This window comes from Mytilus edulis, chromosome 2, assembly GCF_963676685.1.
Source record: "Mytilus edulis chromosome 2, xbMytEdul2.2, whole genome shotgun sequence".
NCBI lineage: Eukaryota > Metazoa > Mollusca > Bivalvia > Mytilida > Mytilidae > Mytilus > Mytilus edulis.
Genome location: NC_092345.1, coordinates 89,964,404 through 90,090,351, shown reverse-complemented (window position 1 = coordinate 90,090,351; position 125,948 = coordinate 89,964,404). Strand labels below are relative to the sequence as shown.

At 32.3% G+C, this 125,948-nt stretch overlaps 7 protein-coding genes and 1 long non-coding RNA gene across 14 annotated transcripts; 4 read left to right on the top strand and 4 right to left on the bottom strand.

Annotated features, from left to right (window-relative positions):
* Nucleotides 1-5,182: 5,182 nt before the first annotated feature.
* Nucleotides 5,183-6,691, top strand: LOC139513368 (uncharacterized). Its single transcript, XR_011662436.1, has 2 exons — nt 5,183-5,753; nt 6,355-6,691. It is a non-coding gene; the product is annotated as an uncharacterized lncRNA (long non-coding RNA).
* Nucleotides 6,692-7,278: 587 nt separating this feature from the next.
* On the bottom strand, nt 7,279-15,703 carry LOC139513367 (endoribonuclease YbeY-like). The gene is made up of 3 exons (XM_071301778.1): nt 15,226-15,703; nt 9,628-9,756; nt 7,279-8,014 (listed from the first exon to the last, which is right to left on the bottom strand). The coding sequence occupies exons 1-3, from the start codon at nt 15,433-15,435 to the stop codon at nt 7,850-7,852; spliced, it is 504 nt and encodes a 167-aa protein (XP_071157879.1). The 5' UTR covers nt 15,436-15,703; the 3' UTR covers nt 7,279-7,849.
* Nucleotides 15,704-18,389: 2,686 nt separating this feature from the next.
* LOC139513366 (uncharacterized) lies at nt 18,390-19,188 on the top strand. Its single transcript, XM_071301777.1, has one exon. It carries the CDS (start codon nt 18,472-18,474, stop codon nt 19,156-19,158), a length of 687 nt encoding a protein of 228 aa, XP_071157878.1. The 5' UTR covers nt 18,390-18,471; the 3' UTR covers nt 19,159-19,188.
* An 11,523-nt stretch (nt 19,189-30,711) lies between these two features.
* LOC139513365 (dnaJ homolog subfamily C member 1-like) lies at nt 30,712-51,825 on the bottom strand. The gene is made up of 10 exons (XM_071301776.1): nt 51,651-51,825; nt 45,297-45,398; nt 43,082-43,128; nt 42,159-42,330; nt 39,836-40,115; nt 39,416-39,552; nt 38,617-38,733; nt 35,858-35,921; nt 33,937-34,373; nt 30,712-31,009 (listed from the first exon to the last, which is right to left on the bottom strand). The coding sequence occupies exons 1-10, from the start codon at nt 51,798-51,800 to the stop codon at nt 30,932-30,934; spliced, it is 1,584 nt and encodes a 527-aa protein (XP_071157877.1). The 5' UTR covers nt 51,801-51,825; the 3' UTR covers nt 30,712-30,931.
* Nucleotides 51,826-52,967: 1,142 nt separating this feature from the next.
* LOC139513370 (calpain-7-like) lies at nt 52,968-71,206 on the top strand. Of its 4 annotated transcripts, none has more exons than XM_071301780.1 (20): nt 52,968-53,035; nt 54,950-55,115; nt 55,723-55,831; nt 56,677-56,723; nt 57,406-57,522; nt 58,144-58,211; nt 58,620-58,919; nt 59,953-60,079; nt 60,961-61,046; nt 62,454-62,547; nt 62,760-62,906; nt 63,619-63,846; nt 64,617-64,761; nt 65,224-65,323; nt 65,646-65,778; nt 66,755-66,830; nt 67,395-67,606; nt 68,818-68,957; nt 69,291-69,383; nt 69,827-71,206. In XM_071301780.1, the coding sequence occupies exons 2-20, from the start codon at nt 54,987-54,989 to the stop codon at nt 69,969-69,971; spliced, it is 2,496 nt and encodes an 831-aa protein (XP_071157881.1). In that variant the 5' UTR covers nt 52,968-53,035; nt 54,950-54,986; the 3' UTR covers nt 69,972-71,206. The 4 variants fall into 4 exon arrangements, with proteins under 4 accessions (XP_071157881.1, XP_071157880.1, XP_071157884.1 ...); XM_071301779.1 differs by having other exon boundaries at nt 52,968-53,043; XM_071301783.1 differs by having other exon boundaries at nt 53,006-53,028.
* A 14,365-nt stretch (nt 71,207-85,571) lies between these two features.
* On the bottom strand, nt 85,572-92,177 carry LOC139513364 (transformer-2 protein homolog alpha-like). Of its 3 annotated transcripts, XR_011662435.1 has the most exons (8): nt 92,042-92,177; nt 91,379-91,507; nt 90,931-90,990; nt 90,025-90,140; nt 89,152-89,166; nt 88,476-88,600; nt 86,373-86,709; nt 85,572-86,021 (listed from the first exon to the last, which is right to left on the bottom strand). XR_011662435.1 is itself a non-coding variant. In XM_071301773.1 (7 exons), the coding sequence occupies exons 1-7, from the start codon at nt 92,072-92,074 to the stop codon at nt 87,462-87,464; spliced, it is 492 nt and encodes a 163-aa protein (XP_071157874.1). In that variant the 5' UTR covers nt 92,075-92,177; the 3' UTR covers nt 85,572-87,461. The 3 variants fall into 3 exon arrangements, 2 of the variants coding, with proteins under 2 accessions (XP_071157874.1, XP_071157875.1); XM_071301773.1 differs by having other exon boundaries at nt 85,572-87,475; XM_071301774.1 differs by lacking the exons at nt 85,572-86,021; nt 86,373-86,709 and having other exon boundaries at nt 88,468-88,600.
* A 3,878-nt stretch (nt 92,178-96,055) lies between these two features.
* Nucleotides 96,056-103,856, bottom strand: LOC139513363 (arginine/serine-rich coiled-coil protein 2-like). The gene is made up of 5 exons (XM_071301772.1): nt 103,724-103,856; nt 99,258-99,463; nt 97,458-97,532; nt 96,802-96,816; nt 96,056-96,203 (listed from the first exon to the last, which is right to left on the bottom strand). Exons 1-5 carry the CDS (start codon nt 103,739-103,741, stop codon nt 96,071-96,073), a joined length of 447 nt encoding a protein of 148 aa, XP_071157873.1. The 5' UTR covers nt 103,742-103,856; the 3' UTR covers nt 96,056-96,070.
* A 3,498-nt stretch (nt 103,857-107,354) lies between these two features.
* LOC139513362 (uncharacterized) lies at nt 107,355-114,844 on the top strand. 2 transcript variants are annotated; one of them, XM_071301771.1, is made up of 4 exons: nt 107,355-107,468; nt 107,900-107,962; nt 111,899-112,532; nt 114,506-114,844. In XM_071301771.1, exons 3-4 carry the CDS (start codon nt 111,902-111,904, stop codon nt 114,769-114,771), a joined length of 897 nt encoding a protein of 298 aa, XP_071157872.1. In that variant the 5' UTR covers nt 107,355-107,468; nt 107,900-107,962; nt 111,899-111,901; the 3' UTR covers nt 114,772-114,844. The 2 variants fall into 2 exon arrangements, with proteins under 2 accessions (XP_071157872.1, XP_071157871.1); XM_071301770.1 differs by lacking the exon at nt 107,355-107,468 and having other exon boundaries at nt 107,893-107,962.
* Nucleotides 114,845-125,948: the final 11,104 nt, after the last annotated feature.

Genomic DNA, 125,948 nt, shown 5'->3' with positions numbered 1-125,948 from the left:
AACTCACTTTGGGCAAAATGGGTAGGACTAAAACAAATCGTCTATCTATACGAGTTAGATATAAAAGCTTCAATGTTCTTTTTCATTTATCATCATCATTACTATTATCATTAGTTGTGTCTTTTAAAGTTTTTATCTGGACTTAGAAATTAATTAAAAACACAATGACCAAACTATCTCTTTCGCTGTAAAATTCCCTTAAATCAATTGGATTGCATGCACATAGGGCTAACATACCCCAAAAGATCAAAGAATGTTTTCAACTGTTAAAGAAGTGATAAAACATAATACATCTAAGAGAATAGACATAAATAACCGACCTTAAATGATTAGTTGTCATGTACAGTTAGTAATATATTAATAAGTACATCGAGGAAGTCCCGAGGCTGTGCACGCTGTCTGGAACGACGGTCACCAAGGATGCAATATGTTTTGTTTTACATCTACGATTTTAACCCATATTATTTCGGATTACTGGTAAATAGTATATTCCCGGGTGTATTGTTATATCAACAAACACACACACATGCACAAAAAGAAGGGAAAAACACAATAAAATTTAACAAACATACAATTAACAAAAAAACAAGAAAAAACAAAAAACTCACAACAAATGTAACACTTTATTAGACGTGAACTATGTGAAATTGATTTTTTTATTATTGTGATTATAATAGAAGTCTTCGATTCTATTTGTAAAATAAGAATAAATTTTTTTGGTAAATTTTTAATCAAGGACCCATAAATACCAAAATAAATAAATGACAGATGAATCATTTAACAAAACAATATGATACTGTAGCGATTTTAGCTTGACAGTATAATTTATTAATATGTAAGATGTCTTTCTTTTTAATACAAATTAGGGTTAAATTATATTTCTTTAGGGCAACGCCCGGTATTTTTATTTATTTGAACGATATCTATATTATTTAAATACACCGCCCGGTACCCCATCTTTGGAACCGTCGGAGTACCGTCCAGTACCCCATCTTTGAAACTGCCAGGGTACCGCCCGGTAGCCCATCTTTAGAACCGTTGAGGTACCGCCCGGTACCCTGTCTTTGGAACCGTCGAGGTCGAAGTACCGCCTGTAATTATGTATATAAGGGGACGCGATTTAACAGATTACATTGTGTTTTAAATTGAGACTTTGTGTTGTGGTTTGTTTTCTTTTGAACTTGAAAAAAACATATCTATATAAATATATATATATAGTGATTCAATAGATGGATTTGTCGTAGATTTGTCACTTGGTTAGACGTACAAAATAATTATATCTGTGGCTGTATCTTCCGATACCGTTTACGATATATATATATTTATTTTAGCTAATGTGCTATCAATTCCATCTCCATGCCTAATATATCATGTACTGTGTTACAACTCTAGATCGTACTGACGAGGAAAGTTAACACTAGGCCACTGCAAGCTGAATTATTATAAAAAAAGAGATGTGGCACTAATTGTCAATGAGACAATTCTCCACAAGAGACCAGACGACATAGAAATCAGCTATAGGTCCTTCAACAATGAACAAAGCCCATGATACCGCATTGTTTAGTCCACGTGGTCAAGTGGTCTAGAGCACTAGACACAGCGCAGGCGGTGTTGTCTCGAAATCCCAATATAGCACGAGTTTGAATCCCGGCGAGAATAGAACAAAAAATTGCTCCCGCAAATTAGCAAATTTTTACATTGCTGTGCTGGTATAGAGTAATTATGCATGTGTTTTCAATCGTGTATCACCTTCATTGGTGATTCAAGTTAACGCATATATCTGTTGTAGACTTGTCACTTGTCAAGTAAGTTGTTTGGACAAACATAACTAAGGGATTTAACACGACGGGTGGAACAGGATATGCTAACCATTCCCGAGTACCTGCTGCTCAGTCTTTATTTTCTTTGTTATGTTTTGTGTATTCTATTTTGTTTGTTTGTCTTTATGACATTGTCAAGTTTATTGTTGACTTATGACTTTAAATGTCTTTTTTGTATCGTTTGCCTCTCTTTGACTAAAAAGGAAAGATAGGCGAGAATTCAATGAACTCAAGTCAATTCTTAAGCTAGTTTAACGAAATTGTCCAAGACGATAACCTTATCAGTAGTTCATATGAACATTTAAGGACTACTTTAAGTGCGAATTTGTTTTTGAATAATGGTTGGGATTCCCATTTTTTTATGTTTATTCAAGTATGTTCCATAGTTTTGTTGTTTTAGGGAACCCTATTCAAAATATAAACGTCTCTTTAAATACTCTGCAGTTTTGTTATTCAAAAGTTAATGAAAGAACTCATATATGGTTGCATCCTCATGCATGTAAATGTACCGAGGAAACTAAAATTAACACTTTTACAAAAAGCTTATTTATAAGGTTCCTCGTGCATGTAAATGTACCGAGAAAACTGAAATTTACACTTTCCCAAAATGGCCTATAAAATATCTATGTCACTTTAGGAGACCATGTACTTTGGGAATATGGATTCAAAGTTTTGGATGGAGATGTTTTGAATTTTGAATATGAATCTAATAAACAATATAGAAAAAAATACATCTTGAAGCTGTAAGGATAATAACAGGGCATACACAATTATCGAATTTAGAATCCTTATATTTTGAAATGGGCTGGGAAACTTTAGCAGAAATATCCTTGCCAATTTCTATCACAGTGGCGGATCCAGATGTGTGTGTGTGTGGGGGGGGGGGGGGGGGGGGGGGTCCGCCTATGTAATCTTTCCCCAAATATTTTATCGACTGTCTACCCCCAGGTACAACCTAAAAAGTGAAATTCCGAGTTACTGCTCACTGATGATACCCCCGGGGGACCAAATATTTCGGTAAAGAGGAAGTTGTTGAGTAATGAATCAGAAAACGCATCACATGGTATAGCTGACTGTTATGTTCACCCTGAAACCAAATTTCGGAAATCCTTGTATTGTAGTTCATGAGAATGATTTTCAACTCCAGAACAAGGCCATCATGTGTATAATGATAAAAAAAATATTAGTAAACAGAAAGTTGTTAAGTGATGAATCTAAAAATGTTTCACACGGTATAGCTGACTTATACAAACATTGAAACCAAATTTCTGAAATCTTGAGGATGTAATTCCTGAGAAATAGTTATCAAAAGTACCAGGATTATAATTTTATACGCCAGACGCGCGTTTCGTCTACATAAGACTCATCAGTGACGCTCAGATCAAAATAGTTAAAAAGCCAAACAAATACAAAGTTGAAGAGGATGCGACGAAAAATATTCATGGGAATTATTGACGGACTGACAGATGGACTGGCGTATGGACGGATGAACAAAAGAGGCAATAGAGTATACCCCTACTTTTTTTTTTTAAAGCGGGGGTATAATTATATTTCCCGCCCCGATATTTAGACTACCAATAACTGAAGCCATTCGCGAACCGTCTTTATATAATATTAGAATATGGAATAATTTAAATCGCAGGATTGTCTTTTTTTTGTGTTCTCGGGCCATACCTGTGTCCACTCATGTTGCTTCATTATTGCAATAAAATATTTTTTAAACTAAACATACATCGTCTATAAGAATGTTTGTTCCAGTTGATTTTTAACATATGATTAAATAATACGAGTAAGTTTAGTATTGCCGTGACAATACGCACAGAATCAAGCTGGATGTTCTCAAGTAAATAGATGAAATTCGGATTTTGGGAGTCTCATACGGGTCTGTATATTCAAGGAATAGGCTGAACAAATGATATGTTAAATTTTGAAGACTAAACAGACACCTATCTAAATGAGTGTATTTACTTTCTATAGTTGTAGCTCTTGATTAATAGTTTTTAGTGTAGGGTTTTTTTGTGTTTTGTTGTTACTCCACTTATCCCAGGTAAGGAGGAGATTTGAGCGTTTATATGCCACATTATTTATGTGCTTTTCCCAAAGTCAAGTTCCTGTAAAATCCAGTGGTTATCGTTTGTTGCTTTGTGACATAAGTTGATGTTTTAGCATACATTAGATTATCATTGATTTTCTCTTTTGACATAATTTAACATTTTGTTATGTGACGGTCTCTTATGTTGAACCACATACTGTAGGTTTTTCTCATGGTTGAACCACATACTGTAGGTTTTTTTCTTATGTTGAACCACATACTGTAGGTTTTTCTCATGGTTGAACCACATACTGTAGGTTTTTTCTTATGTTGAACCACATACTGTAGGTTTTTCTTATGGTTGAATGTGGTATGATTACCCATTGATCTGCAGACATTCGTGTAGTCTTCTTTTTCTCTTTTTAACAGAGTTATTCCAAACCAAAATAAAATTTGTTTCGTAAAACGCTGACTGAAACGCAAGAAAAAAATGGATAAATACGAGTTAACAATGGACAACCCTGGGAAACTCCATGGTATATTCCCAATTATTATCATTAAAATCCTCTTTGCATAATAATTAATACACAACGGAAATCAAATGATTTCTCATTATAGAACTTATTTCACGAATTTCTATATTTGATAGACCTCTAAACTGCGTTGTACACAGAAAGCAATAAATATATAATTATCCTGTCCACCAACACCTAGTTATGTACATGTGACTTGTCGGACAAGGGTAATTATTAAACGATTATTATAAGGCAATAAAACTCGGTTTGACAAAATCATGACCTTAGTCATCGACATAAATAAATGCAAATATTGAAAACCCAACAGTTTGGGTGATTCTTTTTTTCCTCCCGTATACGTTTTGTTCATACGTATTCTTTCAAATACATTTTGTTTATGAAAAACAAAAACATTAATTAATATCATTCCTTTATAGGTTTTGAAATTAACTACTTGAACAGGACCAAAATTTCTGTTAGAATGAGACTCTTATATTTTGCACTTATGTACTTCAAAATGAATTAAAGATATACGGTATATAATCAATATTATCAGAGACATACAATACATTAGTCAAATCAGAATATAGGCATATATTTCACAGCATTCCGCCGAACAACAAAGAATACAAGTGTATTTTTTTTTAATAAAACGGAAATAAAACAATTGAACACCAAGATCTCATAACTGTCAAGCTGATTATAATAAAGATCAGTAATAATAATAAAATACACGCCTTCGTTGTAAAGCGCAACTCGAGCGTTTTGATTGGTTGTTGACAGTTATCGCAGTGAATGACGTTAAGTTTTTATTGGTTAATAATTATATGTAAACTATTAGTATTATCGTTTCGACTGTATAAATAGAATTCATGCTATACAATCGAATCATTACACTTCAGACAGGCAGTCCTGACGAAAAGGTTGTTTTTACAATGATGTTCCGGGAAATTATAGTTTGTGTACTTTTTGGAAGTATTTGTGCACAGTTCTGGGACAGAGATTCAGACAATTACGGTGATTCATTTGTCGGAAATTACAGAAATTACAGAGACTCAGATTCAAACAGCTTGTATGACGATAACAGCAATTATAACGACGACGATTCAGGCGAATCATACAGAAACAGATTCTTTGGAGGAGGCTTAAGAAGACGCCAACGTTGGGGACAAAGAGGGTTTGGTCTCCAACAACGCAGACAACAAACTTTTTCACGATCCAATACTGGCAGAAGAAGATCTCAAAATCGAAATTCTAGAAACTCACGGAGATCTTCTCGAAACCAACCCCAACGTGTTCAAAACCGTCCCAGATCCAACAGTCAACGACGAACATCAAGAAATTCTGCTAGCAACCGTTTTCAAACAAACAGAAACTTTTTCGGAGGTAAGAAAATTTGATTATACATAAAACACATATTATTGCACGTACCGATACACGGACAGATCTAGTTAGGAAGGCGGTAAAGAAATATAGATTTAAATTGTCCCCTATTAATTATTCTACCCACATGAAGTGATATGAACAAGAATTGGCTAGTGGCACACGATGTCCTGAACCGAATTAATCTGTGTAGGTAAGCTTAAATCGCAGGTTATTTTCAAAGTGCAAACCATCTGGTCGCAGTCATGGGGGATTTAGTATACTAAAAAGTATATTCTATTCTATGTTCCTGTCAAATTGAAAGAACGACAAATACTGATGTAGCAAGAAATTTTGCCCTTATCCAATTGACATAATTTACAGAAGATATAATTAATTTATAATTTATGAATGTCCTCTTTCTGGATATGCATGGCATATTTGCCATTGAATATTTGAGTTGTCCGAAATTGAAACATAGCTAAACTGAAATCTATACATATTGAATACTACTCAAAACTATTATATACAATTTAAAATATTCATTGGTCACGAAATCAACTGCATTTATCGGTTTTATTTTAAAGAAACTTTTATATTGATATTACATCCATTTATTTTTAAGGTAACAGTCTTGCCCGGGCAGCAATGATGTTTAACGCATTCGACATGGACTTCTTTTAACAGAAGTTGAAAACAGGCTGACGGTAAATCATCACAACAAGACCTGATTGAAAGATGAAACAAGATGACATATATGAACTGACACAGCTATACATATATATAGTTTCTGTTTGAAACAAAAACTAAAAGATTGTGAACAGTGTGAATTTATAACTTACAGTGGACACTGTTTAGTCCCATAGCAAAGATATGAACCATTGTTGTTATTTAGTTGCATATAATGTAACATTTGTTATACTGTGATATTAAATGAATGATTAAAATGCTGTGATATTTGATTAACGAATAGTCTTTGAAACAAGTTTTGGTAAGGGAAACGGGATGAGCATGTGAGTTCTTTACAGCAATTCTGTTTTCATGGAATATAAAGATAGAGCATGGTCTAACCATCTGATACATAATGTTGGTGCACCACGAAAGACACACATACAAAATGATTAAAGTCCATATATAACTTCATTTGCTTGATAATGTTCCGTTTTGGATAGAAAATATAGGTGTATCCGATGGGGATAAACTGTGCTCCATTCGCTGAGTAATACCGAACTGTATAAAAATTTGTCAATGCTTGTCTGGCGTAAAAGATATGTTGCTTGTTTGTCAAGTTTAAAGTAACTTAAACAAGATAGTTTTTTTTTTGTATATTATAAAAGGTATACCCGACTTATAAACTCGTGTCGTCATGGCCATGCATGAAATATTTGCCACTGGATGTTTAAAAATAAGCAACCAACAATCCGTTAACTTAAAACAAAGGGACGATCATTTGATAGTTATATTTTTTTTGGGGGGGGGTTGGGGTTGGAGGTGGTACGGGTGGATATTTTGAGCCTGGTAAATGCTGAAGAAAAATAAGCATGCACAGTAACATATTAAAACAAACTATAATAGGCGACACAATCAAACATAAACTGGCATTATAACGCTTTCTATTGTTATTGAGGTTGTAGAATTTCATCTTATTCACATGTACATCTTTCAGATCATTCTTACCGCATACTAAAAATTAACACACGCATTTATAACATGAGGTTTACGCGACATTCTTAACATTCAAATGTCGGATACATTGTTGGTCAGTAATTATGCATACCAAATATAACTTGTGACCACGACAATAAAATCAATGTATGGTGACAAATTGGCCGATAAGATCATGTTATAAAAATAACATAAAAAAATGTTGTAGCAAAATAGTTGTAAAATGTTCGTCGACTGGCCTTGTTGAGAGAGGAATTATCACAAAATATTACTGTTAGCAGTAAGAAAATGACTCTCCTTCAATGGCGTTCAATAAAGTACAGGACGAAATGACGAACGAATAATTCTAAGTTTTGGTAAATACCAAAATAATTCCGACAACCAGTTATTACAAATAGTTTGATCTATAACCAAACAGATCCCTTGTGTTCTGTAAGAAAATCTCAGTTCCATAGTCATTGAATAAAGTGTCCCACGCCTAATAATGGTTTGCAGTTATAACCGGTCTGATCGTTAAATTTCTGAAGTATGTTAAGTTCTTTTTGGTACATTTGTTGCCACTGAACCTCATCTTCGTGGTCGTATCCAATCAGATGACAGATTCCGTGAGTAACCATAACCTGTCAGAAAAGAACAAATAATTTTACATCATTAATTACGTATCTTGTTATTAGCAGTGGATGATCCAAGATTTTCAAAAGAGGGAACCAGGGTCCAAAGATTTTCAAAATGGGGGACTGTGTGTGACCGGAGTACAAAGAAAACTTGAAACGGACAGTTGCATGCATCAAAAAATTGAGATAAAATGTTTTAAAACAAAACCATTCGAGGGACCCTCACTAGGCACGATTGGTAAAAAAAATGGAAAATGTTGCATTAATTCACACCAAAACGGGCTTTCCATTCAGACTTAAAAGTACAGCAATATATATATATATATAAACGTTCAAACCTATATATATGATTGAGTTGGATAAAAACCGCAATTTTTATACGTGTGCATGTCAAGCTAATTCCTCATGATTTCAGCAGGGGATCAAGAATGAATATAAAATATGTTAGAAATTAATATCCAATGGTAAAATAAATTAGAATTTTAAACTAAACAGAAAACAATAAACTTGCGGCAAAGATGTTATACCACAAACATGAGGTGCAACAATTTGTACACCAGATCCGGTTTCGACAATAAATGTCTCTTCAGTGATGCTAGGGATCGAAACGGTATTTGGAAGGCCATATAATTTACCTCAATTTAGGATAGACTCTTGAATTTTAAAGAGTCAAAATAGGATAACGGATCATATAAACCGGAGGGAAAACATGATACATGCCCAAACAGGAAAATGTAAACAAGTATAAATTGAAAACTACGTTCAAACCTATGATTGCGTTGGATAAAAAACGCAATTTTTATACGTGTGCATGTAAAACAAATTTCGTTGTAGAAGGGTCTAAATACAGCACAAACAACATTTACCAAAAGACCAAAAAAGTGAAAAAGTATATTTTCACAAAACGCATTTGACTAACAGAACGACTGGCAACTGATGTTCTTAAACCCTGCTGACTGCCATTGGCGATTGTCAAATAAATTGATCACAAGATGTGTATAAAATATAAATGTGGACCAGTTTCATCCCATGGTCATCCTTATGGGACAGACGAAACCGTTTTTATATATCCGACACGTTTGTTAACATTGCTCTATTCCTTTGAATGGGACATTCTGTATACTACATACATATACTATGAATAAATTGTATTTGCTATAATTTACTATAAATAAATTCCAATGGTTTACTGGGGGCGGGGGGGGGGGGGGGGGAGGCTCTTTACTTTTCAGCACGGTCACTGATATATATATATAATATATCATTGTTGGTTTACAGTAATCATAGTTTATATGTCTGTTCATTATACACAGAAAACATAAGGAATAAAAATTGGTATTTGGAAAAAGGGGGAGGGCAAAAAAATGTGCCCAGTTCCCAAGTACCTTCGACTATTTATACCTCTCCTGAAATTCTCCAGTTTTTTTTTACAGTTTACATACGCTCTCTTTCCCTGCGATTTCTCGGGTGTGTTCTAGTAAATCTATGTCACACCCAGTACCATTTCACATAATTATGCAAAATGGCCTACATCTGACTTTGTTGCAAAGATCGGTATCTTCTAATTCTATTTTTATGTGGTGATCTTAATTTCATATACTATAGTTTAATGATCTAACCGGTAAAACCTCTTCTAGTTTCTCGTTCTCTTCTAGATTTTCCACAATATACGGTATGCCTAGTGCAATATCCCCGAGAATCCTTTCTTCGGGATCTTTTATAAATGGAAGAATACCTGGGTCGATTACCTGAAAGAATACACATAAAATCTACTAAGACACAGGCCTTCGATCAAAACAGGTATTCCCACTATCATTGATTTGATCTTCGGTAGTAACAAACATATTTCAGAATATCAAAATGAAGAGTAAATCTCCTAAGCCAAAGCTATATCTCGCTACTATTGCTTCTTCTTGTATATTTCATTTTTCAAAATTTTTGAGTACTAATCATATTATAATAACATTAAATATTTCGTTTCTAACCTGAGAAACAATAGCCATATTAGCTGACTGTTTGGGAGGGGTTAATTACCATTCATGATTAGACTTTTATTCTGAAATTAGATGGGCATATACATGGTAAGTTAACTAAAGAAAGAAACTAACTAGAGGCTCTAAAGAGCCTGTGTCGCTCACCTTGGTCTATGTGCATATTAAACAAAGGACACAAATGGATTCATGACAAAATTGTATTTTGGTGATGGTGATGTGTTTGAAGTTCTTACTTTACTGAACGATTTTGCTTCTTACAATTATATCTATAATGAACTTTGCCCATTAGTAACAGAGAACTATATTTGGTAAAAATTTACATAAATTTACCAAATTAATGAAAATTGTTAAAAATTGACTATAAAGGGCAATAACTCCTTAAAGGGTCAATTGACCATTTGGGTCATGTTATTTGTAGATCTTACTTTGCTGAACATTATTGCTGTTTACAGTTTATCGCTATCTATAATAGTATTCAAGATAACCAAAAAACGGCAAATTTTCTTTAAAAATTACCAATTGGAGGGCAGCAACCCAACAACCAGTTGTCCAATTCATCTAAAAAATTCAGGGCAGATAGATCTTGACCTGATAAAATTTTTTATCCTGTCAGATTTCCTCAAAATGCTTTGGTTTTTGAGTTATAATCCAAAAACTGCATTTTACCCCTATGTTCTATTTCTAGCCGTGGCGGCCATCTTGGTTGGTTGACCAGGTCACGCCACACATTTTTAAAACTAGATACCCCAAAGATGATTGTGGCCAAGTTTGGTTTAATTTGGCCCAGTAGTTTCAGAGGAGAAGATTTTTGTAAAAGATTACTTTAATTTACGAAAAATGGTTAAAAATTGACTATAAAGGGCAATAACTCCTAAACGGTCATGTTGACTTATTTGTAGATCTTACTTTGCTGAACATTATTGCTGTTTACAGTTATCTCTATCTATAATAATATTCAAGATAATAACCAAAAACAGCAAAATTTCCTCAAAATTACGAATTCAGGGGCAGCAATCCAACAACCGATTGACTGATTCATCTGAAAATTTCAGGGCAGATAGATGTATATATAATCTATGTCACACCCAGTACCATTTCACGTTGGAAAACATAATTATGCAAAATGGCCTACATCTGACTTTGTTGCAAAGATCGGTATCTTCTAATTCTATTTTTATGTGGTGATCTTAATTTCATATACTATAGTTTAATGATCTAACCGGTGAAACCTCTTCTAGTTTCTTGTTCTCTTCTAGATTTTCCACAATAAACGGTATGCCTATAAAGGTATATCAAAGTGAAGAGTAAATCTCCTAAGCCAAAGCTAGATCTCGCTACTATTGCTTCTTCTTGTATATTTCATTTAATGATCTAACCGGTAAAACATTAGCTAGATCTTGCTACTATTGCTTCTTCTTGAAGAAATATACAGACCTGATAAACATTTTTACCCCATATCAGATTTGCTCTAAATGCTTTGGTTTTTGAGTTATAAGCCAAAAACTGCATTTCACCCCTATGTTCTATTTTTAGCCGTGGCAGCCATCTTGGTTGGTTGACCGGGTCACGCCACACATTTTTGAAACTAGATACCCCAAAGATGATTGTGGCCAAGTTTGGATTAATTTGGCCCAGTAGTTTCAGAGGAGAAGATTTTTGTAAAAGATTACTTTAATTTACGAAAAATGGTTAAAAATTGACTATAAAGGGCAATAACTCCTAAACGGGTCAACTGACCATTTTGGTCATGTTGACTTATTTGTAGATCTTATTTTGCTGAACATTATTGCTGTTTACAGTTTATCTCTATCTATAATAATATTCAAGATAATAACCAAAAACTGCAAAATTTCCTCAAAATTACCAATTCAGGGGCAGCAACCCACCAACCAATTGACTGATTCATCTGAAAATTTCAGGGCAGATAGATCCCAAGTCAGATTTGCTCTAAATGCTTTGGTTTTTGAGTTATAAGCCAAAAACTGCATTTTACCCCTATGTTCTATTTTTAGCCGTGGCGGCCATCTTGGTCGGTTGACCGGGTCACGCCACATATTTTTTAAACTAGATACCCCAATGATGATTGTGGTCAAGTTTGGTTCAATTTGGCCCAGTAGTTTCAGAGAAGAAGATTTTTGTAAAAGTTAACGACGACGACGACGACGGACGACGACGGACGCCAAGTGATGAGAAAAGCTCACTTGGCCCTTTGGGCCAGGTGAGCTAAAAATATTTCAAAAGCAAGTTCAGTTTGAAAATGGACTGAACAAACCATAGACAACCATAACTATCATAATAAGCCAAACAGAATCATTTTTTGAATGTATCTGCTTATACCCTTCAGGAGCATCTAATAACACCCGTTTTTTAGTTTTGTCCGTGTTGCTCAGTCTTAATTTTTCATTATTTTTTCTAGGCTGTTGTTTTTCTTTTCGTTGTTTTTCAGCGTTTTTTTCGTTGGTCTTAATCTATAAAGCCACTGATAAGTAAAATGAATGTCAATGTATACTTTTGGTATTAGCTGCTACTGCTACTGGACCATGCTTTCTGATATAAAAATTCTCTGAGCCAGTGGCGGATCCAGAACTTTTCATAAGGGGGGCCCGCTGACTGACCTAAGGGGGGCCCGCTCCAGTCATGCTTCAATGATTTCCTATATAATCGACCAAATTTTTCCCACAAAAGGGGGGGGGGGGGCGGGCCCCCAGCCCCCCCCCCCCCCCCCCCTGGATCCGCCTATGTCCTCTTATAAACATAATGCATCCAATGCGAAATTTAACAAAATATCATTCCTTTTTTAGCTCACCTGGCCCAAAGGGCCAAGTGAGCTTTTCTCATCACTTAGCGTCCGTCGTCCGTCGTCGTCGTCGTCGTCCGTCGTTAGCTTTTACAAAAATCTTCTCCACTGAAACTACTGGGCCAAATTAAACCAAACTTGGCCACAATCATCATTGGGGTATCTTGTTTCAAAAATGTGTCCGGTGACCCGGCCAACCAACCAAGATGGCCGCCATGGCTAAAAATAGAACATAGGGGTAAAATGCAGTTTTTGGCTTATAACTCAAAAACCAAAGCATTTAGAGAAAATCTGACATGGGGGGTAAAATTGTTTATCAGGTCAAGATCTATCTGCCCTGAAATTTTCAGATGAATCAGACAACCTGTTGTTGGGTTGCTGTCCCTAAGCTGGTAATTTTAAGGAAATTTTACTGTTTTTGGTTGTTATCTTGAATGATAAACTGTAAACAGCAATAATGTTCAGCAAAGTATGATTTACAAATAAGTCAACATGACCGAAATGGTCAGTTGACCCCTTTAGGAGTTATTGCCCTTTATAGTCCATTTTTAACCATTTTACGTAAATCTTAGTAATCTTTTACAAAAATCTTCTCCTCTGAAACTACTGGGTTTAATTAATCCACACTTGGCCAGAATCATCTTTAGGGTATCTAGTTTATAAAATGTGTCCGGTGACCCCGCCATCCAACCAAGATGGCCACTACGGCTAAAAATAGAACATAGGGGTAAAATGCAGTTTATGGCTTATAACTCAAAAACCAAAGCATTTAGAGCAATCCTGACATGGGGGTAAAATTGTTTATCAGGTCAAGATCTATCTGCCCTGAAATTTTCAGATGAATCGGACAACCCGTTGTTGGGTTGCTGTCCCTACATTGGTAATTTTAAGGAAATTTTACTGTTTTTGGTTGTTATCTTGAATATTATTATAGATAGAGATAAACTGTAAACAGCAATAATGTTCAGCTAAGTAAGATTTACAAATAAGTCAACATGACTGAAATGGTCAGTTGACCCCTTTAGGTGTTATTGCCCTTTATAGTCCATTTTTAACCATTTTACGTAAATCTTAGTAATCTTTTACAAAAATCTTCTCCTCTGAAACTACTGGGCTTAATTAATCCACACTTGGCCACAATCATCTTTAGGGTATCTAGTTTATAAAATGTGTCCGGTGACCCCGCCATCCAACCAAGATGGCCACTACGGCTAAAAATAGAACATAGGGGTAAAATGCAGTTTATGGCTTATAACTCAAAAACCAAAGCATTTAGCGCAATCCTGACATGAGGTAAAATTGTTTATCAGGTCAAGATCTATCTTCCATGTAATTTTCAGAGAAATCGGACAACCCCTTGTTGGGTTGCTGCCCCTGAATTAGTCATTTTAAGGAAATTTTGATGTTTTTGGTTATTATCTTGAATATTATTATAGATAGAGATAAACTGTAAACAGCAATAATGTTCAGCAAAGTAAGATTTACAAATAAGTCAACATGACCGAAATGGTCAATTGACCCCCTAAGGAGTTATTGTCTTTTATAGTCAATTTTTAACAATTTTCATAAAATTTGTAAATTTTTACTAACATTTTCCACTGAAACTACTGGGCCAAGTTCATTATGAATAGAGAAAATTGTAAATTGCAAGAATCTTCAGTAAAGTAAGATGTAAAAACACATCACCATCACCAAAACACAATTTTGTCATGAATCCATCTGCTTCATTTCTTAAATACTCACATATACTTAGGTGAGCGACACAGGCTCTTTAGAGCCTCTAGTTATCATTTAAACTGAGTTGTGTATATTTATGAAACATTATGACAGGCTTAAATAATTGAAAAGAAGATGAATTAACCCTTATTTTAATGGAGACCTTGGTCATCAAACATGACGAATGAAACTGAGTCAGTCATATGTGCATTCCTATATGAATTTGATTTAAATTAATGTGGACCTTCGTCATTATAAAACATGATGCATCAATATTTTTTAGTGTTTTTGTATTTGGACCTTCACATTGAACTCCACAATTAATAAGCTATAGCAAACCCTGTAAGGCCAAATAAAAAAGTATGTGTGGTTGAAGTTACATCCATTGAACTGAAAAGTTAGGGTCGGTAGGTAGGGATTAATTTTTTTATTTAATGTTATTTTTCTATTGAGTTTATGGGAGCAACATACACGTGGCAACATAACTGACTTTAACAGTGCTTGATGAAAAATGGCATTAAAAAGTTTAGGGTATGCTATTGTTAAGACTAAAAAGTAGGGTAGGTAGGGTAACTGGAACCACACATATATTTTTATTTGACATTAGGCTAAAGGCACAGTTTTCACTTTACCCCAGACTATCAGTAAAACAAAGCTGCTGAGAACTTTCGTTACTGAAAAGGAACAATTCAACAAATTCCAACTCTTACCTCTATAAAAGGAAAAGCTAAAACATCTGTTGATTCATCCACATCTCTGTATGTCTTATTCAGTTTACGAATTGATTTATTGTCATAGCAAACAACACCTAAATCGAATGAAGTTATGTCCACCAGCCTTCTCAATAACATCACATGGTTTTCCAGTAAACCAATATTAAAATTAACAACCTTTTGCAAGTTTTTCACAACGAGAGTCATCGCACATGATCAAAACGAAAGTGAAAGTTGGACGCTTATCTCATTGAAAAAATATTAAACTTACTATCATAAATTACTTTGAAGAATAAAGTTTTATGAGTTAAAATTTAAATCTCGATAACTAACGTTAGAATATTATCACTAAGGTTAACGAAAAACAAATCACTTATATTATAATAATTCCGATTAACAATCGATCGCATTCAGAACATCCAGAACAGGGAGCAATCTAACTCCAAACCAAAAATCTATTTTTACGTAGAACGAACTATTGACCGAAACGAACATGTGTTTTTTTCCCATATATACTATAACTATATATACGTGTTTATCTGACCTCAGTGATTATATCTGATCCTAATGAAGTGTCATTGACATCATTTTCATGGTTCAGTGACCATTTAAAAAAAAGGTAAGATTTTTTTTATGCAAATTTCTTTCTAATATATATATAAAAAAATAAAGCATCCAGGTCTTACACTCTCTAAAATATAAAGCTTTTACGAAGTCAGCTAACGCCGCCGCTTGATCACTATCCTTATGTCGAGCGTTCTTTGACAGAAGTCGCAGGCTCGCCAAAAAATCACATAACACCCCCCCCCCCCTTTTTTTAAAAGTTAAATGGTTGCTCCCTTACCTTTATCATATAAACAATAATAATCTGGTTTTAGTTATGTCTGAGACTGCTTTGTTGTAGAAGTTTCAGTTTATGTATGTTACAAGTGCTGTATTTTAAATCTGTCATTTCGGGGCTTTTTATAAGATAAGATAAGATAAGATAAGATAAGATAAGATAAATTTTATTTTCCAAATTAGGTCCCCAGGGGGGCATATACACATAACATATATGATTGATACAACATACAGTATTTTACATAACATTGTAAAATAAACTATTGAAATAGTCATACAGGTATTATTTGTTAAATAAAAAAGTATTTGAGAGTTGCTACTCCAGAGATGTGGCAAACCCCATTTATTTATTTACTTTTTTTTCTCACTTGATTTTATAATATTTTGCTGAAAATGTATAAATATAAAATATAAAATATAAAATAAATGATTGTTTAGCTGCAACAGACACCAAGGGACGATGCTCTAGGATTGTGATCTTAAAAGCTCTAACAATCCTCCTCGTATCTGATGCAGAAAAACAAACACAAATGAAAAAAGTTTATGTATATTCACAGCAAATAACATATACTGCAGTAAACAGGTATTGAGAATAGTGTAGGTTTCCCTACTGCAACATACACCAAGGGGCGGTACTCAAGGAGCTGTGGTATTTACACAGTCCTCCTCGTGTCTGAAGCAGACAAGAAAGTCACATAATTAACAATTTTTCGAAATAAATTTACATGCAGCTGTGAGAATAGACTTATCTTCTGTGTTCATAAGCCATATCAGTTTATCTCTTGCGTTAAGAGTTTAAAAGTTGGGGCAACTTTTAGTTATCTCTTGAAATAGATGATTGCGGTCATCATTAAATTTAACACATTGGAATAAAAAAATGATATTCATCCTCCACATCTCCGGAGTTACAATGAGTACAAGTTCTGTCATTTAGGAGAGTACCCTGATACCTTCCGGACTCAATTCGTAAGTGGTGTGATGAAATTCTGAGCTTTGTTAAGCTTCGTCTCTGTTCAAAATTCCCAATAATGGAAAGATATTTTCTCTTCCAAAAACTGATTTAAATGTTACATTCTAAGTTCTAAGTTTACCATCTGAATGCTTTACCAATTCAGTGTTCCACAAGTCTATAAAATATGATTTTTATATTTTTTTCATATTAGCTTTGAAGCTATTATTTTTTGGTAATGGTGAAGATAGATGATTGATGTCTGGGATCATTTCAAGAATTGACTTCATAGAGCCATACCAAGATGGTTTTTTTGAGTGAGAAAGATTCTGTGATGTTACATAAGCATCTTTAAGAAGAGAAAATTGGGAATCAAGATTTTCCAAGCGATACCAGTAATTTAACATGGATTTGATCACATCATAATATAGTGGGAATCGTCCTAGCTCGGATAAAATTCCAAAATTCATGGATTTTTTATGAACACCTAAAACCAGTTTACAAAATTTTATATGTAGTCGCTCACATTTTAAACTGGAATAGATTTTTTCAAATGGTAAAGTTCCATTTCTGAATCTTGCTGAGAATGGATTAAAAGTTCCCCATATTTCAGACCCATATAGGAGTATTGGTTTTATGGTATGATCAAATACATGTAAGCTGGTACTTATGCTTGGATTAAGTGATAATAAATTCTTGTACAATTTATAATAAGCCTTCAAGGACTTTTTATGCAGTTCATTCTGAGCATATGAAAATGACCCTGATGCACTAAAGTGCAAACCAAGATATTTATAATTATTAACACTCTCAATCAACATATTTTCCTTAGTAAATTTTTCACAAATGTGTCTGCCTGCTTTGTTGAATATCAGAACCTTTGTTTTGGTGTGATTAACACTTAAACACCAATCTTTACAATATTTTTCTAGGATGTTTAGTCTTGTTTGCAATCCTTTAGCAGATGTTGATAAAAGGACCAAATCATCTGCATATAATAAGCAATTAACTGGTTTCTCATTAAGTATAACAGGGTCTTCACTTTCTTTTAAATACTCTGGCAAGTCATTTATAAATAACTTAAATAGATTGGGCTGACTATGCGTTTGAACTCATTGTTTATTTAATATTCATGGATTAATTATTATTCGTTGGATACCAATTTTCGTAGTTTTCGTGGGGACAGGTGAACCACGAATTTTAATGTTTAAGTACAAATTTAAATTAAGGTTATAAGCAGGCTTTTGCAAAACAACGAAATCATATATAAAGCAGCATGATTTCTGCAATCCACGAAAATTGGTACCCACGAAAAACATCGATCCACAGTATAAGACGTTAAAGTTAATTTAATGCGAGTTATCTTTAGTTTCACAGTGACGTTACATCCGTAGCAACGACGCATAGTCGAATGCATGGAGACCTCTGTTGGTTATTGGATCAAGTAATCTGGTATGACGGCATGTGTACAGACTTTGCCGTCTCTGGTTATACCGTCATCCCCACGTATACCAAAATTTTATCTTAAAAAGCCGACATCAAATATACAAGAAACTAAAGAAGATTTCCGAGTAACTGTTAAACATTTCCAGAAGAAATTCCCGACATTGTCGTCGTTGTATTCCTCCAATAATAGCAATGCTCGTCAGATGACAGATAGTTCGAATCTGTGGTCGTATGGAACACCGTATCTGGTTAAACTATTATTTTCTGGAAACTTGTCAAAAGCATTCTTTGATGAAATTTGTAAAGCATGTGAAACAACCGAAAGAAAACGGCAAAAGAAACAACCAACAGAAGATGGCGAAGAGCCAAAACAAATCTGGTTACCAAAGAATAAGGTTAAACTCCGAGAATCTGGAAGACGAACAGAGCAGCGCATTCTTGAAGCTAGGCTTCGACATAAAGACTATTTAGAAAATGTGTCAATCAGGGCTGAGAAGCTTAGGAACAAAACGGAAGTTATAAGACTAAAAAAGGCGGGTGAAATGGGACGAGGAAAGACGATAGCTCTTGAAAGAATGCAAAAAGAGCAGATACGTCCTAGTCGCTTAATACAACGACAGGTCAGAAGTCCACTAATTATACAAAGTATCAAACATAAAGTTTTTGAATTAACTGAACCTTTACCAACCTGCTAGAATTGGATATTGATTAAAAGTTTAATTATACCTATTTTTTTTATTGATCAGAAATGTTTCAGTGAAACAATGTAGGTACGCGCAATGGCTTTCACGTAAGCTTGGCTGCCTCTATCTCCGAATGCTACCGTATATAATTTGGTTAATTCTTAACTAAATATATTCTTGGGCGAATAGATTTAGTCAAATGTATATACACGGCATACATGATTCATTTGATCGAGGCAAATGAATTGATGGCAATAGTAGTAATGTCTTGCGATCGCATACAGATCTGGTTCTCGGATCGTGGATTGTTCTTCTAAAGAGAAGACAAATTTCAAGGTCAGTATTTTAAATCCATTAATGAATTAAAGGAACAAAAACAAAAAATAGGTGTCAAAATGATTAAACATTGGAAAGAAAAACAAAACACATTTACCGTTTTAACATACGACAGATTGTTCAATCATTTCCATGACAGATATAAAAGTGTAAACACACAGATATTATTTTCCTATTGCAAAAAAAGGCGTTTTGCTTTACTATTCGCAATTGCTCCTAAAATGTTTGGTAGTAGATTATTTTCAATGTTTGCAAAAATAAATATATAGAGACATAAGTGCTAATTTAATGATTGGGTGTTAGTGATATTTTTTTGCCTTAAATTACTGGGGAATAAAGGCTTTTTCCCCTGGAGAAGAATCCCAATTTGAAAAAAAATGGCTTAAAATTATTCCCAAATAGACAACTTTTTTCCAAAACCGTGCAGTCTCAGTAGTATTAAGTAATTGTGCATGAATCGAGCTGAAAAACACTCATTTAAACATTTTCCATGCATAGAATGGCTATATGTTTAGATTTGAGGGTCTATTTATTTATCATCACTGATAATAAGAGGTCTTGTTTCCAATGAAGGTTTACCTCTTAAAAGGGGGTCTGCAAATTGAAGTTCCAGTTAAACTCATAGTTTATTATAAATTTACCAATTTGATAAAAATGACGCATATTTTCCCAATAAAAAAGGGTGGAGGTAGTTTTGAAAAAAGCCAACAATATCACTGGGGTTTTTATCTTTGTACTCTAACCCGGCAATAGTTGCAAAAAGCATGTTCATATCGATTCTTCTAAAATTCTCATTTTTTATTTATAACATTCTAAAACGCCTATCCAAATTATAAAAAGTTAAAAAAAAAAAAAATACAATGCATATTGTTATAAACAAACTGGTTTTTTTTCTTCAAAATACTAAGGAATTTCCTAAACGGCCATGAATAGATTCATTTAACTGTATTTGACAAAACCTTCCGTAATTTTGTAGTTTATTTTAGGCCAACTTTTTGATTCAAGCGTCAATGATGAGTCTTTTCCTAGACGAAACGCGCGTCTGGGACCCAGAAATTAAATCTGGTATGTGCGAGTTTATTTTTGAATGGTCTTTTTGTGGGCAGAATCGGTTCTTCCCGGTAGATGCCTTGTTTCACTTTTCAAAGTTGACATGCTTTCCTTTTTAATAACAAAACACATTTGAAACCCATCCCCAGGTAAGGGTAAAATTGAAGTTTACATGAATGATGAAATAGATACCACTTCTGTCATTAAAAATTCTTCAATAGCAACATAATTGGTCGGTTGAGAACAAAACTCTACTACACAAGAGTGCACACGCTGAAATATCTCGCCTTCATTAACCATTGATATTATGTTGACAGTCCTAAATATAAAGCTTTACTACAAATATCACAAAAACTTAACATGATCCAAAAAAATGAGATCAAAGTCATATAAACCAAACAAGAAATACATGTACACCTCACAATCATTCAATACACACAATAAAGTTGACCTATTGCTTATAGACTTGACCAAGAAACCAGGGTTCACTCAGATGACACCTGCCAGTTGGACATGTACACCTTACAATCCTTCCATACACCAAATATACAAGAGTTATTACTTATTGCTTACAGTATCTGAGATATGGAAATCATTTGATTTTGATTTTTGGTGTTTTAACGCCACTTTAAAGCACCATCATAATAAGAGAGAAATTAACATTACGCAAAATTTTATCTTTTTTTCAAGTAGTCACTGAACCATGAAAATGAGGTCGAGGACAATGGACATATGACAGACAGAAACTTCGTAATATAAGTCTTTTATATACAAAGTATGAAGCATCCAGGTCTTCCACTTTCTAAAATGTAAAGATTTTAAGAAGTTAGCCGGATGACTTTACTATGTCGAGCTTTCTGAAACTAAAGTTGCAGGCTCGACAGTAAGAGATGATTTCAGCTTCCCAGTTGTGAACTTTCAAATTCTACATAGTAACATTCCGGTAGAACCTGCATATGGAGTATATATCTCCCAGTTCTAACAGTTGATATTTTAGAACTTGCATTTCCCATCACGTCCGAATTCCTAGAATGAGATTTGTATTTACAAGGAAGCTGTTAAACCAAGAGTTCCAAGTGGTGAAGTTGAAAGCATCCCTTCAAAAATGTTAAGATCGCTATCACGAGTTGGTTGACAGTTTCACAGATGACGACGGACATGTTCCATTGTTGTAACCATTATTCGTCCTCTTTTCATCGAATTTGACCTACCGAATTAGACCCACCCCCGAGTTTTTACCTACATGAACAACACGACGGTGCCACATGTGGAACAGGTTATGCATACTTTTGTCTTCAATAAGAGTCATCGAAGAAAGCATTACAATTGCTCGTCTGCTTTAAACAGCCCCTTTAATTCATTTGGATCAAAATATTTACCCTCCAAAATGCATGTGCACGCCCGGGCGTTTTGACGCAAACGTAGCTATGCGCCCGAGTCGAGTTAGTTTTTTTTTCTGATTAAAAGTCAAGGGACAGAAGGGGTCGAATTGACATTACTTCCAAAGAATGTCACAATAAGATTCATTTAAGCAATTGAAACCAAACTTTCCTGATATACTCCCGGGAAGATCTTTACAGGTGTTTTCACTTGTCCCAGGAACATTATATATAAGATATACTGTTCCCAGCTTGTTCCTTTGCAAAATCCAAAAAGACCAACAGCTGAAGTAAATTTTAAATTGCAACCATATGAAAAAGTATATTTGATTTTCTTTACAAGAGCAGATTTAAGAAAATAAAAACAAATCATGCAGAACTTCAGAAACGTTCCTTATAAGGTTCTTACATAGATGAGACTACTTACTATAACACAGTAGTCTCAGTACAAAGTGATAATAGTTTGGTCCTGGTGAGAAAAAAAATAAGATGGTTTTAAGGGAAAGAGGCTGTCAAATTGACAGTTAACCGGATTTTCCTGCATGAAAATGATATTTGCAAATCTGGATCCTTTAAAAGGGTCAAATTAATTAAAAAAACGAATGAAAAGGAAAGGCCAAAATCTATTACTGTGGATTCATTACCATTCGTTGGATACCAATGTTCAATGAATAACAACTTTTCTAAAGGCTTGTATGCAGACCTCAGAAAAACCACGATTTAAACACCTACGAACATGCAAGGTTTTTATAATCAACGAAAATAAATGAATCCACAGTATAAAGTATCAACTTTCACTACTTGAAGGGGCTCAAAGGTTTACAAATCGATAACGATAAAAGATAAAATCCAACTTGACCTTCATTTATAGTCACTGGAAAAAATATGTCTGACGACCTGGCCTGCCAACCAAGATGGCCACCATGGCTAAAAATAGAACACATAAATTATATCTGAAGTTTTGATTCATCAATAAACATGGCTGTCATGGCTAAAAATAAAACATAAGGGTCAAATGCAGTTTTTGGCTTATATCTCAAAAACTAAAGCATTAAGAGAAAATCTGATATGGATAAAAACTTTAACAAGGTTTAGATCTATCAGCTATGATATTTTCAGACGAATTAAACAACCCTTTATTGGGTTTCTGCCACAAAATTGGCAATTTAATGGAATTTTTATAATTTTTAGTTATTATCTTTTATCTTAAATATTATTATGGATAAAGATAAAGTGTAGAAAGCAAAAGTGTTCAGCAAGGTAGGATCTACAAATAAGTTTATATGACTAAAATTGTATATTGACCCCTTACAGAGTTTTGGCCCTTTAATTATTGATGAAAGATTTATGCAAACAATTACAGCTGAGCGATCCAGGCTCTTGAGAGCCTCTTGTTTTATAATAAACTTCTAAGATGTTCAATTTCATGGGTTAAGAACAAGAATGAATACCATATAATTTAACTAATTTGAAGTAGATTTCAAACTTTCTTAAAAAAAAAAAAATAATGTTAGCAAGTTTTGTTTTTATGCCCCACCTATGATAGTAGAGGAGCATTATGTTTTCTGGTCTGTGCCTCCGTGCGTCCGTCCGTCCGTTCGCTTCAGGTTAAAGTTTTTGGTCGAGGTAGTTTTGATGAAGCTGAAGTCCAATCAACTTGAAACTTAATACACATGTTCCCTATGATATGATCTTTCTAATTTTAATGCCAAATTATAGTTTTGACCCCAATTTCATGGTCCACTGAACATAGAAAATGATAGTGCAAAGTTCAGGTTAAAGTTTTTGGTCAAGGTAGTTTTTGATGAAGTTAAAGTTACATCAACTTGAAACTTAGAACACATGTTCCCTATGATATGATCTTTCTAATTTTAATTCCAAATTAAAGTTTTGACCCCAATTTCACGGTCCACTGAACATAGAAAATGATAGTGGGAGTGGGGCATCCGTGTACTATGGACACATTCTTGTTTTTTATCTGAAATTAGCATACAAAACTGGTCAATGCAACACCCATCACAAAAGTTGTGTCTGTGTTCCAACCTCTGTTGACAAGTAAGGATCAAAGAACAATCTCAATAATCACAAAGTTCAACTCTAAAAAGATGAAGACTCCTCTAAAATTTAGAATCTTTGTATGTGGGCCTGAATGTGATGGTACATCACTTCACACAAATGTTACACTTTATCTGATCTAAGCCCATATGTCAGACAGAAATATACCTTTCACATATATTACATATGACATGTCAAATAGAAATACACTTATCAATAAACAACATTCCAGATATTGTAGACATGTTGTCAAAGCTGTGGCAGAATATATTAACCTAATCCTGCAAATTGAATCAACTGAAAAATTAGGCAAAGGTTTTTTAAAATATCAAAAGCATATCTATGGCTGACAGATTCTACTCACAACAAATCCCTATATAAAAAAATAGACAAACCTATAATGTTAAATTACTTAGTTAACTAAAAACAGAAAACCAACCAAAATATAACCAAAAGATATCCAGAGGGCAAAATAATCAATAGACATCTACAAGAAAACCCTTCTTTAACAATAGACATCTAGAGGAAAACACCTTCTTCAACAATAGACATCAAAAGGAAAACACCTTCTTCAACAATAGATATCTAAAGGAAAACACCTTCTTCAACAATAGACATCTAGAAGAAAACACCTTCTTCTACAATAGACATCTAAAGGAAAAACACCTTCTTCAACAATAGACATCTAGAGGAAAACACCTTCTTCAACAATAGACATCTAGAAGAAAACACCTTCTTCTATAATAGACATCTAGAAGAAAACACCTTCTTCAACAATAGACATCTAAAGGAAAACACCTTCTTCAACAATAGACATCTAAAGGAAAAACACCTTCTTCAACGATAGACATCTGAAGGAAAACACCTTCTTCAACGATAGACATCTAGAAGAAAACACCTTCTTCAACAATAGACATCTAGAAGAAAACACCTTCTTCAACAATGGCATCTAAAGGAAAGCACCTTCTTCAACAATAGACATCAAAAGGAAAACACCTTCTTCAACGATAGACATCTAAAGGAAAAACACCTTCTTCAAAAATAGACATCTAGAAGAAAACACCTTCTTCTACAATAGACATCTAGAAGAAAACACCTTCTTCAACAATAGACATCTAGAGGAAAACACCTTCTTCAACAATAGACATCTAAAGGAAAACACCTTCTTCAACAATAGACATCTACAAGAAAACCCTTCTTTAACAATAGACATCTAGAGGAAAACACCTTCTTCAACAATAGACATCTAGAAGAAAACCCCTTCTTCAACAATAGATATCTAGAGGAAAACACCTTCTTCAACAATAGACATCTAGAGGAAAACACCTTCTTCAACGATAGACATCTAAAGGAAAAACACCTTCTTCAACAATAGACATCAAAAGGAAAACACCTTCTTCAACGATAGACATCTAAAGGAAAAACTCCTTCTTCAAAAATAGACATCTAAAGGAAAAACACCTTCTTCAACAATAGACATCTAGAATAAAACACCTTCTTCTACAATAGACATCTAGAAGAAAACACCTTCTTCAACAATAGACATCTAAAAGTAAACACCTTCTTCTACAATAGACATCTAGAGGAAAACACCTTCTTCTACAATAGACATCTAGAGGAAAACACCTTCTTCAACAATAGACATTTAGAGGAAAACACCTTCTTCAACAATAGACATCTAGAAGAAAACACCTTCTTCTACAATATACAACTAGAAGAAAACACCTTCTTCAACAATAGACATCTAGAGGAAAACACTTTCAACAATAGACATCTAGAGGAAAACACCTTCTTCAACAATAGACATCTAGAAGAAAACACCTTCTTCTACAATAGACATCTAGAAGAAAACACCTTCTTCAACAATAGACATCTAGAGAAAAACACCTTCTTCAACAATAGACATCTAAAGGAAAACACCTTCTTCAACAATAGACATCTAGAAGAAAACCCTTCTTTAACAATAGACATCTAGAGGAAAACACCTTCTTCAACAATAGACATCTAGAAGAAAACACCTTCTTCAACAATAGATATCTAGAAGAAAACACCTTCTTCTACAATAGACATCCAGAAGAAAACACCTTCTTCAACAATAGACATCTAGAGGAAAACACCTTCTTCAACAATAGACATCTAGAGGAAAACACCTTATTCAACAATAGACATCTAAAGGAAAACACCTTCTTCAACAATAGACATCTAGAAGAAAACACCTTCTTCAACAACAGATATCTAGAGGAAAACACCTTCTTCAACAATAGACATCTAGAGGAAAACACCTTCTTCAAGAACAGACATCTAGAGGAAACACCTTCTTCAACAATAGACATCTAGAAGAAAACCCCTTCTTCAACAATAGATATCTAGAGGAAAACACCTTCTTCAACAATAGACATCTAGAGGAAAACACCTTCTTCAACAATAGACATCTAGAGGAAAACACCTTCTTTAACAATAGACATCTAGTAGAAAACACCTTCTTCAACAATAGACATCTAGAAGAAAACACCTTCTTCAACAATAGACATCTAGAGGAAAACACCTTCTTCAACAATAGACATCTAAAGGAAAACACCTTCTTCAACAATAGACATCTAAAGGAAAACACCTTCTTCAACAATAGACATCTAGAAGAAAACCCCTTCTTCAACAATAGACATCTAAAGGTAAACACCTTCTTCAATAATAGACATCTAGAGGAAAACACCTTCTTCAACAATAGACATCTAGAAGAAAACACCTTCTTCAACAATAGACATCTAGAGGAAACATCTTCTTCAACAATAGACATCTAGAGGTAAACACCTTCTTCTACAATAGACATCTAGAGGAAAACACCTTCTTCAACAATAGACATCTAGAAGAAACCCCCTTCTTCAACAATAGATATGTAGAGGAAACACCTTCTTCAACAATAGACATCTAGAGGAAAACACCTTCTTCAACGATAGACATCTAAAGGAAAAACACCTTCTTCAACAATAGACATCAAAAGGAAAACACCTTCTTCAACGATAGACATCTAAAGGAAAAACACCTTCTTCAAAAATAGACATCTAAAGGAAAAACACCTTCTTCAACAATAAACATCTAGAATAAAACACCTTTTTCTACAATAGACATCTAGAAGAAAACACCTTCTTCAACAATAGACATCTAGAGGTAAACACCTTCTTCTACAATAGACATTTAGAGGAAAACACCTTCTTCAACAATAGACATCTAGAGGAAAAACACCTTCTTCAACAATAGACATCTAGAGGAAAACACCTTCTTCAACAATAGACATCTAGAAGAAAACACCTTCTTCAACAATAGACATCTAGAAGAAAACACCTTCTTCTACAATAGACATCTAGAAGAAAACACCTTCTTCAACAATAGACATCTAGAGAAAAACACCTTCTTCAACAATAGACTTCTAAAGGAAAACCCCTTCTTCAACAATAGACATCTAGAAGAAAACACCTTCTTCAACAATAGACATCTAGAAGAAAACCCCTTCTTCAACAATAGACATCTACACTGTGCTTAAACGGCTGTGGGTAACTTAAGTTACCCACAGCCCAAGATGGCGGACTCTAAACTCGTTGATATTTAATTCATACAAAATGTACCTTTTGCGACGTTTTTCATGCAGAATGTAAATATTTATAGGATTATTGAATAAAGAAATGACTAACAATTACCATAAATTTGTTAATATAGAGTTCACTAAAGCGCAAGGTCAACTTTAAAAAATGCATAAGATGTCCGTAACTTTTTGATCGAAACTAAGCAGACTGTCCATAACTTTATTTTTAGATGTGGGTAACTTTTGATTTAAAATTTTAAGAATTATAACTTCAACAATTAGAAGACAATTAACATCATATTTGTAACCTTCGCGGCCGTTTATACTACTCATTCACCACCAAATGTGATTCTATTAACGCATCATACTTACACCACAGACGTTTTATGTGGGGTTTGTGGTACTCCATCCTGGTTATAGTTTGAACTTTTATTTACTGATGTGCGTCTTATTGACGTTTTTCGCTTGTCAGACCAAGGCTTTTCCATACTCTTTAATGTTTTGATTTTAATTATATGTTTGCGGTTTACCATCACCTCTGTTTCTTTCTATGTGTATTTTGATGAATACTCTTTGACGCGGCTCGGTATTTATACATCCCACCAGTTAGATATAGTGTTATGATTTTTTGAATATGTTTCCTAGTATTTTTTTTTCTCTCTGTGTATGTTATCAGGGGTTGTTAGACTATTAAATTACCCTGCTGTCCTACGTAGTTATTTATATTTTTATATACTATGTCGAATTGTTACACTATGTTGACTGCTCTTTTCCTTTTATTGTCACTGACTTTTACCTATTGTGTCTTTTAGTTTTATTCAGTTTAATGAGATTTAATGCAACTTGCATACAAATGAAATATGCAGCTAGCTGTAAAACTAGGTTTATTCATTTATACAAAATGTCCTTTTTTTAAGTTTCACCGTGCGCAACGTCCCAGTGTGTCCAGATTGACACCCCTTTTATTTTACTGTCAATGCTGATGGGATTTGTTTTTGTGGGGATAAGAGAAAAGTGTTTTTGGCTTTTTCAAAAAGACGGAAAAAGTTTGTGCACTTAAGTCTCCTATAGTCTATCCACTGCATGCCTGGGCAATTTGGGTTCCCCTCCAAAATCCCGGATTCACGCTAGCCTTGTCGTTGCTGGCAGAAAATCAGTAAGTGTATACATGCTACATGTATGTGTAGTCTACTTGTTCAAAAATAAAAACGAACAATGATGTTTCAACAGTTTATCTGCTATGATCAGAAACAACCCTCCGAACTAGGCGATTCGGGTACCCCGACGTTATACAAAATGAGACCCGAGTTTTGAGGATTTATCGTGATTTTTTTCATATTTTTCCCAATTTTGTCTTCCATCGATACAATGAATTATATCATACTAGACATCTACTTCGTTTTGTGAATATGTATTCGATGCAATCTCTATCATCAGTTTAAACATTACATCCGCGTATGTCGATTCTTTGAAAGTTACGGACATCTCTATTGGTATGATGAAAAAAGTTACGGACAAGTTGTTTTGAAGTTACGGACAGCCTAAGTGTTTTTTAAAATCGTGCCGTGATCGTTTATTTTGTAGAATTTAATCACCTTTCCAGTTTAGGCGTTTCCCTAAACGATTAATACAACTTTTAAATTCAGTTGTTTAATTGATGCATTCGTGGTATTGTTATTCTATAGAAGAAAAGTATCTAACCGATGCAAGGCGGCTCCATCTTGGGCTGTGGGTAACTTACCCACAGCCGTTTAAGCACAGTGATCTAGAAGAAAACCCTTCTTTAACAATAGACATCTAGAGGAAAACCCCTTCTTCAACAATAGACATCTAAAGGAAAAACACCTTCTTCAACAATATACATCTAGAGGAAAACACCTTCTTCAACAATAGACATCTAGAAGAAAACACCTTCTTCAACAATAGATATCTAGAAGAAAACACCTTCTTCTACAATAGACATCTAGAAGAAAACACCTTCTTCAAAAATAGACATCTAGAGGAAACATCTTCTTCAACAATAGACATCTAAAGGAAAAACACCTTCTTCAACAATATACATCTAGAGGAAAACACCTTCTTCAACAATAGACATCTAGAAGAAAACACCTTCTTCAACAATAGATATCTAGAAGAAAACACCTTCTTCTACAATAGACATCTAGAAGAAAACACCTTCTTCAAAAATAGACATCTAGAGGAAACATCTTCTTCAACAATAGACATCTAGAGGTAAACACCTTCTTCTACAATAGACATCTAGAGGAAAAGCACATTCTTCAACAATAGACATCTAGAAGAAAACCCCTTCTTCAACAATAGACATCTAAAGGAAAAACACCTTCTTCAACAATAGACATCTAGAGGAAAACACCTTCTTCAACAATAGACATCTAGAAGAAAACACCTTCTTCAACAATAGACATCTAGATGAAAACATCTTCTTCAACAATAGACATCTAGAGGTAAACACCTTCTTCTACAATAGACACCTAGAGGAAAACACCTTCATCAACAATAGATATCTAGAGGAAAACACCTTCTTCAAATGTGGATTGTGTCCATGGGACACAGATGATGCCCTCTATTGCATATCGTATAAGGTTATAAAGGGACATAAATAAGGAACTGTAAAAGTGATGCTACCCAAATGTGTTCTTCATCTGAATTTTGTGGTTAGAAGCATTGTGTATAAGTTTCACAACATTGCTTCAGGCTAACTTCAATAAGAGGATTGAAATGTAAAATTATGCAATTTTTTCATTTGTAAACAGGCATAACTCTAGAAGTGACACCACCAAAATTCAAACTTGATCTTTATTCTGTGGTAATAAGCATTGTGTATAAATTTCATAATATTTGCTTGAGGCAAACTAAAGTAAGAGAACGAAAGCAAAAAATTCAGCAATGTTTCCATTTAAAAAGGGACATACCTCTAACACGGTTTAAGTGATGTCATCAAAATTCAAACTTGATCTGTGATTTGTGGTAATAAGCATTGTGTATAAGTTTCAAAACATTTGGTTGAGGTACACTGAAGTTAGAGAACGGAAACCAACTTTGGAATGTAAGGACTGATGGTCTGACCGATGAACGGATGTAAAGAGGGACAAGGGTAAAACTCATGTCCTCTCCACTACGGGGGCATTAATAGTCATTAATACAACATTGTACGACTTCTATAAAAATTTATAAATACAACAATGTATGACAAAAAAGTCCAATAAATAACTCCAATAGAACTGTCAACACCATTTATATTAACCCTTCAACATCTGTTCGTAAGACTATCTTTGGTTTCCTAAATTTCTTGATTAAAGTAAAATAAATTCCTTTGTTTATTACACTGATTTTCATGGGTTGCTCTTTCCCTTTACTTCATCAGATATTATTGTTCTTGTGTGTTTTGTTCTTTCTTCTTCTTGACTAGATCGGCTAAATACTTAAATCTGACTATACAATCCTCCTGGAAAAATAAAAAAATCCAAATTCAATTATGACACCGATAACTTTAATTGATTCTAAATATTTCAAAATGTTTCAACATGAAAGAAATAATTGTAATTATCATTCTCTTATGATTGTGGCCTGTTATCTATTTCTTGAATGAAATGATACTAACCGTATCACACTGTACGGAGTCATGAGACGATATTACAACTTTTCCATTGACTGTTTGTTAGGTCTTTGATAACTTTCAAAGGTTATGATAATGTACATTTTGTTTGTGAAGACATTCTTCATTTATATACAAACACTCACACTTTTCAAATGAAAATTTTCATTTTGTAAAATTTTATTACATTCTGGAGTGTACAAAAGTTTTAAAATGTCTGATTTTAAAGTTTGACATCAGAACAGGACATATATGACGTCATACTGGTATGTGTGAAAGACTAGATCAACTATTTGCGGGATTTTTATTTCAACACAATAAAAGTGTTGACCATTAGACAAACAAGAGGCTCTCAAGAGCCTGAATCGCTCACCTGAATTTTTTTGGTTTAATCTCTCATCAATGATTATTTTGGCTTTTCAATTTATTTAAATGTTCTTTGAATCATCCTATTTTCTTCAAAAGCAAAAAAAAATAATTTTCTCCTATGTTCTATTTTAGCCATAGGAGCTATGTTTCTTGACATACAAGGAAATGAAATATAAAATTTATACTAGATACTCTGAAACTCATTTAGCCTAAGTTTGGCTGAAATTGATACAGCAGTTTCAAAAGAGAAGATTTTTAAAGTAAGTCAACATGATGAACAAATTGTGAAAAAAGTCTTTAAAGGGCAATAACTCCTAAAGAGGTCAATTGACAATTTTGGTCAAATTGACTTATTTGTAGATCTTACTTTGCTGATCATTTTTGCTGTTTACAGTTTATCTTTATCTATAATAATATTCAAGATAATGACCAAAAACTGCAAAATTTCCTAAAAAATTACCAATTAAGTGGCAGCAACCCAACAATTGGATGTTTGATTCATCTGAAAATTTCAGGGCTGATAGATATTGACCTAATGAACATTTTTACTCCTGTCAGATTTGCTCTTAATGCTTTCGATTTTGAGATATAAGCCAAAAACTGCATTTGACCCCTATGTTCTATTTTAAGTAACGGTGGCCATGTTTTTTGACGGATCAAAAATCAAAGCACACACATTGTGCAGGATAATCTAAGGAACAATCATGCTAAGTTTTAACCAAATCCATTCAGTAGTTTCAGAGGAGAAGATTTTTTAAAGTTAGCAAATATGATGAACAAATTGTGAAAAATTGTCATTAAAGGACAATAACCCCTTAAGGGGTCAATTGACAATTTTGGTCATATTAACTTATTTGTAGATCTTACTTTGCTGATCTTTTTTGCTGTTCACAGTTTATCTTTATCTATAATAATATTCAAGATAATGACCAAAAACTGCAAAATTTCCTTAAAATTACCAATTAAGTGGCAGCAACCCAACAATGGTTTGTTTGATTCATCTGAAAATTTCAGGGCTGATAGATCTTGACCTAATGAACATGTTTACCCCTTGTCAGATTTGCTCTAAATGCTTTCGTTTTTGAGATATAAGCCAAAAACTGCATTTGACCCCTATGTTCTATTTTAAGTAACGGCGGCCATGTTTTTTGACGGATCAAAAATCGAAGCGCACATTTTGTGCAGGATATACTAAGGAACAATCATGTTAAGTTTCATTCAAATCCATTCAGTAGTTTCAGAGGAGAAGATGTTTGAAAAATTGTTAACGACGACAGACGACGACGACGACGTCGACGACGACGACGGACGCCAAGTGATGAGAAAAGCTCACATGGCCTTTTAGGCCAGGTGAGCTAAAAAGGTTATCAACTTGTGAGAATTAAATATCACTTGATATCAACTCTCATTATTTAATTTAAATAGTGATGATAAACTCACATAAGGCTCATTTGTTATTATATTGAAATTAAATAACGAGAGTTGATATATATAGATTCTACCACTGCATCGAGTGTAATACGATATTTATCCACTCGAGACAGTTAAATTTTCAAATTTAAAACACGAGGCTTGCCCGAGCGTTTTAAATATTTAAAATTTAACTGTCGAGAGTGGATAAATATCGTATTACACGAGATTTGGTGGTAGAATCTGTTTCTCTAATGATTTTCTAACATTTTGCAGGTAAACTTATACCTTCTTTTCCAATGATCTGCAAAAAGATGTGTTCTTTCTATGTGACATCATCAGGCATGGTCGCCTTTTTTCATGCCGTCACAATAGGAATTTCAGAGGAAAGCAAGAAAATTCGACGTCATAATCGGATTTTAACCAATGAAGTACTGAGATCAAACGAACCACACGTTGATTAAATTTTTTTTATACAATGGGTGCAGAAAGGGATAAATTGACGAAGAATTAGAGAAAAAGTGATATCCAACTCTCACTTGTTATGAAACCTACAATTCTTTTCCTTTATTATGAAAAAGAATTAGTTTATTTAAGGAATAACTGTAATATTTTTTCTGTCTATGAAGAAAGAACATCAAAAATGTGGTGCACACTGAATAACCTGTGTAGCGGGTTTTTTTAAAGTGTGCACCACATTTTTTTTATGTTATTTCGTATAGACAGATAAAATATTACATTTATTTCTTATAATTTAATTCTAAATTCCATTATAAACCGGAGTAAACCATGAAAAAACGTTGAAGACATCATGGTCACATGACTAAATTATGTCTATGAGGAGATATAACAAAACAACGTCAGCCAATCAGAAGACGTGTTACATCCAAAATTAATAGTAATTAAATTTCATATAAATGTGAATATAAATAGAAATAATAATTCCAAGCATCATTCAGAAATTGATTGATGAAAAGCTTGAGAGAAAATAATATTACCTTAGATTTTCCTGGTATATGCTGTGCTATTTTGTCCCATCTTTGGTCTGTCCCTTTGGGATGTTGTCTTAATGCCCATTCTAATATCGTTTGTAGATTTTTATTCCATCCATCTGAATCATCAGTCAATTTTGCAGCACTACCTGATTTAGATAGAGTTGTTGATACATCAGTTCCATTTGGTAAAGAGTTAATCTTACCATTACTTGTAATTTTTTGTTTTGAGCTACTACTATCTGTATGTTCTGAGATTCTCCCTCCTTTTTCACTATTATCTTTGACTGTTTTATCGTCAGTCTTTTGAGGTTTATTTTTCCTTCGTCTAACCTGACTATCACCTATATCTCCATTACCATCAACAGTAGGTAATTCTTCATTTTGAGATATCATTTCATCTGTAATTGTTTGAGATTTCTTTGGCTGTTTCAACATTCCACCTGAAATAGCATAATTCTATTTATTGTACATCAAAAGATCATTAGTTCTTACGTAAAAATACCTGATTCTACATGTTTAATGGATTTGATGGGAATGCAACAGTGTACCAAATAAATTTCTGAATATTCAGTATTTTACAATAAATTTTAAGTAGATCAACATCAATGGATCATTGTTTGTAAAGATTTCTGAATCCCATACAAAGGTCATGATGATGCCCTGTGATTGTCTTTTGTATTCAGTGCTATGATTAAGAAATTTTGTCTGGCAATAGTGAAATAAATTGGCAGCAGTCCTTTTGCGCCAATTACTGTTTTTCAGGGGTATCATTTGCGCCAATTTTGTGTTTTCCAAATGTATCAATTGCGCCAATATTCGAAACTTATTTGCGCCAATTTATCTGTACACATATCTATCATAAATATTAATGATTTAATATTTATTCTTATGTTTGGCTTAAAAAGTATTATACGTTTGAAAATATTTCACCATGAAGATGAGCATCTGGAGAGAATTGACTTGAAATGCATTAGACAGTCCATGTACAGAGAGAGAAGAAAACGTATTGCTTTGCTGAATATTTAATACAAGATATGCCAAAAGAGAAGAAAATAGAAGTTTTTGCTGAATATGTTTTAGCCACATATGTTGATGACACAGTTATGTGTTCCTACCATCCGTATGGGCTGAAACTCTATCTATCAGTAATGAAACAGAAGCATTCCACAGGTATTATTATGAAATATTTATGCATTTCATCCTTTAATGTTTGTCTTTTTGGACAATAAAGTGAATTTGTTACAAGCTACTACATACATTAAACTGAGAAGTACCCATGCAGCAGCAGCAGTAAGAAGAAAGTATGTTTCAAAAAAGGAAACATTTATTGTGTAAACTGCCGGTTTCAAGTCCGAATAAAGGAGGAGGGAAGTCGTTTTTCTTCTAATTGGCGCAATCATATGTTTTATTTTTTGGCGCAAATGATGCCATGTAATTTTAAAACAGATGGCACAAACGTAGCATTGGAGAAAAAAGTTGTGGCGCAAAAGGACACATTTTTGCGCAAACGGATCTCTCCTAATAAATTTGCAGAAAAACAGTTTTATTTGTAATTATTTGCATTATTCCAACAAGAATAAGCTTTGTTGATTGATAAAAATATGAAGGAAGTTCCTTCAAGGAACCCACTCTTAAATTTTAACTGGTACTGTGGTTCATAATTTTTTTACAACTTGTTTCACTTGGCCAGATATACTACTTCCATTCACATTGGGAAATGTGAAGTGTATGACCACTGCTGGTTTGGAAATATTTATTTCACAATTAAGTTATAATAAATTGTTATGAATTTTATTTGCACAATAGTTCATTTAAAATAAAATCGGGAATGGTGTCAGAATATTTAGGGATAAACCAACACATCTTTGTTTGTAAAACATTTTTTTTTTTAAATTTAAAAGAGAAAAGCAAATGAAATGCTGACCTTGTAAACTGGCATTTGCTGTTATGTTATAAGATCCTTTCAATGTTTTGGCCTTGGCTGTCACCTAAAAATATAATATAAATGAAAATATCAAATAATTTTGAAAATAATCATTTCATTTGTTTCGTTCAATATCCTGAAAATGTTCACGCCAAAATAAACATTTGTAACTAAGTTAAATTACTAAACACTGTATATCATGTATATGTTGGCATATACGTGTACAACATTTTAGTGGTAATATAATTTTTCCTGCTGATACACATAAATTAATATTGATTCCACTAAACACATAAATTAATATAGTTTCCACTAAGAAAAAGTTTTATTTGAAGCTACTGTAATTAGAGACCACTTTATCAGTCAGGGGCGTTACTTAAACAAGTTATTTTTTTTAATTACTTATATAAGTAATTTTTTATTTTAAAAATAATAAAATTACTTAATAGAGTTATTTTAATTTTCAATAGAAACTTACACTAAATGTAGTTTTCATGATTTTAAACAACATTTTATATCATAAAATAAAGAATTTATCAGATTTGAGAGGAGTAAAGAGATAAAGGGTTACTTTGAAAATAATGACAAAAATATTACCTGAATAAGTTATTTTAAACATTTTTGAAAAAAATAGCAATAACACTTATCTAAGGCACAGCTTTAATTGATTTAGGTTACAAATTATAAATAACTTCAGGTCTTAATTAATTCACAAGTATTTATCTATTTATATCAGTCTACCTTCAAGATTTTAGAGGAAAATGATAATTTAATAGTCCCAAGAGACCAATCTTTGACCCAGAAGCGTCGGTATGAAAGGTAAGTGTGTCGGAAAGTTAATTAGTGTTTCAGAAGAATTAGTTTTTATATATCAAGGGAAAAATAACCAGATAACTGTGAAAATTATTTAAAGCTAGTAAAATCTGTATTCTTGGACACCTATAAAAATAATATTCAGAAAAATAACTTATATAAGTTATATTTAAATTAGCCTCGTTTTCAACATTACTTGTATAGGTAATTTTAATTGTTACTTGTTTAAGTAATGCCCCTGACTGTTTATGGTATACCACCACTCTATGTTCTACTAAACACTGTATACAGATTTAAAAAAAAATTATTTCGGTTTCCTTAACTTTTCCTTATTCCTTATTCAAAACAAAACAATAGTCCACAGCATACAGCCCTAAAGCAATACAAATTACCTATTACATGAAAGTTACAGAAAATGCATACAATACTGATAATGACAAATCAATTTATTTAAAATGAAGTCAAAATATACAATGAGAAAAGGTTGAAGAAGCTATTTGTAAATTAACTGTTGGCACAGAGATATGTCTCACCTGTAGGCATATATTTTCAGAAAAAGACAATCTGATGGACAACAACATTGCTAATTTATTCAAAGTTGCTGGACCATGAAAATGGTCTACAAACTGGGATTTACTGATAGTAATGTAACTTTATAGACAAAGATATAAGTAGATAATTGGCAAAAACATGAAAAAAGGTCAAAATCCAAAATTAAAGGACATTAACTGCTAATAGAGTAATCCAATAGTTATGGTCATTTAGCCGTTTTGTAGATCTTTTATTCCTGATAATTTTTGCTGTTAACAGTTAATTCCTATCTTTAATAGTTCTCCGATACAATAGTCAAACACTCTTTTAATTACCATGGATGCAAACCATTCATCATTAAAGGGCAACTCAAAACAGAGTCATCCACAGGCCAAACAAATTTTAGTTAGGTTTCCAGTTACCAAAACTAATCCAAATGAAAAAAAGACAAACATTTGACCATTCAAATTCATTTCATTTTATGGATTATAACCAGGAATATAATGCTTCGCTGAAGGAGCCTAATACGACTGCAGAGGTCGAAACCCTGAACAGCTGGGGCAAGTTTGGGCACAATATTCAAGCTAGATACTGTCTGAATTTGGATTGTGATCAAATTTTTGACATAATATAGTTTTCTGACACAAAGTCAAACAATATTTTGCACATTACTGTGCAATTGAAGATTTCTTATTGAAACTTTTAAAAGATTTGAAATTTGAAAAATTTCGAAGGAAAAAAAAAATGATCCTCCAAAAAACAAAATTGGAAAAAAATCACCCTCCCCCCCCCCCCACCTTGGAGCAATTATCCCCCAATCCCAGCCTTTCCTTTGTAGTATGGAACCTTGAAGTACAATTTTAGAGAGATAACCATAAACTTAAACACAAGTTATTGTCTGGAAACTACAAAATTGCTTGTTTTTGGTCCCTCATTCCTAAACTGTTGGTACCATGACCCCTAAAATCAATCCCAACCTTTATTTTGTGGTATTGAACCTTTCCATAAAATTTAATAGAGATCCATTCACTTAAACTTAAGTTATTGTCTAGAAACCAAATATGTCTTCAGATGATGACGACATCATAGCATTTTACGTCCCCCCTAATTTTTTTTCAGTCGTATATAAACTAGTTTTATTTTGGTTTTGAACATTCTTATCTCTTTTAATCTTAACAAATATGACACTTTTCAGATAAATAGATACAACTGAGTTCTGTTCATAAGGTTTTATCATAAATATATTGGCATTTTTTAATGTGAAAAGTAAAACAGTCATTTAATACTCATAAGCAATCCTACCAGATATCCTATCATAAAGTGCTAGTGGATATGACCCAAAAGACTATAAAATGTTAAAGTTTAGTCTAGGTAGCTACAGATTACTGTAGAATTATTGATAAAAGATATATTACCTCTGCAACAGGTCTTTCCATCATAACAGCAATCTTTTCCCATCTCCCAGGTGTACCTCCAGGAAACTTACTTACAGCCTTAGCTAAGTTAGCTATCTCTTCTTGGCTCCATTTTCCCTATAAAAAAAGTGCTATTTGAAACAATTCAAGTTTTGTATTTATGTAGTTAAAATTCAACAAAACTAGACAAAGATGATGTCCCTAGCTGTATGCATGTATATGTTGCACTAAAAATTAGATTTAGTCATATTGAAAAACATATCGAAAGTTTCAAGCCAGACAAAAATACTCCATTTTGAAAACTTTAAAAACATGTTCTTTCTTGTTGTGACATCTGATATGAATTTGAAAAATTTAAAAAAAATTATCATAACTTTCGGTTCTTAAATAAAGATATTGCATAAATCAAGTGGAAAAATTCTGGATTAATGGTCAGAATATCAAAAATAAATTTGTTTAATAAAAAAAATCATTATTTTAAAAGGAGATTAAAGGTCAAGTACCGGTACATATCTTCAAAAACATTGTAGTAACACCTAATACATGTTTTCCCAAATATCAACTTGGGATATTTTCTATTGTATAATTTTCAGGACATAATTATGTCATTATGTTTTAATGAGTGCTTTCAAAATATATTTTACTGTTTTTTTTCCCCCCAGCTAAACTCTGTAGATTCAAAAACATGCATGTTCTTTTAACTTTTAATCCAAATGGTTTGAAAAAAAATCAAAAATTTTATTCTGAAAATAATTTTTATTGAGCTGTTTTTAAAAATCTTATTTTACAGTAATGTTACCTTTTTCTCCACAACCTGTAAATTTTGTTCATCATCTTCATATCCAATAGGTGTATATACAACTGGACCATCAGTAGTTTGTGGGATGTACTCTGGAAACTCTTGCTTCACTTTTCTTTTCACCTTCTTCACAACATCTAAATTTGTATGTATAGAAGGAATTAAATAGTAAACAAAAGTAACTGTAGAGGAATTTTAGTTCTGTTTATTGAAATCAAGTACAAAATATTGATACTATATGTACTAAGGTTTCTGTAGTCCCTAAAGTACTTCACACAGCACACATGCCTTTTTTTTTTTTTTACCTTTTATCTGTTCAGGTCTAGCTTTTAATTGTAAAAATACCAATTAATGAAATAAAATCTTCTTTTCCAGTAATTATTAATTTTTTTAGTAATATCTAAGATTTAAAAATCTTACCATCAGTGTCCTCTTCCTCTTCAGATTCTTGTTCTTCTATCCTCTTTAATTCTTGTCTGTGTTTTATATACTCTACTAGTTGTCTTACTAGAGATGGGGAAATCCTTATAAGGTTGATAATTGCTAAAGTAAGTCTAACTGGCCATAGCTTTGACAATGTTGGTCTTGGGACTAATTGAAGGGCTAATTCCATCTCCTCTTCAATCTGATCTTCAAGTTTTCCTCGAATTTTCCTATTCTTTGATTCCATTTTCTTCATTCTATCTGTGAAGTTTTCAGACTACAACAGGAAATAAAAAGATTTCAATCAAACTGTTACATATTTATGATGGGTATAGTATGCACTGCATACCTTTATTTATATACCATACCTACTCTCCAAAATCATATAAAACAAAAATATTATTAATAGGTTATAAGAAAATAAACAATCTTGCAACTTAGCTCAGTAAACATGGTAAAACAGTGGTGATAGATACCAGAGGGACATTCAAACACGAACCCACTAAAAACTGGGAGTGATCTCAGGTGCTCTGGAAGGGGAAGCAGATCCTGCTCTATTAATTCTCACATGCATAAATGTATTTCTTCCCGACAACAGATGAGGGAACTTTTTTTGTACATGTACAGACAAATAACAAATATTTAAGTACATTGTGTATAAAATTTTAGTGATTTTGCTGCTTTATATTCATGTGAAAAGACATAGTATTTCTGAACATTTTCTCTCATTAATTAAAAGACATAGTATTTCTGAACATTTTCTCTCATTAATTAAAAGACATAGTATTTCTGGACATTTTCTCTCATTAATTAAAAGACATAGTATTTCTCATTTTCTCTCATTAATTAAAAGACATAGTATTTCTGGACATTTTCTCTCATTAATTAAAAGACATAGTATTTCTCATTTTCTCTCATTAATTAAAAGACATAGTATTTCTGGACATTTTCTCTCATTAATTAAAAGACATAGTATTTCTCATTTTCTTTCATTAATTAAAAGACATAGTATTTCTGGACATTTTCTCTCATTAATTAAAAGACATAGTATTTCTGGACATTTTCTCTCATTAATTAAAAGACATAGTATTTCTGGACATTTTCTCTCATTAATTAAAAGACATAGTATTTCTGGACATTTTCTCTCATTAATTAAAAGACATAGTATTTCTGGACATTTTCTCTCATTAATTAAAAGACATAGTATTTCTGGACATTTTCTCTCATTAATTAAAAGACATAGTATTTCTCATTTTCTCTCATTAATTAAAAGACATAGTATTTCTGGACATTTTCTCTCATTAATCAAAAGACATAGTATTTCTGAACATTTTCTCTCATTAATTAAAAGACATAGTATTTCTGGACATTTTCTCTCATTAATTAAAAGACATAGTATTTCTGAACATTTTCTCTCATTAATTAAAAGACATAGTATTTCTGGACATTTTCTCTCATTAATTAAAAGACATAGTATTTCTCATTTTCTCTCATTAATTAAAAGACATAGTATTTCTGGACATTTTCTCTCATTAATTAAAAGACATAGTATTTCTGGACATTTTCTCTCATTAATTAAAAGACATAGTATTTCTGGACATTTTCTCTCATTAATTAAAAGACATAGTATTTCTGGACATTTTCTCTCATTAATTAAAAGACATAGTATTTCTGGACATTTTCTCTCATTAATTAAAAGACATAGTATTTCTGGACATTTTCTCTCATTAATTAAAAGACATAGTATTTCTGAACATTTTCTCTCATTAATTAAATTCTCCTGTAGGAGGTGGGGCATAGGTTTTTGTCAGCAGTGAATTTTTGGAAAACTGAGGTTCCATCGGAACAAGGACAGTATATATTATGATACATCCCAACATTATCAACAATAGTTTAAAGGACAAGGCTAAGAATGATTTCATAATGATGCCTATGTACAGTCATATGAACAAATGATAGTTTTTACACTGTGAAAAGGATAAAGTCATCATAGTATTTTAAGTTTTCATAAGTTTTAACTCATAAGAAACATTTGTCATGCTTTTTACATAATTATGATGATATCAAATACTTTTATTTCAGAATGCAAAAAATATATACCAGTATTCTTATGTTATGGTTGCTAACTTTTACAACAGTATATAACTTATTAATTGTTGTAATTTTTGCTTTCTTGTCTTCTTTATTTGTGGTTAAAAGCAACGTTGCATTCATTTGGTATTATCAAAGCTAATTGAAGTATTCACTGCCAAGTCTGTGTCAAGTTTGTTAGATATCTTTGATATCCAAAAACATGTACATTATCAAAAATGCTACTTACCACTGTAAATTTTCTTTCTGCATACGAAGCCCATAAAACAATGTAATGACCAAGAGTAAGAATACTAAATAATAATCCGAGTAACTCAAACATTCCCATCTTACGAGCTCGTCTGTAGTAATATATAGGTTGTCTCCAATCTGGTAACCCATTTTCAAGGACAAGATGATACCTAAAACAAAACAAATAATATACTGAAAACAAAAGATAAAATACGGATAAACAGGATTTTTTTTTACAAAATTTACTTCTGGATAATAATCTAATGATCATAAACAAGGGGGGGGGGGGATTAAAAATATTCCTTTCAATACTATCTTTTGATTGAAAGAAGCTTCTGTCCATGACTGAAAAAAATCCAGAATAGTTTACAAATCTAATAAATGTTTTAAATCTTTAATTGCAGACTGTATATAATGTTAAAGTCCATTCATGAGTAAAATACAGAAAAACAGGAAGAAAATTTTAACAAAATTTCCTTCTAGATACTAGCTTTTGATCATAAACAAGTTTCTGTCCACGTTTGGTACAAATCCAGGATAATTTAAGAAAGTTATTAAAATTTTAAAATCTTTAGACACAGAGTGATTGCAATGTTTCCTTGCAGAAAAACCAAGTCCATTTATAAATAAAATTTGGAAAAACAGGATTTTTTTTTTGCAAAATTTACTTCTCAGGATACTATAGTAACTATATTATAATCATAAACAAGCTTCTTAGATCTAAGTTTGATAGAAATCCAAAATAGTTTGAGAAAGTTATTAAAATTTCAAAAACTTTAACCACAGACATGACAGAGTGAATATTTGTGGAAGCTGCAGCCGACAGAATGCAGGATCGCTATGTCTCGCTTTTTCAACAAAAGTTGAAGGCTCGACAAAAAAGCATTTAATTCTTAAAAAAAAATTCTAAAGTTTTCTTACCTCTTACGCTTTTCTTCATCTTTGAGCACTTCATACACACCAACAAGCTAGATGAAAATATAAGTTACTTAAATATGAAAACCTTTGTCATATATATATAAAAGACACTGCAGTACACAGATTAGAAATCAGACTTTAACGTTATACATTCCATTAGGAATTCAACTGTTTTCCCTTAAGGGGGTTCGCGGGTCTAAATCATTTATATAGGATTTCTCTATATTTTTCTATAAATGATCTTTATCTTATAGTTAATAGAAAAATAAAATAAAAAAGTGGGGTCACCGTTCATTTGCGTTCACAATCTGCCTTCGAAAGAAGCATACATTTTTGTAAAGGTGTTTTTTTTCTGTTGAAGTAATAGGAGAAATAAAGGTAATATCGAAATAAAAAAAAGAAATTTATTACAGAAATCGCTAAAATGTTACAATAATTTAGTTTTAGTACAGCTTATATGGAAATTATATTAAAAAAGATAGGTCACCGATGAGTTGAAAAAGATATTTCAATTTTAGAGCCAAAAAATGGCATTTTTCCACCAAAGGGAGATAATTTGGAACTTTTTCAATGATATATACATTTTGAAAGTCATCTAGGGGCCAACACGAATTGATTGTTTTGAATGATTTATGTACCATATGATAAAGTAACAACTACAAAAGGAAATAAATAAAATTTGTAATGAAAAACAAATGTTTGATTTTTTTCTGAAATTTTTATACATTTGTACCCTCGAGCCTCCTTAATACCACAAGTAAACAAGAGGCTCTCAAGAGCCTGAATCGCTCACCTGAATTTTTTTAGTTTAATCTCATATCAATGATTATTTTGGCTTTTCAATTTATTTAAATGTTCTTTGAATCGTCCTATTTTCTTCAAAAGCAAAAAAAAAAATCATTTTCTCCTATGTTCTATTTTAGCCATAGGAGCTATGTTTCTTGACATACAAGGAAATGAAATATAAAATTTATACTAGATACTCTGAAACTCTAAAACTCATTTAGCCTAAGTTTGGCTGAAATTGATACAGCAGTTTCAAAGGAGAAGATTTTTTAAAGTTAGTCAACATGATGAACAAATTGTGAAAAAAGTCTTTAAAGGGCAATAACTCCTTAAGAGGTCAATTGACAATTTTGGTCAAATTGACTTATTTGTAGATCTTACTTTGCTTAACATTTTTGCTATTAACAGTTTATCTGTATCTATAATAATATTCAAGATAATGACCAAAAACTGCAAAATTTCCTTAAAATTACCAATTAAGTGGCAGCAACCCAACAATGGTTTGTTTGATTCATCTGAAATTTCAGGGCTGATAGATCTTGACCTAATGAACATTTTTACCCATGTCAGATTTGCTCTACATGCTTTCGTTTTTGAGATATAAGCCCTTTGGTATCTTTCGTCCCTCTTCAACCTCCAAGAAAGGTTTCAAACAAGATTTTTTTCTGGCAAAAGTTTTTCCATACTACCTTTTTTGACCCAATCCATATGGCCTCAGTTTTGCATACATTACACCTAAGTCCAGCACATTCTGAAAATTTATCAAACAAATTTAGACATTAATTTAGAGACTTTTGGTCACCATCCAGGACTAGGGAAGAATCATAAGCATATTGACTCAATAAAAATTCAGAGTCATTAATTGATACCCCAGCAACATCAGGGTCATTTTTAATAGCTGCACTGAGTAGTTCCAAAACTAAAATAAATAGATAAGGAGACAGAGGATCCCCTTGACGAACCCCTCTTTTCAATGAAAAAAATTCTGAAATATATCCGTTGTTTAACACTGCACTAGAAGCATCACAGTAGCATGCCTTAATCCAACTTATAAATGTGTGGTCAAAGCCATAAAACTGCAAAGCCTCTAGTATAAAAGACCATTCGACTGTGTCGAAGGCTTTTTCAAAATCGACTAAAAGTAAAAGTCCAGGAATGTCGTCTTCCTCCATCTTTTCCATCAGATCATAAATAAATCTAGTACATTCGCCTATATACCTACCTTTAAGAAATCCTTTTTGTGTTTGGCTAATTATATTTACCAGCACCTTTTTTAGTCTATTTGCTAAACTTGCTGTAGCTATCTTATAGTCTACACACAAAAGTGTGATAGGTCGCCAGTTCTTTAAATAAAATTTTGACTTACCCTCATTTGGTATACAAGTACATATATATTTACATTGTAGCTCAAAGTAATCATTTAAAAATTTACCTGTCTAAATTGGGCTTCAGCATCAGGGTCCTTGTTTTTATCCGGATGAAGCTGCAAGGAAAGTTTCCTGTAAGCCTTTCTGATTTCTGAGCTACTTGCAGCCTAAAAATGAAGTAAAATTCACCTATATTAACACTTATCTGCATAAAAATTAGGGAAATTCCACTAGATACATTTTTTTACTAACTTACAACTTACAAGTCCAGTTTGCGCCATGTGCTGTAATCAATCTGTAACATCAATCACTGTTTCTTCAGGGTAAATTCTTAAGTTTACAATTACTTAATTGTAATTGTTCCTAGGATAATACTTGATATTTTGGGATCTCTAACAAAAACATTGAGATAGTAACAGCTATTACCAATAAGGCAGGCCGCGTCAACATGTTATAGGAGAACTGAGTGTCACAAAATGTATTAAAACACACTGTCTTATACTACATTGTATTACTTAGAATGTCGAGTTTTAAATTAAGTTTTACTTTAAAAAGATATACAATGTAGAGCACCAGATAAAGATGAAATTAAAATTTTTACAAAGAGACAAGTTGTTTTCATCAAAGGATCAAGATCAGGATCAGTTTGGATTAGTTAGTCATTTTTGTAAGATGTAAGTAATATCTACTAGTACATGTAGTACTAGTATTGGTAAATTTGTAAGATTTTTATTTTATTTTCAAGGTTTGATTTAGCTCCCCTTAATCTTCTCCCAAAATTAACTTATACCAGTCATTAAAAAAAGCAATCATAAATTCTCTAGTTTTAAGAGGCCAAAACATGCCATAACAGAATTTTTCTGATGCGCTACTAAATTGTTAATTAGAGTTCAAACTCTTGTCTTATGAACTAAGAACTAAGCAAAGAAATCTATTGCACAAAGCCTTCAAAAATTGCTCCCTGGTGGTTTGTAAATGAGCAGTATTTTTGAAGATAACGGAAAAGTCCACAAAATTATTCTTTTAGGAAAAATAAAGACAACTTTTAATGGCAGACAAGGCCAATACAACTTATCACTATTTGTCCGCCATTACTGTACATCACACAGGTTCCCGTAAAATTTTGACAACATACATGTAATACAAAATATGTGACACTACAATGGAAAAGTTATTGTTGTATGACGTCAATAGTTTAAGCAGTACAGATTCTCTGGTCAGCCAGGAAAAGTGATACGGTGTATACATCTTAAAAAGAGAAGAGGGAAGAAAGATACCAAAGGGACAGTCAAATTCATAAATCTAAAACAAACTGACAACGCCATGGCTAAAAATGAAAAAGACAAACAGAAAAACAATAGAACACATGACACAACATAGAAAACTAAAGAATAAACAACACGAACCCTTAAAATGTATAGTTATTTGGAAATCTTTGCCATTTAAACTATACACCTTATCACTTTTCACACTGACCTGAGAATCTGTACCATTTGAACTATTGACGTCATACAATTATCGTTTTTTCCATTGTGGCGACATAATTTGTATTATGATGTCAAAATTTTACAGGAACCTGTGTGAAGTCTGGTAATGCGAATAGTGGACAAATAGCGATTAGGTGTATTGACGTCATACAACAATACACATTATAGCGGCTGACCCGGCCGCTTGAATTTTTGACGTCATTCACAATCACTTTTCCATTGTGGCGTCAGAAATTTTGTTTTATGACGTCAAAACTTTATGGGAACCTGTGTGATATCCAGTAATCCATTAAATAGAAAATAACCATCCGTAGCATCTTCTGAATGCATAGTATTTTAGGCTTGCTCTACTTGGCTCTCATAGGAACAAAGACCTTTAACAGGTTGGGAACAAACCCCCTGTAAAGTGATTATATCCTTCTTTAGAGGGATAAAATTATCCTTCTATAGAGGGGTATTTTTGTTTGCACTGGATTTAAAGCAAATTAGGGCAGAATGGCATTATCTAGTTATATTGGCTATAATCTTTAGCATTATATGCATCAACATATGCACTTTACTAAAAATTGGGATAACCAGTTTTCTGCTAAAGTGACAAAACTTGCAATCTATTGTAAACTTATCTGAACACCTGATCAACAACAAAAGGAATAGTTGACCTTTAAATTTCATGTTAAATCTAACAATAGAAATTCTGTTCAGTGAGGCATAGGGGAGTAGAATTTACCTGATCATCACAGCTTTCAATCATGGTGAACAATAGAATTTATATTTAGTCAGATAAGCATCAAACTGGGCATGTGCATATTAAATTAAGTACATTAATTGGTGCATCAACTGTTCCAGGTTACTGCCATAATAAGTAGAGAATGCCATTCTGCCCTATTTTGATTTAAATCCAGTCTAAACAAAAATACCCCTCTATAGAGGGATAATTTTACCCCTCTATAGAAGGATTATCCCTCTATATAGGTGTAATCACCATATAGAGGGTTTGTTCCCAACCTGTTTAAATCATTAACTCTATCCAGTGAATTCAACAGCCAAAATAGTTCATTGATTTTATTAAACTTAAGACATTGCTTTTATCACCGTACCTACATTTTGGATAATGAATGGGTTATCCGTGTATAGTATATATAATATGTACATTTCTGTAAATAAATTTTGTGCATGTGCAACGTTCTGGTGGAGGATTTCATTACAATTTGGAATAACTTGTGAATATGTTAACATTTTAAAAACTAATCTGTTAAAGCTGTGTGTGCTCCAACGTTCGAGGGATTTACATAAAGAAGAAGAATGGCGGACAAATAGCGATAAGGTGTATTACTTTTCAGTTGTGAAGTCATATATTTTGCATTGCGATGTCAAAAAAACTTTACGGGAAGCCTTGTGATAAATGGCGGACATATACTGAAATAGTGATAAGGTGTATGGGACTATACATTTGTTTGTGGGGGGAGGGGACAGGCATGTTTTTTAATTCATTTTTTAATTTTCCATTTTGCAAATTTCTTTTTAAGAAGGAAAAAAAAATACATGTAATTGCTCCAGACACAGAATCCCGAAAGGGATTCCCTCAGGGATCTCCTGTAGTTGGTGATCGCAATACTGGTATACCAGTATTGTCCACAATACTGGTATAAAAATTTTGTACCAGTATTGTATTCCAGTATTGTACCAGTATTGTGCTTTTTTTAAATAAACAATATAGGTAATTAATCTTTTGTTAAAGGTGTCACATATATGCATAATGAAATTAACATATGACATGACAATTTTATTAGGAATGATTGTGTTTAACTGATGATGCCATAGATGCAGGTACACTGTGATTGTCATCAAATAAAGTTTTAAATCTTCTGATGTTTTTTTCTTAAGTGTGACCTTTCTGTCTCAGCATTTTAACAAACTCTGTACTTTCTTCTATGTTTTCTTTCAGCTCTCTCTTTTCAAGATTCATGTAGTATATTTTAGTGAATTTTATATTGACATTAATGCTGTTATAGCTTCTGTATCATCAGCATTGGTATTTCTTCTTCAGATGTGATTTCTGCAACCCCCCCCCCCCCCCCCCCCCCCCTTCCTATATTGGTATTTAGGTATTCAGTCTCTGTGGACTTTCTCTAACGCTTACTAGATTACAAGCTATTTCAGATAGCATTTGTATAGCTCTCTAACTGTCAGAATGCTGGTTTAGTATTTGTACCAGTAGATATACATGTATCTGCTACTAATTGTATTGTCCATGGTTCTGAATCAACTGCTTCAACCCTTAACATTTATGTAGACAAACTAGTTAATTTGATTATAACAAGGTTCCCCTATAAAGCAACTTTTTATAATTAATGAATTATATTGATATCTTTTGTTGTGAAAGATTAATAAGAAAATAAAGACAAACAAATGCATATGATCTTAGTTCACAAAAAATGTATACATGTATTACAATATCTGTCAAAATATGTGATGGCATACATGTAAATGCTGAATTTACAGTGTTAGAGTCTAATAATTTGCTTGAATTTATTAAATTATTGCTCAGATAATAATAAGCTTTTATTTTATTTTATCTATATTAAATAAAATAAAATATAGAAATATGATAAAATTATTAGCAATACAGTAGTTCAGGGAAAGCTTGTTCGCGACCTAGAATTCTGAGTGGGTCAAGCGTTTAATTAAAACTCATGCGAGAATATACAAGATTTGGTTGAACTGGGGGCAAAGTCATATATGGTACACATCAATATTCGGTGTTTAATAGGCGTTTATTAGGACGCCTGCCGCTTTACCGTTTACCTGTGAAGTCGTTGAGTGTCATCTGTTTTTTGTTTGTTTATGTTTATGTGTAATAAAGTAAAATAAGTAATATTTTGAAAAATTTCGGGATATAGTGTTTAAAAATTACGGGAGAAAATTGGAAAAGAAAATTGAATTTACTGCTTGCAAAAAGCCAAAACGAAATGTTTGATAAAGAAGGAACGAGGTCCTTCAAGTCCCTGGAAGCTGTTAAGAACTTTGAAGAAGTTTATGTGCAGAAATATAATTTTTTGTTGATTATATGGAAAAATGAAAATAAATATTTGCAAAATTTTGCCCTGGATACTGTATTTTGGACAGAAAGAAGCTTCCAATTTCCCGAAATTTCATTATGTTTGACAACGATTTTGATGTAAAACAAAACGTTAACCACAGACTGAACCTAAATGCTGAATTAGTCGGCGTGAATGCTGACGACGGAACCTAGCATCGCTAAGTATCGCTTTCGTGAAACTTGTCAAAAAGAAGGATGTATGTCAAAAGATCCAAGTAGGCAGCTATTTCATTTTATATATACATATATATTGGAATTAACTAGATGTTCTGTATACAATATTATGTATGCTTCACAATATATCAAAATAAAATGCTGAACGACCAATCTCCCCCTCCTTTCAAAAATTGTCAATATCCGATGCATTTGAATTAAGCACAAAACATTTATGTAAATACACGCATGCAATCAGGGCTAGCATTTTGAACATATAATTTAATGGTACCTAACTGTCAGAACATGATTACGATTATTAAGGGTATATAAATTGTCTCTAACTGTCGCCTGGTGAGATTAATAGTTTAAGGTAAAACTTTATGATACCATATGGCCTAGGTGTTGATTGACTTTTATTTTTATGACCTAAGATCAGTTCCTCAGATATGGTAATGAAATAGCACCTGTACCTTCTTGAATATACAGACGATCTGCTAAGTGAACATCACAGCATGAATCTGTCCATTTTTGCGAGAAGGTAACATTCAAAGTCAGGTGACATATATCTAACCGTTCCTTTTGTAATTAAGATTAATTAACATAACGGTCAATATAGTCTGTTTTAATATGTCAGTGGAATCTTCAGCTTTAGAAGAATGTAACAAACTTTGTATTTATAAACGATATAAAGTAGTATTTGGTTTTGAAAGATACTTCGATTTTCTATATTAACAAAATTGCGTAGCGGAACACTTAGATTAAATGTTGAAGTTGGTCGTTATCTGAATACTCAAAGAGAAAATAGAATTTGGATATGTTGCAATATGAATGTTTTGGAAGACGAATATCATTTTGTTTTATCATGTCCAACGTATAGATCTGTGCGCATAGAATTTTATATTTATTCTACTATTCTTGGCCAAATCGGCACAAGTTAGATAATTTATTCTAAATCTCTGACAGTAAAACTATGCATTTATTCAAATGCAGCCGCTTGGAAAATTAGATCACATATAATGTCATAATATTATCGTATACTCTGTAACTTCTGTTCTCTGCTGCCTTTTATTTTTCATATGTTGTATATATTTTCGTTTGCCATAGCATGTGAAAATAAATTATGCATATGACTACAGTAATAACGATGCCGATCTGGTAAATCAATAAACCGATAATGCCCCCAGTTTATCAAATCTCGTATCTAATTAGTCGATAACGCAACATCACGATCGATCTTGCACATGCGCATTGCTTCCCTGAACTAGAGTATTGTTTAAATAATAATGATGATATGAGTTAATTTCAATAATCCTTTGTTTATTTGTGCAAGTATAGTAATGACTTTTAACTGGTTGTTAATTAATTTCACAATTATCCTCTATAATCTTTTTGAGTTCCATTTAATCTCTCTTTGATCTTCAATATAGTCTAGTCAACAATACAACTACAATACTGGTATATCAGTAATGTACCAGTATTGCTGGTTTTTTTATAAAAAGTAACAATACTGGTACAAAATTTTTATACCAGTATTGTGGACAATACTGGTATACCAGTATTGCGATCACCAACTACAGGAGATCCTACCTCAGTTCATTGTAAATGGACAAAATTATTTTGTCCATTTAAATTTACATTATGGTAATCCTATAATAATGTTAAATTTGTGACAATACCTGGTCTACGCCTAAAACTTCATAGAAGTTTCGGTTGACCTCTTCAACCAGATCAAAAAGTTCAAGATCATCAGTATCCCAACCCTTAGCTATCCATATGTGAGACAAAAATAACAGCCACGTAATGCGTCCAAGTCTTTTCGACACCATTTCCGAAGTTTCACCGGTCCGGTTCGGGAGTTACACACGAATCCATGACAAATCGCCCCACTGGCAAATCGCCCTACACCTAATCGCCCCACTTTTTCACAAATTCGCCCCACTAGCAAATCGCCCCACACCTAATCGCCCCACTTTTTCACAAATTCGCCCCACTTTCTAAAAAAAGCGCCCCACTCTTGTTTACCAACTCGCCCCACTTATGAAAAGGGTAAACTCCCATTGCAAATAGTTATGATAACATGCTCCCCTTATGAAAAGGGTTAAAATCCCGCTGATATACGGTCTGTCAACTGGCCCCACTCATGACAAGTAGATAAACCACTTATAAAAAAGATGCAATCCCGTTGTATATCTTTGTCCCTGCCCACGTCAATACCTTTGAAAGCAAAGTGAAGTGCTAGAAAATCAAATTGCTGTTAAAAACTCTGTTTTTGCAATAAAGTTATATATAAATGTTAATCACGCATCAATAGTATGATTATGATACAATTAACAGGTTTCTTTTCAATTGTTATACAAATAACTAAGCTTACAAGTATAAAGTTATTCTCCAATAATGATACAAAAATGTATTTGCAATTATATTTTAAGAATGTTAAAAAAGTTTTATATTAAATCACTTCGTTTTTTTTTTTTTGTATTCTGTGTAGATTACAAAAATCAAAATAAGTTTTCATTTAAGTGCGGCTAGTTGGTAGACCTGAAAATTACATATATAGAAGTAGATTTTTCCTTTTTTCAATAAGTGGGGAGAGTTGACAGGGGAAAAATTAACTGGATTTAACCCTTTTCACAAGTGAGGCGATTTTTTTTAATAGTGGGGCGAGTTGGTTAACAAGGTTGGGGCGATTTTTTAATTTTTTTAATAGTGGGGCGAGTTGGTGAAAAAGTGGGGCGATTTGGTGTGGGGCGTTTTGCCAGTGGGGCGATTTGTCCGCTGTTCTATTATGGATACAACAGGGATCCAGTTCTATTGCTTTCCGGTTTCCGATAAAAAAAAAATAAGTCTTACAGTCCCGGAAAATACAACACTTTTTGTATCTTTATACAAAAGAGCTATTTAGTGGGCGTTAATTCTTGAAAAGAGGCGTGTCTTAAAACCTCATCGTGGTGGTTACATCATTTTAAGGGTTAACTATTAGACTTTTCCCTTACACACGACGTCGTTTTCCACCTTCAGATTGAAGAACTTAACGAAATCGAAAATACAGTCATAGTCAACAGTACATTGGTAACTCACTTTTTTTCCTCTTTCTTCGTGTTTAACCGCAACAAAGGAGATGGAAATTATTTCTACTTATTATATCTGTAAATAATTTATGACTGTGACCAAGGATCTATACAAATCCTTGCTGTGACTTGTTACAGATATATATAGTTTTCCATTTTTTCACTCATTCAAATTTGTTTACAAATTAAGAAAAAAATACTTATAAATATTCATTTTTTCCATATACAATAACCCAGTGGAATTTATTGCCAATGCAAACAGTCACTGTTGCCACAGTCACACCAGTGGAATTTATTGCCAATGCAAACAGTCGCTGTCGCCACAGTCACACCAGACTATCTTGTCTTATTATTAGCCGATGTACATAGTTTAAATCACAATTTTCGATTCGGTTCGATTCCAGTTCGGGATGAAAATAATTTTCAGGAACTCAATTAACGGTTCCCTTGACACCATTTGCGAGTATGGTCTTGAGGAAACGATGATAGTCTGTTGGAAGGGGACGATAAATGGCTGACCCATGTTAAGAGAGAGCCATATCTCTTGCATGTTAAAGACACCCTTGTAGATTTCGAAAAAGAGCAGGTTAATACCGCTACAAGGCAGCACTCGCACTGCAAAGTGGAAAGGGATATAAGTTGCAAAACTTGTTTCCCAATCCACTATAAATAAATATATATGTTTAAACTAAACTATCACAATTTTAAAAATAATGTACCTCAAATTTATTTCCAAATATTTTTGTTTTTGATTTTGATTTTTTGATAAATATATATATATAAAGGCCACGCTGTGCAAACAGTAATTAATCTTCAGATCATTGAAGGATTACTGGAAACCTAAAGAAGAAGAAGAAATGTGTATTACTGTTTTACTTATTATTATATGGCCTCTGTATCTAGCTAAAATTTCAAATAAGAATTGTTTTACCAACATCATAAATTATACACATTAGGCTTATAATTTGCTATTTGGAAATCTGCGTCTGTTGAACTTTTGAATTCTTACAACAATGGCTTTTCTATTGTGGCGTCAGATATTTTCTATTGTGATGTCAAAATTTTCCAGGAACCTTTGTGATGTCCAGTAAATATGGCGGACACATAGCGATAATTAAGGAGTTTGGATCATAGTTATAAGTTTAAAGTTATGACAAAGACAAGATTGGAAATATGGTCTTCATTGAAAATGTATGTGTAACATGACTCTAATTTCCTCTTTTAGACCTGCTTCTTTCAAAGCTTTTAACAAAGGTAATTGCCCACTTGGGTTCATCTGTTTGGATACCATAGGGGATCAATGTTGCAAATTGACATATTTTGTTTATACCAACAGTTTGACAACTAGATACACTTTGAGCAAAAAACATTGAGTACTCTGTGTGAATTCCCTATGACAAAGATCTGGACCAGACATAGCTCATGTTTAAGGTATTGACAGAGGTATTGATCACATTAATAATGTCCTAGGATCCAGACCTGTCTATACACCTCAGGGTATTTAAGTTCTCTTAATATACTTGTCAATATTCATGATATTTGTTACTTAACACATACTTAATATTTTCACAAAATTGTCATTTCAACTTTTGACCAATTGTCATTTCAACTTTTGACCAATTGTCATTTTAATTTTATGAGCTACCAATGTAATCATGACAATAGTATATGTTTAATAGTACCAGAAGACAAAAATGAGAATTTACCTTCCTATATGCATGAGTTCCTCCTGTTACACTCTTTTGTCTGTTTTGAGTGATGATTACAGGCTTGACTGTAGCACACAATTGGATTTTTCACAAAATCTCTACTTTTAAGATGCAATTTTGGGAGATCTTTCAACAGTCAGTGTTTTGTATAGATGCCAGACAAACTTAAGTTTTAAATTTGTATTTGATATTTGATAGGTAATTATAATGAATACAATGAAATAAACACAAAGAAATGGATCCTAGTTGTGATGATTATGCTCCTGATCCTACAGCTTTAGAAAACGATGGCAAGGCATTTGCTGTACAGGCAGTTAACAATGATACGAATGAGAACTATGGCATGGCAATATTTTATTACAATGTAAGTTTTAAACTATCTTAAAGTTCATGTAAACTGTGCTTAATTGAATTTAAGGTCAGCATGGTCATAGTGTGTCTTATTTGTTCGAGTAGATCTTTAAAAAAATAGGTGTATTGTCCATATATCTTATTATTTTTGTTTGTTTTTAGTTTTGAGAATTATGGTTAATTAAATGCAAATTTCAAGGTTTAATCAATGTTTTTCAATCAGTTTGATAGATATTTAAAGAAATGAAGTACTGTTAAAGTATAGATGTATTTCAATAACACAACATTTCTGAGGTTTTTTTCATGCAATTTTATGAAACATGAATCAGAAATAATTTTTATATAAAATTTGTTGATAAAATATAAAGGATGTTATATAAACAAGATGATGAAATATCACTTTCTTTTACTTCAACTGACTTAATAAATTAATTATAAAATAGCTAATTAAAACAAAGGAATTCAAATATAGAAAAATATTGAATGAGTGACCGAACAACACATTAATTCATGAATGCGTGTATTGTCACAGCAATAAATAGAAAAGATAAATGAAAACTAGTGCCATTCAAGAAATAACAACTTCATACATTCTTGATGTTCTAAATATCATTGAACAGGAAGCAGCACAGGCTTTATTGAGCGCAGCATTAGCAGGTTCACATGTCCCTAACATTGTAGAAAGAGCAAATGATTACATTCTTAGAGCAGAACAACTCAAGTCGGCAGGTATGTTACTTTAGATTGCACTTCTTACACACTGCAAAGAATATAAAATGTTTGAGGTTTTCAGGGAAAAAAATCCTATTTGTCTGCAACAATTTTCACTTTTCTGAACCCTTTCCTCAATGGATTTTTTTTTCCATACTTGATTCGCATAGGATTTTTTCAATAAAATGCTGAAAATATGCTTTAAAATATTAATGCATTGCGAATAACAAATATTTCAGCAAATAAATTTATGTCAGATATTCTTATGAATATCCTTTTCATATTGGATATAAATTTTATTAAGTCTGATGCAGACATTTCTTAGTCAAGGGTTACAACTGAGGTACTACACAGGAGTCAAAAAGCGTCATTAGGAGTTAAGGGAGTGGCGTCAAAAGGCGTCATTATGGAGGATAGGGTTAAAACAGTATGAGGTAGAGAAAATCTTTCAATGAAACAGTTTGAGATAGCTATTGTTACACAGGCCACTCGTTTAGTGCTCATAATAAACTATTCTTGGTCTAACTTATCATGCTTATGGTAGAGTGATAGAGTATGCAATCAAATTGACAAAATGAGAGAATATGCAATCAAATTGACAAAAAACTTAAAACAGCCCTACACAAAAATATTCAAATGACATCTAAAGGGTAACAAGCATTCTTTAACAGTAAACGGATGTCTAAACAATAGGACAAGCTCTAGATATTCCTGAATCTATAAAATATGTGAATTATTTAAACAGAAACAATTAAATAATAAAAAATCTGCCATCAATACATTAGATTAGTAGACATAGTACATTACTAACAAATATTTTAGATAGTGAAAATACAAAATGTGTCTATTGCTATTTTTTGCAGCTGCACAAGTTAAACAAAACCAGCAACAACCAAAGTCTGAAGAAAAGGTAAAAGCTTCATTTTAAGGCTAGAACTGCTTTGTCTGTCTTTGACACAAAGTGAGCACATATACTGCAAAATTGAAGATGGTGTAACTTCTCTTTTTAATAGATACATTATAAACTGTAAAATCAAGCTAACAAAAAATGCTACTGAAACAGGATCTACTTGGTTCTTGAAATTACAACTGTGTATTGTGTCTAAAATTTTATTCAAGAGTAAAATTTCAAATACTAGCCTCATTTCATGCTTCTTTTGTTTGGAACCATATATGTTTGGTAGGAACAATAGTATTTAAAATGTGATATTTGGTTTATTCTACTAATACTTACAGTCTCTTATTTCTTTATAACTAACAAAGATTATTAAAAGAAAGATGAACAAAATATTTAAAGAAGATATTCATTGTTAAGAATATGTGTATGGTAAAAAGATAGAGGCAATGTGACTATGTCAGATGAAAATAAAATTTTGAGCATTAGACAGGCTTCCATTAAGAGGTTTAGTTCGCTTTAAAACCAGGATCGATCCACCATTTTCTACATGAGAAAATGTCTTTACCAAGTCAGGAGTATGATATTTGTTGTCCATTCGGTTTTTTTTTGCAAGTCCCAGTTTTCTTTTATGTTGTGCATTTTGAATATACTATAAAGTCAATGTTTATGATAGTGATTGTCTGATATTTTTCAGTTAAACCTAGAAAGAGCTACATTTTTGTTGAACCAAGCATTTGATGAAGATGAATCAGAGAACCTCAAAGAAGCCGTAGAACTCTACTCTGAAGCAGTGGAATTATTTCTAAAGATCGTAAGAATATAGCAATCAATGCTATTTCATTAAACACTAATATTGTCACTTAAGTTACTGCAAACAACTTCCTGTTTACATTATGATGCTTGTCCATGGTTGAAGACTTTAAGTTGACCTTTATATGTAACATGTTATTTTGTTATTTCATATTTAAGTGTTCAAACAAAACTGTGAAGGTTTATTTTTGCATGGATGGCAACAAATATTCCTGAATCACATAAATGTGTTTGAGACTTATTTATAACAGCACCAAAAACACCTTAAATAACTTTACTGCAACTGTTTTGTTCAGGAGTACACAAAGAGATGAGTAATATAAAAAATCTCAAAACTATTTTCACTTTAATGCAAAATTGTAAGAAATAAAAATTTGCCTAAACAGATACACATGCTTAAATATTTGTAGTTATATGGTACCTATGTAAATGAGAGTCAACATCTTCCTAGGTTTATATCTTTAATATAAGGATGACTGATACCTGAAATGTATATATACACAGTACATTAGTAAATGATTAGTAAATATGTATGCATGATAACAAAGGAAATATAAAATTCTTCAACAATGATTGCAAAATATAAATATAACTTATTCTATTCTGAACTTTTTTTACACAGAGGAGTAGTACATCTGACAAAAGTTTACAAGCAAAGGTTGAAAAGATGGCCAAGAGTGCTTTGGATAGGTCAGTTTATAACATGTATAATGAGAGACAAAAGAATACCTCATTGTGTTTACCCTTGGACATCTGCAGTCATATGAAGCTGCATACCAGTGGAGCATTTCATTTATTATTAATTAAAATGCAATTTAACAAGTTATAATAAATACATACAAAATTTAATCCAAATCTGAAATGTTGCCAAATCATATATATTTGCATTAAAGTAAATTTCAGATTAGATTCCTTCAAAATATTCCATTTTATTCGGGCAACAATTCAATATGCACAAGAAGTTTTTATCATATTATTGTAAATCTGAAATCAGTCCAAACTCGAGATAAATAAAAAAATATATTTGACTTCAGTATGATTTCTCAAGTTATGAAAGAAAATTTGCACAAGTTTCACTAATTTTTCTTTCCAATTTAGGGCAGAGGTGGTAAAACAAACAATAACTAAGAAAGGAAATGTAGGGAAATTACCTGAAAAGAAAGTGGCACCATTAGGACATGGGGCATTCTTAGATGAAGGGGAGACAACTGCACAGAATCAAAGGACGAATGCACCAAACAAGACAGCAAGGACTGGTTTAATAACTCTTGGTCCATCTGATTACTCAAAAGAAGAAATAGCTGTGCTGAGAAAAACGTCCTTTATTAATGGAAGAGAATATGTGCCTTTTATGAGTGTAGATATGAAAGAAAAGTTTGCCTTTCCTGTACCATATAGGTAGGTTAACCATAAGAAAATGATATTTAAAATTATTTACAGGTAACTAAAAAATGATGAAAAATTGTAAAGCTATGAAATTTTTGCACCAATTAATTTATAAATCTTTACTTTTATCATAGGTGTTTATAGAGCTTTCAAAGATGTACATGTGTACATTCAGTTAACATTTGTTCATATGAATTTTAAGATGTACTTGAATGAAATTTAAAAAATGTAAAATTTAAAATTGATACTATATTTAAAGCCAGAAGAGCATTGGTAAATAACAAAATAAGCTAATAATATTGATAAATATTGGAGCTCCTTTTCGAGATATTTGGTTTAAATAAATGGAAAGAAAAGAAATCTAGAACCTGATGAAATTTTGGTAAAAGACCTTTTATGAGTTAATAATTACATTAGATGTATGTTTCATTATAATACTTTATTCTGATTGGCTACACTGTAGTCTCGCGTTATTCCTTAATCAACTTCATTACACAATAAAATTTATCATTCATGATGACATGAGGTCCCACAATAAAGTGCACAGGTAAATTAAATAAAAACTTGATAAAAATCATGTTTTCATGATCTTAGCTAAAAAATGTAATTATAAGTATTGAATGCTTCTTTTTGTAACTTCATGGGGATGTAAAAGCGTTGACCGTGCGCACATTTTTTTCCAATACAAAATGTACTTCGGTCAACGCTTTTAGACCCCAATGAAGTTACAAAAAGAAGCATTCAATTCTTAATTGAAGTCTTTAAAATTAAAAGAAAATGTGTGTTATGTGGCAAAATATTTTATTTTTTATCATAAGGAAAAACCAAAGGTTTCGAACATTTGACAAAAACTTCTAAACCTCACTTAAGTTCATCCTTAAGCTGAACTCTTCATGTTTGTATAGTAAATTTGTACATTGTTTGTATGCTGTATTATCACCCATATTAAAGAGTACCTATTTGGGTAGGTCAAGGTGTTTTATAAATTTTTGGCTCACTTTCTACATAACGTTAAACTGATTTATGTTATATCTGTTCATTGAAGTGATAAATGTGGGAAGTTAGCTTTGTCACCTAAGCAGAGAGAAAGGTTTGGAGGATGGAAGAGACCTGAGGAATTCTGTGATAATCCACAACTTATATATGCCATTTCATGTTTTAGCATCAAACAGGTACATATCATAGAGCTGTGTTGGAATAGGAATGGACAGAAAAAAGGTCATGGAAGATACAGACTCTGTTAAGTCAGAACAAAAGAGAACAGTCAAAATATTACTTAAAACATATAATAAGAACACAGATTTTCTTTTTTTTAAATGATGGCTATTTAGCTAGTTAGTAACACAATGCATTCCCAAATAGATTAATATTCATTTTTTTTTTTTTTTTTTAAATTTTTTGTTTTATATGAATAAAAGGATATGTGGTGGTTTTTTTTTTAACAATTATATAGACAGCAACCCAATGAAAGAAAGTAATGCAAATATGTTTACAGGTAAGAATCTGTAATTTTGGTAGATTTTTGTTTTAAGATTGCATGAAATGCCAAAAAATCCTATTGTACTGACTTGATATATAAATCTTCCAAGACTTATTACTTCTTTTGAGATATACAAAATATAGTGCATTGATCATTACATTCTAAACATCCTATCCATGAACCTTTCCAGAAATTTATCAATGAAATATATGCTCAGATATAAGGTTACAAACTGATATTGTACTTGTCAAGAAAATTGCATTACTTGTGCAAGGTGTAGAATCTAATATCTGTTTTAAAATATCAATAATGTCATCATTAAAGTAATCTTTAAAATTGGAGTTTCCTTCATTTGTCCATAATTGTAATACATCCAATGATTTATACAATGCAATGTTTAATTTTACTTCCCACTAATTAATTAAAGCAATCTTTACCCTTAACTGCTTACAAACACTTTGATAAAAGAAATTTTACTACAGACCATTGTTTATGCCTATTGTTTAACGGCTTCATTATATAAGTTCATATCGTTTTAAGGGACTGCATTTAATACCTTAAATTTTATTATAGACAATTGTTAGTGACTGTAGTTTTGTAGCCTCACTGGCCATCAGTGCTCAGTATGAGAGAAGATTTAAAAAGAAACTGATAACTAGGTGGGTAATTTTTCTTTTCTTCAAATAGAAGGTTTCAGAAACTGCATTAAAGATAATCTTAGTATAAAACAAATTCAGTAAGAAAAAGTTCTCCATTATCTTCCAATTAGTAAATGCTATTTTGTATTTTTAACCGGATTTTTGTGACAAAAATGTCGGTTATTGATTTGGGGATGTACGGCGGGCGGCCGGGCGGGTGGCAATCAAATGTTGTCCGTGCATTAACTCATGAACCGTTCAACCAAAGCTTTTAAAATTTTAATATGTTGTTACTGACAACTAAATGAAGGTCAAGTTCAATAATGGCTATTTTCACTTTTACCGTTCAGGAGTTATGGTTCTTGAAAGATTGAAAAATGAAGTTTCCAGTCGTGTCCGTGCATTAACGCATGAACTGTTCTACCAAAGCTTCCCAAATTTTAATATGTTGTTACTGATGACAAAATGGAGGTCAAGTTTAATAATGACGATTTTGACTTTTACTGTTCAGGAGTTATGGTTCTTGAAAGATTGAAAAATGGAGTTTCCAGTCGTGTCCGTGCATTTACACATGAACTGTTCTACCAAAGCTTCTCAAATTTTAATATGTTGTTACTGATGACAAAATAGAGGTCAAGTTCAATAAAGACGATTTTGACTTTTACCGTTCAGGAGTTATGGTTCTTGAAAGATTGAAAAATGGTTTTCCAGTCGTGTCCGTGCATTTTCTCAAGAACCATTCAACCAAATCTTTTGAAATTTTTATATGTTGTTACTGATGGCAAAATAGAGGTCAAGTTCAATAATGACGATTTTGACTTTTACCGTTCAGGAGTTATGGTTCTTGAAAGATTGTAAAATGGTGTTTCCATTCACGTTGTTGCATTTACTCATGAACCATTCAATCTAAGCTTTTCAAATTTGAATATGTTGATACTGATGACAAAATGGAGGTAAAATTTGATATTGACGATTTTCATTCATCAGTAATGGTTCTAGTGATATTGCCAGGACACAAATAAATATTAATATATCCGGTTTGCTGTCGTTGTGACAGCCTCTTGTTTATAAATTATATGGAGGTATTTCTAATTTTTTTGGCCCAATTTTTTGGCAAAAAAAGTTGTGAATCAATTTATGGTTCAATGAGATAAGTCAAGGTTTACATTCAGTTTACAGCACATGACTTGAGTGTGTAGATAAAGATTATATCTCTGGTTAGCTTCAACCATGAAATAATTATGAGCCAAGATCCAACCATCGTTTGGGTGGAGTTAATAGTTAAACAAAGAGAGAACCATCCAAAAGTAGGGACAACATATAATCATTGTGAATTCAGTTTTACAAGTCAGTTTATAAAATATTTGTTTTTAATTTTTGTTATTAAATGTATTACACTTTATTTTAAATGTATTTACCATTTTTCAGGATAATTTATCCTCAGAACAGAAATGGTGATCCAGTTTTCAATCCATGTGGGAAATATATGATTAAACTTCACCTCAATGGAGTCTACAGAAAGGTAACATTACTCTTTTGGGGTTTAGAGAATATTAACATTATACATTTTACGTGATATTGAGATGAATAGAATTGTTACATTGCACATGTCACACAGGGATTTGAATATTATATGTTTGCTCATGAGCAGGTTACCAGAAGATGATATTTGTTGTATTATTAATATATCATTTAAATCTGCAAGATCTAATTAATTGAACACATTATTTGCAGGTGGTTGTGGATGACTTTTTACCAATGGGGAAAGACAGAGAACTTTTGTGTTCATTTTCCAACAATAAAAATGAGTTATGGGTTTCGTTGTTGGAGAAGGCTTACATGAAGGTGATGGGAGGATATGATTTCCCTGGTTCTAATTCAGTAAGTATTGGAGAAGGCTTACATGAAGGTGATGGGAGGATATGATTTCCCTGGTTCTAATTCAGTAAGTATTGGAGAAGTCTTACATGAAGGTGATGGGAGGATATGATTTCCCTGGTTCTAATTCAGTAAGTATTTTAATGTGACAGGTTCATCAAAGAAAAATTTATTCCTTAGACACTTAAGTTTTATGGTTAGGAGCCGTTTTTCAGTGCATAAAGAGTATCATTTCATTGTGTGTGACAAATGGTATACATATGAGCCCACACATACATTCCAGTCATGTACTAATGACATCTTACTATTGTAACATCATGTAAAAATTGAAATAAAAAAATTAAGACAATGTTGTAATGAGACATCTTTCCATTGGAGACCAATTGTAAAAAGTTAGCAACTAAAGATGAGTCCTTTAACAATGAACAAAAACCATACTGCATAGTAAGCTTTAAGAGATCGTACTTGACAAATGCAAAACAGTTCAAGCAAGAAAACTAATGATTTGTATACAAAACAATAAACTAAAACAAATGTGATATACAGCTACAAACAACAACCACTGAATAACGGGCTCCTGACATGGAACAGGCACATACAGATAATGACAGGGTAAAACATGATTGCAGACAACCAACTCTGCTAACTACAAGTGAAATTTTTATGCTTATGATAATTTAATTTTAAAAACTCTTTATGATGATTTTTTTTTTAGAATATAGATCTGAATGCATTAACTGGTTGGATACCAGAGCGAGTAGCTATAAGAAACAATTCAGATGAATTCAATAGAGACAAGGAATTTAATCGAATCCATGAACGGTTTCATCAGGGTCATTGTCTTATTACTATAGCAACAGGAGAGATACCTGAAACTGAGGCTGACAGAGCAGGACTTGTTCCTACCCATGCATATGCAATGTTAGATATCAGAGAGGTTAAGGTAAGGGTCAATACTGCCATTATTACGCCGTTAAAAGAGAAAATGGGTTAAAATATTGAAATTTCCAACATTAAGCAATATCATAAAACAGATTTTATGCCCCCATCGAAGCGGAGGGGGTATTAAGTTTTTCTCTTGTCTGTCTGTGTAGATGTCTGTGTGTCCTAAAATTGTTTTCCATTCTCTTACTTGAGTTGGCCTCAACCAAATGTTATGAAACTGATACATAATGCTTATTAATAAAAAACAAAGATCAAATTCGAATTTTGGTGGCGTCCTTCCCCTTTATAAATGGAAAAGTAATGCAAAATTTTAAGTTTCCGTTCTCTAACTTAAGTTGTCCCCCAACTAATCATTATGAATTCTATACACAATAATTATTACCACAAAGCTCAGATCAACTACAAACTTGGGTAGCGTCACTTTTATCGTTATGTCCCTTCATAATGTTGTATGCAAGTGGGGGCATCAGCTGTGTCCATGGGGACACATTCTCTATTTATTGTATTTAAAGTAAACTGAAACTCATGCAGATGTAGCTATATTCAAAGGATCAAAACAAATCTTAACATCCATGTGATTGAATTTATTGTTCTACACATTTTAATGATGTTTATAACAAGGAGAGACAAATATTGTCAGAGATTTTCTTATCAGAATTTAAAAAAAAGTTGTACTTTTTGTATTTGAAACTTTATACATTGTTTATGGAATTACGGTATGTATATATTTTGAGGTAAAATATACATATTATTTATGTGTTTTTTCAGGGAAAAAAGTTATTTATGTTGAAAAATCCCTGGAATCATTTAAGATGGAAAGGGAATTTCAGTGAGAATGATGCACCAAATTGGACACCAGAAATGCAGAAAGCTTTAAATTATGATCCTAAAAGTGCTCAACAATTTGACAATGGTAAAATATTAATTAAACAAAAAAATAAATGGCTGTCACTATTAAGTGCTATCAACAACGGTAGGAAGATATGTGTTGATGGCCTTATTCTGGTATCAAAATTGAAATGCCAGTATCATGTGCAGACTGCCTACTGTTAGATCTTTTAATTATTATTTTAATGTTAAATCTGAGACAGGCAATATGCACAACTTCATTTTCTTTTGAAAAGTCTTTTCGAGTTTGGTTACATTTCTTTAGCAGTCTGATAGGAGTAGTAGGTTAGAGATCTATATCCTCTTAGAACAAAATCTCTCGGACTGAGTTCTCAATTTGGAAGTGAGTTGCTTACTGTTCCAGAGTTATGCCCCTTAAAACTAAAAAATTGCAATTTTGTTTTGGATTCACCACTAGCTGTCACAACTTTTGCTCTCAAAAAGTATTTTCATTTATTATAAGCAAGCATTCTTTTTTTATTTACAGGTGTTTTCTGGATTGATTATGACTCATTATGTAGATTTTATGACGTTATTTATATAAACTGGAATCCAGAACTGTTTAAATACACTCATGGTATACACAGGTAAATTCCTATTTAAAGTGTTGTTTCTGTTGTGCCTTTAAAAAAAAATACATTCAGTACTCTTATTTTTGGTTAAAGTAGGAAAACACTTCTAATCAATTCATCAAAATGGGTTATGAACTATTTTTGATAAATGATTGTTATTTGTTTTATTATATGAACCACATATTTTATTTTACCGGTATATAAATGTTATTTATAACTATTCACAATGGATTATCTAAAATAAAGTGATTACTCTTAGTTTGTTTTCTTTGATTTTTGTGCCTGAACTTTTTCCTGTATATAAAATTGAACATTTTAATAAATGTTAACCTTTCAGTGTATGGCCTGCCAAAGATGGACCAAAGAGAGATGCTTATAATATAAGTGACAATCCACAATACAGGTTAGAACTCAGGGCACCACAGGCTTCTGCTGTTTGGATACTGCTGACAAGACATATCACAGATAAGGTAATCCCACCCTAAAGTACCAGTATTTTGATTGACCTTACCATTCCAATGGTGGTGGTGGGGGTCAATAGGTTTTACTTGTGTGTATACATACAAAACATTGTCAGAAAATTTACAATTGATTTGTACAAAGATTATTGGTTGAAACCCCTCTCATGTGTGGCATACTGTCAGAGCTTTTCATTCTTTTCATAGATATATTTAATAGTTTTTCCATTTTTCTGACTTTTATTTTGCAAGTTTTACATAACACTTTTAAAATATTTAGTTTTATAATACTTAGTTATGGTTATTTTAAAAACGAATGGACATTGATTCAAAGATGACCTTCCAATATTTACTGACATAAGTAATTTGTATATATCAACATTTGATACATTTATAATAATAGATGCAGCATATTTGTTTATTTCTACATCTTTATTTGTTGACAAACCTACATACAATTATGGTAAAACCATTGTTAATTGTTTTAACCATATCATTCATTTAAAAAAATTGGAATAAAGAATATTGAAGATCTCTGTGTGAATATACAATTTGCCTTATCAAAGATAAATAAGACTTTTAAATGAGATCTCATATTGTATTCAACCTACATCAGTATATTAAATGTTATATACAGAAACTAGGAAGAAACAATTTCCTCTTTTAAAGGCTGTAATTTGCTATAGAGAGTGTACACCTGAAGGATGGTTAGATTGTTATAAATAAAGATTCAATGACATAATATAGGAAAATGATGCAGTTTATTTACAAATACATGCAGTAAACATAATTTTGGAGATGATTTATTTTGTGTTAAGCCCTCTCTAGACAACTTCGTAGCAGTTTATTTTTTATTTTCTTGATGTATTTGAATAGTGGAAGACCCAATTAAAAAAATTCATAAATGATTTATATTTGCATTTATTTCTACTCAAGAAAGTTGTCAAAATGACTTGGTTTGAAGTATTGTGGTTTGTTCTATTTTCAGGATGACTTTGCTGATAATAGAGAATTTATTACACTGCTAGTATACAAAAATAATGGACAGAAAGTTTACTATCCATGTATGTTCAACATTAAACATGAACTTATTACAATTGTCCTAAAAAAAATATATATATGATTAAATCTTAAATACAATCATCCTGAATATGCATGAACTATTAACCAATCTTATACTATATCTCTATTACAATTGTCCTGAAGATGCATGGAATATTTACCACAGTCTATTAAACAAATAAAATAAAATCAATTATAAGTCTTGCATGTATGATTATTAAAATCACTGGCCACTTCCAATTACTAGTAACAACTTTGAGTTTATGGCAAAACTCTGACTATCATCTTTAAAGTATGAAAACTTCAACATATAAAAAACAACTTTTTTACCCCATAAAACATGAGAGACGTTGTCCATGTATAGTTATTCTGCCACAGTTAATGTGTTTTTATTCTAGTTTGCTTCTTCCTCTTTTTGTGTCATTAGATGTTTTTATTTTTAATTTATGCCCATACATATTGTTAACAAATCATGTGATTGATGCAAACATAACCTTAGATTTCTGTACTAATTAAAAGGGTGAGATGTCTCTTTCAAACCAATTGTTGACCTATGTTTTTTATAGATAGCCCAGCACCTTACAAAGATGGAGTTCGTATCAACAGTCCCCATTACTTGTGTAAAATGGTAGAACCTAAAGGAATCTCAAGGTACTCACTAGTGGTGTCACAATATGAGAAAAATAACACAATCAGTTATACACTCAGGGTTTACTCCTCATGTGAGTTCTCACTCAGCAGAATTACAGATCCATATAAAAAGGAGTATGAAAAAAGGGTAAATATTTTGATTAATTACTCTTACTAGATAATTTATAAACAAGGCTTTGCCAAATTCATATTCAAGTTAACCTGAAACTTTTGATTAAATAAACTTGACACTTGCATTTATATTCTAACTATGGATTTTACTTCAATTTCTGAAGAAGAAAAAAAAACATTTGAAAAATAAAGGTCACTGTGCTTAATTTTTTATTTTTTTCCCTAAAAATATGGACTCTATGCTTATTATATATAATCTGTGGCAACTGAACCAATCTTTAAGTAAATAAAAACTGAAAAACTTCTTTTTTGGGAAGGGAGAGAAAGTTAAGTTCAATCATATATTTTGTAAGGCAAAGGAATTTGGCTTTTTCCATTAACAATTAGGTTGATTTACATTCATGTCAAGTTTGATTATCCCCTCTGAATTGAACGCATTTGGCAAAGTTATCTCCCCTTTAATGGAAAACTTTTTTGGCCAAACTAACTGCCCCTGAATTGGACATGTTTTTGGCAAAATTATCTCCCCCTGACAAATTCACATGAACAAGTCAGGAACTATATATGTGACCAAAAGACAAAACATTTCCATTTATTGTTCACTTCAACACACATTTTACATTGACATGTATGAAAAAGGGTAAAGCAAGATTTCATAAGAAGATTATAAAAGGAAAATGTAATCTCATAATGACCAAACATGGTTTGATTTTTTATTCTAGTCATTTGCTAGTGAGAACAATTAAACAATATTATTTTTCAAATAAAAATATTGTTTAATTGATCTCACTAGAATAAAATAATAAAGTTTAGAAAAAAGAGATCTTGAGGGGTATTACAGCCGATTCCATTGAGTGTGTGGGCAAAGGTAGTATCCTTGGTTAGCTTGCTTGTTAGCTGAATCGTGAAGTCATTATTAGGTAATGTATTCTACCCTCCTGTCAAAGTGGCCTAGTCCTACAGACAGATAGATTGGTTATCTGTCTGATTAGTCTACTCTTAAAGGAGGGTAGTTAACTTCACAGATCAGCTAGCAAGCAAGCTAACCAAGGATACTACCTTTGCCTACACACTGGATGGAATCTGCTGTAAAATGAAATATAGATTCAAGATAAAAACTTGTTAATACATAGAAAACAATAATTAAGATAAATACAGCTGACAGAAAATAGAATATAAAAAGACTAGTCAACTAAAATATTAATTCTTTGGATAACAATTTAACAGGTCAGTGGAAATTGGAGTGGACCATCTGCTGGTGGGTGTGGAAATTACAGGGAAAGTCATAGTAAAAATCCAATCTATCAACTACGGGTGGAGGGGAATGGAACAGATAATTTTGTACTAATAGAACTGCTTGGACCTAAGTAAGTTTAATCTTTCTAATACATATAATAAAGTTGCATCATAAAAATTGAAATCATGTGCTATCATGGTAAAAAGGTAAAGTTGACTAAAATTTGAAATTTAAAAATGATCTTGCAACTATCTGTTGTTCTTGAATTCATTTAAATGTTTCAGCGACTATAATTTCTGTATCAACTTATCACGATAAGGCATGTGACTTTATAAGATAACAAAATGGAATGTTTTTTCTCGAGCTTACGTCAGACTGTCACAGAGACAATACTTAAGGAGGATTTAATCTTCATGGTCATTAATGTATAAAACCTACTAATGTTGATTTTTAACTTTTCCAGACAGTACAGTGTAGGATTTGAGATAACAACAGTGAATGAGACAAATCCAGGGGCTCCAGGTGCCTTCAAAAAAACTTCTTCAGGAGATTACAGGTGATGTACTTATTATGATATGGGGATGTTAAAGAAATTATATACTGTATTTACATTTACAAATGATAATATAAGAAGACCACAACATCAACATTTCATCTATATATTTAAATTTGTAGTTTTTATACTTATAATATAAAAGAAAGAAAAGTACAAGGTCTAGGCAGGTCTTTGGAGTATAGTAGTTATACTAGATATCATATATGTACACCTTTTAAAAGTTTCACATTTGTATCACTAACATGAGACTTTATACAATATAAAAGGATAAAGCATCATCAAGATACATAATTATCATGTCTTCATAGCTGATATAATAAGATTAAAACAAGTTTTATGAAACCTTCAAACTACAATATTTAAACTGGATATTTAAGTGTATGTTTGCAAAAACAGACATGTAGAAATGTTAAAATCATTTAAAATGTTTGTATTATTTACAGGAATGGTTACTGTGTACTAGAAATTAGCAGAATATCTGGCGGGTTGTATAATATTATGCCCAGTACATTCCTGCCAGGCCAAGAAGGACCATTCTTCCTTGATGTCAGTAGTAACTGTCCAATATCGCTATCTCATTTACAATGACAACATTAATTACAGCAACTATTTATATTTTTATTGAATTGACAAGTTTCATGACACGGATTACAAATATTTATAGCTCAGTCATATAAACATGTTTCTCAACATTGGCTATTGATATTTGTAAAAAAAGGTTTAAGTTATGAATAACACTTTTATTAATCATTACTTGTAAGTCACAAAAGACACTATAACAAACATTACTTTATAAGTCATAAAAAAAACACTATAATGAACAGTAATAACAGGCTATTATTTCAACTTGGAATTATTTTTAATTATGGAATTTGCATAATTTCTTGTGATTGAAATTTTTAACTAATTCCATGTTTATTATGTATTTAGTGATCTGTGCTGTGCACAACACTTTCTATTACATGTACAAAGAAGATAGCACATTTTCAATAGAATGTGCTGTGCTGCGCACAACACTATCTATACAAAATACATTCCATTATTATAAAAAATTCCAAGTTGAAATAATAGCCTGTTTGTTACTTATAAGTCATGAAAACACTATTTTCTATGCAGTTGCTTATAAACTACTGATGAAATGTAAGATTTAAAAGGAGCCTTATAACCCCCTAATTACAAGTTTTTCCTTCCGTCCATGGTAACACTTTTTGCTCATGATCATTTGTTGATACAACAAAGGGCAGTATGTGACCTCTCATATTTCAGGTGTCTGACTCTCATATTTTTAAGTCTTGATAAGCAAAGTTGATGGGACCCAACATAACTTATTTATTTATCCAAGTTTTAACTTGAGCTCATCTGTAGTTGCAACTTGCATTGTATTTTTTCATTATTTCAACATTGAATCTTGTATTATCAATCTGGTAAGTAGGTATGTAATATTAAGAAGATATTTTTTAAGCCAATTCATCTGCATCCATTTTATTGAAAATAACAAACTAGATAAAGAACTTTACTGAGAAATAAACAAGCATCTCAAGTTAATAGCTAATGCCAAAATAAATTTCAAAAATAATTGGAAACCAAATAGATTTAGAGCCTTAGAGGTTTACTCAACAGTATTTTGTTGCTTTCTGAAAAAGTCAAGTCTTTCTCTTTTTAATCATTTGAACGTAATATAAAACATATCTTTTAGATAATTTGAACTTTTTTCTCCAACATTTGTTGTACTTCAAACTTTAAGACATTTAGAACATTTTTATTCACCTAAGGAGATGACCACATAAAACTATATACCTGTGTCTGACCCACTTGGGCTTTTCGTGGGAAAAATTGATTACATAGAGAATCACTGAAGCATGACTGGAGCGTCAGTCAACTTGTATTCACTCTATTAAAGATTTGATCTTTTGATCTTTCATTGTTAATTTTCAAAATATTATTGAATATGCAATTTATTGTTGGTTGAAATATTATTATTTGTTAATTTATGATACAAATGTTATGTATTATTTAATGTGTACATATATATATAAATGTATACATGTAAATAAAATGATCTTTTATATATACAAACTTGTTTTGCCAAATACATTTTTAGCTCACCTGACCTGAAAGGTCAAGTGAGCTTTTCTCATCACTTGACGTCCGTCTTCGTCCGTAAACTTTTACAAAAATCTTCTCCTCTGAAACTACTAAGCCAAATTTAACCAAACTTGGCCACAATCATCATTGGGCTATCTAGTATAAAAAATTTATCTGATGACCCCGCCAACCTACCAAGATGGCCGTCATGGCTAAAAATAGAACATAGGGGTAAAATGCAGTTTTTTAATTCTATCTCTGAAACTAAAGCATTTAGAGCAAATCAGACATGGAGGTAAAAATGTTTATCAGATGAAGGTCTATCTGCCCTGAAATTTTCAGATGAATCGGACAGCCCATTGTTGGGTTGCTGCCCCTGAATTGGTAATTTTAAGGAAATTTTGCCGTTTTTTGTCGAGCCTGCAACTTTTGTTGCAGAAAGCTCGACATAGGGATAGTGATCCGGCAGCGGCGGCTACGGCGGCGGCGGCGGCGGCGGCGGTGTTAGCTAATTTCTTAAAAGCTTTATATTTTAGAAGGTGGAAGACCTGGATGCTTCATACTTTGTATATAGATGCCTCATGTTACGAAGTTTCCGTCAGTCACATGTCCAATGTCCTTGACCTCATTTTCATGGTTCAGTGACCACTTGAAAAAAAAGTTCAATTTTTTTGTAATGTTGAATTCTCTCTTATTATAAGTAATAGGATAACTATATTTGATATGTGCGTACCTTGCAAGGTCCTCATGTCTGTCAGACAGTTTTCACTTGACCTCGACCTCATTTCATGGATCAGTGAACAAGGTTAAGTTTTGGTGGTCAAGTCCATATCTCAGATACTATAAGCAATAGGGCTAGTATATTCAGTGTATGGAAGGACTGTAAGGTGTACATCTCCAACTGGCAGGTGTCATCTGACCTTGACCTCATTTTCATGGTTCAGTGGTTATAGTTAAATATTTGCGTTTTGGTCTGTTTTTCTCATACTGTATGCAATAGGTCTACTATATTTGTTGTATGGAACGATTGTAAGGTGTACATGTCTATCGGGCAGATGTCATGTGACCTTGACCTCATTTTCATGGTTCAGTGGTCAAAGTTAAATTTTTGTGTTTTGGTCTGTTTTTCTCATACTATATGCAATAGGTCTACTATATTTGTTGTATTGAACGATTGTAAGGTGTACATGTCTAACGGGCAGATGTCATGTGACCTTGACCTCATTTTCATGGTTCAGTGGTCAAAGTTAAGTTTTTGAGTTTTGGTCTTATTATCTAATACAATATGCCATAGGTCAACTGTATTTGGTGTATGGAAATATTTTATGATCTTTATGTTAGTCGCACAGGTTTTATTTGACCGTGATCTCATTTTCACGGTTCATTGCACAGTGTTAAGGTTTTGTGTTTTGGTCTAATTTTTCTTAAACTATAAGTAATCGGTCAACTATATATGTTGTATAGAAGCATTGTTAGCTGTACATGTCTGCCTGGCATGGTTCATCTGACCTTGACCTCATTTTCAAGGTTCATTGGTCTATGTTTAGTTATCTTGGTTAATGTTAAGTTTATGTGACAATTGTTATAAAGCTTAGCTTTATACTTAAGACTATCAACATAATATCAATGATTAGTATAGAAGGCGAAACATTTCAGCGTGTGCACTCTTGTTGTTATTATCTTGAATATTATTATAGATAGAGATAAACTGTAAACAGCAATAATGTTCAGCAAAGTATGATCTACAAAAAAGTCAACATGACCAAAATGGTCAGTTGACCCCTTAACGAGTAATTGCTCTTTATAGTAAATTTTTGTCAATTTTTCGTAAATTTTTTAAATCTTTTTCAAAAATCTTCTCCTATGTTAATTTATGATACAATTGTTATGTATTATTTAATATGTACATATATATATAAATAAATACATGTGAATAAAATGATCTTTTATTTATACAAACTTGTTTTGCAAATGTACATTTTTAGCTCACCTGACCTGAAAGGTCAATTGAGATTTTCTCATCACTTGACGTCCGTCATCGTCCGTACACTTTTACAAAAATCTTCTCCTCTGAAACTACTAAGACAAATTTAACCAAACTTGTCCACAATTATCATTAATAGGGTATCTAGTTTAAAAAATGTGTCCAATGACCCTGCCAGGCAAACCAAGATGGCCGACATGGCTAAAAATAGTACAAAGGGTAAAATGCAGTTTTTGGCTAAAATCTCAGAAACCAAAGCATTTAAAGCATTCTGTCAAAGATAAATTTGATCGTTAGGTCAAGGTCCATCTGCCCTGAAGTTACCAGACCAATCAGGTAACCTGTTGTTCAGTTGCTGCCCCTGCATTGGTAAGTTTAAGAAAATTTTGCAGCTTTTGGTTATTATCTTGAATATCATTATAGATAGAGATAAACTGTTAACAGCAATAATGTAGAGCCAAGTAAGACCTACAAATAAGTCAACATGATCAAAATGGTCAATTGACCCATTAAGGAGTTATTTCCCTTTAAAGTCAATTTTTAACAATTTTCATAAATTTTGTAAATCTTGTAAAATTTTACAAAATATTTTAACTACTGGGATAGATTCATAGGTTCACTATAGATAGAGATAATTGTAAGCAGCAAGATTTTTCAGTTAATTAAGATCTACAAACGCATCATTATCACCAAACAGAATTTTGTCATGAATTCATCTGTGTCCTTCGTTTATGATATGCACATAGACCAAGCTGAGCGACACAGGCTCTTTAGAGCCTCTAGTTTATGCTTCACCTACGATAGTGGAGGGGCATTATGTTTTCTGGTTTGTGCCTCCATCTGTCCTGCTTCAGATTAAAGTTTTTAGTCAAGGTAGTTTTTGATAAAGTTGAAGTACAATCAACTTGAAACTTATAGTACACATGTTCCCTATGATATGATCTTTCTAATTTTAATGCAAAATTAAAGTTTTGTCCCCAATTTCAGTCCACTGAACATGGAAAATTATAGTGCGAGTGGGGCATTAGGTACTATGGACACATTCTTGTTTTGTATGTTTTTATGCCCCACCTACGATAGTAGAGGGGCATTATGTTTTCTGGTCTGTGGCTCCGTTCGTGCATCCATTCAGGTTAAAGTTTTTTGTCAAGGTAGTTTTTGATGAAGCTGAAGTCCAATCAACCTGAAACTTAATTATGTACATATGTTCCCTATAGTATAATCTTTCTAATTTTAATGCCAAATTAGATTATTTCCCAATTTTTACAGTCCATGGAACATGGAAAAGGATAGTGCAAGTGGGGCATCCGTGTACTTTGGACACATTCTTGTTTCATTGTGCATTTACTGATTTTGTGTCATGGATGGATAACCCATATCCTTTTTTTTTCTATTCTTTTTTTATCTTGTCACCAAATAATTTCATATAATTTTAGTGGATTAATTGTTTCCCTTTTGTTCCTGTTTGTTAATTAGATCTTTCAATATATTCAGAGGATTTTTCAGGCTAATCAGTGATTTTTTATACGACCGTGTTTGCAGTTGTATATTGATATCACGTCGTCCAAAGACACTTAGTTTCCAGGCAATAACTTTTAGTTTGAGTGAATGGATCTATATATATGAAATTTTTAGTTTCCAGACGATATCTTGTGTGTAAGTGTATGGATCTTTCTGAAATCATACCACAAGGTTCCCTTCCAAAAAAAAAAAGAAGATGGGATTGACCTTGGGGGTTAAGACCCTAACTGTTTATGAATTAGGGGCCAATAACAATACTTTGTATTAATTGCTTATTTCTTGATCAATTTCAATGTGTTTTTTGTGGCGCCTGTGACTTTTGTCGCAAAAAGCTCGACATAGGAATAGTGTTTCGTTGGCGTAAGCAAAGTTCTTAAAAGCTTTACATTTCAGAAGGTGGAAGACCTGGACACTTCATACTTTGTAGTCAGTCACATGTCCAATGTCCTTGACCTCATTTTTCATGGTTCAGTGACTACTTGAACAAAAAGTTAAGATATTTTGTAATGTTAAATTCTCTCTTATTATAAGGAATAGGAGAACTATATTTGGTATGTGCGTACCTTGCAAGGTCCTCATGCCCGTCAGACAGCTTTCACATGACCTCAACCTCATTTCATGGATCAGTGAACAAAGTTAAGTTTTGGTGGTCAAGTCCATATCTCTATAAGAAATAGTAGTATATTAGGTGTATGGAAGGATTGTAAGGTGTATATGTCCAACTGGCATATGTCATCTGACCTTGACCTCATTTTCATGGTTCAGTTTTGTGTTTTGGTCTGTTTTTCTTATACTGTATGCGATAGGTCTAATACATTTGGTGTATGGAATAATTGTAAGGTGTACATGTCTAGCTGGTAGGTGTCATCTGACCTTGACCTCATTTTCATGGTTCAATGGTCAAAGTTCAGTTTTGGAGTTGTGGTCTTTTTTTCTAACACTTTATGCAATAGGTCAACTATATATGGTGTATGGAAATATTTTATGATTCATACGTCAGTTGTGCAGGTTTTATTTAACCTTAGCAATAGGTCAACTATAATTGTTGTATGGAAGAATTTAGATGTACATATCTGCCTGGGATGGTTCATCTGACCTTAACCTCAATGTCGTGAATATAGGCCAAGAGACTTTAGCACGTTATCTTATGTAATTGTGTCCGCACTTTCGTGCACACTATTGTTAATGTAACGTAACGTTATTGTTACGTATCTCATCTTACGATCATAAAGCATCTGAACTAGCAAGACGTTATTTTCTTCCACAACAAAAGTGAATAACCCTCAAGATATTGGTGCCGTGACCAGGATTCATGGTTCATTGGTCAATGTTTAGTTTTTTGGATATTTTGGGGTTCTTTGATATGCTGAATGTAAGATGTTTAGTTTTGGATATTGGACCATAATAGGTGAATGTTTAATTCAAAATATTTATGTTCTTTTACCACATTCTTTCTGTGTCAAATATTTAATCACAATCCAAATTCAGAGCTGTATCATGCTATTTTGGCGTTAATATTCAGGGCCGTAACTACATTCCCCCCAAAAAAACTGAAACAAGATTGTCTTCATATCAAATTGTTTTTCACGGAAAGTGTCATTCAAGACGCAAGTTCTCTTCACTCTTTGGTGTCGCCCCTGCATGTTTTTTTTTGGTTTTCCATGTTTCTATTTTCCTTTTAGTTTTCAGAGTTGATGGTCAATTGTTTGTACTTCTGTGTCCCGGGTTTGTCTTTTGTTTATTTATTGTCCTACTTTATGACTATAGTCTGAGTGTTAATTTTTATTTGTAAACGTGGTTTTGCGATGTTGCATGTCCACCGATGTCCAGACATTGTGCAAGAAAATATTTTTAGAATATACGATGCTACTGGACACAAAAAAATGGTCCTTTCTGCATGGATATAATTGATATCAAGTAATACAAAATAGTTTTTTTGTAAATAAAACTAGATAGCTGACATGGTTTGAATTAAAGTTAGGTCACCCATTACCCGGTATCAAATAATTTGAAAACAAGAATGTGTCCTAAGTACACGGATGCCCCACTCGCACTATCAATTTCCATGTCCAATGGACCGTAAAATTGGATATAAAATCTTAATTTGCAATAAATTTAGAAAGATCATACCATAAGCAACCAGATGCTCCGCAGGGCGCAGCTTTATACGACCGCAGAGGTTGAACCCTGAACGGTTGGGGCAAGTATGGACACAACATTCAAGCTGGATTCAGCTCTAAATTTGGATTGTGATTAAATAGTTGACACAGCATAGGTTTTGGACACAGAATGAATGTGGTCTAATGAACTTAAAATATTTTTTTTGTCTTTGAGCAATCACTATGCTGTTGAATATTAATCCTCTCAAAAAAATGTTTGAAGAAATTTTCTTTTTATTTATGAAATCTGAAATGAGAAAAATTTAACCCCCCCCCCCCCCCCCCACCACCACCATTTTTTTTCACATCCCCCTTTCCCTTTTTTCAAAACTGATCTCAATTCAAATTTCTAATGGAGTTTGCAACAATAACTACTCATTTAAATACATCATAAAATATTAAAATGTAACAAAAAGTGCTTGTTATCACTGAATGGTAAAGAGTGTTTTAATTTATCAGTTGGTAGTAAAAGTGAATATACATTGTGTATTGTATAAAACAATGATTTAAGTTGATTCAACTACTATTCTGGACAAAGTAAGATAACTCCAATCAATTGAAAATTTCTTGCTATTGCACAATATTGTGCAATTAGATATTTCTTGCTATTGCGCAATACTGGTCAATTGAAAATATTTGCTATTGCACAATACTGTGCAATTGAAGATTTCTTGCTATTGCGCAATACTGTGCAATTGAAAATTTCTTGCTATTGCACAATACTGTGCAATTGAAGATTTCTTGCTATTGCTGAATACTGTGCAATTGAAAATTTCTTGCTATTGCACAATACTTAATATAATAATTTTGGATCCTGATTTGAACCAACTTGAAAACTGGGCCCATAATCAAAAATCTAAGTACACGATTAAATTCAGCATATCAAAAAAGCCAAAGAATTCAAATTTTATTAAAATCAAACTTAGTTTAATTTTGGACCCTTTGGTATTTAATGCAGACCAATTAGAAAACGGGACTAAAAATTAAGAATCTACATACACAGTTAGATTTGGCATATCAAAGAACCCCAATTATTCAATTTTTGATGAAATCAAACAAAGTTTAATTTTGGACCCCCATTTGGACCAACTTGAAAACTGGGCCAATAATCAAAAATCTAAGTACATTTTATATTCAGCATATCAAAGAACCCCAAGGATTCAATTTTTGTTAAAATCAAACTAAGTTTAATTTTGGACCCTTTGGACCTTAATGTAGACCAATTGGAAAACGGGACCAAAAATTAAGAATCTACATACACAGTTAGATCCGGCATATCAAAGAACCCCAATTATTCAATTTTTGATGAATTCAAACAAAGTTCAATTTTGGACCCTTTGGGCCCCTTATTCCTAAAAACCTGTGGGGACCAAAACTCCCAAAATCAAACCCAACCTTCCTTTTATGGTCATAAACCTTGTGTTTAAATTTCATAGATTTCTATTTACTTATACTAAAGTTATGGTGCGAAAACCAAGAATAATGCTTACTTGTGCCCCTTTTTGGCCCCTAATTCCTAAACTGTTCAGACCTCAACTCCAAAAATCAATCCCAACCTTCCTTTTGTGGTCATAAACCTTGTGTTTAAATTTCATTGATTCCTATTTACTTATACTAAAGTTATTGTGCGAAAACCAAGAATAATGCTTATTCGGGCCCTTTTTTGGCCCCTAATTCCTAAACAGTTTGAACTAAAACTCCCAAAATCAATCCCAACCTTCCTTTTGTGGTCATAAACCTTGTGTCAAAATTTCATAGATTTCTATTCACTTAAACTAAAGGTATAGTGCGAAAACCAAGAAAATGCTTATTTGGGCCCTTTTTGGCCCCCAATTCCTAAAATTTTGGGACCAAAACTCCCAAAATCAATCCCAACCTTCCTTTTGTGGTTATAAACCTTGTGTTAAAATTTCAGAGATTTCTATTCACTTTTACTAAAGTTAGAGTGCGAAAACTAAAAGTATTCGGACGACGACGACGACGACGGACGACGACGCCAACGTGGTAGCAATATACGACGAAAAATTAAAATTTTTGTGGTCGTATAACAAGTGTACTAAGTTTCAAGTTGTTTGGTCTTCAACTTCATCAAAAACTTTAACCCGAAACTCTCACTTTCATTTTCTATGTTCATTAGACCATGAAATTGGGGTCAAAAGTCTAATTTGGCTTTAAAATTAGAAAGATCATATATCATAAGCACCAAGTGTACTAAGTTTCAAGTTGATTGAACTTCAGCTTCATCAATAAAGGGCTGCGCTTTAGCGCATGATACGCCCGTTGCTCTTTTAACTTGTCTTTTATGCTTTAAATGAATTTATATGATCAACTAGAAATAGTGTGAGCCCTGTCAAATACCCCCCCCCCCCAAATAATAAATAAAAATGCACAAAAAAATTGGCACTATTAAGGCTACCTTAAATTTAACTAAGTTTGTTGTCTTTAATTTTTCATCCATACATAAAATTTTGTGAAAGTGTTAGTTATTGTCCCAAAATTGGAAAAATCCCCCCTTTTTTAAGCATAAAAATTCATAACACGGAAATGTAAAATCTGAAATTTATAAAAATTGAAAGGGAGCTTACATCAATAGATATAAACAATTCACCAAAGTTTCATGGACATTGGTGAAAGCCTTTTTGAGTTATTGTCCGAAGTGTTAAAAATCGCCCTTTTTTTTTATGAATAAAGCCCCATAAATCCAAAACTTAAAATCTGAAATTTAAAAAAATTGAAAGGGAGCTTACATCAATAGATATAAACAATTCACCAAAGTTTCATGGACATTGGTGAAAGCCTTTTTGAGTTATTGTCCGAAGTGTTAAAAATCACCCTTTTTTTTATGAATAAAGCCCCGTAAATCCAAAACTTAAAATCTGAAATTAAAAAAAAACGAAAGGGAGCTTACATCAATAGATATAAACAATTCACCAAAGTTTCATGGACATTGGTGAAAGCATTTTTGAGTAATTGTCCGAAGTGTTGAAAATCCCCCCTTTTTTATGAATAAAGCCCCATAAATCCAAAACTTAAAATCTGAAATTAAAAAAAAACGAAAGGGAGCTTACATCAATAGATATAAACAATTCACCAAAGTTTCATGGACATTGGTGAAAGCCTTTTTGAGTTATTGTCCGAAGTGTTGAAAATCCCCCCTTTTTTATGAATAAAGCCCCATAAATCCAAAACTTAAAATCTGAAATTAAAAAAAAACGAAAGGGAGCTTACGTCAATAGATATAAACAATTCACTTAAGTTTCATGGAAATTGGTGTAGGTGTTTTTGAGTTATTGTCCGAAGTGTGGACGACGGACGGACGGACAACGGTATACCATAATACGTCCCGTCCCGGGCGTATAAAAACTACCTTGACCAAAAACTTTAACCTGAAACTCGCACTTTCATCTCTATGTTCAGTGGACCGTGAAATTGAGGTCAAAAGTCTAATTTGGCTTTAAAATTAAAAAGAACATATCATAAGCAACCAGTGTACTAAGTTTCAAGTTGATTGGACTTCAGCTTCATCAAAAACTACCTTGACCAAAAACTTTAACCTGAAACTCGCACTTTCATTTCTATGTTCAGTGGACCGTGAAATTGAGGTCAAAAGTCTAATTTGGCTTTAAAATTAAAAAGAACATATCATAAGCAACCAGTGTACTAAGTTTCAAGTTGATTAAACTTCAGCTTCATCAAAAACTACCTTGACCAAAAACTTTAACCTGAAGCGGGACGAACGAACGAACGGAGGCACAGACCAGAAAACATAATGCCCCTCTAGTATCGTAGGTGGGGCATAAAAACAACAACAAGGTATTGCCATATATGACCTTTTACATTGAAGGGTTAAACTTGCTGTGTTGAGAAAATAAAGGAATATGGAGTACACTTTCAGAGGACCTAATCGCACACAAAGTCAATGCATAGAAAAGATACAAATGATCAATAGTCCAAGTTTTTGTTCCTGCTCTTCATCTTGATAGTTGCTGGAGGGTCTTCAACAATACTTTGAGAGAATCATTAATACCGTAAAACAAGGTGAAGAATTGTCCCTAGTGTGGACTTAGGCAGAACTAGAACTTAAAGTATAATACTGCACTGTCACTATATTTAAATTTAGTCATAAAAAAAATCACCAAAGTCTAAGCACAATACAAGACAAGAACAGACAGACAGATCTGGTATTTAATAATTATGATAATTACAATTTTTGCTTTATCCTACATATCGGTCTTTTAATGTTGTATCTAGAACCTTAAAGTCTTAAATTACAATGAATCTATGTTTTTGCATTGGGACCAGAATATTGTCGAAAAAAATTAGCCAAAAATTAATTAAGCCGTTTCAATGCAAGGAGAGTCTAGGAAACGCTCAGAATGCACGATTTTGCGTTATTTTTCTCAGAGCTTCGCCAATTTTTTTTTGCCTCACTATCAAAAGAGGCTAGTTACGGCCCTGCTAGTGTGGACTTGGGCAGAACTAGAACTTAAAGTATAATACTGCACTGTCACTATATTTAAATTTAGTCATAAAAAAAATCACCAAAGTCTAAGCACAATACAAGACAAGAACAGACAGACAGATCTGGTATTTAATAATTATGAGAATTACAATTTTTGCTTTATCCTACATATCGGTCTTTTAATGTTGTATCTAGAACCTTAAAGTCGTAAATTACAATGAATCTATGTTTTTGCATTGGGACCAGAATATTGTCGAAAAAAATTAGCAAAAAATAAATTAAGCCGTTTCAATGCAAGGAGAGTCTAGGAAACGCTCAGAATGCACGATTTTGCGTTATTTTTCTCAGAGCTTCGCCAATTTTTTTTTTGCCTCACTATCAAAAGAGGCTAGTTACGGCCCTGATATTGATTCACTTATAGGGTCTTTGCATCGGAACTAAACACATTTATTCAAAAACCAGTTGTTGGCATGACACGGGTTATGTTCTTCTCATATATGTTATGATGGTATGATACTAAACCCCTAACGGGAAGCAGGGGCGGATCCAGCCATTTTAAAAAGGGGGGGTTCCTAACCCAGTTCCAATTACATGTCCGCATTCAAATGCATTGATCGTTCAAAAAAAAGAGGTGGGGGGGGGGGGGGGGTGCCAACCCCCGGAACCCTCCCTCTGGATCCGCGCCTGGGAAGGATTGTGTCTGATGTTCATATGATGAAATTATAATCTTTCAGTCAGTTTAATTGAAGTCTGGAGCTGGCATGTCAGTTAACTGCTAGTAGTCTTGTTATTTATGCATTATTGTCATTTTGTTTATTTTCTTTGGTTACATCTTCTGACATCAGACTCGAACTTCTCTTGAACTGAATTTTAATGTGCGTATTGTTATGCGTTTACTTTTCTACATTGGCTAGAGGTAAAGGGGGAGGGTTGAGATCTCACAAACATGTTTAACCCCGCCGCGTTTTTGCGCCTGTCCCAAGTCAGGAGCCTCTGGCCTTTGTAAGTCTTGTATTATTTTAATTTTAGTTTCTTGGGTACAATTTGGAAATTAGTATGGCGTTCATTATCACTGAACTAGTATATATTTGTTTAGGGGCCAGCTGAAGGACGCCTCCGGGTGCGGGAATTTCTCGCTACATTGAAGACCTGTTGGTGACCTTCTGCTGTTGTTTTTTTTTCTATGGTCGGGTTGTTGTCTCTTTGGCACATTCCCCATTTTATTGAATGTTGTGTCCATAATTGCCCCAACTGTTCAGGGTCTCATCAAGCTGCGCCTTCTGAGCATTTAATTTCCATTGTTTTGATTAAGGTACTGATCAAAGACAAATTTTCCAAGGTTAATGTGTGCATCTCGTACATCACAAGAGTGCAAACATTGAAATGTCTCACCTGCTTTACTGACCATTGATCTTTGATATTATGTTGAAAGTCTTAAAGATAAAGGTTTAAATAAAAGTATCAGAAACTCTGGTTAGATGGACACATAGACCTTATTTTTTTTTTCCCTATACAAAATATGGTACCATCTTTTGGTATGTATAACGTGCACATTTAAACCCTTAGTCAAGTTTCTTGTAAGAGGGGTGCGTGTTATACATGACCTTTTGCTTTAAATGATACTTGTAAAACTGACTTAAACAAGAAAAATACTCAACATTGACCAATGGAACCGAGGTCAAGGTAAAATGATTTCTGCCAGACAGATATAGTCACATTTTAATAATTCCATACACCAAATATAGTTGACCAATTTCTTGTAGGACTTAAAAACAGAGCAAAACACAATTAAATATTGACCAATGAATCATAAAATAAAGGTCAAGGACAGATGATAAATGCAAGACAGATATGTACACTTTGAAATCATTACATACACCAAACAGTGGTCCTATTGCTTATAGTACTTAAAATAGATAAAACTGCAAAATCATATCAACCAATGAAATTTAAGTGAAGATCAGATGGAACCTGCCAGACTGACATGTACCCATTAGTCATTCCATTCACTTAATATAGTTGATCTACTGCTTCTAGTATTTGTGAACAGACCTAATCACTTAAACTTTAACCTTGATCACTGGTCCCTAAAATAACATAAAGGGCAAGTGAACCCTGTCTGATGGACATGTAGACCTTGCAAGGGCCCCGACACCAAATATGGTTATCCTTTTACTCATAAGTGAGAAATTTACATGACCAAAAAAATTGTTTAATCAAGCAATCGCTGAACCATTTAAATGAGGTCAACGACATATGACAGACAGAAAGTTCTTAACATAAGGTATCAACATATATACAAGATATGAAGAATCCAGGTCTTCTACCTTATAAAGATCCATTCAAATGCTTTAGGCCACTGTATAGTAATACAAATGCCTCACATACTACGAACTGTCAGAGACCAGACAAAAACTGCACAATATGGATATTTCAGGTGCAACAATCAGAAATTAACACATTTATTCTAAAACCAGTTGATGGCATGATACAGGTTATGTATATGTTCTTCTCATATATTATATAGTGGTATGAGTGTTCCGCAAAACAGGGTAGCTTTTTTATGCGCTGCTGGTTAGAACAGGGTCCCTTTTTTATGTCTGCTGGTTAGAACGAGGTTGCTTTTTCATGCCCTGCTGGTAACAAAAGGGTCTTTATTTAAACAAAGTATTTTTGTCGAGAACAATATCCCTTATTTAACTGTTTAAGATACAGTCTAGAACAGCATATATTTTATAAGGTCTAGAACAGGGTGTGTTTTTCAATATTTCTGTTAGACAACGTGTGATTTGGCAAGTGCTGTCGGCACAATTATACCCGAAAGGATAGTCAGTAACCCAATGATTGTTTATTTTACATTAGCTACTGGTGAAGGGAGAGGATCGAGATCATACAACTATGTTTAACCAGATCACATTTAAGTGTCTGTCGCATGTCAGGAGCGTCTGGCCTTTGTTAAGTCTTGTTTCGTTTAATTTGAGTTCATTTATGTTTTGAAGTTTAGTATGACGTTCATTTTTACTGAACTAGTACATATCTTTGTTTTAGGCGGGAGCCTGCCTTGGAGTGCAGGAATTCTCGCTGTGTTAATGTCCCTTTGGTGGCCTTTGGCAGTTTTCTGCTCTTTGGACAGGTTGTTCTCTTTGAGACATTACCCATTTCTATTCTCATTTTTAATTACTGAACAGGTCAACTGATTTTTAATTACTGAACAGGTCAACTCATTCTTAATTACTGAACAGGTCAACTCATTTTTAATTACTGAACAGGTCAACTCATTTTTAATTACTGAACAGGTCAACTCATTTTTAATTACTGAACAGGTCAATTGATTTTTAATTACTAAACAGGTCAACTGATTTTTAATTACTGAACAGGTCAACTGATTTTTCACCAGTGTTCAAGGTAGATACTTGTTGCATAACTGATAAAAAATTAGAAAAAAAATCCATATCTCCAAAGAGTCTTGTCATGCTAAATGATTTTGCAATTTAAACTTTTAACATAGCTCTTATAATTTGTGAAGCAATGTCAAGAAAATACAACATTTCAGCAGCAATTCCAGATGAACAGATTTTTCTCCACATTTTTCAGGATAAATAATACTTCAACAAATGAATGTTCATTCCACAAGATCAGAAAATGAAAGCAGTGTTTCAATTGTGTATACCAAATTTGATAAAGATAAAGTTCTTTTCTTTTCTAATTTTAAGAACAATACAAACAAAGTGGTTTAAAATTCAGCAAAAGACGCTAACAGTCACATTTTTAAAATACTTCATGTGTGGAGTTGTATGTTTACATTTTTGAGATGCTAGAAAATTTTAGATGCTGTAACTAAACTAGAGAAAAGAGGTATGTTTATAGTATCTGGTTTTCTTAACATCTTGTCTTTTATACTATAGTTGCTTAGGCTTAGACAAGCTCTCTCTTTCTGATACTGTAAGTGCTGTTTTAACAAGAATAACAACAAAACATCATTATCAGCATGTATTTAAATTGATACAGATATAACTATTTACAAATAAAATTTAAGTCCATTGCTTTGATCAATCTTCACTTTCCAATCCAAAGGTTACAATCCCAAGAATCTTTTTCCTGTAAAGTCTTAAAAGTACATGTGTAGTAATAACAAAAGCAATTTTAAATTTAGATCTGTGTACAATCATTTGACTGAAATTATAACTGCTGATTTCATATACTTTGACTAGCAGTTCTCACATTTGACCTGCAACTTACCTCAAGGAAATTCCATTGATATTATATTTATACTTCAAACAAAAAGTTGCAATTTGTATTCTATAAATAAAAACAATCTCCTATGCATGAAATTCCCTAAAACAGCTCTAATTTAGAAAATACACATACACATAAGATGGAAAGATCATACCTCTGATCTTCATGAAGAGGCTTCGTTTCTTCAATGCCTAAAATAATAGTTAGATTATGTCTTATTTCTACATCAAGCATTACATCAGCTTAAATCATGCAGATAAATGATCAGAAATTCATCTTGTGTAAAGTATTTATTTCCCTTTAATTTTTTACTCTCCAAAATATTTCATACTTCTTTCATAAAAATTCAACAAAAAAATTAATGGTATATTGAAAATCTGATAAATCATGAAAATGGTTTCAACAATCTTTTCGCATACTGAAGAATGCAAAGTTTTCCTTTAATCTTTTTTTTTTTTTACAATATATATAAAATAAAATAAATTTTGAGAGAATTAAACTTTTTGACTTCAACAAATTCTGGTTATTTGCTCAAATCTTACCAAACGGACGGACTTGGACAAAATACGGATTATATCTTCTAAACCGACAATCTTCTTGCTTCTACCCCATTTTCCCTTCATATTATTATTTTCCCAAATAATTTTATCTCTTCACTTTCTTCTCAATCTTCAAATCTTCTTAACAGCCAATACTTAATCTTAAAAGCCAAAAATCTTCAAACTTTACTCCTAATTCCCCTCTTCATTTTTTACTTTCTTCTTAATATTATCATTCGGTATTATTTTTCAATCTTCAACTCTCCCCTCTTCATTTTCTTTCTTCATTCTAATCTTCAAATTTTCTTATAAACCTTTCCACCACTTCTTTCTTCTCAACCTTTTACAATACAAATAAAATCAATCAGTAAACTATAAACTTATGACTATTTTTACAAATGTTTGTTCTTCTTCATAAAACAAATTTGACACTAAAATTATGACTACAAAATAACAAGAGTACATTAAAAATAACTATTAAAGCATAGTAGAAACCTTAATATGATAGAACCATGTTTGATTGGTTAATGACAAGTATCATGTGACAATACTGAAGCTGTAATATGAAAATATGTGTTGGGAAAAAATTACAATGAAATCTTATGTTACCAATTAAAATGAAAACCTCACAACTTATCACTCTCTGATTGATAAATACATTGATATCAAAGGAAAGAAATAACTCATTGACATGAACAAAATAAACTGAATGATAATATATGTAACAAAACTATTTTCTGTCTTCTATCATAATTCCCTGTAAGTAATACAATTACCCAAAATGTAATGACAGGCCTTTTCTACCTTTTTTCAAACAGGTATTAGGGAAAATATATTTCATATCTTTATATGTCTTAGTTCTATTTGATCTACAGATGAATTTGATGGCTTTATTAGTTTTTTAATAGGAGACAGAAATATGTGTGCAGTAAATGACAAATGAACTGACATGAAAACAATAATACATTTTTTTTCACATTTTAAATGAAACAGTAGTTGTCAATAAAACTCTTTTTTTACAACATGTCAATATCCGACATGTTATACTGGTACAGCACTCTATATAGTTTGTTGATCTCTGCTTTGCTGATTTTAATAACGACGACCTGGTGAAAAGAAACACAACACAACATAGATAAAATGATGATCTAATAGTTGTAGCTCTAAACAATAAATCTATAAGAATTATGTACATATGAAATGAGATAATTCTGTTTAAATTCTAGCAGATGAACTTTCTTATTATGATTATTGCATAAAGTTTCTTTACACAACTCCAAGGGGTTAAAGTTTGAGAAATTAAACTATTTTAGTACATGCAAAAACGGGCAACTTATAAACCATGACTTTCAGTTTATAATTTTTTTCTTTTTTAACACTGATTGAACAATTCTGGCTATATTTGAACTCAACCCATTATTATATAATATGTTCTAATTAATATAATTTCATGAAATATTCTTTCGATAAGTATAATTTAGCATTTATATATTGTGTAATCTGAAATCAGGAAACTCATGTTTTCACAGTGCTTCAAAAGTCTGTTGATTTCGTGCATGACCTTTTAAAAAGTTTGAATAAAATAAAAATTTCAAACTACAAAATACAAACAGACTTCATGAAATGCAAAGCAAAGCTTATTTCATTTTTTACAAAATTTTTCTTAAAATGAAACAATTGAACTAAGGATGTCATAAATTTCAATGAACAATGGTAAAATATGGTTCAACATGAGATTGCTATAATAAGTTTAAGCTTGACCTATCAATTTTAACATTTTCAGCCCCTTTCAAAGATTTAAACAAAAACAAGAATAATTCAATTAATGCAGCATTGAAGATATGACTGTATCAGATTATGCACATATCACTGGTGGGGCAGACAAGGGGAACACCACGGTAATAATAATAGCCCACCTCAGAAATGGGCTAGTAAATTAAAAAATCTTCTTAAAAATTCCAGTTTTTTTTTATTTCTATGTGTCTTTTATCCATATTTACAATAAACTAACATTTTTGTCTTTATATATGAATAGAACTTTGTATAACAGAACCATTTTGAGAAATGATATGACACAATATTCAAGGATTTCATAATACTACTTACGAGGAGAATATGATCGTGACCTTGATCTAGAATAATGACGACTACTTCGACTTTGATAAGGTGAAGGTGATCTATAACGTCCCCCTCCTCCTCCCCCTCCCTCTCCACCACCACTACTACGTCCCCTGGAAAAAAATGTCAAACATTTGTTAGAACGCTGCATAAAATCTGATTCCTATCTAGTCTTATTTTTTAATTATGGTACTTAAATCAAATGCCAATAAGACTTTAATTTAAATTTAAGCTAGAAATAAGGTCACATTTAAATTAACATAATCCTTTAAATATAGAACAAGTGATTTCACATTTCTTACAATAGTTTCCAGTTGTTGTTAAAAATTGTTTGTATTTTTAGTGACAAAAAATCTTTGTAAGTTGAATTTTCAATATGGTTAACACATTTATAAATAAAATAAAAATTTTCAAAAAATTCAATAATATTAACAGTTTCACTAGAAAATCATACATAAACTACTTTTTAATGTCAGACAGTTAAACTGTGCATCATTATATCAAAATATTTCAAAAAGTTTGGTGGGGCTTGAAACAGACATAACAAAAAGTGACATATCCTGTATGAGCACACAAAGACGTATTAAAATCAGAAGTGAAATGTCATCAGTATAACAAATGCTAATTTTATATGTAATAAATTATTTAAACAATGAATGTTTACCTGTCTCTTGGAGGCCTGTAATGGAAAAAAAGAAATGTATCACAATTAAAGAACAAAATAAATATCTATCAAATGAGAAAACACAAAAAAAAAAAACACTATTACATCTACTGTATTTAAATAAATGTAAGCTTGAATACAATATCTCTGTCATTTAGAACAATAATTTTTCAAACTTATGGAAATTGATATTCAATGTAAATAAAAACTAAGATTCACTTTATATAAATAGCTATAAGATATAATTATTTCTCTTTCCATGTTATATCACATGAGAAAAGATAATTATTAATATATTATGTTCAGTCAATACAGAATATAAAATTACATAATCCCTACACCATACTGATCATTTACATATCCCTATACCATAAACAACTATTTTTTAAAATGCTTCAATTTTTTGTTATTGCAATGTTGATTGTAAACAAATGAAATTATAATCCCCAACTACTAATGTACATGATCTAGTTATGTGAATAGCAGCGGATGCTTTTGTATGTAAACATGCTCCTCTTCAAGGTGTATTTTGCTGAGGGCCATCTTGAACTTCATTTTTTCTTTGTATTTGTTGGAATTTTGTTCTGGCTACATAAATTCATATATCTTAAAATTAAAGGATTTTATTGAAATGACCCTTTATGCATTGCTGTCTTGTATCTGATTATTGCTGGGTTTTTTATTTGCTATAAGAGATGTTATCTTACATCTCTTAATTGTAGTTGACTCATGAATGTCTACTTCATGTTATTCCCTCCTTTTCATTGGTGTATTGAAAATCAGTATTACACACCCTAATTTGATTGAATTTAAACTTTCAATATGTGTTTTAGAACACTGTACCATAATCAAGCTGTTAGCGTGAAAACTTACGTTGTAGGTTTGCCTAAGTATATACCAGGTGTAGGAGTATGTGCTCTTTGTGTAATGGAATAATCTACTCTAATCCTTCTGCCATCTATTTCTTGTCCAGCACATCTGTCTTTTGCCTACAAAAATAGTAATTTACCTATAAATCTCAGACATATGACAAATGGACACATCATAACTGAAGGCATCTGCATACAAGGTATGAATTATCCAGGTCTCCTACAGTCTGAAATATGAAGCTTTATACACCTAGTTTAGGCCTAAAATTAAATATCATTTGTTTCCCTAATCCCGACCAACCCTGAAAAAATGGTCCTACTCTACAAAATTTTATTGTCAAAACTAAGTCAAATTTTATTTTATTCATTTCGGATTTTACAGGCTTGCTGGATCGACCGTCATTTTTCCAGCTTTTTGGGAAAAATAAAATTATTTCCCTACCTACCTACCAACACCTGGCTTGGCAGGGTCGGGATTGGGAAAACAAACAATATATTAATTAAGGCCTTACCCGCTGCTGCCACAGACTGACTCTGTAGATGTCTTTTGTTTTCTTGTTTTTTTGGTTGCTGTCATATTAATTTTTTAGATTTCTGTGTTGTAACCAACCCAACATCTAAACTTTTTTTTGGTACATAAATAAGGCCCTTAGTTTTCTCGTTTTAATTGTTTTACATTGTCATTTCAGAGCCTTTTATAGCCGACTATGCAGGATTGGCTTTGCTCATTGTTGAAGGCGTAAGGCGACCTATACTTGTTAATTTTTGTGTCATTTTGGTCTCTTGGGGAGAGTTGTCTCATTGGCAATCTTACCACATCTTCTTTTTTTATATTTATTGTGTAAAGCAATAAAACATGTAATAATTTAATTTAATTGGATACAAAAGTTCAATTTTATTAAAATTTTACCTCTATTGAATCTTCAATATTCTTGAAATAGATGAAACAAAACCCTCTTGATCTGCCACTCTGCAATACAAAAATATCAACATAAGAATTATTTGAAATTCAAAATAATATTTTGTAGATTTAAAGCAAAACATCTTTGAAAATGTATTTATCTGAATCACAGATTGTCTTTGACAGGTGGTTTTGATTTTCATCTGAATGAAGATGGCTTGGAGAATACCTTCCTTGCATCAAATCCTGCACAGTTGTTTAAAACTAAATGTTAGAAGTGGCGTAAGAAAAAGACATGAAAATGAAAATTTACTTAAGAAAAGTTGCATAGAAATGACGATAGCTCACATGGACTATTAGAACAGACAAGCTTAATAATGGCATTACTTTAAGTTTTGAGGAACTAAGCAAACCAAACAAGTCTTCAAACTTTTGATGGGGAGATTTAATAAAATACCTGTCTGTCATAAACAACTTGAACTTCCTCTAATGGTCCATATCTAGAAAACACATCCCTCAGATCTCTCTCTGTAGTGTAAAGACTGAGACCAAATATACCAAGACATCTTGTTGGTTCTGGTTTGTCCTATAAAAAAGTTCACACATTTTGTCAATAATGGCAAAGAGTAACCCTCGTCAAGCTTTATGTATAATTTTTAGAATTTGCCTTGCTGTGGTTAAATATTTTTCAATATTGAATAAATTAACTTTACATGTAATAAAGCAATTCTGTTAACTTTGCTCCATTTCACTTTTGTGTTCATTGATTAAAATGTGGATTTTTTGTGTTGACCAAATTCCAAATTTTACCGCGAGAAACATTAAAATGCCAATTTGATTAAGAAATAAATATTACAGGACTAAATGTATTAAAATTCTGTGAAATATCGATTCATTCATTCGCTATATATAGTAGTTAGAACAAATTTACATGGTGCAAAGTACTAATTCAAGTTCTTTCTATGCCTTTGTAATAAAATTGTAAGATATTTTCTCCATACATATAAATGCAGAAACTGTTTAGTTCATGTTTTGCAGAGTTGCAGATCCATCATACATCACATGACCTGCCTTCTCTTGAACATGATACATGTACCTACAAAGTAACTTTGATACTAACCCTATTGCCTACATGTCTTCTTCTGTTTGACATTGGTGAAGTATCCTACAAAACAACATATAACACAAATTAGGATACAATAGCTGATTTTTTTTTTAAATCGTAATAATTAAAAAAATAGCTCTGCACCTGAAGACTTTTGCCTATCTGGTTCTAAATGTGGTAATAAATTCTCAATTTCAAGTTAGCAACTTTGTAATGGAATGTGATCAAGATCTTATGAATAATGGAATTAGAAATATTCTAACATTTTGGTAGATCAAAGAATGTTTCTTGCATGAAATAAATAAACAACTTATTTGATTCTAGTTATATTTTTTATGTATTTTTGCTGGTTATGAGTGTTTATATGTATCTAATGGTAATAATGTTTCATTCTGGGCAAAGTCCAAAGTCATTTGTTCAATAATGAACTTGACTTTACTGATAAAAAAGTTTTGAGTAATTGACCCACTGTTTTAATTACAATGTATGTGTTACAGTAAGCATATGTAGTAGGTAAATAAGGCATAAATAGAATATTTTAAAATATAACCAGAGTAACTTTAACATGTAAAATTTAATAGAATTGAAATTAAAAACAAAAAATATTCACAAATTAAGAATAACTACTCTTCATATCTGTTGTAAAGTGTACCCGAGGCTTTCTAACATACCTTGTATTTCTGAAAAAGAACAAAAAAAGTATATCATTTCTGACATCGACTTCCATTATTAAAGACTCAAAATAAACAGCAATATCAGGACTTTCTATTCTATGAAATAGAACAAAAATCTTTGATCTTGTCCAACAATTTCCATAGGCTGATTTGTTTGTCTTGACTGATGGGTGCATGCAAATCAGTTGCAACAAGCTATACAGACATTTTTATCAGGTTTTCAAATTGAGGGAATTTGACCAGTTTCCAGTGTTGTGACAAAAGTGAACCAGAAATGTCTGAATTTTATTGTTAAGGTGTATGCTTGTCTCTGTATTGTTTAATTCTAGATATATTTATTAAAAGGATGAACAGCATTTTATTTGTACTTTGCATGGTAACATTTATTGACCTGTAAGCTTCAAGCCATTATACATATCACCTAACTGTGCAACTCTGTCAACCTAGTTGTTGAGGAGCATGAATTGAAATATCCTATATAATAATTGAAAGAGAAACAGGATTTTTTTGAAGACTATTTAAGCAAGTTGTTTTTTAACTACTGAAAATGTTGTAATTTCTGTCATTTTGTTAAAGTCAATTTAACTTTGTATCACCTGTCACTTTGTTACAGTACAAACATGTTGTAACTCCAGTCATTTTGTTAAACAGTCAGGGGTGCTACTTAAACAAGTGATTTCATTATCACCTATTTCAGTGATTTTTTATATTCAGTTATCACCTATTTAAGTGATTTTGGTGTTTTCTTTGATCTTCAAATGCTAATTTCATTGATTATCCATATTTTCACAAACTTTTCTATAATTTTCCTACATAAATCAATTATCCCTTTATCTTTGGATATCAATTTCACCAGTGCGCTAATGGGCAGTAAGTTAGTGCGCTAAAGCTTTTAAAAGTACCCTTGGGAATTGCTTTGTAATCAAATATACATTAACTATTCTTACTATCAGACAAAGCTCAACAATATTAGGTGACCTGGTTGGTTTTCTTTAGAATTAGAATGATTTATTTTAAGGTTATGTCCTGATCTACAAATTATTCCAGTTTTTGCATATTCAAATATACTGTAAAAACTGGCAGGCTTATCAAGCAAATGGCAATTTCTGTATGTACACGGTTGTTTTTTCAATGGAATTTTGGTCTTTCGACTAATAAAAAAATCAAGCTTGTGGGAAAAATATCTAACCAGATGCTCCGCAGGGCATAGCTTTATACGACCGCAGAGGTTGAACCCTGAACGGTTGGGGCAAGTATGGACACAACATTCAAGCTGGATTCAGCTCTAAATTTGGATTGTGATAGTTGACACAGCATAGGTTTCTGACACAGAATGAATGTGTTCTAATGAACTTAAAATTTTTGTTTTCTCTTAGAGCAATTCACTATGCTGTTGAATATTAATCCTTTCAAAAAAATGTTTGAAGAAATTTTCTTTTTTATTTATGAAATTTCAAATGAGAAAAATTGAACCCAATTTTTTTAATCACATCCCCCTTTCCCTTATTCCAAAACTAATCTCAATTAAAATTTCTAATGGAGTTTGCAACAATAACTACTCATTTAAATACATCATAAAATATTAAGATGTAAAAAAACTGCTTGTTATCACTGAATGGTAAAGATTATTTTAATTTATCAGTTGGTAGTAAAAAGTGAATATACATTGTATATTGTATATAACAAAGATTTAAGTTGATTCTGGACAAAGAAAGATAACTCCAATTAAAAAAAAATCTTGCTATTGCACAATATTTTGCAATTAGATATTTCTTGCTTACTATTCTGGACAAAGAAAGATAACTCTAATTAAAAAAATTTTTGCTATTTCACAATATTGTGCAATTAGATATTTCTTGCCATTGCGCAATACTGTGCAATTGAAAAGACTTGCTATTGCACAATACTTAATATAATAATTTTAGATCCTGATTTGGACCAACTTGAAAACTGGGCCCATAATAAAAAATCTAAGTACATTTTTGGATTCAGCATATCAAAGAACCCCAAGATTTCAATTTTTGTTAAAATCAGACTAAGTTTAATTTTGGACCCTTTGGACTTTAGTGTAGACCAATTTGAAAACAGGACCAAAAATGAAGAATCTACATACACAGTTAGATTTGGTATATCAAAGAACCCCATTTATTCAATTTTTGATGAAACCAAACAAAGCTTAATTTTGGACCCCGATTTGGACCAACTTGAAAACTGGGCCAATAATCAAGAATCTAAGTACATTTTTAGATTCAGCATATCAAAGAACCTAACTAATTCATTTCTTGTCAAAATCAAACTAAGTTTAATTTTGGACCCTTTGGACCTTAATGTAGACCAATTTGAAAACGGGACCAAAAGTTAAGAATCTACATACACAGTCATGACAGTTAGATTCGGCATATCAAAGAACCCCAATTATTCAATTTTGATGAAATCAAACAAAGTTTAATTTTGGACCCTTTGGGCCCCTTATTCTGTTGGGACCAAAACTCCCAAAATCAATACCAACCTTCCTTTTATGGTCATAAACCTTGTGTTTAAATTTCATAGATTTCTATTTACTTATACTAACGTTATGGTGCGAAAACCAAGAAAAATGCTTATTTGGGTCCCTTTTTGGCCCCTAAATCCTAAACTGTTGGGACCTAAACTCCCAAAATCAATACTAACCTTCCTTTTGTAGTCATTAACATTGTGTTTAAATTTCATTGATTTCTATTTACTTAAACTAAAGTTATTGTGCGAAAACCAAGAATAATGCTTATTTGGGCCCTTTTTTGGCCCCTAATTCCTAAACTGTTGAAACCAATACTCCCAAAATCAATCCCAACCGTTCTTTTGTGGTCATAAACCTTGTGTCAAAATTTCATAGATTTCTATTAACTTAAACTAAAGTTATAGTGCGAAAACCAAGAAAATGCTTATTTGGGCCCTTTTTGGCCCCTAATTCCTAAAATGTTGGGACCAAAACTCCCAAAATCAATACCAACCTTCCTTTTGTGGTCATAAACCTTGTCTTAAAATTTCATAGATTTCCATTCACTTTTACTAAAGTTAGAGTGCGAAAACTAAATGTATTTCGGACGACGACGACGACGACGCCAACGTGATAGCAATATACGACGAAAATTTTTTCAAATTTTGCGGTCGTATAAAAAATGATATAAACACTTATTGAAGTGATTAAATTTTAACATCTCAATTTACTTGTTTCAGTGATTCTGAAAAGTCTGTGTGAAAATTTTAAATATTTCACAAGCAAAATCACTTAAAGAAGTGATTTTGAAATCACTTGTTTAAGTATCACCCCTGACTGTTAAAGTTAAAAAAAATGTATAAGCATTCCAATAACTTGGATATAATTTGTTAATTATCTACCTACCCTTCCTCCTCCTCCTCCACCTCTGTATCTTGGTGGTGATCGGCTATAACTTCTACCATAACCATAGCGTTTTGAAGAGTTATTTTTGTAGTCACGAGAATAGGCTGGTGAGGGATCTCGGCTAAATAGTAACAAATTAAAACATAATACAATATAAGAACAAATTGCAAGAATACATTAGTATTCTGTAAACATGATGCTAATGAAGAATGAAATGGAAAACATGTCACACAATGTAGCATGCTGACACAAAGCTGAGAAAAAATGTGACCAAATTATTTTGGGACTGAGGTTCAGGAGCAAACCAGAATTTTGAGCTTTTCCCAAAAAACAAATTGTCTCAAGATCTGTATGAATCTTTCTAACTTTAGGAGGGCTTTAGATTGATTGTGCAAGTCTCAGAGCAGACAAATTCAATCTTTCCAGCTAGATCTCTCAAATGGACTTCTTATATTAAACATACTTTTAAGAGATGCTTATCATCTCTATTTTTTCCATCCAAATTTTTGTAGCTGTTTAAATGATAACCTGTTTTGAGTAATAGTAGATGTTTTACTTGTAAAATAATAACTTTAAAAGTCATGTGTTCATTTTTAAACATATATACATGTGTAGTTATTTTTTATGTGTACTTTTGAGGACATAACTCTTGATAATTCATAGTTATTTCTTTTCTTTTTCTTTGTACAGAATTTTACACCACATATCAAGAAACATACCTTCTGCTTCTGGAGCTGAAATGTATTAAGAAGAATTAAATGGTTTATAAATCTACATATAATGGATTTCTAACTTTCTGGAAAAGTTGTTTTCAGTGTTAATTGCTTCAGAGGACTGTCAAAAACTATTTCACTATGGCATATATTTATAATTCAACTCATCACATGTATTACAGATAAGTCAGTTCTATATTATCATACCTAACACTACAGGTAAAATCTGTCAAGGAAAAACATATATAAATAAATAGCTATCTGACCACATAGTTTGATTATTGACATTGAAATTTCATTATTTACTGGTGCAAACAAAATTTCCCCAGAAAATTAATAATCAATATCTATTTTTACCCTTTTCTTCACACCCACTGACTTCTAGAAAGAGGTCAAAGAAAATTGCAACTATAACAGTGAACTATAAAACTGACATGCAACCATATACCCAGTTCAACAAATTACATGATCATAAATGGACACTTGTTGAAATTGTACACATGCAATGATTATGTACAATGATGTAATGTTAGGAAACAGAATTTCAATTGCACAATGGCAAGCTTGTTCTGAAAGGTGTACTTTTGCAGCCTGATGCCATAATTCCTAAATATATATATAATATTTCAACAAATGTTTGTACTGAAATATTGAATACTTACTATCGTGATGATCTTTTATGATATGGTGATCTTGATCTGGACCTAGAGTATTTGTTGTAACTACGGCTTCTTGATCTAAAACAAATGAATGAAATGTATATTTAAAGTTTGATAATCATAATTATTGTATATAATATATATTAGATTGAGGTACTTGTCAAAAATATTAAACATGTATCTCAAATTATAGGATTTGTTCTGCAATCTCTGAACATTGTCAAAGCATCTTTTTGAAAGTTATATACATGTAGTCAGGGATCTCCATGGATGAAAATTGAACGATGGAGGAACTTTCACCATTACAAACCGTGTCTACGCTGTACAGTGTAACGATCGGAAGTATTTTATTCCTCCATACAAGGAATGGTGAACATGCTAATTGATTGCTTATTTAAATTATATTTATTTGAATTTTCATTATAGAATTAGAAGTATCAGTATTTTCATTTATTGCCGTTTTTAACCATTCAAATGCCAAGTCTTTATGGTCCCCCCTCAGTCGAGAATGACCAGAAGCTGTCATGAAGGTCCCTATGTAGATTTTTTGTATTTTTGGTAATTGTTATGGGGGTTAAAAATCATATGATGTGGAACTTATTTTTCATGGACACTGTCAAATTCAGAACCCATATCCGGTATGGCTGATTTGCAGCAACAACAAAACGATTCGTACAGGTTATGTAAAAGGTTAAAGAGATTTGTAAAGCAAACGTTGACAAATGAAAAGGTTTTTAATGACTTTATCTGGCAAATTGATGCTGTGCAACATGCATCTTTCAAGTCTGAATAGAAACCGGAAACGCGGATGTATCAATTTGATTGTAATATACGAAATGAATTAGGAATTACGATACAATATTTCTTTACAGGAAAATTAAACTTTAAAAGTAATTCTAAATTATCGTTACAGCAGTACTTGAGTTATTTGCGATGAAATAATATTTACAGTTTTGCGTCTTATTTTGTACTTCTTAAAAAAGGGGGATGCTGATTGCGTAAGTCAAAATAAAGCATGTGTTCGACTTGTTAAACTGTTTTCTTTGTAACTGGATTATTAATTTATTTATTTAATCTAAATTATCATAATCATTTGCTGAAACTTAGTTGATTAATTCGACAAATGGATCGTCTATCCTCAGATAGTATTCTCCTGTCTGGTTTGTTGATCTACCTGTACAAGCTCAGGTACAAGTGATTAGTGATCTTAGTCCAGATATCCCTCAGGTGTTAGAACTGTATTGGATTATAACATAAAAAGCCTAAGGGTTATGCAATTACATGCATTTGATTATAATTGATAAAAAAATGGCGTCGGGCTACAAAAAACGATGAAGTTTTGAACGATGGCGGAAGACAATTTAACGATGGCGGAAGACAGTTTAACGATGGCGGAAGACAATTTAACGATGGCGCAAGTCATTTGATGATGGCGCAAGACATTTGAACGATGGCAGGGCGCCATTTTAAACAGGCCATGGAGATCCCTGGTAGTAAAATAATTGGTTTTAATTTGAGTTTCTGTCCACAGTGGAGTAGAAATTACATTTCTTTTTAAAACTTTAATTTTAATTCTAAATTGAGGGGACAGGTGGATAAATTGATTGATTGCTGGCGATATAAGGCCACTTTTGGGCTTTTTCGTGTCTGCCAGTTTATAAAGGTAGAGGAAGCTTAAGGCGGACAGGTGGACAAATTTATCTGAGTTGTAGTGTTACTGTGTGAACAATTTGTTTTCTATTTCTATCTATCATGATATTTGCTCCAAAATATTCTCATATTTCGGCAAATAAATGTTCAAACCTTGAATAAGAATATTTTCTTTTACGATGTCCCCTTGAATGTGACCTTGTCCTTGAGCGCTCTCTGTTGTATTTTGCTCTGTCAGAATGGTATGACCTACTTCTTGATCTTGAACCATGTTTGTGATCAGCATGTTTGTGATCCCCATGTTCTGATCTAGAGTCTGGAGATCCTGAAGCATCAGACTCATCAGAACCTCTTCTACCCTGAAACAAAACAATGATATTATATAATAATTTAATTTTGGATGTAACGCGTCTTCTGATTGGCTGACGTCGTTTAGTTTATCATATCATAGACACAATTTTGTCATGTGACCGTGACGTCATCAACATTCTTTCATGATTAATGCCGGTTTAAAATAGAATTTAGAACTAAATTATAAGAAATCATTGTAATATTTTGTCAGTCTATTTAAAATAACATAAAAAATGTGGTGCACACTGTTAAATAACCCGCTACGCGCGTTTTTCAGTGTGCACCACATTTTTTATGTTATTTCTAGATCTTCATAGACAGAAATCAAAGAGCAGATTGCTCTGAGGGATACGATTGCCAATTGTTTTCATTAACACATGTATCATTGTGTATAGCTGGATAGAATTATTTTCAAAACTAATTCAACTACAAAATGTAAAATGTAATTTACCTAATCTGAATAGTTACTCAACTTTAAAAATAGCCAATCCTCAATACATGTGTATATGAACAATGTACTTATTGTGTTTTAGTTTTGTACTATCAATTTCAAGTTTACTTTCCACAGCAGTCACTGAGAGTGAGAGAAGATATTTCACTTCGTATCTTATCACCTATTTTCCTACGTTATTTCTAGGAGGAACCCCATTCCTAACTCTTTAAATATTTAATTTCCTTTGGGTCAGTGGGCATGACTCCTTTCCGTACACATTCTTCTGTTTAAATTCGATCGTTTTAAATATAATACGACGTCTATCGACAGAACCAGTTAATTTTTCTCAACGTATCGTATTTTGATTCAGAAACGGAAGTTACTTACGGAAGAGAGACAACTCGAAACAATAATATGGAAGACTCCATTTCGGCTGAAGGGGTGTTGTAGTTTTACCTTTACGATGTGGACTGCATTTATTTAATTTAAATGATGCATACGATTTAAAATTATGCAACAACAATAACCCTCAATAGCAGACAGACATAAAAAGGATCCAGGAGTTTCAAATTAATCAATGGAGTGGGGAATCCAGAGCAACCATTCAATCTAATACCCCTTGAATTTAAGAAAACTATACACATACGCATAATTACCTAACCAAACCCTAGACTTTTGATTTGGAGCAACAACATATATCAAATGTTAATTAAACGACCTTAGATGGTTCTCTATTTCTTTATGGAAGTACAATATCAAAAAACATGCATATAAGTCAAGGGAAATATTAAACATGAAGATTATGAAAAGAACATTAAAGGAAAGTTGTTTAAATTCAATCCTTTTGTTTGATTTACCTTTTAAAGCAAGACAATCTTAAGAATCTGAGAGGTTCCTTAATGTTTAGAATAAAATGGTTGACTTGAGGGAATGGCCCTGAGTCATTGGTATAAGTCTACAGATTGCTTGAAAGCAATCGTATCCCAAAAATATTACAGTCATTCCTTAAGTAACTAACATTTGTAAATTGGTTTTGTTAGGTAAACAATAATTTAAAAAAACAAAATATTGCTTATAAATCAAATTCAGTGAGCCTGAGGTGTTCGGAACTTCTTACTTCTGCACACAAAAAAAAAGGTTGAAAAAATCTACCATTGTCTTATATACTTAATTTAAATTGGCAATAGTATAACACCTTACTTGTATTGTTATTCACCAGTGTTTGTGTGTATTTATAATTGTGATTCTTGAATACTGTAAATCCTGAATTATTGCTATTTTTTCATTGCGAAAATTATAATGCAATAATTTAAACTCTCATCTTGATTTTTTTTATATGAATTAACAAGGATTTTTCTGATTATCGCAAAAATTAAAGTTGCATTTTAGTCTTAAACAACAAAATCACAATAGTTTCTGAATTTACAGTATAATTTTTTTTTAAAAAGGGTGAACTATGATGACCTACTAATTCAATGTGCACTAATGACCTACATTTTTCAGATGTGGAAAAATGGGGTTAAATGTGTAAACAATAGTCATAGATGTTGTTACACTAGATTAAATTGAAAAGTGAAATGAAAAAAAAAGTCTGCAACAAATTCGTAACCTGTTCTCATAATTAGATTCATAATACATTTCACTAGTATTTCACACAGTATCAAGCTTTAACATTGTTTCCAAAATTGCCACAACTGTCCAGGGTTCAACCGCTGCCGTCGTATCAGGCTGCGCTCAGCGAAAATTTTTATTTCTTTCAAATGTATATAGTCAACCTGGTACAACATGTTTTATTGTAAAGATACATGAATTAAGGACAAACTGATGAGCGTTTATTCATGAGAAAAGCAGTGGATTGTAGCATACATGTGACAGAGTTGTCAAGCCACAACTGGAGATTTGGAAATTTTCAGCTGGAGTTTGGGCCTCAAAACTGGAGATTTTTTATCGACCTTTTTATCGACGTACACAATGGTTTTGTTGTGTGTTTAAACTGCATATCTTCCTTTTTTGTTAAAAGAACAACCATTCCATACCTTTAAACACCTGCATATCCAGTTTTACTTAATAAAAATAGAAGATAAGGGGGTTTCTAATATTTATTCATTATGTATAATTCAAGATAAAGTGATCAGCAATCATACATAGACATAGTTGGCAAAAAGTACCTCTGATTAAGCTACATTGTCAACTTTGGTACCACTACTGATTCAGAACATGCTTGTAAGAGAAGGTGTTAAATTGATAGATTTGTACTACAACTTGTATGCTTGCTGGTGGGTAGCTGTCTCCATAAGTTTGGTCAAGTCAGTAGGGCCACCATAGTCAGCTGTGCATGAAGTTGGTAAGCATGGTCTTGGCCCTTTGTACAGGATCTGCACCATTTGAAATCAGATCTCAAGGCAGATTTGAATTTGGCTATATACTTGGTCTTCTTTTATTTGCTGCTGGGGTATTTGGTGATAAAATACGGTTTGCATCATGATGTTGTCAAATTCTAAAATTTTAGAATTGTCCAAGACAAACTATACTTATATAGGTCTTGGCTTGGATAGAAAACAAGCCATAAATTTCATATTTGAGTTGCATTCATTTGTCTTTGATGTTCAGTAAATGTTCCATGTTTTAAACAGCATCAAATTAAATCGTTTTTTATACAACTTGTACAATTTAATTCTTTATTAATATTTCACTTTTAATCAACCAGGCTTGTGTCTTAAACTATCTAGTTGATCACCAGGTAATGCCTATTATCTTTAATTTATTGTTGTATATACAGTCTAATCCTAAACACCCCAGGCATATAATTTTTACTATTTGACTCAAAATCAATGACAGGAAACTTCCGTTTTTCTCGGACTTTTCCCATGTCAATTTCGAGTTTCTCAGACTTTTTCTCTGTCCATATCGATTTTGTAAACAAAAATGTGTATTGAAAATTTTACGAGGTTGACATTTTCATAAAGCGGAAGATTTCAAATTTTAACGGGAGGGACGGAAGAGGGTCTGAAAAGCGGGAGATTTTGACTCCCGCCGGAAGAATCACAGGTATGTTGTAGGAAAACATCGTTTAAACCAAACACTCCGAAAAAAGTCTTGATGGGCGTACCTTGAGGACGCAGTGTAAATTTTTTTGCCAAATGGCATTAATGGTTAATTTTGGTGCATGTGGATAAAAGGTACACTTTCTTTTAGGTGATTAAATACAAGACTGATTTTTATAAATCATTTTATACTTTCACATACAACGGTGACAATAATTATTCCAGACCTCTGATGAATCACCATAAGGTTTTTTTAATGAATTCTCGTACGATTTTAATCAATTATACGTTGACGGAACAGGATGCAGAAAATGTCTGTTAGACCTCAAACAGTAAAGGACATTTCTATACACAGAAATTTTTAGTTAGCTACCTCGTGATTTTTCAATGATGTAAACAAGTGACAGAATAGTCAACAAAAATGACGGTGGTCACTGACCGGTAGAAGAAGTGTTGATAGTTTATATTATAATTATTTCAGTCCCCATGGCATGATAGAGCCTTAGAAGTTAGAGGGAAGGAATGTCCTTTAAAAATAAATTTCATCAGGCATCAAACGATCATTTTCCGCATTTCTTTGTAAGAAACCCAGATAGATAAGAGCTAACAAAATTTTCTTTTCAACTCTATTTCTGTGGAATTGTTCGTGAATAATTTAATTATTCGTAAATTTATTTATTTTGGCGGGTTTGTTCGTCTCATCAAATCAATACAACCTTTTCAACATGATGTAATAAAGGCATTTAGTTTTATAATTATTCGGAAGGTGTAATAATCTTAATTTCATATACCTCGTGATCTGAACTCATTATTCGTAAATTAAGGGCAAGTGATTCAGAATTGGTTTCGTTTTCAGTACGAATCAAAATGTGCGTAAAATGGCTGAAAATAGACGCCGATTGAATTGTGGGTAATTTAATAAGGGATAAACCAATGTCGGAAACCATCCGATTCGAGAGGCACTTATTTTAATCAAAGTGCTGTCGTACTGTTTACTCGCACCCAATATCTGGTGACTGGCGAACAAAATCATTCAGATGTCCATTCAGGCAGAGACATATATACACATATGTGTATATATGTCTCTGATTCAGGTAGACTACCCAAAGTAAATTGATAATTAGAAGTTGGTCTAAATAAACTAGGGGTATGATACTAAACCCCTAACGGGAAGGATTGTGCCTGATGTTCATATGATGAAATCATAATCTTTCAGTAAGTTTAATTGAAGTCTGGAGCTGGCATGTCAGTTAACTGCTAGTAGTCTGTTGTTATTTATGTATTATTGTCATTTTGTTTATTTTCTTTGGTTACATCTTCTGACATCAGACTCGGACTTCTCTTGAACTGAATTTTAATGTGCGTATTGTTATGCGTTTACTTTTCTACATTGGTTAGAGGTATAGGGGGAGGGTTGAGATCTCACAAACATGTTTAACCCCGCCGCATTTTTGCGCCTGTCCCAAGTCAGGAGCCTCTGGCCTTTGTTAGTTTTGTATTATTTTAATTTTAGTTTCTTGTGTACAATTTGGAAATTAGTATGGCGTTCATTATCACTGGACTAGTATATATTTGTTTAGGGGCCAGCTGAAGGACGCCTCCGGGTGCGGGAATTTCTCGCTACATTGAAGACCTGTTGGTGACCCTCTGCTGTTGTTTTTTATTTGGTCGGGTTGTTGTCTCTTTGACACATTCCCCATTTCCATTCTCAATTTTACCTTATATATACGGCCAGGATCGAAATTTTGTATTTGCGCAAGTCGCGCGTTTCTCAGTGACATTTGAAAATGCCTGTACCAAGTCAGGAATATGACAGTTGTTGTCCATTTATTTCATCATCAATGTGTTTTATCATTTCATTTTGCCATTTGATTACGGTCGACTTTCTGTTTTGAATTTTCGTCGGAGTTCATTGATTCTTAAAATTAGTAAATACAACATGTTGCAAGTATCCATTTCATAAATAACGAGGAGTAAGCATGGACTAAAATTTAATATCCAATTGTTCTAAATATTCGTAGAAATTAAACAAAAGCTCTGTTATTCGACTTTAGTTTGACGATGCGAATTTAAGCATGGACGCAATTTGGGTACTCCTCATTACAGAATCATTGATGGTTTGATGGTCAGTTCAGATACCAATTTTTCTATGATTCCGTATGGATTTAAAATTTAATTGGTGAAAACATATAGTAAATAAGGATAAATCTACAAAATAAACACATATTAATGAAAACTTTTGTCTGAAGCATAAATAAACGTAGGTTAAAAAAACTGTCAAAATATGTGCAGTTTGGGTACCCTCACGTTACACTGAAAGACTCGGCAGTGACGCTCGACTCGAAAAAGGTTAAAGAGGCCAAATAAATTTCGAAGTTACTAGAGAGCATTGAGCTCCCAAAAGTGTCAAACATCGAGTATCAATGATCATGTATGCTCAGGTTGCCCTGATACCTCCGCAAGCTGCGAGATGCAGTAGTGTGTATATATGTATATTAAATGACTGAATAAATAGTCAACGATAAATCTTACGGGCGATGGATCATAAAAACGATTCAGTACACTACAAAATATAATATATAACAAGTCTAAAAGGGTACAACATCACCAAAAAACACAATAAAACGAACAATATGTTAGATATTTCGGATAACAGATATCCTTCATCGGTAATTGCACGATGACAAATGAATCATGTCAATTCAAATTAAGACTCTATCAAAATCTTGAAATTTATACATTTTGAGCGAACGCTGGAACAATTTTAAAATTTCCAAACACGGCGCAAAGACTACAAAGATATGCCAAAATAAAAATAGTTATTTACGATGTGAACTGGCACAACTCTAAATTCACAAAGGTGGTGACAGTTGAGGTGTTACTCTCGGTTGCAATTGCTCTACCGTTGTCATATTTTAAATATTATACCAGCTTACATCTGTCAGGACTGTTTATTGGGACTGTTTTTCCACGCAGTTGTTTAACACCTCAACTGTCACCACCTTTGGGAATTTAGAGTTGTGCCATATATATTATGGCCATGAACACTCCCTTACAGGATTAATGGAGACATATCGCAAGCACATGACAACCCACCACCAAGGATAAATCCACAACATAGCACCACGGGAGTGCCAGAGCACCAATAATTCTGTTATTATGGTGAAGGAAGCCGAAGTACCGTCAGAGAGAACCCACACCAGCGGCAACTCGGTGGGAACTGACAAACCGAAGAGATATCTAAAGATTGATCTCCTGGTAAGAATTTTGGGCCACTGCGACCAAACGAGGCCCCAAAAGAATCCATTTTAGTTCAAACTCTGGTATGGGTACCAGAGATGTATGTGTCAGTGAGGGTTTAAACCACCCTTGTAATGTATTGTAATTAATAATATCAAAACTTTTGATTTCTCATTCCTGTATGATCTCTATACCACCATTCCCAATGTGAAATTGAAAAATTGTCTAAAAGCTCAGTCTAAAAGAAATAATCCACAACGCTTTTCATCAAAACAAATGATAACATACATTATATATTTATGATAACTTTGGGATACCATATACGATCGACATATTTTGTTAAAATCTAACACGAAAAGGGTAAAACATGCTTCACAGGGGAGCAAAATTATTAACTTTTAGTGATCAATATGCTGGAGTTTCTTATTGCCAACATTTTTGTTGAATTAGGAGGTAGATTTGTTCAACAAAGGTTTGCGTTATATCGCAAAGGTTTGCGTTATAACGCAAACATAGGAAACAATTTTGAATATTAAAAAAAAAAGTTGTGTGGCGCCAATACGCTTCCGTAGAAATGTATCAAAATTAACATAGTTAACTCTCTAAACCCATGTTTTTTTTATTTTAGATAATAGCTAGACGACTACCAATTTAAACAAAAATATGAGGTTTTAGGGCTTAAATATTAGATTTAGAATCATACAAAGTTGAGATTTTGAAGATCATATTTTAAGCTCTTAGGTTTTAGATTTTAAAATGACTCAAAACTTAACATGCTCAAGGATATCATACCACGTGTATTACACACGCGATATAGCATCACATAGAAAACCCTATCGACCACTCCAGACCTATGTAAAAAGTGAGACAATTTTTTAACTGCAGATATGCTAAACATTTTATTATCAGACTGAAAGAAGAAGAAGAACATCTTCACTATATTGAACGTAGATTTTTTTTTTACTTGTGTATTTTTTTCTCACCATAAAGTCAAAGTTATGAGACTATTTTTATAAGATGTTTGGGGTAACACAAGGAGCTAAATGTTTTTGAACAATGATGTCTTAGATCATAATTATTTGGACTATGGTTGTCAGAAAACAAATGCAAAATGGTTCAGAATCTCCGATCAAAAATGTGACACGAACAGCCACACATCACAAGGTTAATAATATGGTATTCCTTATCTAGGAGGTCAATATGGAAGAAGACAAGTGTCAATGAAAATTACAGCTACTTTCCCTTTTCATAACAGTCCCTTCAACGTGCAAATCGGTCTCCGACATAGGGAAAACGGTACTATTTATTCTGCCATAGGCGACAATGTTAACATTTTCTAAATTTACCACTTTTTAAGATAAAAACCTGGATAAAACAGTTATATGTTGTGTTAGTACTTTATTACTCTGTTTTAAAAATTAAAGCCAAATAGTATCATGACCAACTTCCAACGGAGCTTGTTTATGTTATCCATGCCCACCGTCATTTTGCACCAAATTTATGAAATTTTGCAAGTCTTTTCGAATAATTCTCTAGAAAATATTTCAATAGGTTTTAAAATTTATATTGTAAATATACACACTGCAGTTATTCATAGATAAATAAAAAATATATTGTACCCTTACATCCAATCACAGCGCTCCTAATTTGACTTCCTTCACCTGCCTTGGGTACACAAAAGGCCAACCTAATGCTGGGAAAATTAAATACTACCGTTTTCCCCATAGACTGATAGACGTGGACATATATTTTGTTACTTAAAGAAAGATTTGTAGGCCTACTCTTTTCAGGTACGTATTGTCAGGTTTGATCAGTTTTTAGCTTAAAATTTAATTAAGGAAACCACATAATTTCAGAAACTTTATATAAACTGTTTAAAAGTTTTAAAGATAGATGGGTATCTATTTATTAAATCTATGGTTGAAATAACCTTTAGCGGCATGCCATACACAATGTGTCATCATCGCTAATATTGTCCTGCACTACAGTGGTTCATGTACAATGTTATGAAGTTGTCAAGTGTCAGACGCAAATTCCTAGGTCACCAAGTCTGACTGTTTTCCAACATTGTCCAAATAGAGATAAGGACTTATCTGTAGCCAATGTAGGTAAATCTAACTAGCCTCACCGGACACAATTACGAACGATTTTTGAACTGTGATTAATATTTTTTATGTAGACTACTTTTCTTGAATTGTTTACACCATAGAATTTAAGATGTGTGAAGGCTTTCCATTTTGCATCATATCCCACATAAATTTTTATTCACATTAGGATACTTAAGTAAGATTTGCGTGACCTCATTTTACGGGTCAAGAGAGCCATATATGTCATATATGGACGCAATTCCGAACAGCACTATATTGATATATCTTGCAGGAGAAATCAATGACAACAGTCTAGATTGCTAAAGCATACATTAATCTTTATCTCAAACACATTTTCATAGGAAAATAAGATGCACAAGTTTGTTTTTTCCTTCAATTACTACAGCAGTGGTTGCAGACGAAATGTCGGTCATGTGGAAAGGAAAGATTTCTGATTTTTTTTGTTTTTGTGTAAGTTCCTCCATTAAAGGAGCACTAAATTCAAGTTTATCCATTTCGGTGGTGTACTTATCATTCATCTATGATTTTTTTTTATATAGGTCAACATTTTTTTCGGAGTTCTCTGGACTTTTCAATAAAATTAACATATTTTCTTGGCACTGGCTACGGTTACATGGAAATGTAACAATAATAAAAATATTATTGTTACATTGGAGACTAAATGCCGGAATGCGTGGTTGGGTGAGGACCTGATTAATTACGAATGTAACAATAACTATTGAGGCTACGGTTACATAGCGTTATTGTTACATGAAAAACAGCAATGTACGATGGGGACTTGTAATATGTACTAAATAATAAAAGTTTAAGACATTTATTTTATATTTACAATACATACAATGTCTTTATTTTTTTTTTTAATTACAATGACAGTTTATAAATATCCAGTAAGTGGTTTTTGGAGCATGTTTAAGTCCGACACATCATTTTGACGAATCCACTCCATGCAGCCATCACACACCAGTAATAAGGGGGCAGGACCTTTTTCGGGATGCGGGATCGGGTGTTTTTTAAGCTCGGGATATCGAGATTGATCTTTCGGGATGTCGGGACTTCATGTTTTTAAGCCCGGGATTTCGTATTGTCTGTATCGGTATGCAATTCAATTCTGCGATATTCCTTTTAGAAGATAAGGAAATCTTTAATGTTACAAATGGAAGTTTTTAACGACCTTGACTGGCTATACAGCCCTTGCACGGTCGGTCTTTAATGTTTGCCATGCTTTCGGTGAGAAATACTATTTTATTCTCGCAATGTTGATATTCTCATCCGATCTTTTGGTTGAAAGCATGTGGTGTAGTTTCATGTTGTCTTTCAATATGATTGCATTGCCGTCCATTACGGATGTTAGGTTTACCTCAGATTTCAGTATCCAACTTAGCAGTTAACAAACTTTGCTTCCGTTGATGTATCATTTTTTTTAGTGTTGCTTTTGTATAGAGCTATAGCTATAGAGCTGTATGAAATTTGTGTCTTGATATTGTTTTATTTTCGTTTCAAACGCATCCCAAGTTTTTCATCCAAAACTAAATTGGTAAAATAAATCTCTTCATCCATTGCTCAAAGTATATAATGACAGTAATAAGAGAAGGTGTGCAGTTAAATACTTCAAAAAGTGAACACTTTATCAGCCCCAGTTCTCAACAACAAACTATATTTTTCGCATTAATTTTGACACTGCTAATCTGAGGTATTTTTATTACCTTTACGATTAATATGTAAAACTACTTAAACATCATTTGTTTAATAATAATACTTATTAATTATAATTATTACAAGTATTAAATAGTACATATGAAAGAATTAAGCAACACAGCTAACGAAGATTTAAATTTAATAAATTTAGCGTACATTGCTGTTTTTCATGTAACAATAACACAATGTAACCGTAGCCTCAATAATTATTGTTACATTCGTAATTAATCGGTTCCTTGCCCAACTTTGCATTCCGGCAATTAGTCTCCTATGTAACAATAATATTTTTATTATTGTTACATTTCCATGTAACCGTAGCCAGTGCCTATTTTCTTTGACCATAAATAGGGTCACAAGAGTCTAAAAAACGTCAATTGTGGGGTTATTTGGTCAAGATAAAAGGCATCACGCATATGAACAGAATCAGGAGATATTTTTCTTTCTATATATTAACAAAAGAAGGTAATATGCACTTACCTTTATGTTTTTTTTTATATAACTTGCAGGCCAAATTGCCGTTATAATATTTTCAGAATGATTTTGTCATCGTCATCAACATTCACCAATGGCTCATAAATTGTATTATCATGAAAACAAGGGAATTTTAATAGGGTTTTTATTTATAAAAACATTTATTGATAAATATAGATAAATATGATCTCAGAGGGCAAACATTGGAAATTGTTCGTAATTGTGTCCAGTAGTAATTGCGTCCTGTGGGGCTAGTGTGCAATATTTACAAAATGAGATAAAATCAAAACATCAAGAGAGTCTTGCAATTATACACACATATGAAAGGATTGTGTTTAAAAATGTTTAAGGCCTTGGACCCACTAGACCAGATAGCTAGCTGGAATGCTGCAGTGCTTGATAAATATATTTATAAAAGTTCAGATTCATCAGACAATGTCAGAAGTCTTTATTTTAATATACAACATTTACTCTGTACACAGCCAAACCTGTACACCAACAAAAGTGTAAAAATGGTAAAAACACACATTGTACCTATATCAGGAACTAGATATATAGTAAAATTACATGCAATATTGTCTGCATTGAAATACTATTCATGCAATATTGTATCTTCTTGATCATGTTGATCTTCTGTATAAACTCTTGAGCAAAGTACTCTCAAATTTCAATATAAAAAATAGGGGTAACAGACCATTTTTTTCATTAAAATACATTGAAATGAAAAAAAATTTCAATGAAATACATCCTCAGATATATCTTCAAGTCACAAAATAATGTTAATGTGCAGGAATCTAATATCTGTTCTAAAAATATCAATGATGTAATTGTTAGAAGTAATTTTTTAAATTGGAGTTATCTTCCTTTGTCCATAATTGTAGTTGAATCAACTACAACTAATGCTTTATACAATGCAATGTTCACTGAAAAAATTAAAACAATCTTTACCCTTCTGTGCTTCCAACCACTTTGATTGAAAGATATTTTTTAAAATATTTAGATACATTTAACAAAGTTTTCTTAATTTTTTTTTATAGTTTAATGTTTAAATTTCAAGTTAAAGGTGTATTTTTGTTTATCGAACATGTAGAACGATTCTTGTTAAATATTTTTAAACCAAAGAAGTAGTTTTGAATCTTGCCCAGCAGGGATGCTCTGAAAAAGACACACAATCTACTTAAATACAAAACAAGCATAGTTCAAGATTTTCTCAAGATAAGTTATTTTCCATTATCCACCTATCATGCCTATAGTGTAAAGAAATACTAAATCAAACATGACAAAATTATATCTCGGGCAAACTTAGCCATTTTTAAAAGGGGGGTTCTAACACAAGGATAAAGGGGAGGTCCCCATTCATAAGCATGGATAAAAATGGTGGGTTCAAACCCCTGGATCCGCCACTGTATTATGTATTTATTTTTATGTAACTCTATTATTTATTTGTTGCAGAAAATGAAGTGGAGAGAGTTATTACAGGAGACTGTCAGTCCAGACATCCATTTCCTATCACCAGCTGTTTCCTCTGTTATTTTCTGTCTGTTAGTCATGCTTCTCTGTGTTATTATGCACAAGTTATCCAATTTATTCCTGCCAGGATCAATCAAATTATATGCCTTGGATTTTTTCAAGAGTGTTGCCATGTTTACATACCCTCTTGCCTTTGGTCTTACCAGGACATACCATGGCCACATAGGATACTGTGTAATAATGGTTCCAATCAATGTATTAACAGTCCTGCTGATGACTGAAGGTAATATAAGTCCTGTTGATAACTTCCTATTTACTATAAAAGGCCAGCAGGCATTATGGAAATCCATTTTACGAATCATTATTCAAGTTAATGGTGCGTTTGCAGCCTTTTACCTTGCTCAGAAGATTATGCAGCTGGAATTTCATGAAGATTTTGAAAACATGCTATCAAATGCTTGTATATCAGACTTAAAAGTCACTATATTTTTTGGATTTCTGATTGAGATGTTGGGAACTGCATGGGATGTTTGGGTATGGTCACTTTCATTGTCCAGATATCATCGTATCAACCTCATTATTAAAATGACCAACACTGCACTTGTTGTATGTTCAGGTATGAAAATATTGATTAAGTTAAATTAATATTTTTTTTATATAATACAAGAGAAGTAATGAAGCATTTCTTGCACGCATGTAGTAGAAATTGTTTATACCCAAATGTAACAATGTATTATTCACAGATTTTTTTCAAAAGTAAAGTCTCAAACCATGATTTGAAAAGAGTCAGTAGCTTTTTTTTTTTGTGAAAAGGAGAAATTTGAAAAGGAGTAATCTGCCCTGGTATTTTTAGCTGAAAACAATCTGCCTGTCAGTCTTTTTTTTCCAATCCACATAGCTAAAGGGTACATGGTTTTCAGACATTTTAAGCTAGAATAGTTATATTATGAGAGGGGTTAGATACACAGTATCACAAGAGTATGTTTTTTAGGCTGTACTTTGATAATGACATTTTTAACAACTTTTAATCTGACGGAACTGGATCAAATCTTACAAGCTAGTACCTTTACCTCAAAGACTGAAAATACAATGTTTTTGTCCCTCAATATGAACTACAAAATATATTTCAATTTTACCTGAAGTGTATAATTCCTTCCTAAAGCCTCGGTCACACCTTACTGGATAGCACGAACGGATGCCTAACGGATGAAAATAAAAGTTGTCCGTTGACAAAATTGTTATCCGTTGGGAGTCCGTTGATGTACTGACCGAATAAAACGGACGTGTAACGGATGCATAACGGACACACACAGGATATGCAACGTACCAAAAACGGACATGTACCGGACAGAACGGATGTCGAAACGTACATCCAACGGACGAGTACTGCATAAAACGGACACCTAATGGAAGCGCACCGGATAAAACGGAAAAATCAAAGACGACAATAATAATACATGTAAATTACATATATATTCAAAATGTTTCTGTGTAACTGGTTTTGGTTTATTCTTCAAAATTACGCCAAAGGGCAGTGTCTGGCCTGAATAAGAGCTGCTTGATTGAGAAGACGTGCCCTTACTCTACGATCGATTATGAATAATAAGAATTCATGAACCTTAAGAAATCTGACATACCAATAATTGGCACATTTGAAGCGAAATTTTCAATTGGCGTTTATTCGTTTCAGATCTGTTCATCATCCGTTTTATCCATTATATGTCCGGTAGAAGTCCATTTCTCATTTGTTCAACATCCGTTTTATCCATTAAACGTCCGGTAGAAGTCTGTTGGTGAATTTATCTGCCAGACCTCCAACGGATGTATAACGGACACGTAACGGATACAAAACGGATACGAAATGTACAAGTTCCGTACAAAACGGACGCCTACCCGACGTTCAATGGTCATTTCATCCGTTGGACGTCCGTTCAAAATTTTCCACCGGACAGAACGTACGTAGACGGATAAAATGTACGCTGAATGGACATGCAAAGGATATGGACGGACGTTTAACAGATAAGAACGAGCGTCTAACGGACATGAACAGATTGAAAAAAAGTTATCCGTTAGGCGTCCTTTCGAGCTATCCGTTAAGGTGTGACCGAGGCTTAAGTGATTGGTTACTCAAACATATATTTACATGTACATGTTCTGGATTTGATTTGTTACAAAAAATGTAAGTCTAGGTATTCATTTTTAAAGTTTTGATGAATTCTACAATAAAAAATTGTAACACTGACAAAAAAATTAGCAAGGATTTGTATAACTATTAAACATACATGACATATAATTGCATGCTTGTCCAAATAAAATTGACAAGATCATGATTTTTCAAGGGAAGTTGCTAGTATATGGGGATCTGTCATTCCAAAATTATAATTTTTCAAGGGAAGTTGCTAGTATATGGGGATCTGTCATTCCAAAATTATAATTTTTCACTAAGATGCTTAGTACAGGTAGTTACATACATGACAAAATGCTAAAAAAAACAAAAGATTTTGTATTTGATTTTTTTTACAGAATATTAGCCTTTGTTTCAGTCGTATATAATGCAGTGGCATTTTTTAAAATCAGCTTTACTTTTAGGTGTGCATTATACAGGAATGTACAATCAACCTGCCCTGGCAACAGGATACACATTTGGATGCCATGGAACCTCCAATGTAGAACATGTATTTGTCTATTGGATTGGACCTTTTATTGGTGGATATATAGCTGATTACATTTCAGAAAATTTCAATATTAAACTGTCTAGCAATGAAGTAAAGCAGAAAGATATTAACAAGGATAAAAGCAGGAATCAAGAAGAAATGAAAAATACCTCAACAAAGCATCTCAAGAAAAACAACTAGGTTAAATTTTACTTTAAATTGTATTACTATTATCTACTTCAATTATAGATCACATATATAATGTCTGTCAAAATCTAGCATTTAATTTTTCGATTTAAGATTTTTATTTTGCCTCAGGTATTTAAAAGTTTTAAAATCCATGAAATCCTGTAGTTTCCAGCTAGAAATGCAATGAGGCCATAATTGCCAAACTTTCTTCATATCAACTATTTTTCATTAAGGTTAAGATACTGATAACTATAACAAACCATCTTTGCCAACAAGATATGAAAATAAGAAGATGTGGCATGACTTCCAAAGACACAAAAATGTGGATGATTGCCAATTTTCCACCAGACTCCAAATGATGTAGAAGTTAGCAACTATAGTTCACTGTACAGCCTTTGATAATAAGAAAAACCCATAGCACATACCAGAACTATAAATGGCCTCAACATGACAATTATAAATACAACAATTGAAAGACTAACTGTTTGAATTTTGTACAAAACAATAAACAAACAAACACATGATATACAGCAACAATCATTGAATTATAGGCATCTAATTTGGAAAAGGCACATATAGAATGTGAAGGGGTTTTAAGCACGTTTAAAGGCACCCAACCTTCCCCTAATAGAGTCAGTGGCTCAACAGAACAACACAAGAACATTCTATAAAAATCAGTCAAAAAAAGGTTTGAATCATCAGATTGTCGCAAAGCACACAAAAAAAGATCTAATACAAAAAAATTGAGACACTGTAAAGTACCTTTCTGAGAGAACTCATAGTTACTGAAAAGTAATTCTAAGCCAAATAACAACTAACTAAAAAAAATATGTATCCAAGACTAAAATATCAGTTAGTACACATCCAATGAACTTAGTTTAAAGACATCATCAACAGAATGAAAAACATGATCTTGTGTATAAATGCCAAAATATAAGTTTCTAATCAACAGAATGTAGGACAGTAAATATTCATAGCTATATAGCAATAATATTAAGTTATGTTTTAATTTATTAATACAAAAATCAATGTTTGAAAAGATAAAAACAATATTCAAAAATCTAATTATAGTGTTGAATTGATAACCTTTTAGAATAAGATAATTCATAGAATCTATAAGTTTACATGGATTGTGTCTAATCCATCAACAATATCCATGTAAAATACAATTTATGTAGCATTATATGCTGAGTTGCATGATGCATTTTACATTATAAGTTATTGATTTGATTCAAATTTCTATTTTTGTCCATATAAAGGTTGTATGTTGTATTTAACATCACCAAAAGGCAAGTATAAAATGATTTTTTTAGTCAAATACTGTGTTCATGATATGCAAGTGAGATCATGATTGCACTGAATTAATTAGCTTATAAATGCATTTTAGATTTATCTGACAATTAATGCAACATTATGGTATATATCATGTCCTCTTATTTGACCCAGTCAGAAAGAAAATACAAGAAATTAATACATATTTAAAAAAAAAATTGTTTCTACGCATAGTTGTTATTTTGTTAATAAGTTAAATATTTTGGGTTTTGATTATGTGGCCATTTTTATAGTGATTATTTGATTATCAGATTAAATATTTCATTATTATTTGATAATCTATGACTATTTTTTGTATTTGCTTATCTTGTTTAAAAAACAATTATAAATTATGTGATTATATTGGCAATAATTTGTGATTATGTGATTACTTGAAAAACCCCATAAGGGTCCTCTGAAATGACTATCACTCTATTTAAACTGAAAACAAAATAGCTATGAATTCTTGAAGTCTCAGAAAATAACATAGAAAGTAAAGGAGCTATGAATAAGTGGTGTTATTCCTGATACTGAAAGCATTCAAGAATTTTCATTTGTTTTAAATCAATAGATATCAGTTTGTTTTTTTCATTTGTTTTAAATCATCAATTAAAATAAACATACCTCCTTTGTGACTGAATTCTTGTTCAGGTATATTTAGTTTATATAAATAAATTATGATTTCACTTTTTCTGATTCTATTTTTGATTTTGATTTATATTTTATGTGTTTATTTTTGTTGAGCCTGCAACTTTTGTTGCAGAAAGCTCGACATAGGGATAGTGATCCGGCGGCTACGGCGGCGGCGGTGTTAGCTCACTTCTTAAAAGCTATATATTTTAGAACGTGGAAGACCTGGATGCTTCATATTTTGTATATAGATGCCTCATGTTAGGAAGTTTCCGTCAGTCCCATGTCCATTGTCCTTGACCTCATTTTTATGGTTCAGTGACCACTTGAAAAAAAAGTTCAGATTTTTTGTAATGTTAAATTCTCTCTTACTGTAAGTAATAGGATAACTATATTTAGTATGTGCGTACCTTGCAAGGTCCTCATGCCCGTCAGACAGTTTTCACTTGACCTCGACCTCATTTCATGGATCAGTGAACAAGGTTAAGTTTTGGTGGTCAAGTCCATATCTCAGATACTATAAGCATAAGGTCTTGTATATTTGGTGTATGGAAGGACTGTAAGGTGTACATGTCCAACTAGCAGGTGTCATCTGACCTTGACCTCATTTTCACGGTTCAGTGGTTATAGTTAAGTTTTTGTGTTTTGGTCTGTTTTTCTCATACTTTATGCAATAGGTTTACTATATTTGTTGTATGGAATGATTGTAAGGTGTACATGTCTAGCGGGCAGATGTCATCTAACCTTGACCTCATTTTCATGGTTCAGTGGTTATAGTTAAGTTTTTGTGTTTTGGTCTGTTTTTCTCATACTTTTTGCAATAGGTTTACTATATTTGTTGTATGGAATGATTGTAAGGTGTACATGTCTAGCGGGTAGATGTCATCTGACCTTGACCTCATTTTCATGGTTCAGTGGTCAAAGTTAAGTTTTTGAGTTTTGGTCTTTTCATCTAATACTATATGTCATAGGTCAACTATATTTGGTGTATGGAAATATTTTATGATCTATATGTCAGTCGTGCAGGTTTTATTTGACCTTGACCTGGTTTTCACGGTTCATTGCTCAGTGTTAAGTTTTTTTGTTTTGGTCTATTTTCTTAAACTATAAGCAATAGGTCAACTATATTTGTTGTATGGAAGCATTGTTAGCTGTACATGTCTGCATGGCATATGGTTCAACTGACCTTGACCTCATTTTCATGGTTCATGTTAAGTTTATGTGACAGTCGTAATAAAGCTTTATATTAAGGAGTATCAACATAATATCAATGATTAATAAAGAAGGCGAGACATTTCAGTGTGTGCACTCTTGTTATGTATGTATAAACTTTTAAAAATTTTATATCATGATTTTCTAAGTGTTTGACACTTAATTTCTTTGAGTGCACAATAATTGCTGTGCATGAATGATAGAAGTATGTTGAAACAGTTATCTGTTTTTTATCGCTTTGATGTCTAACTGAAATTTAAAGTATTGGTGATTGGGCTTTTTACCATTAAAAAATGATCTTTAGCATGTTTTGCATAATAAAAGTTTAAAGGATTGATTTTGATTAATGGACCTTAATTACTTTTCTCTCTGTATGTTTGGTTAATTTGGCATTAGTCTGGATGTTTCCCTAGTAAAAGTTTGGGTAAAGGTGACTAATGTTCCAAAATTTTAATTTTATGCAAATTCAATTTTGTTGATTGTTTTTTTCAATTTTAAAGAGACCTGTGTATATTACTTAAATAAATTTGACCCAGTTCAAATGATTAACTAAATAGAGTTTTTTTTCAATTCCTGAAAAGATGTTTTTAGATATAATTTATGGTATTCATAAATTCCATTATGAGATGTCCTTTTTGAGGTTTTCAATTTTATTAATTTTCTGTCATACACATAGATAATTTATTTGCCAACAGTATTCTTTATTTGTGCAAGTTTTCCATGTACTGGGTTATAATTAAGAGAAATCCATTTAGTTAGCTTTAATCAAGTAACAGATGTTATTTTTTTACTCTTTATCTCATTGTATTTTATTCAGAATATAGAAAGAAAAAATGGGGTCACTATATTTATTCCTGCTATATCATTCATGTATAGATAATTTGTAATTTTCTAGTCATAATCATCTAAAAGTCTACATAAATGTATGCTTTGAATAATGCATTTAATGTAAAGTACATATTATTGAAGAAAGGCTTTCATTAAGGTGATAGAACAGTGAGTGTAACAGAGCTTTGTAAGATTCTGCATACAAATTGTTGAAATTGGAAATGAAAATTGAATATTTTTTATTCATTAATTCAAGTTCAAAATGCTAAAGAAGAATTTAAAATTGAATTATAATCTGTTTACTATCCTTTAAGTCAATGTTATTGAAAATTAGGTTGTCTCTACAGGCTCTAAGGAACAATTGGTGATGCTATTTGTGCTCCAAAATGTAGATGAATTTGTTTTCTTATGCTAATTCAATGGTATTCCATATATATTTTTATCAAAGCTACACTATTTGAGGTGAATTAGTTGTCGATGTATTGTATTCTTAGTGGTACTTTTTTTCTGCTGAGTTGAGAATGTTTATCTACTTAATGCTAACAAATACTTACTATACTTACTATTTCTTTAAAAGTACTTAAATGTTGTTAACTTCTTAGTTTACATTTTATTTTTTCACTTTTATGTTTGAAATATATTAGATATATATCCAAATTATTTTAAGATGTTGCTTTTATTATCTTGAAATATTGTCTGACATGTATGCTTGTTTTGCCTATGACATCAGTCAATACAAGTACTATGTTTATCACCATTCTTGTGTTGTTAATTTGACAAACCTTTTGAGAAAAAAAACCACTATGTCATTGATCATAGAATACAAGTCAATGTTGATTTTGCTGATTTTAACATTGACTATTCAAGTATAATATATAAATTACCAATTTGCAAAGAGTTAAAAGATTTTGATGTTTTCTATGATGCCATTTGATAGTTTTGTTACAGACCCATATTCATGGATGCTAATGCTGATGATACTATGAATATTAGTTTCCAAAAAATCACCATTTTAATTACTTTTTTAGGTTTTGCTAAATATTGAATAATATTCAAATACTAGTACCCAACTTGAAATTGATGTTTTGTACAGGACCTTGTTAAATTCAAGTAATATTCATATAAGGATCACAATGCATGCATTTTAAAAGTGATTAATTCAGTATATGATGCATACTTGCAAAATGAGTAATACTGCCTCATTTGGTATCAGATTTGATTTGAGTTAGAAGGCAAACTTTGATATAATGTACCTTAAAAGTATTTGCAACCTTGCTTGGATAAATGGTCAAAATACATTTATTGAATTGATGTATGTATAACAGTTTAAATAAGGTGAAGGTTTAAGCTGCTTAAAATAGACTGACATGTGTGCAGAAAAGTTGTTTTTGGATTATAACCCTGTAGTTTTACACGTTTCTGTTATCATACACTTAATTCCTTTGAGTGCACAATAATTGCTGTGCATGAATGATAGTGGTATGCTGAAACAGTTATCTGTTTTTTTATCACTTCAATGTCTAACTGAAATTTAAAGTATTAGTGATTGGTCTTTTTACCATTAATAAATGATCTTTAGCATGTTTTGCCTAATAAAGGTTTAAAGGATTGATTTTGATTAATGGACCTTAATTACTTTTCTCTCTGTATGTTTGGTTAATTTGGCATGAGTCTGGATGTAAAAGTTTAGGTAAAGGTGACTAATGTTCCAAAATTTGAATTTTATGTAAATTCAATTTTGTTGATTGTTTTTTTCAATTTTAGAGAGACCTGTGTATGTTACTCAAATAAATTTGACCTAGTTCAAATGATTAACTAAATAGAGTTTTTTTCAATTTCTGAAAAGATGTTTTTAGATATAGTTCATGGTATTCATACATTTCATTATGAGATGTCCTTCTTCAGGTTTTCAATTTTATTAATTTTCTGTCATACACATAGATAATTTATTTGCCAACAGTATTCTTTATTTGTGCAAGTTTTCCATGTACTGGGTTATAATTAAGAGAAATCCATTTAGTTAGCTTTAATCAATTAACAGATGTTATTTTTACTCTTTATCTCATTGTATTTTATTCAGAATATAGAAAGAAAAAAATGGGGTCACTGTATATTTATTCCTGCTATATCATTCATGTATATATAATTTGTAATTTTCTAGTCATAATCATCTAAAAGTCTACATAAATGTATGCTTTGCATAATGCATTTAATGAAAAGAACATATTATTGGAGAAAGGACTTCATTAAGGTGAAAGAACAGTGAGTGTAACAGAGTTTTGTAAGATTCTGCATACAAATTGTTGAAATTGGAAATGAAAATTGAATATTTTTTATTCATTAATTCAAGTACAACATGCTAAAGAAGAATGTAAAATAAAATTATAATCTGTTTCCTATCCTTTAAGTGAATGTTATTGAAAATTAGGTTGACTCTACAGGCTATAAGGAACAATTGGTGATGCTATTTGTGCTCCAAAATGTAGATGAATTTGTTTTCTTATGCTAATTCAATGTATTCCATATATATTTTTATCAAAGCTACACTATTTGAGATGAATTTGATGTATTGTATTCTTAGTTGTACTTTTTTTCTGCTGAGTTGAGAATTATTATCTACTTAATGCTAACAAATACTTACTTTACTTACTATTTCTTTAAAAGTACTTAAATTTTGTTAACTTCTTATTTTTTCACTTTTATGTTTGTAATATATTAGATATATATCCAAATTATTTTAAGATGTTGCTTTTATTATCTAGAAATATTGTCTGACATGTATGCTTGTCTTGCCTATGACAACAGTCAATACAAGTACTATGTTTATAACCATTCTTTTGTTTTTAATTTGACAAACCTTTAAAAAAAAACCACTATGTCATTGATCATAGAATACAAGTCAAGGTTGATTTTGCTGATTTTAACATTTATTATTCAAGTATAATAAATAAATTACCAAAGAGTTAAAAGATTTTGATTTTTTCTATGGTGCCATTTGATAGTTCTGTTACAGACCCATATTCATGGATGCTAATGCTGATGATATTATGAATATTAGTTTCCAAAAAATCACCATTTTAATTACTTTTTTACGTTTTGCTTAATATTGAATAACATTCAAATACTAGTACCCAACTTGAAATTGATGTTTTGTACAGGACCTTGTCAAATTCAAGTAATATTCATATAAGGATCACAATGCATTTTAAAAGTGATTAATTCAGTATATGATGCATACTTGCAAAATAAGTAATACTGCCTCATTTGGTATCAGATTTGATTTAAGTTAGAAGACGAACTTTGATATAATGTACCTTAAATGTATTTGCAACCTTGCTTGGATAAATGGTCAAAATACACTTATTGAATTGATGTATGTATAACAGTATAAATAAGGTGAAGGTTTAAGCTGCTTAAAATAGACTGACATGTGTGCAGAAAAGTTGTTTTTGGATTATAACCCTGTAGTTTTACACGTTTCTGTTATCATACATGGAAGTGGAACCAAAATTTAATAAATGAGACGTGGACTCATTTTGATATTTATGCAAGTACGTCATTGTTACTAAAAGTAAACTTACATAGGTGCAGAAAAATGATTTTCTAATGACAATCACTAAATGTTCTTTAATGATATTTTAACTGTTATGAATTACGTCTACCTATCCAGTTATTGTATTTATCAGGTTTATTGAATAAAAGTTTTGCTTGATATTTGAACTCTTCATGTAAAGGTAGTAATTTTAATTACTTTTTCAGTAAAGTTAAAAGCACAATTAAAAACAGAAAAATTATCACATCATTCACGAATTGAAACTTGTTTGTGTAGTATCTTGAATAAAGGCAATAGTAGTATACCGCTATTCAAAAGTCATAAATCGATTGAAAGAAAACAAAAAATGGGTTACAAACTAAAACCCAATGAAACACATCAACTATAAGAAAGAAAAAAAAGAAAAACAGAAACACTGAAGTGCAACAAAAACAAACGCCAATGCAACATACATTCCCTTTCTACGAATTTGACCTACCCAATTAGACTATTTACCGGGTTTGTAATAACATGAGCAACATGACAGGTGTCACATGTTGAGCAGAATCTGCTTACCATACTGGAGCACCTGAGTTCACCTCCAGTTTTTGGTGGGGTTCATGTTGCTAAGTCTTTAGTTTTCTATGTTGTGTCGTTTATATTATTATGAAGGGCCAAGTGAGCTTTTCTCATCACTTGGCGTCCATCGTCCGTCGTCGTTAACTTTTACAAAAATCATCTCCTCTGAAACTACTGGGCCAAATTAAACCAAACTTGGCCACAATCATCATTGGGGTATCTTGTTTAAAAAATGTGTCTGGTAACTCGGCCAACCAACCAAGATAGCCGCCATGGCTAAAAATAGAACATAGGGGTAAAATGCAGTTTTTGGCTTATAACTCAAAAACCAAAGTATTTAGATCAAATCTGACATGAAGTGAAATTGTTGATCAGGTCAAAATCTATCTGCCCTGGTATTTTCAGATGAATCGTATAACCGGTTGTTAGGTTGCTGCCCCTGAATTGGTAATTTTAAGGAAATTTTGCTGTTTTTGGTTATTATCTTGAATATTATTATAGATAGAGATAATCTGTAAACAGCAATAATGTACAGCAAAGTAAGACCTAAAATTAAGTCAACATGACATAAATGGTCAATTGACCCCTAAGGAGTTATTGCCCTTCATAGTTAATGTTTAACAATTTTCATAAAATTTGTAGATTTTCACAAACAATTTCCACTGAAACTACTGGTCCAAGTTCATTATAGATTGAGATATTTGTAAGCAGCAAGAATATTTAGTAAAGTAAGATCTACAAACACATCACCATCACCAAAACACCATTTTGTCATGAATCCATCTGTGTCCTTTGTTTAATATTCACATAGACCTAATATTCACATAGACCTAATATTCACATAGACCAAGGTGAGCGACACAGGCTCTTTAGAGCCTCTAGTTTTACTTTTGCGTTGTGAGTTTATTTTCGATCTATGAGTTTGAATGTCCCTCAGGTATCTTTTGCCCCTCTTTTATAATACTTTTCGACATGTTAACCACAGAATAACTGAAAACTAAACGATGGCTAGTTATTTTAAACAACAAACATGATCAACAGTACAAAATAAAGGCAACAGTAGTATACCGCTGCTCAAAAGTCATAAATCGATTGAGAGAAAACTATTCCGGGTTACAAACTAAAACCCAGGGAAACTCATGAACTAGAAGAGGGAAAAAAAAAAAAAAAAACCAGATCACTGAAGTGCAACAAAAACAAACGACAGTGCAACATACATAAAAACGAACTATAAGATAACAACTGCCCTATTCCTGACTGTGTAACTATTTACGGGACATTTGAAAAAAAAATGGTGGGTTAAACCTGGTTTTATGGCAAGCCAAACCTTCGCCTTTTATGCTAATGTAAAATATACCGCTTCAATGACAACATTACATGACGGGAATACCGTGCAAAGAAATGATAGAACACCAAAGATAGAAATATACATAAGTAATTAATATAATAGTACATGTTAACCACAGAATAACAACGAATAACTAAAATTAATTTAAGACAGTTCACAAAATCAGCTGAATAGAATTACGAATTGTGTGTCCGTCACACGATTTCATCAACGCCACATAAAGTAAGTAACAAGATCTATATAAATATTCTTTTAAAAAAATACCGAAATGGATTGAATAGTTATCAAAGGTACCAGGATTATAATTTAGTACGCCAGACGCGCGTTTCGTCTACATAAGACTCACCAGTGACGCTCATATCAAAATATTTATAAAGCCAAACAAGTACAAAGTTGAAGAGCATTGAGGATCCAAAATTCCAAAAAGTTGTGCCAAATACGGCTAAGGTAATCTATGCCTGGGATAAGAAAATCCTTAGTTTTTCAAAAAATTCAAAGTTTGGTTTAACAGGAAATTTATAAAAATGACCACATTATTGATATTCATGTCAACACCGAAGTGTTGACTACTGGACTGGTGATACCCTCGGGGACGAAACGTCCACCAGCAGAGGCATCGACCCAGTGGTGTAAATAGTTATCAAAGGTACCAGGATTATAATTTAGTACGCCAGACGCGCGTTTCGTCTACATAAGACTCATCAGTGACACTCATATCAAAATATTTATAAAGCCAAACAAGTACAAAGTTGAAGAGCATTGAGGATCCAAAATTCCAAAAAGTTGTGCCAAATACGGCTAAGGTAATCTATGCCTGGGATAAGAAAATCCTTAGTTTTTCAAAAAATTCAAAGTTTGGTTTAACAGGAAATTTATAAAAATGACCACATTATTGATATTCATGTCAACACCGAAGTGTTGACTACTGGGCTGGTGATACCCTCGGGGACGAAACGTCCACCAGCAGAGGCATCGACCCAGTGGTGTAAATAGTTATCAAAGGTACCAGGATTATAATTTAGTACGCCAGACGCGCGTTTCGTCTACATAAGACTCATCAGTGACGCTCATATCAAAATATTTATAAAGCCAAACAAGTACAAAGTTGAAGAGCATTGAGGATCCAAAATTCCAAAAAGTTGTGCCAAATACGGCTAAGGTAATCTATGCCTGGGATAAGAAAATCCTTAGTTTTTCAAAAAATTCAAAGTTTGGTTTAACAGGAAATTTATAAAAATGACCACATTATTGATATTCATGTCAACACCGAAGTGTTACATTAACAGCAAAATAGATCAGAAGTATGAGTTCTTTAAACATTACAATATGGATTAAACCAGAGACATATAATACAATATATTATATGTCTCTGATTAAACCAAATATCGACTACTGAGGCGGAAACCCAGTTGAAATAGAACAAAAGAATCGACGCTTTTGTTAGAGAAGGCGATACATGCTTACTGTAATGTTTTCTATAAAAAAAAATGTCAAAGTTAATAGAAACAAATAAAATGACAATTTTCTTCTCAATTACGAAGTGTTCTATTTAAAAAAACACCATTTGCATAAGGCTTCAATTTATCTATTACATAGTTAAGCAGAACAATTAGATATCAAGTCAACGACATGGGTATATATCAAGTTGGATGTAGAAAATGCATAACCCCCGATATTTTTGAGAAAAAAAAAATACCACGGACGGAGAACATATCAATCTATAAGTTCAGAAATTTTCGTGTCTGCCCT

What these genes read in the sequence shown, in the direction of transcription:
- LOC139513363 (XM_071301772.1), bottom strand. An exon ending in AGAAAATATTCTTATTCAAG is followed by an intron (nt 97,533 to 99,257) that starts GTTTGAACATTT and finishes CATTTGTTTTAG; the next exon opens with ATCAAGAAGCCGTAGTTACA.
- LOC139513365 (XM_071301776.1), bottom strand. Translation starts at nt 51,800, where the DNA reads ATGGTGTCGAAAAGACTTGGACGCATTACGTGGCTGTTATTTTTGTCT. An exon ending in CTGAAGCCCAATTTAGACAG is followed by an intron (nt 43,129 to 45,296) that starts GTAAATTTTTAA and finishes ATTTTCATCTAG; the next exon opens with CTTGTTGGTGTGTATGAAGT. An exon ending in AGCAAATGCCAGTTTACAAG is followed by an intron (nt 34,374 to 35,857) that starts GTCAGCATTTCA and finishes ATGCTATTTCAG; the next exon opens with GTGGAATGTTGAAACAGCCA.
- LOC139513367 (XM_071301778.1), bottom strand. Translation starts at nt 15,435, where the DNA reads ATGACTCTCGTTGTGAAAAACTTGCAAAAGGTTGTTAATTTTAATATT. An exon ending in TAGCTTTTCCTTTTATAGAG is followed by an intron (nt 9,757 to 15,225) that starts GTAAGAGTTGGA and finishes GTATTCTTTCAG; the next exon opens with GTAATCGACCCAGGTATTCT. An exon ending in AACTAGAAGAGGTTTTACCG is followed by an intron (nt 8,015 to 9,627) that starts GTTAGATCATTA and finishes CTTTTCTGACAG; the next exon opens with GTTATGGTTACTCACGGAAT.
- LOC139513366 (XM_071301777.1), top strand. Translation starts at nt 18,472, where the DNA reads ATGACGGCATGTGTACAGACTTTGCCGTCTCTGGTTATACCGTCATCC.
- LOC139513364 (XM_071301773.1), bottom strand. Translation starts at nt 92,074, where the DNA reads ATGTCAAACAGAAGAAGACATGTAGGCAATAGG. An exon ending in AAGTTGTTTATGACAGACAG is followed by an intron (nt 90,991 to 91,378) that starts GTATTTTATTAA and finishes TTTGTATTGCAG; the next exon opens with AGTGGCAGATCAAGAGGGTT. An exon ending in ATATTGAAGATTCAATAGAG is followed by an intron (nt 90,141 to 90,930) that starts GTAAAATTTTAA and finishes CTATTTTTGTAG; the next exon opens with GCAAAAGACAGATGTGCTGG.
- LOC139513370 (XM_071301780.1), top strand. Translation starts at nt 54,987, where the DNA reads ATGGATCCTAGTTGTGATGATTATGCTCCTGATCCTACAGCTTTAGAA. An exon ending in CATGTTTTAGCATCAAACAG is followed by an intron (nt 60,080 to 60,960) that starts GTACATATCATA and finishes ATTTTATTATAG; the next exon opens with ACAATTGTTAGTGACTGTAG. An exon ending in ATTTCCCTGGTTCTAATTCA is followed by an intron (nt 62,907 to 63,618) that starts GTAAGTATTGGA and finishes TTTTTTTTTTAG; the next exon opens with AATATAGATCTGAATGCATT.
- LOC139513362 (XM_071301771.1), top strand. Translation starts at nt 111,902, where the DNA reads ATGAAGTGGAGAGAGTTATTACAGGAGACTGTCAGTCCAGACATCCAT. An exon ending in TGCACTTGTTGTATGTTCAG is followed by an intron (nt 112,533 to 114,505) that starts GTATGAAAATAT and finishes CTTTACTTTTAG; the next exon opens with GTGTGCATTATACAGGAATG.